The sequence below is a fragment of the Juglans regia genome, chromosome 2 (genome assembly GCF_001411555.2).
Source record: "Juglans regia cultivar Chandler chromosome 2, Walnut 2.0, whole genome shotgun sequence".
Lineage (NCBI taxonomy): Eukaryota > Viridiplantae > Streptophyta > Magnoliopsida > Fagales > Juglandaceae > Juglans > Juglans regia.
In genome coordinates, this window is record NC_049902.1 from 26,803,643 (window position 1) to 26,918,190 (window position 114,548).

Here is a 114,548-nt window from a genome sequence, read left to right on the forward strand (position 1 = left end):
CTTTAAGGGCACTCTTACTTTGATTTGAAGCCGTGTTAGGATTGAAAGTAAACTTATCCAAGTCAGAGTTAGTTCCAGTTGGAAACATTTGCAATTTTTGGATGTTGGCTAACACTCTCCTCCTTTCCCATGAAATACCTTGGCCTTCCTTTGGGTGCCTCTTTCAGGGCTAGATCTATTTGAGATGAAGTAATAGAGAAGATCAAACGCAGATTGGCAAGTTGGAAGAGATTATTTGTCAAAAGGTGGTAGGACCACACCTATCAAGAGCACTCTGTCCAATTTGCCAACTTATTTCCCAATTCAACAGAGTGTGGCGAACCATATTGAGAAACTCCAACATGACTTCCTTTGGAGCGGGTTGGGAAATGAATTTAAGTTTCACCCGGTCAACTGGTATAAGGTATGCTCTACAATCTCTGCTAGTGGGTTGGAGATTAGAAATTTGAGGGTATTCAATGAATCTCTTCTTGGGAAATGGTTGTGGCGGTATAACATTAAGATGGAGACTTTATAGAAGTTGGTGATTGATTTCAAGTGGGGGGGGGGGGGGGGGGGGGGGGGGGAGTGGAGCACTAGGGAGGTACAAGGGGTTTATTGGGTGGGAGTCTAGAAGCACATCAGAAGAGGTTGGGGGGTTTCTACTCGACATGCTAGAATCGTGATGGGAGACAGATCTAAAATAAAATTCTGGCATGAAATATGGTGTGGAAATAGAGTCCTTAAGACTACATTCCCTACAACTTTCTAGAATGTGTATGAAAAGGAGGCATCAGTGGTGGACCTCATAGAGATGCCAGGCAGCTCTATCCAATGGAATGTGAATTTTATCAGGGCAGCCCATGATTGGGAGTTGGCAGCTTTTCTGATTTTTTCAGCCTCTTGTACGCCATGAGGTTGAGAACTCAAGGAGCTAATAAGATGTGGTAAGTACTCACTAGAAAAGGTATTTTTTGTTCGTTCCTTCTATAAGACCCTCACAAACCCACAGAGCAATCACTTTCCTTGGAAAAGAATTTGGAGAAATAAAACACCCCTAAAGGCGGTCTTTTTTCTTGGACAGCTTCTTTGGGCAAGATTTTGACTATGGATAACTTACGGAAACGCAGGGTTATTATTGTGGACTGGTGTTGTATGTGTAGAAAGAATGGCGAGACTGTGGATCATCTGTTACTACATTGTAAGGTCGCCATGCATTATGGGATGACGTCTTCAGAAAAGATTGGAGCTAGCCTGGGTTATGCCTACTATTGTGGTCAAGCTTCTAGCCAACTGGACAAATTTGGACAGTATTCAACAAATCACAACTATGTGGAAGATGGTTCCTATTTGTATTCTATGGTGCATATGAAATGAGAGAAATTATTAGAATTTTGAAGATAGGGAGAGCTCATTGGAGGAGATTAGATTCTTCTTTGTTAACACCTTATTCCTATGGGCTAAAGCCATAGGTTTCAATGGCCTAGATTTTCATCATTTTCTAGTTTCTATTTCTTCCCCCTAACTAGGTGTTATCTCTTGTATATTACATGTGTACTTGGGCTATGCCTATTTTTATTAATATAATCTTTTACTTCTAAAAACAATTAAAAGGATATACAACAAATTAATTGATAAATAGTGACAGACCGTTCACACATACTGAAGAAACCTTAATATGTTCCTTAGATTATTATGAAGAAATATGAGCCCAACTCACCGTAAACTGCTCCACACGCCTGCGTTGTGAAGCCAAGAAATGCAATCTCATTGATGTAACATAATCATATTCCTTGTATAGCAAGTAACAAGTCCATATCGTGAACAAATATTCCAATCCTATGTGGTAAAAAAACCTGAAATTTAAAGAGTACAATCTTGTTTTCAAATAGTTGCCATTAACCTAAATAAGATATGTTTTAAAAGAGAATTAATATAAAAATATACATATATTGACTACAAAATACTATAAATTCTAGCATTTCAAGAAAACTAAAGTTAGTTACATCGCAAGTTCATAGTATCGAACCTAGTACTTTGAACTGCTTTAAGCCAATGAACATGAAATTTGATTGTTTAACAATGAACATAAATGAACTATTTGCATGAGAAGGACTAAGACTATATCGGAATGCCTTCAACGTAAAAGCCAAAAGTGATACTCCAGAACCTTAACAAGTCAATATTAGGCTCAGTTTGGATACCAAAACCATCTCAACCCATCTCATCTTATCTCATCTCATCATTACAATTTTCACAAATTCTCACATAAAATACAATAAACAATTCAACTTTTTCGAATCCCAAAACAATAATAATATTAAAAAAATTATTCTAACAATATTTTATTCAACTTTCAACTTTCATCTAAAACCATCTCATCTCATCTCACTATCCAAACCCCACCTTAGGCTGTGATAAGTTAAACATGTACTGTAGCAGAAGTATAACAACCAAGAAACAGATGAGAAGAAAAAGCTCAATCCAACATGTACCGCTTGCTGTCTATCATCACAGCAAAAAAGATAACAGGTAGAGAGTGAGTGGTTGAGGACAAAAACTAACGGAAGCCACCATGCTGTTCAGCATTTGTGGTGTCATTTGAAGAACTACTTGAAGCGGTAATTATCTCTCCTACTCATTGATTAGAAAGTAAGCTTTTGTAAAAAGGTTCTAATTATGCAGGAAGCAGCAGTCACTAATCACACCAACAGTCTTGTCAGAATGAGAAGTTTTCCAACAGAATACCTCTAAACTCCTATATTACAGATCACCGAAACACCAGAGTAAGTGTCTCGGCCAGTGAAAGGCAAAAGCAATCGAAGATACATTCCACAATAAATCTCATCCCAGATAATCTAACCATTAGCCATCTCCCATCATACTAGGTCAATCTCACAGCACCAGGATTCTCATATACAGAATGCTGCTCCAGCTCAAGTCTAAACAGTATCTGGACTTTAAATAAAGCTCCTACACTAGGGAGCTAATCTCAATCTTGATTTTTATGAAAAAAATTGTTTGACATACTAGGAGGGGAAAGACCATGTTCTAACACAAATTTTAATCCATCATTTAAAAATATGTTTATCTAGCTTCCAAGTATATCTTATGAATTCTCAACAAACATTGCACTCCTGTAACCCCAGCCAATATCCACTCTTGCTTTTAAGTTAAATTTAACACTTGAAATTCAGAGCACCACGGTTGCTCAACGTAAAATCCTCAAACGTCTTTTGGTTTCTTTATATTAAATATAAACTTTATTTAGAACAACTTCAGGAATTTACAGTCATTATATGTGAGATTGCAATAACGTCAGTACGAGAATCATACAAAGTTAATATCCACATTCAACTCACTTTTTCATACACATTTAGAGCAAATTATTTAAGATAACCATGCCTTTGACATACTAGTTCTTAGTAAGGTAACTTCAAATGTAAGTATGAAAGATATCTCATCTCATATACACATCGTGTGTAACAACCCAAAGAAAGTTCAAGTTATATCTAGAATTATACATTTAGTTAGAGCTCTTAGGAATCACGTGAAGTTCAGTTCCACCTAGTAAGAAACAATGGTGGGATTTGGCACTCAGTACACCTTTATCATGCTCATTCCCTTCTACCATAGATCACCCGCCTAATGGGGGACCTAATAACACAGTTACACTGTAAAATTAGTATAACAGGCATTTGTGTAGTTCTACGTCTATCTTCAGTAGTGATTTGAGAAACTCAAAGCAAAATCATCAGTTCGGCTCTCACCAGCATATCAATATTTTGTAAGTATTTTATTTGCATTATATACATTTGGAGTACACAAAAGTACCTTATAGATTCAGGGCGAACATTTGATATTGAAAGCTTATCAATATCACTCACAACCAGTTCTCTTCTGAGGAAAAATAGTGTCCCACTTGACACATTGACTGGAATGAGGATAAGAAGTGCCAGGACTGTCACTGGTACAAAGATTTTTAAGCTGTCAAACAAAAGAGAAGAAATCAGTTACGAAAATGCTGACCGATCTGTTAAATCTAAAAGCTTCAGCCAAGGTCATAAATAAATAGAAAAGATCATGAAAATTATTTGCTTGAAAAGTTGCAAATCAATACAAAATGCCAGCGTTCCTTTGTTTCTAGATGTCAATTTGTACTATAATCCTAATCTTTTTGGTTGCAGACAACAATGTTTCTGAGTGAATTCTCATAAGATATATCAACTTGAAGCTTGCAACTTCAAGGAAGATGAACTGAAAAGAACTGGAAAGAAACAGTTCATCTGGACCATAGGTTCATGACTTCATTATGGACCTAGATTGAATTTTGATAAAGGAACCTAGTTTTTCTTTAAGAGTCACAAAGCACATCAAGTTCAATTGAGGTTTGGTGCATACTGAGAATCATAGGAGCAACTTCTCAAAATTAAAAGCAATATAATCTGTTTGTAGACATGTGGAATAAAGAAAGTATTTTAAATATGGGCTTGATTTTCCAAGCTCAACCCAAAACAAGAGCAATTAGGATTTCTTTGTAAAAAACCAGATAAATTACAATGAACCAATACCCAGAACTATTGAACACCATTAATTAAGAATAAATAATCTTTCAAACCTTAAGAGGGAAAGAGTCCAAAACTCTTAATCAATGCCTGTAAGTGTGAAAAGGCCGTTATTAGGTTTCAAACATTAAAAATCTTCCCTGCTATCTGGTCGTTATAAAACAGGGTACTTGTGTATTAAGCTGTGAAGGAAACAGCAAGATAAAAATGACATTGAGACAGAAAGTCAATTGATACATTCAAAATTTTTACATTGCAATTGAGATAATGGCAAAATCCAAAATCAAGCCAGCATCATGTATCCCATTATTAACAGTATTAATTCTCAGATTTTGACTACAATCCGCAACAACTGCAACTACAACTACAACTACACAACTTTAAAACCATGAGAGAAACTAGTAAAATAGACACTCAAGAATGCAAATTCCCAAGGAAACAGTCCCAATCCACCCCTGCCCCCTCCATCGCAGGGGTTCCGCCCCTCCACTCCCTTCAACTGCTTTAAAGAGAGAGCTCGTAATCAAAGCTAAACATGATAATTGTATATTTTATCCGTCCCATTTTTTCCTCCTAAATCAAAAACTCTATAAAGAAGCCACAAGCTGAAAAGGAAGATTAAAAAAGGAAGACATCTGGAAATCAAAGTTTTCTTGGTAATTAAGTCGAGTTTTGTTTTCTTAGCTAAAAAGTCATGAATTTGTATTTTGGCCAATAACAGCTCCAATATGTTTGTGTCGCGCGCGCGGTACAATTAAAACTACAAAATTTTTCTCAAACGACCAAACGCCAACAGGAACCAAAGACATGGAAAGAAAAAAAAATAATGAAAGAAACGGACGGAATAACGAGTACATTAAATCTCACACATACGCTAATTATTCCGGTCCAAGGTTCAGTACTTTTTATTCACAATTTGCACCGACATATATGACACGGCACAATGAAAATTGCAGTTAACGACTCCAATTTTTTGAGAATCAAACAACTGCTACAGCTAAAAAAAATTCCTTGAGAAAGCCAACAAAAATAGAGTACCCCAGAGTGTAGATTCTCAAGAAAACGGCAGAGTCGAGACCAGCATGGTTTATAATCTCAGTCTCACTCATCCTCATAGCCTGAGGCATCCAGTTCAAGAAAGTAAGGTAAGTCGTGATATTGAGGTTGACAAATTTGGCCACGAAGTTCCTGGAGTGCCTCGGGCTGGTTCTTTCTCCAGAGATGTACCGTTTGGGAAAGTAGACCCTGTCATTCAAGGGTTGGATTCTGAGGATAGCAAAGGCCAGCAGGAAGGTAAAGGCAGTGATAATGTTGATCAATGCAGAGACTCCAATATCCTCGAGGGTAGCCATTGAAGAATTGAGAACAATAGAGAGAGAGAGAGGGTGCAGAGGAAGAAAGCAGAGCAGGATGGTGAAGTAAAAGTGGATTTAAACTTTAAAGATGGGGAAAGGAAAGAATATGTCTTTTTCAGTAATTAATTATGGGAGAGCGCGCAAATCATGGGTTTGATCTGTTAATCCTGTTCGTTTCTCAAATTTATATTATCAATTCGTTTGGGTGTGAAGATGATTGACTTGGGGGTGCACTCGATGGCGTGCATGTGCCAAGGTGCAACTGGAAGAGTGAAGAGTTAATGGGGATGGGAAAGAAAAGAAAGTGTGGTTTTTGTCTCGTCTTTGTGCGTGGATTGAGTTGTGTGCTGTGGTAATCTTCTGTCTATTTCTTTTTCGTCCATGTCTTCCCGGTTTCTGTTTGTGTCTTTTTCAGATGAGTTGTGCTTCATAGAAGTCTCACATTCTGTATACCTATTTAAAAATATGTGATTTTATTTTTTTATCATTATATTTTATATTAAATTCAATATAAAATATGAGGATAAAAAAAATAAAATCACATATTTTTAAATGAGTTATGCTACACGTAAACCTCACACTCTGCACATCACTTAAAAAATATGTAATTTTATTCTTTTATCCTCATATTTCATATTTCATATTTCATGAAACATGAGGGTAAAAGAATAAATTTACATACTTTTAAGTGGTGTGCAGGAATGTGAGGTTTATATATATAATTTTTCTTTTTAAATAGATGTACGGAATGTAAAACTTATGTTTAGAATTTTTCTTTTCAGATATCAACCCTTTTCACACGGCTGTATGTCTTTCCATGGTACGCAATATCAACGGCAAAAGTTCCGCAATTCACTCGTCAGCAAAACCCGTGAAATGAGATTATGAGGTCACTGACGTTGAAATAATGAAAGGTTTACTTACCTTAAATTTCAAAGTTTTTACCGAACTTTGAAATTAAAGTTCGTTTGAATAAAAAAGTGTTATCAATTCATTTTATTTTATTATTATAATTTTTTTAAATTTTTACATAAAATATAATAAATAATATAATTTTTTTAAATTTTAAAATAATAATATTAAAAAATAATATACTAATAATATTTTATTTAACTTATCTAAAATTATTTTATCTTATTTTATTTATCTCTTAATCCAAACGGAACCTAAATGTTCAAGAAATGTGACCAACCATTTCATGCTTTTAATACTCTTGTTATAAACCCTAGAACTCGAGCAAAATACTCCATGAAAATCTTGATTGGATTTTTTTTTTTTTTATCATTCTAAAAAGGAGGACAACAAGTTCTAATTTGTTTTACAAATTGTATTAATCAAATTATAAAAAAAGAATTTATAAAATTAAATTTGTAAATTAAAATAATTTCTTATGATATGGTAGATCTATTTTATAATAAAAATAATTTTATAATTTAATATATCACATCAACGACAATGACGTCATTTACTTTTATGAAATATATTTGTGATTAAAATATTTATATTAATTAAATATAACAAAAGGTAAATATATAAAATATTTGAAAAAAAAAAAAAAGTGGGTATACATTGGTTAATTCCCAGCTGTGCATTTCCTTGTTTGTTAATAGGGATAGGCCATGAAAAGATGCTCTAATCCGTGACACCATGACAATGATACCTGTCTTTGTTTGTGCTCTTTTCAATTCTAAGTGGCAAACCAAAGAGACAAATTAAGGAACTCCCCATCCATAGTGGTTATTGGCCATTTTGAAAAAACCCCTTTCACTACAAAAGTGGGGGTTGCTTTCCGCGTCAGAAAGCATCTTTTATTGTCATCTAAACTTTTTTAGCAATACTAAATACATGGCTCAAATAAATAAATTTTATATAAATTTTTTATAAAATAATAGATCTTATTAATAAATAATAATTTTTTTATATTTTTTTAAGATGAGATTTATTTTTTTACAAGGGCATGTCTATTTAGAACTTATATAAATCATTTTTTTTTAAGTCCTCTATAATTAAATCTGGGATTTGTTATGTACAAGTTTATTATAAAAATAATAATTTTTTAGAGAAAAATAAGGTCTTATGTCTCATAAAAATCTTTTTTATCTTTAATTCGTATTGTTTCATTGAACGGATGTCTTAAATTTAACATTGATGCACGGTTTGATGCGCAAAATCATTTGCAAGAAGATTTTTCCGTAAAATCTTCAACCAAGCCATCAATTCAATTCTAGATTAGTCAATCTAATGGTGGATATATCAATATTTTAGCTCATTTGGACCTTTGTAGCCCCGTTACCATTATCTCCCCCAAACAAATATATTTAGAGAGTTTTATTTTCAAATCGGTACATAAAGTATATATAATAAAATACTTACATCACATAATTTGATTTGAAAGGTAAATTTTGAATTTTGAATCTTTCAAATAAAATCTTACCACTAGCCATCTCTCCTTCTCTCTCTCTTAAAAAATAAGGATTTTTTATCTGATTTTCGTATGAGGATCCTCCTCCTATTTCTCCCTCTCCTTCCTACATCTACCCACATTGTCTATCAAGGTAGTTTTTTTTCTTAATTTTTTTTTTACTTCCTTCAATATTGAAAAAGACAAATCTATAACTTTCATGCAACTCTCAAGAGACACGCGCAGCACAAGTAGACTCTCAGGCCGCAAATCGTTAGGAGGAAAGTGGCGGTTTTACGAAAATCATCGCAAGTGGTCCTCATGCGCTACTCACATCTACATGTGGTCATCACTAGACTTGTCACTATCAGATCTTTCAGATCTGACTTTTGTGGCTAAAAAGAGACAAGTGTATTGCCTTCACAGATGACACAGATTCCGAAGTCTATCAGAGTTTGTTTAAATTGTAATCTGTCATTTTTTGTGTCTATCTTTCTGTTTTCTTTTTTTGTTTCCTTATTGTTAATTAAAATAAAATAAAAATAGTTTGTCTCTCGGACTTTTGTCTGTAAAAATTGAGTCTTCTCATTCCATGAAAGATGAGGTTGAGCTGTCTCTTGAACGTTTGTCTATAGAGAGTATCAATAGTGGCGAAGACCATACTAATCACAAAATAAAATAATATACTGGTGGAACTCTAAATATATTATTTTAATTTATAATATCATATTTGATACGAAAATATTCCAGAACATATCTACTAATGGATATAAATTTTTTAATTATGACAATTTTCCTTCAAAAAATAAAATAAAATCTTAGCATTTAATAAATAATAAATAGTTTATTAATCTGGAAGTAAAAGATGATAAAAGAGAAAATAAATAATATTTCTCCATCCGAATATCATATAAGCAATTAATAGGTGTACCCTCTAAGAGAGAGAAAATATTTTAAACCTTAAATGTGGAGACAAACTCTCAAAAAATAGGAGTATGGAGCACATGGAATCGTTATAGGGTGTTTATTTTTAAAAAAATTATATACATAAGCCTCACACTCCTGCACACCACTTAAAAGTATATGAATTTATTCTTTTACCCTCATGTTTCATGAAATATGAAATATGAGGATAAAAGAATAAAATCATATATATTTTTAAGTGGTGTGCAAAGTGTGAGACTTACGTATAGCATAATTCTTATTTTTAGCAGCTTTGAGTTCCTCAAAGTGTACCAAGAACTTCGCTTTGCGCCTGTAGACTGTGCATTAATCATTCCCCCAACGCCTTTTTGACAATTGCTAGAACCTAATCATCTTCACTCCAATGTATGAGATTAAATTATATATCTTTTTGTCAATAAAGTTAAATGGAATATTATTAAAAAAATAAAGTTAAATGGAATAATTGCGCTCTATCTTTTAAATTATCACTTTATATATAGACGCTGCTAGAGCCACCGAGATTCTCACCAAGAATCCTCACCAATATGGTAAATCTTTTTTTTTTTTTCTCTTTTCCAAATATTTTTTAAATCTTTTAAATATTTTTAAAAAAAAATAAAAATAACAAAAAGTTATTTCATTAATCATTAAATAAAAAAATAATAATAATCGGTGAAGATTGTCGGAGCCACTCTTTTATATATATATATATATATATATATATATGTAAATAAGCATTTTACTTGCAAGTCAGTGTGAATAATATCCCATCTAAATATTTTTCCTTATTTTTTTCAAGGTACAAAAAGGCCAAACATCCCACTTTGCGCCATGGTGAAAACTACGAATTTTTGAATTTGTTAAATCATAATTGTTTTAAGAAGTTTGAACGATGAAAATTCATCAATTTCTTGCCTTAAAGTAATTGTTTTGGCTGCATTTATGAGAGTGAGAATATTGGGGAGAGATCCCAATACACGTTAGGGGTCTAATTTTCCATACCATATAGGGATAATGTTGAAAGCCCTCTTCAGCTCCACGCTCATATATATGTTGGATTCTCTCTTTTCAAGGAACATTTACAACAAGAGAATAGCAGCATTTAAGGCCTCGGATGTTTTCAGGAAACATCTCATCTCATCTCATCTCATTATTATAACTTTTCCAAATCTCCATACAAAATAAAATAAACAATTCAACTTTTTCAAATCTCAAAACAAAACAAAAACAATTCAGATTTGAGTATTTTCTTCATACGATCTTGGGCTGCTTGTATGTTCTATTTAAGTAGCTTAGAAATTTGATCACGGGTTCTAAGTGTGTTGTCCCCTGTCTCCACACGTGATGTACCTAGCACATAGTCTAATAGTCTTGGTGGTGGTTGTCCATAGAGGGCCTCATAGGGAGTCAGTTTGGTTGGTGAGTGATGAGTGGAGTTATACCACCACTCGGCCAATGAGATCCACTTAACCCAATCCTTAGGCCTTTCCTCTGCAAAGTATTTGAGATAGTTTCTAGCATCTTATTTACTGCCTCTGTCTGGTCATCAGTTTGAGAGTGGTATGTCGTGCTTAGGGATAATTGAACTCCCTGTAGTGTCAACAACTTCTGTCAAAATTGGCTTGTAAAGGTGTTGTCTCTATCAGAGACTATAGATAGGGGTAATCCATGGAGTTTAAAAATGTGCTTAAGGAAAAGCTTAGCTACATCTTTGGCTGTGTATGGGTGTTTCAAGGGAATTAAGAGATTGTATTTAGTCAGTCTATCGACCACTACCCAGAAGGTCCCAAACCCTTGTGAATTAGGGAGTTCTTCGATGAAATTCATAGTAATGTGTGTCCACGGTTTAGTTGGGATGGGCAAAGGCTGCAGTAATCCACTGGGTAAGGTGTTGTCTACCTTAACCCTTTGACACATCACAATTTCTGATAAAATGCTTCGCATCCCTATTTAGCCATATTCAATAGAAGTCTCTCCTTACTCTGTGAATAGTATTTTCATACCCAAAATGCCCTCCACATGGGCCAGTGGGTGATAGTTCCAACAACCTATTTTTGAACCTCTCATGTTAAGAAATGCATAACCGATTCTTGTACAGAAACATCTCCTCCTTGGCAATGTAGTGAGTGCTTAATTTAACTTCAGACTTGAGCTTGAGAAGGTCCATCAACTACTCATCAACATCATAGGCAGCCTTTAAATCATTAACCCAATTTGCATTAGGGAAAGTGATTAACATTAATCCCCCCTCTTCTTCCTTATCTTTTCTCGATAGGGCATCAAGGACCCTATTTTCAAACCCCTTTTTATACTCTACTACAAAGTCGTACCCCAATAACTTGATGATCCAACGCTACTATATAGGTTCCCACCTTTAAGACTTTGCCGGTCCATTCGTGCTACAAAAGTTTGGTCCAATAGATAAGACATCCAGTTAAGGACAATTAAAACAAGGACAAAGAGTTCCTTCTCATAAGTGGACATCATAAGTGCCCTCCCCTTCAATGTCTGGCTGTAAAAAGTTATGGTATTGCCTTGCTGCATCATAAGTGCCCTCCTTTTCAAGGTCTAGGAGTGCTAGGACATGATGTTGAGTAACATATTCCTTCAACGTAAAATGCCACATTTGCCTCATTACTCTATTGGAAACCATCATTTTTTAGTATTCGTGTTAGGGGTGAAACAATCCCACCATATATACCCTTTTATGAATCTACGGAAATATCTGGTTAACCCAAGGAACCCCCTTAAGGCCTAAATGGATTTGGGTAGAGAGCACTCCTTCATAGCTTTAACTTGTCAGGATCTGCCCTCACATCTTCAACTAAGATTAGATGGCCCAAATAAGCTATTTCATTGCACCCAAACCGACACTTGGTCTGTTTTGCATACAACTTGTGTTGTCTCAGAGTCTCTAGAGTGATTTGGAGGTGTTGTACATGTTCATTTTCTATTTTACAGTAAACAAGAATATCATAAAGAAAAACAAGAATAAATTTTCTCAAATAATGGAGGAATACCTTGTTTATAAGACTTTGAAAAGTGGACGGGACTTTTTCAACCCAAAGGGCATAACTAGGAATTCATAGTATCTTTCATGTATTATAAATGTTGTTTTTGGCATATCGTTAGACTTAACTCAGATTTGAGGTGACCTGGCCTCGAGTCTAGCTTATAAAAGTAATAGCCCCTTGCAACTAATCCATCAGCTCCTCAACCATTGGAATCATATTTTTATCCTTAATAGTAACTTCGTTTAGCCCCTATAGTCCACACAAAATCTCTATGTCCCATCTTCTTTCCTTATTAACAACACCTGGAATGAATAGGGACTTTGACTTGGGCTATATGACCCCTATAGATAGCAGCTCCCCGACTATTTTTTCTATTTCATCTTTTTGGTATTACGGGTACCTATAAGGCCTTATGAGATAGATTTTGTGTCGGATATCAAGTTGATGTCATGGTCATGGGTTCTAGGTGGAGGAAGCCATTTTGATTCTGGAATCACGTCTTCAAATTGTCTTAATAGCAACTACATGGTTACTGGAATTACATTAGCAGACTCCTGCTCAGTTTTTGTTAACACTTCCATTACTTGTAGAATTACCCCCCCCCCTTTTTCTTAGCCCATTGAACTTATTTAAAGACCCTTCTTCGATCATTTTGGCAGCAGCTAACCCCTAGATTTCCACTTCCTTTTCTTTATAAAAGAACTTTATTACAAGTTTTTTAAAGTCCCACAAAACAGATCCCAACTCCCTCAACCAGTTAATCCATAATACCATATCACATCTAGCCAAAACTAGTACATGCACATCCACCATATAGGTTGTAACTTGAATGTGAACCCTGGCCGCGCTACACTTTCCTCCACTGGGAATGAGTTCTCCATGGGCAACCCTTACATTCACCTTCTCACTATAGTCTAGGGCTCGGCTCGTTTGGATACATAATCCATCTCACCTCATCTCATCATTATAATTTTTTCAAATTTTCACACAAAATATAATAAACAATTCAAAATTTTCAAATTTCAAAACAATAATAATAGTAAAAAATAATATTCTAACAATATTTTATTTAACTTATCTAAAACCATCTCATTTCATCTCATCTCACTATCCAAACGAGCCCTAAGGGTAGTTTAGCATTGGTTACCACTGTTTGGTCCAGAAAGTTATGACTGGACCCCGTGTCTAGCAGTATAGTGATCCACTATGTTCCCACCCTCCCCTTAACCCTCATGGTTCTCGGGTTGTGGGATCTCATTATGGCATGGAGTGAAATTTCAGGACTCTTTGTACAGTCAGCTCTACAGTTGTTGTCTCCTTTGCCTTATCACATTGTTTTTCCTCAACTACTTCACTGAATTCCCCTTCCAGTAACACATCTTCCAGTAGGTAGAGCTCAGGGCTTTGACATTTGTGCAATGGGCTCCACCTTGAGTCACAATAATAACTAAGCCCTTTATCCCTTCTCTCTTTCGTTGTTGGTGGTTAATTTTTTGTATGGGTGATGAGGTTTTTTAGGTGTATTTGTTGGCTTTAGTTTGGCATTTTGGTTGGAATGGTTGGGATTTGTTAGGACTTTTGAGGATGCCTGGGTCTGGGGAATAACTAAGGCCAATTTTGTGGCTTTTTCTTGCAAGGTTTATATTCTCTTCCTGGATCTTGAATAGGCTATCAGCTGAGGTCAAGTTAGGGGGGTTGAACATCCTAACAAGTAACTGAATGTCATCCTTTAACCCACTAAGAAAGCAACTGAGTTTGTATGTGTCCTGCAAACCCCTCAACCTATTAGACAGGATTTCAAACTTTGCAATGTACTCCTTGCAACCCAGCCATGCCGTCGTCGACAGCGCCACCTCCACTGTTGCGCCTCATTAGCGACAACCCATCCTCCCTTTTGGCCTCAACCTTAGACCCTCTCTCTCCCTCCCAATCTCCTCATCGCCCATTGCTGCTGTAGTCCACTAGCACCGCCATACGCAACCCAAACCACCACTACTACACTACAAGCTGCTGATGTTTTTCACTTCAGCAAAACCCTCTCTCTAGATTTCTCCTTCTCCCTCTCAATCTCCTCAGCCACGGCAGCACCACCCAAGCCTCACGGCTAGTCATGCCGCTGCAACCCACCTTAAATCACCCTCACCCATGGCTACACCCACGACACCCAGTGGAGAACCACAATAACCCTCTTCCAAACAGTCCCGCTCAGCTCAGCTCAACCACCATTAGACCAGCCCCTTGTCAGCGCCTCTCTAGTGTTGATGGACCCTCGGCGAGATGGCGATGGTGGCAGTTGTTCTTTGTTTGACCAGCCACAGCTTCATCAACTGATGGAAGGGGTGAGAGAGAGAGAGAGAGAGAGAGAGAGAGAGAGAGAGAGAGAGAGAGATGGCAGCGACAGAGACATGGGGAGAGGGAGAGAAAAGTGTTTGAAAAAGTGTTGATGGTGTCGACTCTGGAGGGGAGAGAGAGAGAGAGAGAGAGAGAGAGAGGGAGGAACTCGGCTTGTGCAAAATTTGGGGGGTGATTGGGCTTCTAATGTTAAGTTTTGGCCTTCCCATATGGAAAAATACCACTTTAAAAATCAGTCCATGTAAGAAAATTATCCTAAAAAAATACTAACTCTTCATAAAAATTTTATGAAAGATATTGAACTCTTAAAAAATTAAACTTTAATCTTGTGCAGTATGTTATTTTCATTAGTTTTAAACTCTGTGTTTAGTGAACTTATTTGTTACATTTTAGTATTAGACATTATATAGCTTTTGCTTTTGAGTATTTTACATGTGATTAGTTACCAATTTAGAATTAAAAAGTGCTCCTATTTTATTAATGTTTTAAAAAAATGTTATTAAAAATTAACTTGTATAAATCCATGACTTTTTTAAAACTTTGTTTCACTATTTTTTTTCTTCATTTCCTCATATCTCATTGCCTATCAATTTTATTCTTCAAGTTTTTACAAATGGGCATACGTGCATTGCAAAATTTTTACAACATACTTGCATTGTACGTTATGCCCTTGCTAGTATGTGTGTGCATATATATATATATATGCTTAATTTGCGTGTTTTCTTGATTTTTTAATTTGTTCCAATTCATTGAGGTCAGTCCACTATTATTTAATATTATATTATTATTTTTTATTATTATTCAAAATTATTTAATATTTTATTATTATTTTTTTACTATTTTCTCATTACCATCTACAGATTTTTTGAGACCATCTCACTACACAAATGTAGCCTAGCTGAGTGAATATTCTCCGCTATTGATCTACTAGGCCTCCAACAGTCACACACACATGACATAAACAAATAATATATATATAGTAAATACTATGATCTTGCTCATGCGTTGTTAATATATATATATATATCGTGCATATAACATACATGTGTTTGTGTAAATCGTTGTACTAATTTTCTATTGGAATAAATTATATGCGATCGATGTACCTACGTACGTACGTACTGATCATGCTTAATTTCTTGTTTAACCTGCTGTACGTGGATTTTATTATGGCTATTCTCTCTGCAAATGATCTATTCGAGTACTGATCAACTATGAATTATATATGATCCATATCCATATCTAGTTAGCTACTATCTTGCTAACTAGCTGGTTTTGCAAGCTGGATCGATAAGGTGCTGCATGCGGTAATTCAATTTAATTCAATGTAATATTTGATTTTATTTTGTCGGAGAGTTTTGTTACGTGCATGCATGTTTTAACACATTATTTATGACGGGATTTATTATAATTTAAAAATATTTAATAATTAATAATTTTTTTAAATGTATAAGATTTTCATATTAACGATATTTTAGATTTATAAAAAATAAGAATTATAAATAAATTTCCGCCTCTGCAAAATTTTTTGTTAATTATTTAAGGCCGACTGTATGTCTTTTCGTATTGGTTTTAGTCCTGTATATATAGTTTTTATTGGACCGTTCAACACATGGAGTTTGTGGAGTTATCCATTTATTTTTTAAATAACTCATTCATTGATAACATGACCAATTACAAGGACTAAAGACAGTTTGAAGTTTCCTCCATGTCAACTACGTAATCAATTACATGTAATGCAGTCTTGCCTATTTCATGAGCAAAAATGTTCATCTCCAAGTAAGTACTGTGAGATAAAAAATGATCGTCCCCAAGCGAATATCAAGGTGGGACAAAATACTCGTCCCAAAGGTGGACACCAAGAAAAGCAAAGTACTCACCCTTAAGGCGAACACCGTGAGACCAAAAGTGCTCACCCTCATGTGAATAACAATGATGGAAAAAGTGCTTCCCTATATACAAACACCAGAGAGGAAAAAATACTTGTGTAATGCCCCGTACCCAAAAAGGGTCGAAGGGTTACTTTCTGATGCTTAAAATCATCTTCTCACAATATAAATAACATTTTCAAATATTTCATAAATATGAATTCACCTATTCCAATCAAATATAAATACAATCCTCATAGAATTTTCAATAAACTGAACCAACAAGATAAATTAAAAACTTCTCAAATTCTTCATATCCCAGCAACTTAGATCAACATAATAACAACATCATCAACACTAAAGAAATTTCCCTCGTAACCACAGTACTCTTAGGCACTCAATAATTAGCCCATAGCTAACCCCACCCATGCCTCCTAATTTTGGTTCTCAGCAACGTCATCAAAATCATCTGAAATGTTATAAAGATAAGATGATGAGTTATCAACAACTCAATAAGGAGATGACATATATTAATATATAAACATAGTCATTTATAGAGTACAAGATGCAGAATTAAATATTTCCTGTGTTAGCATGCAGAACAAAACATATTTTCATAACTAACAGAGTGATAGTTTCAAATATTTATAATCCAAAGTATTTTGACATAGCATAAATTGAGCATCATCATCATCACATCGTAACAAAGTATCACATAAAATATAGACTATTGTTTAATCCCAGTGGTAGGGTTGTGCTATTCCCAATGGCCAAATCGGGCAGAAACAGAGGTGAATCTTCTCCTTATTATTATTGAAATCCCGAGTGTGCACATAAGAAAGACCACATAAAAATCACTTTGTATTCCAAAGTCGGTGTACTCGGAGATAGAGAATTTGATACCAACTCAATTAGAGTAAAATAGAGCAGAATCAGAGTCAAATACAAAACCAGTACACTATGCCAAAGATTTTCAGATGCCATACCAAAATAAAACAGAGTCTAAAATGTATTCAGATCATTTTCACATAATTAGAACAAAAGTCGGATCATCTTTATAAAATTATGCACAAATTTTCAGATTTTGATAATCACTCTTTTCCATATTTTAGAAATAGCATGCTAAAATATTGCTCATGTCTATATTATTCATATTAGAAAATATTTTTTCCTTTTATATAGGTTTCATGAGAATGCAAATAAATGACCGATATTGTTTTTCTCAAGTTCTCGTTTCGTAACAAAACATGCATACTTTTTTAGAAAGTCAACCTCAGTTTATACAATTTGTGTAAAATCTAGTATAAGAATTCCGCTTACCTGGCTCTCATAGTATATTGTCTAAATCATGAGTCTGAACTCTAGCAAACTCCACACCCATACCAAAGGATAAGCACTGACATATTAATAATCCACAAAAATTCCAAAACTACTCAATACAACAACTACCTGATTTTAATGATAGATTAACAAGAGTCCAAAATTAGTAGTAGTTAATAAATCATTCAACCGTTAAGCAAATTCACAACATCTTCAAGCCAACAACTCACTCCCAATATGTCAAAACTCAACAACTGTGATTATTACGTCACACGCACATCAAGCATAACAACCACATTTTCAGCAAATTAAACAGCTTGACCAGCCACTCCTAGCTACACAATATGCATAGAAACTCAACAAACCATCACGTCAAACCAAACAACCACATATTAACCCGGATAGCCCACACATCAACTCCAAATATTTACTCAACTCACAACACGTCTACACAACCAGCCAAACACACTTCATCACATGAAACCATCCATAAAACAGTCTCGATTGCCAATATCAACTCAAACCGAAACTTATAACTCACAAGGAAACAACGTCAATTCAACAGTCAATATTTAAACTCAAAACAACCACCAACTAAATTTAATTCGTGTCATAACTAAATTTTACGACAAAATTGTACTTGTTTACCCAAAAACAAAAAGAAAATCACACGATGAAAAAAACGAGAGGATAAAAGGTAGGATTGTTCATGTACTGTTCATTTTTTATCGTCCGAATAGGATGCTTTTACCTCTTTTGAGTGGAGCAAGGCGAGACGGGACAAGAAGTTCCCAATATTCCGCTGGCAGCATGATGTCCTTTTGTCGCAATGATGCTAACTTTTTCAAAACTCAAGCACGCAGAACTTATAAAATATCATTCATATCTTATCCGCACTAACCCAAATACATCACTAGTGTTACACACCTTTCACACTCTTTTTTATTAATTTTAATTTATGAAATTTAAACAATTCAACATATAAACTATATATGTTAATAAAAATGTGGGTATTTTCTTTGTTGAATATTTGTTTGTGACTATGCTCTACTCAGAGCATTCACATCTGGCTCCCCACTAACGTCTAATTTGTCAAAATATAAGAAAAAAGTGATTAAAATAAGAAATAATATTTAGAATTTTACTATACATCAGCCACTAGTCACTCTCACACCCACACCTGACAACTTTTTTATAGGATGTGAGGTGTGGGATAATAAATAATGATTAATGAGAATAATTATTCTAATTTTTAAGTCTTACATTGAATTCCTAAATTTGATCATTATTACTGTTGCTTTCCAAACCTATTTATATGAGTATTTTATTAACCTCCAATAAATTTATATGAATATAAATAAACTAAAATTGTGTTTAGAAGGGCAAGTCCACTTATTTATACACCAATATATGACCATTTGGAAAAGTCTGGAATTCTTTAAAAATTTGACCATTAAAAGCATAAAACGAGCATTCTCATTGGATTAACTAAAAGTTAAATCTAATGAGAATTTAGCTATTAAGTCATAAAATAGCTCACATTGAAATAACTATATTCCAAATATACAGTAATATCTAAAATAATTTTCAAATTTGAAATGAACTATTCATTCATCAAATCCATTTTATATTCTTTTTTTTCTCTCTCCTTTTAATATCAATTGTTTCTCTCTCAATTTTAAATGACAATTAAAAAAATATAATTAGAATACAATTACTAATTAATATATAATATTATAAATAGTAAAATATGATAAAATAAAATAAATTCATAATTAAAAAAAAATAAAAAATTTTCAAAATTTTTAATTACTCATTACTATATAATGAATAAATGGATAATCTAATGTACAGATTTGATGTGAATAGTAAAAGTTAAATTCATATTATATTATTTTATTGTCATATAATGAAAAAATGACTATTTCAATGTATAAATTTATGTGAATGTAATAGCTAAATGCTAAATTTATCTTATATTTATAAAAAATATACTTTAACTTTAACTAATCCAATAAGAGTGCTTTTAGAGTTGAAAATATGATGGTTAGAAAATGAAAAAAAAAATGTTACTCTTAAAATATTACGGTTAGAATTTGACAAAAGTGTTACTTATGAGATAATTTGATTTTTTCTAAAACCTGATCATTTGGGAAGAGAATATTTTTTTTAAAGAAAATGTTATTATTACGAAATACAGTTTTGAAAATATTACCGTTTTCAATAGATATATAGTTAAGGGTTTTTTTTTTTTTTTTTAAGAAATGAATTGTTGAAAACACAAGGAAGACAACTAACCGAGTAGATAAAAAATGTGAAAATGTGAAAATTAAAAAATAATAAAAAGATGTAGAAAGTTTTGGAAATGTGAGACTTTTATATTTTAGGACTAAATTTAATATTATTCTATATATTTATTTTTTGGCCAATTGTTCTATAGGCAAGTAGTATAAATTGTTAGCAAAGAAAGAAAAAGTACTATAATTTTGAAGTATAAAAAAGAAGTTACTTCTAATATTTTAAAAAAAAGTACTTCAAATAGGATTGGGCAAATAGAAAAGAAAAAATACTTCAAATAAAATTATTCTAATTTGAATGCTGGTCTCGTTTGGTTGTCCCGATGAGATGATATATAATGAGAAATTTATGAATAATAGTAAAATAATTTGAGTTAAAATATTTTATGAGGTTTTGAAAAAGAAGAAATAAAAAGTTGAATAAAAATATTATAAAATTTTAAAATATTATTAGAATATAATTTTTTAATATTTATTTTTGTTTTAGGATTTGGAAAGTTAAATTATTTTTTTTGTTTTATTAATAAATTTTGAAAAGTTGTAATGATTAGATAGAAAAATTGAAGATTTGAAAATGAGATAAGATGAAAAGTATGTGAATATTAGTAAAATGATTTGTGAATAATAGTAAAATAGTTTGAGTTATGATATTTTATGAGATTTTGGGAAGGGATAACAAAAAAGTTAAATAAAAATATTATTAGAATATAATTTTTAATACTATTTTTATTTTAGAATTTGAAAAATTAAATTATTTTTTATATTTTGTTTAGAAATTTAGAAAAATAATAATGAGAAGTAAGGATTAGACGAAAAAAAATAAAAAATTTGAAATTAAAAAGGATTTATATTTGAGTATTGTTTGAGAAATAAACTTATCCTTCAAACAACCTCTTAAAATTAAAAAATATTTATATTTAAGCCTCGTTTGTTTTTGCATATAAAATAGGATGAGATTAAAACTAAAAATTGAATAAAATATTGTTAGAATATATTTTTCAATATTATTTTTGTTTTGAGATTTAAAAAAGTTAAATTGTTTATTTTATTTTGTGTGAAAATTTTAAAAAATTATAATGATTAGATGAGATGAGTTGAGATGAATTATGAAATGAGAACTGTTATAATCATAAAGAGATTACACAAAAGTAATTACATAAACTGACGTAATTTTATATAATCTGTTATATTTACTTTATAATAAAAATAATTTAACAATATGACGAATCTCATAAAATTATAATATTTTATAAAATTATTTTTATATAATTTATCTGTAACGAAAGGATTTGTCATTGTAAAAACTATTGTGTATGATTACATTTTCCGAACAACCCTTTAAACAATAAAAATCTACGGTGCCATTGGCGGATTGTCAGAACTGAGATGCGCAAATTTGTCCCTGACATCACATCGAAATCAACGCGAAACTTTGGATTGACTAGATTCCGGTTTCAAATTCTCTCTCCCTTTCTCTGTGTATGTAGTTCGGTCTGGACTCTGTACACAACAAGAGAAAAGGAGGCCTTCTGCGTGATATACACGTCTGGACTCTGGAGTAGCTTCGGCTGACAAAATCCTTCGCACTCCCGATGAGACTACCTCTCAAAATCAAATACAAACCCGTGGCTCTCTCTCTGCTTCCTGAGAACGAGGACGAACCGGCGCCGTTGCAGATTTTCGACCCGAGATGTTCGGGCAATAAACGCCTAAGACGTTCTCCGAGGCTCACTCCTCGGAGTCCTCCAGAGGTCAATGCGGCTCAAACCATCGGTAAGAAAGCCGCTTCCATGGCTTCCAAACAATCAAAGCCCCACAGAAGTTGGCCCAGACTATCATCTGCTTCGGAAACGCGAAATGCTGCTCTCAAATGTTTGAATGCTCGGAGTTTCAGAAGGTCGCCGAGACTGAATAATACCCCGGATCCTAATCCGGATTCTTTCCCAGGTACATTGCGGGGATCGTCGAGGAAATCCGATTCTCTGAAGGGTAGGGGTAGTTTGGAAAATTCCAAGTTGTCAATGTTCCACGAAAACTCTCCTAGACGGTCTCCGAGATTTATGCCCACTCAAAATGGCAAAGCTGAGCTTAGCTTAGATAAGGTGCGTAGCTCACCTTCGGTCCTTTTAACTTTCGCTCGCAACTGTTTTGTAGTGGGATTTGCTTTTTAACTTTTTTTTCTTTTTGCTAATAAAGTTCAAGAACTGCATGAGGCATTCTGATTCCTCGTAACTACATGTATTAGTTAGAGGTTGAAAGAAGGACGCACCTCTGGTGTACCAGTTATCATGTACGCGGTAAACGCTGAATAGCCAAGTCCGGGGCGGATAACAGCCAAACGCATCTCTCGAATTTTTTTATACTTGGACTCTCATTATATTTTTTGTTTTCCGAGGAAGATTAGATCATTAAGGCTTCGATTGGAAGTTGAGCTCATCTCAACTCATCTCAATTCATCATTACAATTTTTTTAAATTTTAACATAAAATATAATAAACAATTTAACTTTTTCAAATCACAAAATAATAATAATAATAAACAATAATATTCTAACAATATTTTAACATCTCAACTCAACTTACTTCAACATCCAAACACACCCTAAAACTTCTTACTTTTTTACTTTTTATGTACCTATTTTATTTGAAAGACAAAAATTGTTAATGTATGAAACTTTTCCATAAAGTAGAACAAGAGAAAGAATCATTCCCAGTCCATGGTGGTGGTGGTGCAGGCCTCGATGAGGCAGTTTGAAGCCCACGATGATGGTTCGGAGCATCGATACGGTGCCCATACATACATCCACAATAGTAAGTAGGGAAATAATACAGAAAATGTAAATAAAGAGGAAGATATACAGATTTACATGATTTGACATATGACCTATGTCTACGGGTCGTTTGGAAGACAAATCTACTATGATAGGAGTATTTTATAATCTCTTATGGCCTCTCGTATCTCATTGTATAATGAGGGTTGAAACCCCTTAAACCCAGAGAAGACAAAAATGGCGTCTTTCGTCGTGCGGTTGAAGGAGATCTCTCTCTCCCTTCTAGTAGTAGTTGCCCAGTCATCTAGAGGTCTCTGTTTCATCCAATCATATCCTTTTTATTATGACTCTATTAGTGGTAGGTGGGGAAATTAGTTTTATGTCATTTCCTCTCCTTGCGTGTCTGACTTTTTTCCTCCCCTAGCTTTTTCTTTTTCTTTCCTTCCTCTAGCTTTCTGATGGCACCTTTCACATGGCTTGGACTTGGTGCGTCTTGAGCCGGGCTTGGTATATTTACCCCCAATTGATACTCTCGATTCTTAAGGTTGATTTGCTCAACAAAAATGTCTTGAGAATCTTCAAGTCAACTGCGATAGAGATAGTCTGTGGAAAATTGTAGAAAAATAAATTCTGAAAATTGGTCCCTAATTTTCTGTTTGTTTGTGTTAAGCAAAGAAGATCCTTGATTGCGTGTAGAGCTCGGCTTGGAGAGTTAGGCAAGAATTGTGCTCGACCGCATTGAGAGAGGCTAACCTGATTGCTCAAGTGTGGTTGAACTCGGCAGGAGGTGACTAGACCGCGCCATGAATAAGTGCGGAGCTCAAGAAGACTTGCAAAATTTGTAGTAAGTGCCTTGTCCACCAAGCCCATTGACTCATTTGCGAAAGTAACTCTTGTAAGGTGGTTGTGGAGTTCAGAGGCTCATTCCCGGAGGTAACCTGCTAGTGGCGGTTGTGGCACGAGTATCAACACTCAGCATTTGCTAGAGAAGACGATAGGCTGGAGATGACACGACCGCCCCTCCGTTGTTCGCCGGTGCGAGTGCGGAGCTTCAACTTAGATAACCATACGGGAGATGTGCTTGATCGTGCTGGGTGGTGAGGAGAGATGAGACACTTAGGAGATGTGTTATCTCCTTTGTTCGTAGAGTGCGAGCTCGGAACATCGGCTTAAATAACCACCCTTGAGATGGACTCCACCGCACTAGGTGGAGAGGAGAGATGGGGCACTTAGGAGATATGTTCCCTCATTTGTTCACGGTGTAAGTGCGGATCATTGACTTTGCTGGAGGCGAGGAATGACGAGGCACTTAAGAGATGTGCTCCCTCCATTGTTCATCGATGCGAGCACGGAGTAACAATTTTGCTGGAGGCGAAAAGGGATGTGACCCTTAGACAAGGTGTTCCCTCCTTTGTTTGCTAGTGCGAGCATGGAGCTTCGACTCTGTTGGAGGTGATGAGGGATGTGACACTTAGAGGAGAGGTGTTCCTTCCGTTGTTTGCCGGTGTGAGCATGGAGCATCGACTTAGATAACTAGATGGGAAATTTGCTTGATCGTGTTAGGTGGCGAGAAAAGATGGGACATGCGTTCCCTCCGTTGCTCACCAATCCAAGTGCAAAGCATCGACTTTGCTGGTGGCAATGAGGGATGAGACACTTAGGAAATGTGTTCCCTATGTTGTTTGCTAGTGCGAGGGCAGAACATCGACTTTGCTAGAGGCGAGGAAGGATGGGATACTTAGGAGAGGTGTTCGCTTTGTTGTATGTTGGTGCGAGCGCGGAGCATCGACTTTACTAGAGGCGAGGAAGGATGAGACACTTAGGAGAGATGTTCGCTCCATTGCTTATCGGTGTGAGCGTGGAATATTGACTTAAATAATTAGGCAGAAGATGTGCTCGACCGCAATGAGTGGTGAGGAGAGATTGAAAACTTAGGAGAGGTGTTACGTCCGTTGTTTGTTGGTGCATTAACTTTGCTGGAGGTGAGGAGAGATGAGACACTTAAGAGAGATGTTCCCTTCGTTGTTCGACAGTGCGAGAATTGAGCATCGACTTTGATAGATGCAAGGAGGGATGGAATATTTAGGAGAGGTGTTCCCTTCGTTGTTTGCTGCTGCGAGTGCGGAGCATGACTTAGATAACCAGGTAAGAGATGTGCTCAACTGCGCTAGGTGAGGAGAAGAGAGGAGACATTTAGGAAAGGCTTTTCATCCATTGTTTGTCAGTGCGAGTGCGGAGCATTGACTTTGCTGGAGGCAAGGAGGGATGAGACACTTAGGAGAGGTGTTCCCTTTGTTGTTGATAGGTCTCAACACAGATATTACAAGTGCTAAAATAATTTGTTTCTCTTCGTGTGAGAAAGTACCGCACGGTTTGGATAAAAATGATTTCTTGATCCCTTCATTGATAACTTTTGGCTGCTTAAATAAGCAAAGCCACGTACAAGAAAACCGAAATAAAAGGGAACTAGTAACTAATAACAACTGGACTGAAACACACGTAAAACAGAGCATGCAAATACACGTAAAAACAAAGCATAAGTAACAGAAATAAAATGACGTAAAATTTGCAACTACTGAGGACCCATTCCACTTCTGCACGTTCAGCCACGACCCAGTCCACGCTGTGTTGTTCTTCACTTCGCTTAATGGTCCCGTCTGTTGTCTATGTTGCAGGCATACGAGATCTTCACGTAATGACCCAGTTCATGCCGCATGCATACGACGAGATTTGGCTTTGGTTTCTCTTAGACTTACGTGGCCTATCAGTTGTTCACTGGTGCGAGCGTGGACCATTGATTTTGCTGTAGGCGAGGAGGGATGTGACACTTAGGAGAGATATTCCCTTCATTGTTCATCGGTGCGAGTGTGGAACATTGATTTTGCTGGAAGTGAGGAGAGATGAGACACTTGGGAGAGGTGTTCCCTCCGTTGTTCGTGGTGCGAGTGCGTAACTTCGACTTAGATAATCAGGCAGGAGATGTGCTCGACCGCACTTGGTGGCAGGGTGAGATGTGACACTTAGGAGATGTATTTCCTTCGTTGTTTGCTTGTGCGAGCGAGGATCATCGACTTTACTGGAGGCGAGGAGGGATTGAACACTTAGGAGAGGTGTTCCGGATGGAACACTTAGGCCTTGTTTAGTTACGCAGTTTAGATAAGATGAGATGTTTTGAAAGTTGAATAAAATATTATTATAATATAAAATTTTAATATTATTTTTGTTTTGAGATTTGAAAAAGTTGAATTGTTTATTATATTTTATGTGGGAGTTTGAGAAAATTGTAATGATTATATGAGGTAAGATGAGATGAGATAATTTGATTTTGTGTAACCAAACTAGCCCTTAGGAGAGGTGTTCCCTTCGTTGTTTGCCGGTGCGAGCATAGAGCATTGTCTTTGCTGGAGGTGAGGAGGATGAGACACTTAGAAGAGGTGTTCCCTCCATTGTCTGCCGGTGTGAGCATAGAGCATCGACTTTGCTGAAGGTGAGGAGGGATGAGACACTTAGGAAATGTGTTTCCTCTGTTGTTTGCTGGTGTGAGCGCGAAACATCGACTTAGATAATCAGGCGGGAGATGTGCTCGACCGCGTTTAGTGACGAGGTGAGATGAGACACTTAGGAGATGTGTTCCATTAGTCGTTAGTTGGTGTGAGCGCGGAGCATCGACTTTGCTAGAGGTAAGGCGAGTGGTTGCAATGGTTTAAGTAGCTTTTTGTGCATGTTCAGGTAGGCGACAGAGAGAGGTGGCAAGATGTGGTTTTCCATGGTGGTGAGATGTAGCTTGCCATGAGGGTGGTGTTGGCCTCCATGAAAATGGAGCCCGGCCTATCTGCATGCTTACAAGAGTCTCGTGGTCAGTCAGAGCACGTTGTCGTGTAACTTAGGTAGTTGCTCGCCACAGAATGTGGCAAGCTGTTGTGGCTGAGCAGCTCCCTTGGCGGTTGGCCATCAACGTGTGGTTGTGTGGCTTGTGGCCAAGCAAATGTGGCTGAGCAACTAAGGGTGGGGAGATGTGGTGGCCAAGGAAGGTGGTGGCCGAGTAACTTGTGTTGGCCGTGGAGCTCATGTTGGTCGTGGAGTTCGTGCTGGCTGAGGAACTCGTGTGGCCGGTGAGGAAGGTCCTTGGCTTCCCATTGGCACTTTCTTTTGCCGAGGACCACCACGTTGGCGACATGAAATGCCGGCAGGCCCCGTAGTGGCCTTGAGTGACCTTAGCAACTTGTGGGCAGCCAGCTTCTAAGTTTTCAACAGCGAGGAACTAGCGGGAGACCTCCTACCGACTCCTTTTGGGAGTTTGGCTTGATGGTTGGGACTTCGTCGTGTCATTTGAGGGAGGTGGTGAGCTTACATGCCCATCGTTATGTGCATCTGTTGTTTGCATTGGATGACTTTTGTAGGTGCTCTGGTTGTTGGGGCGGCTTGGGAAGAGGGATATCGTGCCAAAGACAGACATCGTTGGCAACCCCCATGGTGGTCGCAGATTGCTTCTATAGCCCATGGTTGGCCGGTGACATGGTTTTTGTTGGCCCCTGGACTTTGCACGTCAAGAATCAGGTGGAGCAACCTTTGTCGGTTTTGTCTGGCCATCCGGTTGAGTGGGAGCTGACAAGTGGAGCCGTTCGTGAGGGGTGGCGGGCAGCCACCTTGCCGCCGCAAGCCTCTGGGTGCACCCATTATGGCATTGTGCATGCCATGCATAGCAATTTGTGTGCTATACGCATTGTGCACTAAAGTGCACAATGTTCTTACTCGTATGGGCAAGTAACTATTTCTCGTCCATTTCTTCCCCCATCTTTTTTTTAACCCAAAGTAATAAGACAAAAGCAATGTCATAGATGTAAAGGTGAGGGGAATCTTATCTGCTCATTTGGAGATGATTTCAGAAGCCAGGAAATCTTCATTCTCCTACTTCCAGTTAGGGGTGTAAAAAAAAGGGTGAACTGGTAAACCGGACCGGTGGGTTTGGTCCGGTACCGGTTTTATTTTTCTTAAAATGGGTCAAAATTGGTCTGGTTACGATTTTTCTTTTTCTAAAACCGGATCGATTTGAACCATACTGGTTCATATATATATATTATAATTTTTTTTTATATTGTATATAATTTTTATATATAATATATATTTTTATATATAATATATAATTATATATAAAATAATTTTGTATTATATGATAAATTACTAATTAATATAATATAAATTTTAAAATCTTATATCACTATAGTCTATTGTATTAATTGTTATACTAATATTATATAGTGCATATTAATAGTTATACTAATACTATATCACTATATATTATAATATATCACTATAATTTATAATATAATATATCACTATAGTCTATAATACAATTATAATATATATTATAATATACTACAATATATTATCACTATATACTATAATATACTATTATATAATATATAATATAGTATATTAAAACCGGAAAACCGGACTGGAACCGGTAAAACCGGAAATACTGGTTTAGGGGGGATAACCGGTGCGGAATCGTTTCTTGAAAATGCAAAACCGGTGCATACCGGTTTGGTCCCAAATTTTGTCAAAAACTGGACCAAACTGGACCGGTTACATCCCTACTTCCGGTGTAGAGAATAAATTGATCTCATAGACGGCGTCAACTGTTAATGCATAAAACCTTCCCACAAACTGAAACAGGAGAAAGAGTCATTCCCGGCCTACAGAGGTGGTGCAAGCCTCAATGAGGTAGTTTGAAACCCACGATGGCGGTTCGGGGCATCGATACAATGCCTGTATGTGCATCCACAACAATAAATAGGAAAAGAATACAAAAAATGTAAATAGAGAGGAAAACTCACAGATTTATGTGATTCGGCATAGGACCTACGTCTATGGGTCGTTTGGAGGACAAATCCATTATGATGAGAGTATTTTACAGTCTCTCATGGCCTCTCGTATCTCATTCTAAAATAGGAGTCGGAACCCATTAGCCTAGGGAAGACAAAAATGGCGTCTCTAGTCGTGCGGTTGAAGGAGATCTCTCTCTCCCTTCTAGTAGTAGTTGCCCAGTCGTCTAGAGGTCTCCACTTTCATTCGATCGGATCCCTTTTATTATGGTCCTGTTAGAGCATTCTCATTGGATTAGCTAAAAGCTAAATCCATTGAGTATTTAGCTATTAGAGAGCAAAATATGCTCACAATGGATTAGCTAAATATTTGGAATTTAGCTACACTGACTTTCAAAAGTTTTTCAAATTTGAAGTTTACTGTACATACATCAAATACATATTTTATTAATTATTTATCTCTCTTTCTTTCTATCACATATTTTATCACAATTGGTATATTAATTTAAGTTATTGATATATTAATTTAATAAGAATATGATTATTAATTAATATATAATAGGTAGAATAGTAAAATATGATAAAATAAAATAAATTAATAATTAAAAAAATTAAATATTTTTGAAATTATTAGTTATTGATTACTATATAATCTAATGTGGAGATTTGATGTGAATAACCAAAATCAAATTCATCTTATATTATTTTATTGTTATATAATAAAAAAATAACTATTCCAATGTGGAGATTTATGTGAATGAAATAACCAAAAGTTAAATTTATCTTACATTCATAAAAAATGTCCTTTAACTTTGACTAATTAAATGAGAGTTCTCTTAGTGGTAGGTGGGAAAATTAGCTTTATGTCACTTCCTTCCCTTGCGTGTCTGATTTGCTTTCCTATCCCAGCTTTAGCTTTTTCTTTTCTTTTTCTCTCTTCCTCTAGCTTTCTGATGGCGCCTTTCACATGGTTTGAGCTTAGTGTGTCTTGGGCCGGGTCTGATATATTTACCCCAACAAAAATGACTTACATTAGGGAGCTAAACGACTATTAGTTACAAATAAAAATTAGTCACTTAGTTCAACAGATCATTTTTTATTTGATAATTTTTATTTTAAATAAAATCAGTAACTTATTTAGGTATATTATTATTTATTTAATAAATTTAACTCAATAACATGAACTATTTCAGTTTCCATTTAATAATAATACAAATGGGGAATGGATTATGTGAATTTTTGTTTTTGATAAAGTAAAAATTTTATTAATATCAATAGAAGACTGGGAGAAGCCCAAGTACACATGAAATTGGTTAAAAAAAAAAAAAACCTACTTAGGAAGAAGAAATAGATACAAGGAAATCATGAAAATTAAGCCGACTAAAAGTATAGCTATTGTCAAAAGACGGCATGTTGAAAAAGATATTGTGGGTAAAAAAAAAAAAGGAATGCCTAGAGTCAAGAGTGCAGTTGGATACTCTGGCTCCCTTGGTCTCTCTTCCTCCAATAGTGGATTGGATTTTGCCTAAAGTTAACGAGATTCAGTAGTTCGTGGTAATTTCACTTGGAGGATGTGAAGACCAATTTAAAGAACTAATTACTGCAATCGAGGCAAGTCACGCCCTTGAAACCAAATCATGTTTCAAGAAAAGCAGGGAGTTACAACGGCTTTTTTCGGTAATCAACTACGACTCTAAGGGTGATAGCTCAACTAGATGGAAGTCTAAAGGGAGAGCATTGTGAAGATGGGAAAACAAGGGGTTGAGGTGGGTTTTTTGGGTAGAGTTTTAGTTCTACGGGAAGCAAGGGGTTGGGGTCGGGTTTGGTGTATTTCGGGTTGTTTTTCACTGGCTTTTTTGGGTTATTAGGAGTTTTCTATTATGAACAAGGTGTTCTCTTGTATACATTCAGTGTACTTGGTTACTCCTTTTGATATATATATATATATATAATATTTTTACTTATAAAAAAAAAAAAAACAAGAAGATACTTCTAAGTTCCTCTAGGATGTTCATTCCAAGCTCTAGTCATTTCTTTCCCTCCAAGTGCACTACATCAGGCATATGAGGACCATCTTCCAAATTTCTCTAGTTGAGAAGATTGACCACTCTATTGGGCATAACCTATGCAAGCCCCACTCTGCCAAAGAAATCATCCCACAAGGCCTTGGTAATCTCACAATGAAGTAGCAATTTATCTTCCATTTAACCATTTTTTTCAACACATGTTGGTCAATTACAATAATTTGGCATTGCCATAGATAGTCCATGGTCTGGATCTTCCCCAAGAAAGTTGTCCATACAAAGAAGACAAACTTTACAAGACTAACAATTATTTAATAATAATATAATGAGATAGTTGATCATGTGCTCATAGCATTCCTTGAAAACTATATAGTATAATCTAGATTTTTGAGAAAATTAAAAAACAAAAGTACATACTATTTTTTTTCTCATATTATTATAATTTAAAATAGCTCAATATTCTAATTTAAAACCTAATACACAAAACGCACATACATAAAACAAACATTCTACTTATCAACATATATATATCTAACATTGAAATCTAATTACTCGTTCAAATTATAGGGAAGTATTAGTAGATGAAAGAGAAAACTTCAATCATAGAAATAAAAATAAGAATGTTTTTATGCTTAATATGAATGCTAGTAAAAGGAATTAAAAATGGTGATTTTGATAATTGAACTCTTTACATAATAAACACTCTTAGGGGAGATTTGGATATAAAAAGTCTTTTAACTCATTTCATCTCATCATTACAACTTTCTCAAATTTCCTTACAAAATACAATAAACAATTCAATTTTTTCAAATCCCAAAACAATAATAATATTAAAAAATAATATTCTAATAATATTTTATTCAATTTTCAACTTTCATTTTAACTCATCTTATCTCAACTCACTATCCAAACCTCCTAGACTCTTGGTGATGATAAGAATATTAAAGCTAATCAAGTTGGAATATTATCTCTGTGAGAGAAAATCTTTAATAAGTGGATAAAATTATAAAATGTAAAAATCCACACACACACACACACACACACACACACACACACACACACACACACACACACACGTATATATGAGTTCTATACAGTAAATGAGAGTTAATATGAAAAGTGCATTTGTATTGTATGATATGTTATGGTACATGTGTCTTGCTTATTATGATATTGGATTCACAATTTTGGGTAATGATGCCATCTTCAATATTATGCAACGCTGAAAATACTGTGGTAATTGGTGGGTCCTGTTATTCTTATTTTTTAATTTTGTTTTCATATTTTGGTGGTTCTTTTGGCTTTTCCTTGGCTTCAGTAATTGAAATTATTTATATAAATATAGTTTTAGACCTTTACTATAGTTTTATATAGTGTTTTTTTTTTTTTTGGGGGGGGGGGGGGGGGTTGAGTTGCTAGAGCTCTTTGGTGTCATCGCTATTATCTCGTCACCTTCCTATTTATAAGCCACAACTCACTTTTACATTTCCGTTTTCCAATAGAATTTCCAGGCTTTCCGTGGTTCTTGCTTCTTGGTTTATATGACTTTCCAAATCATAGGGAATTGTTGCACTTATTTTGTCAGTATATTCTTCTCTCTCTATTTTGATTTCTTGACTTCTATCACCTTTATGTTATCTTATCGACAATGTCATAAGATAACATAATCAAATATACCAATAAGGTGCCATTTGGATAGTGAGTTGAGATGAGATAAAAATTGAATAAAATATTATTTTTTAATATTATTATTGTTTTGTGATTTGAAAAAGTTGAATTGTATATTATATTTTGTGTGAGAATTTAAAAAAATTGTAATGATGAGATGTAACACTTTTGTATCCAAACGAGGCCTAAAAGTCATTGTAATGTACATAAGTAGATGCTACAAAGGCATTATTGCTGGTGACAATTATCTCAGTTAAATTCAATCATTATTGCGGATAAAAAAAATATGAAATTACTGAAATACCTTCAAGTTTTATTTTGGATTTGGTATGTGTTTTTAACAGGGATTGTTTATGTGTATAATAACTAAATTTCATGAAGGCAAAAGTCGGTGTGCATTTCTTCCATGTTCTCCAAAAACTGAAATTTACTCATCGACTTTAATCACTTCATGTGTGGTTTTTTTTGTCATGATGAGCATGTGCCACTTGGCTTCTTATCCTGTTTTTCCATGACATAGTTATGAAGAGCTAGATTAATAGAGGGGACCATATCAATCTGGCACGTGGATGCTAAAAAAGAGTTTCAATTTGGCACGTGTGGCGATTTTACATAGCCATCACAATTTTTTGCAGGTGAAGATCAGACATGGCTCAAAAGAGTTGAAGGACCTCAAAATGCTGCAAGATGTAGGTTCTAGAAGTGGGAAAGATAGAGCTTCTATGTTATACTTGGCTGAATCAATAAAAAACTTCCTTCTAAACTACCACTTTAACATGTTGCCCATAAACTTCCAGTTTTTCTCAAGTAGCACTTCCATCAAATTTTGGCAGTTAAAACAGACAAAATAATGTGGCACAATCTAGACAATTAGAGTTTAACGAAATGGTGCACATTGCAACTTGTATTATAAGTCAAAGAATTTGGCTTGTTTCATAACTCTCTTCATGATAGCTCTTTTCATGAGAGTTACCAGATTGGCCAATAGATTACTTTAGCTTTTAAATATTTTTCAGCAGTTTTCATCATTTAATCTATTAGTTCCCTAACTATGGGATCTTGGTACCACAGAGAAAAAGGTTGAAGGTTCAAATCTTGACAATGAAGTAAGTGAAGACCCCTGTATATTTTCTTTTGTGGTCCATATTGTCTACTCACAATTCAGTTACAATTGTGAATTTTATGTCTGTATTTTTGCAGTGCTGATGAAGGTAATATACCGTCTATAGTGGAGTGCTCCAAAGAGAAGTGCCTAAGGAGATCTCCAAGACTGTCCTCAATACAATCTGGAGCCAAAAGCAGATTTTCAAAGGCTTCACTGCAAAAGATGTCTTCAAGAAACTTGCAGTCCCTTGGAAAGGGCAGCTTCAAAGCAGTCTCTCCAAGAACTTCCAATCTTATATCAAGATCATCAGGAGAATCAAAAGCTGAGCCAATTTCTCTCTTATGGCATGAGGATGGTGATAAGGCATCTAAGGCGTCCAAATACTATGATGCTGAATTCTTTGGTGGTAGGCACTTGAGAAGGTCGCCAAGGCTAAATTCAAGAACTCAAAACAATGGCAGGGATAAATCTATGGACAAATTTCATATCGACTTATCTAATAAAAACCACTTAAGAAGATCTCCAAGACTACTCGCATCTTTGACACGGGCTGATAATGTCAAACTAGACTGTACTCTCATTACATTGTCTAGTTCAGATGAGCAGTTTTCCAGCATCATTATGCCCTCTTCAGAAAAATCTGATCTGGATGGAGATTGCTTTAGGCAATCTCCAATCACAGCAACATCTCTATTTGGGGCAAATAATGGCAAAAGAGAACGCACTTTTATTGAATTGCCTTATTCAGATGAAGAATGTTCTCCAAAGAAATTTAAGTCGATGGATTCTTCAGTGGATAAATGGAATAAGTACAAACATATGCCTTTCTTTGTTGGAGATCCAATCCCGGACGATGAAGCTCAAGAAAGGTGGCGTTGGCGTTATGAAAGAAAGGTAATTATCCAATTTTTATTTGATCTAAAATCTATTGATTTTACTTGACCTTTAATTTGCAATTTTGTTTCACTCTTGTTATATATATTCGTGAGATCCAATCCTTGATGATGAAACTTAATAGTGGTGGTGTTGGCATTATGAGGTCCCCAACTTTTGCGTGCTTTGCCCCAGTGTTGGTGAAAGTGCAACACTAGAGCCTAGGTGCAAAGTGCAAGCGCCCACCTGATTGAAGTTAAGCAACTTTTTAAAAAATGTATAATATCAAAATATTCAGAAAGTAAAAAAGAAAAAGGTTTAAGAAAAAGTAAGTGCTATATTTAGCCTATTAAATCAATTTGTTAGAGAATTATGTGGCGTAGCAATCAAGTGATCAACTAATTACGTAAAATCTAAACAGGATATTTATATAATTCTCACTTGCTTTACATGTTATGAGAAACCATGATATTTGATGGCCGTAATCAAAATAATCAATTTTTTGTATCCAAATCTCAAAAGGCAATGACCTAAGAAGCCTGGGGTGTTGGAGATTAAGGACTTTCGTCCTATTAGCTTGGTGAATGGAATGTACAAAATCCTTTTGAAGGTATTGGCTATCCAATTGACTACGGTATTGGAGAAGATCATATCCAAGCCCCAAAATGCATTCATCCGAGGTCGGCAAATCCTTGACTCGGTTTTCATTGCCAATGAATGCTTGGAGAGTCACATCAAGTCGGGTGAACCCGGCTTATTATGCAAACTTGACATAGAGAAGGCATATGATTGTAAACTGGAATTTTTTGTTACACACTTAAGAGGTGTGGACTTGGAGCAAGATGTGCTCTTGGATCAAATCTTGCATCTCCACCATAGGTTTCTCTATCTTGGTGAATGGTACCCCAATGGGTATTTTTGGAAGTTCAAGGGGTTTGAGGCAAGGTGATCCCCTATCTCCATTACTCTTTGTTTTCATAATGAAAACTTTTAGTAAAATGATCGCAGGTCTTGTGGAAGGTGGATTTTTATCTAGATTTGTCGTAGGGGTGGCAAGAATCAACACACTTGAGATGACTCACCTCTTATTTGCAGATGATACTCTTATCTTTTGTGGGGCTAGTCATAATCATATTCAAGCCTTGCGAGCTCTTTTACTTTGCTTTGAAGCGGCTTTGGGTTTGAAAGTGAATCTCACAAAGCCAAATTAGTTCCGGTGGGAAATGTTTCAAGTGTTTTGAGCTTGGCCAATATGCTGGGATGCAAAGTCTCCACCTTGCCAATGAAGTATCTCGGTCTTCCATTGGGTGCATCCTTTAAACCGTTGTCTATGTGGGATGGAGTGTTGGAAAAAATGGAGCCTAAATTGGCAAGTTGGAAGAGGATGTATTTGTCCAAAGGTGGTAGAGTTACGTTGATAACAAATACTCTATCCAGCTTGCCGACTTACTTATCTTTATTTCCAATACCATGCAAAGTGGTTTACCGGATAGGGAAATTACAAAGAGAAATTCACCTTTTATCTCAACTCATCTCATCTCATCTGTGAAAACAAAAGAGCCTTCAAAGTTTTTTTTTTTTTTTTTTCAAAAACTACAAAAACGTGCTTTTACACTTTAAGCTCACCAAAAAGTGTGCTTTTGTAATTGCGTTTCACTTTTGGTAAGTACACCGATTCGGCCTTGGTAGTGTTGTTTTACCAACATTGCTCCATCCTTATCATTGCTGTACTCATAAGTGAAATTTTATATTTGGCATGAGTTTAAAGAGATGTGTACTATGTAATGGTGCCAAAGTTGAAAGTTTTTGGAATCCATTTTAGCATTTTATATTGGATTTTAACACAATGCTTCTTGCTTCATCAGAATCTTACACTACTGTCAAAGGTTAATGAAAATCTATAATAAATATGTGGAACTTGTGCCCAATTTAGCATATATTGACCCAATTTTATGCATAGTTTGTCAATTTCTTATGAGATGATTTTTGTACTTTTTTTTTGGTTGGTTGAGATCCAATCTGAAATTTCTTTCCTTTTATCCCCTTTTATGGGACTTGACTATTTGAATTGTACTTTATTGAGCAATTTTGTAACTTGACATGGCTCATGATCATTTAAGAATTGCTGGGCTCCAATTTTTACTGTCAATGAACTTATAAAAATAAATTTATTGTCGATGGGTGAAGTGATATTTTGTCTTCAATTATCCATATAAGTTACTTGGCATTTTTATTTTTTACAATTTTTTGTTATTTTATTGGCAATTGCAGAGCCAAAGATCTAAAGGTCAACACTTGGAAATTATGTGAGTAATAAATAATTAGAGTCTTTTCTCTTCTGTTTTTTGTTTCTCTTTTTAGTAGTTTCCTCCCTTTTTCTGCTTATTAATGTTACTCATGGATTGCAGTGAGGATGAAGAAGATGAGATAGTTTGGAATGTGCAGAGCCATTATGCTCAAGCTAAACTCAACAATCACATATTTAGTTTGGGAGATTGTGCGTATATAAAGGTAAAAGCAATTTAGTTCACAAGATATCTATTAAACACATATGTTGCATCAAAGATTTTAAATGCCAATTTGTGCATAATTTGTCATATAATTATTTTCTTTGATCATTAAAAAATAAAAAAATAACCTTATGAAGGTTAAGTAGTTTGACTTTGTACTGTCCTATAAAAAGATGCACATGAGGCATGTATTGATTCATGTGGGGCTAAGATTGCTTGCCAAAAAGAAAAAAGATACATGTAAGGCTATACTGCAAGCCATCTCTCAAAAAGTTACGAGTAGTATTTGGAATAATGGAATTCCTTTTTAGCATGGAGTTTGTTGAATAATGCAATTCTATGAACATGGAGATTGAAATGTGTACTTTCAGTTGGTGGCTAAAATGTATTCAGTTGCTACAAATTAAGTCGGTTGAAAACTGCTTAGATATCAGCAATTTGGATGATATTATTTGTGGAATACGCGTTTTTAAGACATTACCAGGATTGAGTTTTCTAGAATGTATTGAAGGCATTCTTGTAACGCCCAATGCCCGGAGGGTTAGGGAGTTACTTCCTGTCACTTAAAATCACATCCCAATAGTATATTTATAGACTCAATAATTTGAAATACAAGTCTAACTTATAAAACTCCATCAATCAAAATAATTATACGTTCTTCCACAAATATCACTGTAATTCTCCAATATATAATAATAAGTAAGAACTCCACAAGGTCTATCAAAACCATCAAGGTTCCAAAATACTAATTAAAGGAATAGACAAACGTTCCAAATAGACTCAAAATCCATGACCCAAGATACTTATTTCACTATTGCTCAACTACTCTCTTCCATGCTTCCTATCTTTGATTTCCAGCTGAATCATCATAATCATTTGAAAATATTGAATGGGTTATCAATAACTCAGTAAGTAGTAAACATATACTAGTATGTAAACATGAGTCAGTTACAGAATGAAGAACAGAACATATTATCAAAATATCAGAGCGACATTTTAGAAATATTTATTTATAAAAGTCATTTGACATAGCATAACTGGGCATCATATCAAAATAGAGACCATGTTTAATCTCTGTGGTAGGGTTGTACTATCCTTGGTGGCCAAACTGGGCATAAACATAAGTGAAATCTTTCTCTTATCATTCTAGGAGCCCCGAGTGTGCATACATGAAAGACCACGTAGAAACCACTTTGTTTCCAGAGTGGATGCACTAAAAAATAGAGATGTTGGTACCAACACAATAACAGAGGCCACAATTTTACACCCGTCGTAAGGTCAGAATGGAAGTAGAAATAGAATGTCATGCCAGAGGGTTTTTAAGATGCAACATCATATCATAATAGAGTACTGAGCAGATACAAATCATATTCATATAACTATGTACAAAATTTCAAATTTCATATTCACTCTTTTTATACAGTTGAGAACAGAATTCCAAAAATTCCTTATGTCTACACAAGTCATGACATGGTTATTTTTCTTTTCTTGATCGGATATAATGAGTAATTCAGAATAAAATGACTGAGGTTGTTTCCAATGTTCCATAACAAAATATGCAGGTTTTTTTATAAAATCAACCTCAGTCTGTTTTTAGGCAAAGTCTAGCATAAGAGTACCGTTTACCTGAACTTTTCAATTTCTCTGAATTTTCTAACAACAGTGCCAGCAAATATCGATTGTCACCTAAACATAATTAATAAAAATTATAAATTTATAGAATTGAACTAGTAAATCTAAAATAAGATGACACAACTAAGCGATTCCATGACAATAACCCCATGGTTTCAATTCTTCTATCCTGGTTACTACTCAACTCCAAACCAACAAAATAACTTCTAGAACTTCGCTTATAACTAGCCGGAACTACTCCAATTATAAATATGTCTATTCAAATATTTCATAAGTACTAGCTACTTAACAAGCTGACCCTTTTAAAACAAAACTAGCTACATCTTATCAAATATGTTTACACCAAAGACTCCGACGCTGAATATTTTGACAAATTGCATAGATACTCCAAACAAATTCTCCATTATTTATTAAATTGGAGACCTAATAGTAATGATCCAACTTCCACACCCTACCAACCATATTCAAAAGCATGTGTTTTTTTATACCCATCTACTCACATGTACTCCAATTAATTTCACTAATACTTCACCGAGACCCGCTTACTTCCATCTTCAAGTCAACAACTAGATTCCATCCAACTCTCATCGAAACATTTCTACAACCAAGCCATTACAAATGCCAAACCAATAATACACCCAAAAACACAAATCAGACTCTACAATGATCAAACAGTACAAATCCACCCTAAACTCGATTTTCAAATTCGAACTTATTTACCAATTTCCACCCTGACCTTAATATCTCACAATCCTCATCCTTCTGATTGAAATAATAGCGCCATAACAGCAGCACAACCAACTAGCAACACATCTTACTTGTAGAGATGGACTATAAGGCGATGGCTGAACTCGGCGTGTGGTGCAACATCCTCCAAGTAGGGTGTGGTGGAGGTTGCGGCAGAGTGTAGGGGTAGAAACTAATAGTGAGATGGTGAGCAAAATAAACGGAGAGGGAGGGAGGGAGATAGAGAGAGGGCAACTAACGACGACGCCTTGACAGCAGCAATGCACGACAGGGAGAAGGGAGGGAGTGATTTGCGAGAGAGAATTTGTGAATGAGGAGCTAGAATGGGTGTGAGAGTGGTCAATGGAGAGTGTTGAATAGAGAGAGTGAGTGAAAGAAGCTTACCGCCGTTCAACAAAAATTCTGGCGAGGAAGCTCCGATTTGAAACGAGAGAAAGATGAGAAGCTTACCGCTGTTCAAGAATCCTGGGACAAACATACAAAATCCCAGCTCCAAACAAAATCGAAGGGGAGGAGGGAACAAGAGAGACAATGAGATGAGACAGAGGAGAGAACCTGTGGGTTATGGAGCACGGAGAGAGAGAGACAGTAGATGCTTACTGGTGGCGAACACATCAATGGGTGACAAGGAGAATGGGAGGTGGTAACCGGCATGAGGCTTGGGTTGTTGTTGGAATGTGGGTGGTGGTTGTGAGGACCAAAAGGTAGTGAGGGTAATGGAAGGGGGAGAGGAAGTGAGAGAGGCATCATGGGGCTGGGAAAAAAAGAGAAGGGGGAAGGAATCCCTTTGACAAAACGGTGTGTCTAGCACCCTTTTTTTTTTGTGCGGTTGGGCTTGTGTTTTTGAGGGACTAGGACCTGGACTTCTCAAGACAGGCTTGGAACTCAAAAATCTGGGTTGTGACAATTCTCAAACAATTTGAGTGCTGAAATGGTAAATTAACAGTGAATTATTTCTTTAGCCAAATTTATTTGTATTTTTAATCAGGGGAACCTTCATGTCCTTCTTAGCTGCATTTAATTTTTTGGGCTTATGGGTTTGTCACAAGCTGAATATCTTGGCTTTGGGGATGGGACATGCTCCTTTTTCCCTGTTAAAGCCTCTTATATGGATCTCGTCTCTATGGACATTTTGGTGTATTTATACCCATTGCTGTCCGAAGAAATCAATCTATTGGACTGTTATCAATAGTGCTTTGAATGGTGAGTGAGAGGCCATGTTTGGTTACCAAAAATGTTTGGAAATATTAGAGAATTTTGGGAATTTGTTTGAGATTAGGTTTTTGGAAAATAGAGAAAATGATTTGAATAAAAACCTTTTTTAAAATAGGTATTGTATTGGAATTTGTGAAAGTGGATAGATAAAGCTAAAAAGTTGTTTGAATATAATTTTCTAAGATCGTTTTTTGTTTTGGAGTTTGTAAAAGTTGTATTGATTTTTGTGTTTGAGTAAATGATTAGATGAAAATTTGAAATGGAAAAGTTTTTGTGTTTGACTAATGTTTGAAATGAAGTTATGAGAAAAGTTGAGAAATGTTGAAAACTTTTGAAAAATTCTTGGTGATTCCATGAACTTCTGTTTGGAAAATATTGAAAAATCCTTGAGAATGAAGTTCTGTTTGAAACTTGAGTGACTGTTTATTTTTAAATTTAAAATAAAGTCCATGGAACTTCATCACAAGTCCTTCCTTTGCGGGATTGTTATCATACAAACTTTTTGTGGTGATAAAACTATGACAAATACTGTTGATTCTATTATTTCTGTTCTCCATTTCTGGAAATAATTTTAATATGGAACTGGTCATGATTCACCATTTTGATGTGGGCAAGGGGAGAAATTCAGATTTCTGACAGTTTTGGAGTAGAAAGGGCCTCTTTGGAATCTTCCTTCTTTATCTTCTATCTGAAAAAAAAGAGATGCTCAAGAGGCTCTGAACATGCCTCACAGCATGGATTTTCTGCCATGGTCCTCTCACTATAGAGTTTGCTGGTCTGCCATTGCTTCTAAATCATTAAATTATTTCAAGTAAAACTTTCCAGATTTTGTGTTGTAATGCATATTGCATTCCTAATATTTCACAGCATGTGTGAGGAATCAACTTTTAAGAGTACCTGTCTTTACATTCCTTCTGGAGTATTTCAATAATATGGGCTCTTGAATAAGATTGGGAAATTTGGATTCATTGTGTGACCTCTGAAAGTTTACTTCTGGATATATTGATTTATATGCAAGCGATGTTACAGGGTGATGGAGGACAAAAACACATAGGTAGGATCCTGGAATTTTTCAGAACAACTGATGGAGAGAACTATTTCAGAGTCCAATGGTTTTATAAAGTTGAAGATACAGTGAGTATTCAGATTGTGTTTGAATATGACCTGTTAAAGTAATGGAATTTATCCTAGTATTTGACATATCCTTTTTGCATTTGTTTCTCAGGTTATCAAAGAAGAAGGTGCTTTTCACAACAAGAGGCGTCTATTCTATTCTACAATTATGAATGATAACTTGATAGATTGTATTATTTCAAAAGTCAGTGTTACACAAATAACACCTAGGGTATGCTTCAATATTTTTTTGAAGCCTTTTCAATTTGACGTGCTTTACTCAATTATGTAGCTGGTTTATTCTCTTTCAGCTTTGTGAGAGGCTTACAAGGATATATTGTTACTACCTTATACTTCTAACAAAAAAACTGTTACTTATATTATTCCTTAGCATTTTGTAACTTTGTCACAGGTAGGACGAATATTGAACTTTATTCTGCCGTCTGACTTCTATTTTGATATGGAGTACTGTGTCGACTATTCAACATTTCGCTCCTTGGTGATTGGTAAGGAAGTTCGGGCTCTTGAGAGAATGGTTATTTGTTTAATTGGATGCATTGAGAACTCACTTATAATGCCTTAAATGAACTTATTTCACCGTTGTCTGAATTTGTCCTACTGCCCACCCTTCCGCTCAAGTATCAAACTTTTATCCAGTGAGAAATAGTACGATGCTTGGTGAAGGCAATACATGGGCAAGAGGGAAGCCAAAAGGAAGAGATGGATAGATGCCTTTATCTTCTTGTAGGTAGTCACTGTTCATCTATTGAGAAAAATCCAAGCTCATTCAAGTTTCAACACATGTGGTGGTTGATGGCAAGTTCATTTGTACCATGTGGATGCAATAGATATAAGCTGTTGGTCTCTTTTTTTCCCTTATTGCTATGAGAGTTTGCTGCTGGATATAAGTTCGTTGGTGAGCTGGGTTATTATCTAGAAGCTTCTTTTAATATTTCAAAGATACCATCTAATTATTTGCAAGCAATGATATGAGATTCTTTTGGGAAATAGATGGAAAATGGTCTCTTCATGTAGTTAAAATTGCTGCTAATCCTGGGTCGAAGAAAACTATTGTTTGGGTGTTATTCTGAAGGTCCTAACGCTATGATCTCTTATAGATGGCGTGTGACTAATCCTATCCCTTTGAAGACCATATAGTTCTAACAGATGGTGTAATTTCCTAATGAAAGGGCTATATTTTTCCCATCACGGTTTTTTTTCCACTCATCCTCACCCTCCCCCCCCAAGGAAAAAACCCTCTTCCAATCGGGTTGAACTCCTGGCCGTTCCATTAATCACTGCATGAATCCACTTAAGCCAATAACTTACTATGCAATTTATTTGTTTTATTATAGTTGTTTATAGTAATTATTATAGGAGCACCATTAGGATAGAATAAGATTATTTGCTATAAAACTCTTGCTTGTTCATGTTTTTATGCTACTTCTGTCCTATTAGTGGATTATATTTATTTGAATTAATTCCTATGTTATCTATATATTTCTGGTATAGATATATTTGTACAGCTGTATAGGATTTATATGATTTGTAAGTTGAATATTTAGATTACGTAGATAAGTATGGGAAACAGATCTTATCTAAGATTTGAATCCCTATAGGATAGGAAGTTAGTTTTCGAATGGCTAATTGGGTGTAATCTATTTTGACTATTTAATGAATGAGAAGGGATAGGAGGAATTATTCAGTCAAAAAGAAATCTGTTATGGTATCAGAGCCAGGTTAATAATTTTTTTCTCTGTTTCTACGAATTTTTTTCCTTTCTCGGGGGCTTCTTTGTGGGTTCTTCATTCTCGGCGTTGGCTGAGTTCGTGTTTGGTCTTCCTTGTGCTTCTTGGTACCTTCATTGTTTGTTCTTGGCCTCTTGTGTGACTATCGTTGTCTGAGTTGAAGGTTGGGGTTCCTTGTGACTTTCGGCAACCTCTTAGTGTTTCTTGTGCATTATTGGCGCTGTCTGTGTCAATTTTTAGCCTCTGTTTCGAAAAAAAAAAATTTCGTCTGTAGCGGTGATTATCGGCACTCTGTTTCAGCGAGTGTATTGAGTGTATTGTGGATTTATGAGGTTGTCGGCATATTATGTGAGTGATTTTTGGGCTGCGATACGTTGTATTGCATGTGGGTGATAACTTCTCAGACTATCGGCGTTATCTGCAGCAGTTTGGTGCTTCTTGGTGAGGTTTGTTGCATCAAGGGTTTCTTGTCTATCATGTCTTCTGAAATTAGAGATTCTCTTCTGGTTCGATTCAATGGCAAGAATTATGCTGCGTGGTCTTTTCAGTTTCAACTTTTGGTGAAAGGAAAGGAACTTTGGGGTCATATTGATGGGAGTAGTGTGGCACCATAAGACAAAGTTCAGCTGGCTTCTTGGGAAAGCAAGGATGCCCGAGTCATGTCTTGGATTTTTGGATCTGTTGATCCCCATATTATCTTGAATTTACGCTCATTCAAGAATGCTCGTGATATGTGGAATCATCTCAAGCGGCTGTATACTCAGAATAATGCAGCGAGGAGATTTCAACTCGAACTAGAGATGTCGAATTTCTCTCAAGGAGCTCTCTCTGTGGAGGAGTTTTATTCTGGTTTTTGCAACTTGTGGGCTGAGTATACAGATATTTTATACACTTCAATTCCAACAACAAGTTTGGGCCGATATTCAAGCTGTTCATGAAGCAAGTATGCGGGCACAGTTTCTTATGAAACTAAGGCCGGAATTTGAATTTATTCGTGCTAATCTGATGAACCGAGATCCTGTACCTCCACTTGATATGTGTTTGGGAGAGATATTTCGAGAGGAGCAAAGATTAATGACTCAAACAGCCATGGAACAAGCTACTTCAGCTCCTGTGGCATATGCAGCTCAAGGAAAAACCAAAGGGAGGGATTTGAGCACTACTCAATGCTATAGTTGCAAAGGTTATGGGCATCTTGATGCAAATTATTCTAAGAAAACTTGCAACTATTGCAAGAAGCAAGGACATATTATCAAGGATTGCCCAATACGTCCTCCACGTCGCCAAGCAACTGCCTATTCAGCTGCTGCTGAGGCTACTAGTGCTGCCAGTTCTACCTTGGCCACTTCTTCTCATGTTCCAGCTTCCACTTCTCAAAATTCCACTCCTATTACACCAGAAATGGTCCAACAAATGATAATCTCAGCTCTTTCAGCTTTTGGTATTTCAGGTAAAACCAAATCTGCCTTTAAACCTTGGTATTTTGATTCCGGTGCCACCAATCATACGACAAGTACCTCTAACTCTCTTGTTAATGTCTCACAGTATGCTGGCCCACTTAAAATTCACACGGCAGATGGTAGTTCCCTACCTATCACTGCCGTAGGTGACATTTCTCCTTCCTTAAATAATGTTTGGTGTCTCTTTCATTAAATACCAATCTGATTTCTATTGGACAATTAGTTTACAGAAATTGTAGAGTGTCATTTACTTCTTCTGGTTGTCTTGTACAGGATCAGGTGACCGGGAAGATGATCGCGAGGGGTCCTAAAAAGGGTCGGCTGTTTCCTTTATGTTTAGATTCCAAATCTGTTGAGTCAAAGTCTTTATCTTCGTTTCTTGTAATGTTGGTACTTTGAGTGTGAAGGATTGGCATAGGCGGTTGGGCCATCCCAATTCTCACATACTTCATAAGTTGTCATCTTCTGGTTTAATTGGCAATAAAGATCTCTATTCTCTTGCTCAATTAAATTTTGATTGTGATACATGCAAGTTAGCTACAAGTAAAGTTTTGCATTTTCCTTCAAAAGGATCTCATGCCACTCGTGCCTTTGATGTTATTCATAGTGATGTGTGGGGTATTGCCCCGATAGAATCTCATGATCGTTATAAATATTTTATGACGTTTATTGATGATTATACTAGTTTTACATGGATTTACTTTCTTCGCACTAAGAATGAAGTATTTCCGGTATTCAAGCGTTTCTTGGCTCATCTCACTAATCAATTCTCTACCTCCATTAAGGTTCTTCGCTCCGATTTAGGAGGAGAATATATATCTACTGAGTTTCAAATGTTTCTTCAAGATCAAGGAATTATTTCTCAACGTTCTTATCCATATACTCCACAACAAAATGGAGTAGCTGAAAGAAAGAATCGTCATCTTCTTGATATGGTCCGGGCTCTCCTAATTGATTCGGGTGTGCCCTCTCGTTTTTGGTGTGAAACTTTGTCTACTGCTATGTATTTAATTAATAGATTACCTACTCCAGTATTAGACAATGTTTCTCCTTATTCTTTGCTATTTGGGCACTCCCCAGACTATTCTCAATTGCACTCATTTGGTTGTGTTTGTTTTGTGCATCTTCCATCTCACTAAAGACACAAACTTTCTGCTCAATCAGTCAAATGTGCCTTTTTAGGATATAATTCTTTTCAGAAGGGTTTTGTTTGTTATGATCCTCAGGCTAAACGCATTCGAGTTTCTCGCAATGTGGTGTTCTTTGACAAACAACAATTTTTCAATACTCATCTAGACCTTATACCTCCTAGTTTCTGTGTTTTGCCAAATTTTTCAGATGAAGATACAACTTCTACACCAGTTTCCGCTCGGTTTAAACTTGGTTGTGTTTACACCAGGCGTAAACCATCTCATCCAGAAGATTTGACCGCTTTTTCTGCCCCTCTTGAGCATCTGCCCGTGCCTCCTGATCAATCCCTTGACACATCTTATGATCCACCACCACGTCGGCATACTTCTAGAGTCTCCAAACCCCCGGATCGGTATGGTTTTTCATCTCATTCTTTTATGTCAGCTACACTTTCTTCTATTGCTATTCCCTTCTCTTATAAGCAGGCTATGGAACATGAGTGTTGGAGGGATGCCATGCAAGTAGAACTGGACGCATTAGCGGTCAATGACACTTGGGATATTGTGTCTTGTCCTTCTTCTGTGACACCTATTGGTAGTAAGTGGGTGTATTCTATGAAGCTTAGATCAGATGGGTCCCTTGAGAGATATAAAACTCGTTTGGTAGGTTTGGGAAATAGACAAAAATATGGGATTGATTATGACGAGACGTTTGCTCCTGTTGCTAAGATGACGACTATTCGTCTCCTTCTCGCTATTGCCGCTTCTCAGTCTTGGCAATTGCATCAAATGGATGTGAAGAATGCTTTTCTTCATGGTGATTTAAAAGAGAATATTTACATGAAACTTCCTTCTGGTATGCCCCTTTCCTCAGCTAATGATGTTTGTAAGCTGAAAAGGTCATTGTATGGTCTAAAACAAGCTCCCAGAGCTTGGTTTGAGAAGTTCCGCAATACCTTACTTGAGTTTCAATTCACTCAAAGTGCGTATGATGCTTCTTTGTTCCTTCATAAGAGTGATTTTGGCTTTGTTTTTCTGTTGGTCTATGTGGATGATATCATTATTACTGGATCTGATATTGAATTTATTCAAAAGGTTCAGATGCATCTTCATACGGTCTTTCGTATGAAATATTTGGGATTATTGACTTATTTCTTGGGGCTGGAAGTTCACAATTAGCCACATGGGTTATTTATTAATCAACATAAATACACCCAGGACCTTGTTCAGTTGGCTGGGTTGGGGGAGACTACTTCAGTTGATACTCCTATGGAAGTCAATGTGAAGTATCGGAAGGATGAGGGTGATTTACTTTATGATCCTACATCATATAGGAAGCTTGTTGGGAGTCTAATCTATCTCACTATCACACGTTCGGATATCTCATATGCTGTCCATATTGTCAGTAAATTTATGGACACTCCTAGGCACTTGCATTTAGTGGTTGTTCGTCGTATTATCAGATACTCGATTGGAACCCCTAACTGTGGGTTTTTTTTTCCTGCTGGCACTTCTCTACAACTTATGGCTTACAGTGATGCCGATTGGGCTGGTTGCCCAGATTCTAGGCCGTCTACAACTGGGTGGTGTATTTTTCTTGGAGATTCACTCATCTCCTGGAAATGCAAGAAGCAAGAGTGTGTTTCTAAATCCTCTACTGAAGCTGAATATAGAGCTATGTCAGCAGCGTGCTCTGAGGTGATGTGGTTGCGGGGCATTCTTCAAGAGATTGGTTTTTCGCAAGATCAACCAACTCCTCTTCATGGTGACAACACTAGTGCCATTCAAATTGCTGCCAATCCAGTATTTCACGAGCGTATCAAACATATTGAAGTTGATTGTCACTATATTCGTCAAGCCTATGAGGCTATGTCTATTATTCTTTCTCATATCTCTACGGATCTTCAAGTAGCTGATATATTCACAAAAGCGATGACAAGACAGCGGCATCAATTCCTAGTTAGCAAATTGATGCTAGTAGATACACCGGCATCAATTTGAGGGGAGATATTAGTGGATTATATTTATTTGAATTAATTCCTATGTTATCTATGTATTTCTGGTATAGATATATTTGTACAGCTGTATAGGATTTATATGATTTGTAAGTTGAATATTTAGATTACGTAGATAAGTATGGGAAACAGATCTTATCCAAGATTTGAATCCCTATAGGATAGGAAGTCAGTTTTCGAATGGCTAATTGGGTGTAATCTATTTTGACTATTTAATGAATGAGAAGGGATAGGAGGAATTATTCAGTCAAAAAGAAATCTGTTATGTCCCTTGTTATATTATGTATGTTCTTTGTAAGAGCCATAACGACTAACATTATACTTTTTTTCTTAATTATCTTTACAATCCTTCTTTCACTTAAAAAGATTGTTAGAGATAGTAAATCTAATCCGTTTGGATATATTGAGCCATTTTGCATTCCCTAAAATGTCAAGTTACTTATGATCATACCTATTCCTCAACTTCCAAGTTCGGAAATTATAAGCATTATTTGGGAACTAACCTTTTTACTTGAGACTAAAGATCAAATATTTTAACTTCGTCAAATTTTTAATTTGCTTCAGATAATTCAGTTAGAAGTCATGATGTATCATCACCAGATGGCATTAAGCCTGTAGATACGAGGGCCACCCCAACCTTTTCACAGAATGTTCCCAATAGTGAAACCTATGAAGCCAAATTAGCACTGTTAGACCTTTTTTCTGGTTGTGGTGGAATGTCTACTGGAATGTGTCTTGGTGCCAAGCTTACCGGTGTTAATCTTGCAATGGTACTTGCTATAGATTTGTCATCTTTATTTTCCGTGTCTCGCACCAATTAGCTGCTGTATATTATGTTCAATGACTTCTGTCTTACTTTCTTCCATTTACTTCAGAGGTGGGCCCTTGATAGTGATGGGTCTGCATGTGAAAGCTTGAAATTAAATCATCCAGAGACACTCGTGAGTATGCCTTATCAATCACTAAATTATGATCAGTTGCAGTATGATTAAATCTTTTGGAGGTATTATAATAGTATCATGCTTCATTTCATAGGTTAGGAATGAAACTGCTGCGGATTTTCTAGAGCTCTTGATGGAATGGGAAAAGCTATGCGGACATTATAGACTCAATGGTGCAGGAAGAACCCATCCTTCAAGAGTAATGACCTCAGGAGCAGACAGCTGCAATGGAATTCCCACCGGTGAATATGAAGTTTCTAGACTTGTTGATATATGTTACGGTGATCCCAATAAGACAGGCAAGCGTGGACTGAATTTTAAGGTAAAGCATGTCATCTCTTTTTCTGAGAAAATAGCATATGGAGACAGTAATTGACATTTTTTTTGTCTTGGTAATTAAAAGATCTTCATTATCACCAGTGCATGTGAGCTCAGTTCTAAATATAATTTAAGTTTTGCTGTCGTTGTTCTTAAGCTCTAATGATTATATAAGCTAACAGTATGATTGTTGATATCACATAATCGCTCTCTATTTGCACCTACCAGATTGATGACTTTTAGAAACAATTCAGTATGTTGTATTGGACTTGCATATGAAGTTAATATCACAACTTACATCCAGAAACAGGAAGAATAAATATCAAAAGAAAATCCATCACTTTATATCACTATAGGAGCAGATTTATTGCAAAAGAAAGAGATATGGGTTCTGAATGCTCATCTAGCGGGTTATCCTGTTTGACACTTAAGATAAATATATGTAGAGCCTCTTGAACCTTGCCCTTCACATATGTCCGTTTGAGCTCGGTGGGGCTAATTGATACTCTAATGCCATTTAATTATTCTCTCATAAAGTACTGATCGCCTGATTTTTTCCAAATGTCCTTGTAGCACCCCGCTTCCCCCAGGGTTAAGAACAACATTATTTTTTAGAAAATAGAGGGATCGGTGTGCTACTAATCTTGACTTTAAAAATTCTCTTTTCTTAAAGAAGCACCAAGCACCAGGTATAAAAGATTCAAAATTGAAAATAAAACATACTTCATTAAAATTTAAAAGAGAGTACGTAGAAGCACTCATTAAAATTTCTCAAACTTCGTACTATAAAAATCATAACTTAAAAGCTTTATACATGATCTAGGCCTCTGCCTCACCTCCTTGATCCAAGTACCATCCTGTAGCTCCATCTTCATAAATATTTCACTTGTCGTGGTTAAAACATAAAAACATACAAAAAAATGAGTCGAATACTCAATAAGTAGTACATCATACTGTAAACATAATAAACATAGGGTTTTCTTGAAAGACGTGTGTACTTACATATACCTATACTAACATAAACATTTTTTTTTATAAGTAAACAAGTATTATCAATTCAAGAATGGGCAACAACTGCCAATTACAGACCTATACTAACATAAACATGTAATAAGGACTAAGCATAACTCATTAAACTTGTCTCTTCATTTCTTCAATGGCTAGCACACCTTAACCCCCGTGTGCAAGGTTGTGCACTGGTTTTACATCTTGTGGCCGCAAGGGGAACCGCTAATCGTATCATAACATACTATGTTGGACTATGCTTAGGTTCGTGGCTTGTACATTCACCCACAATTGCATTGGTACCCTGCATCTCTTATGGCTATTCTTAAATCTTCTTTCATAACTTGTCTTTTATCGTACTTACCATGATGCATGTTGAACACATAATGACATAGCTTATCGTAATTATAAATGAAAACATATCATGATGCATATAAAACATATCTTAACATGACATTGAATTCACTTTCATCACATCATAACTTGGTACGTAAAAAGGGGCTTCCAATGAAGGGCATACATACATAAGACTTTTTATAAAGGTCATGTCGTTTGCCGTATATACATGGAAGGATATGATCATGCTACTTAACTCGTAGCGCTAATCCAATATTTCTGGCACGTAATCGATCACCTATAAAAATAGGCACGTAACTTTTTCTAATTAAACACATACTTTGTAATTAAGGCCTGAAATACTAAAATAACCTATATTTCCTAAAACCTAAAATTTTCTTAACCCTAAATATTGTCACTCCCCAAATATTCACACGATTAAACCCTAAATATATTTCCACATCCAAACGTCTATTTTCTCTTTATTTTTATTGTCCAATTCATCACATGAAATAATGAACCCTAAAATAACTTTTTCACGACTTTGTCATTAAAATTTTGGTTAACCGTAAACCCAACTTCATCGATTTACGGTTAACTACCATGGTTCACCCGCAAACAGCATTAGGACCTGAGAACCTAGCCAGTGACCCACTTAAAATAGCATGACACATGACATTATTTTTTTATTTTTTTTAATTTTTTTTCCAGTAACACGTACAATGTGTATGCGTGCATGAGAGGTACGTAGAGAGATACGTGGGGAGAAAATGTTGGGGACTTACAGTGCAATTGGCTAACGATGGTTGTCGTGGCTCTCAGTTGTTGGCTAGGCAACTGAACTTGGGCGTGGTTTCTGGTGAATGAGCATGGACAGCACACAGTTGCCTTTTGGATGGGTTGCCGGTGTTGGGTTGCGACTTTTTACGCCTCCAGAAGCTTGTAGTTGGTTGTGACCGTGCTTGAGGCGAGTTGTGCTGCGTGATGAAAGGCTGGCGGTTCTTGGTGTTTGGGGGGTTGTCACCAGCAGTTGGTGGTGGAGTCCTTTTATTGATGAAAGTGCGTGCGGCTTGCTCTGTTTTAGGTGCGTGCAGATAGCAGCTGAACGTGGGTTGCTCTCGGTTTGGACTAACTTGCTTGGGCAATGCTAGGGTGGTTGCTTCCGGCAGTGGGTGGCTCTTGGTGGTCTAGGTGGGAGGGAGGTGCTGTCGTGTTGTCGTGTGGTTCATGGGCTATGGACGGTGGTGGGGTGGATCTGGGCTGAGGAGCACGAAACTTGCACTATTTTCGGAATTGTAAAACAGAGCACGCGGGGTGATGTGGAGGCTGGTTGGCCGTTTGTGGGAAGTGGATGTGGATGTGGTTGCTGGGGATGGTGAATGACGGTGTTGTGGCTGACGAGAACTTGAGGGAGGGTCTGGCAGCTTCCATTCAGTTGTTTGTGGCAGAGAAAGACTCTGAGCAGGAAATCCTTGTTGTTGGACAACATGCGACGGAGGTACATAATATATGCAGTGGCCTGCGGTTTGGGTTGGCATGGAGGAGAGAGTGCGGATACACTAACTACATTGTCTGCCCATGGGGGGACCATGCGACTTGGGGCTGCTATGAAAATGAAAACCTTAGATTTGTGATGAAGGAGGCGGAGATAATGATTGTACGTGCAAAGTTTTATACACGGGTCTAGATGTTGAGTAAATGCGCTTGGGCCTTTTCACGGGTTTATGGTCTTGGGTTGGGTTTTTCCCACACATGGGCTAGGTCCCTTTTTATGGGTTTATAAATAAATTATTGAGTCTAAGATCAAGTAAATAATGATTCACTTGGTCCATAAATATATGGCCTTTAACTCCATTATTTGCTCAGTATAAGCCATTAATCCACCATAATAAATTTTGGGCTCGTGGCCTATTCAAAACAATCCAATAAACCTCAAAGTGGGCTTCCCAAAAATATTAGCCTTTTAACACCATCCACTAAGGGCTAGTTTGGGCAGTAGATACTCTACTACTATTCATTACTTTATTATTATTTTTTACCTACTTTTTACTACTATTCAATATTATATCATTACTTTTACACTATTATTCACAGAATATCTGAGATCACCTTACTAGCCAAACACAACATAAATCTTAATGGGCTTTAAAATAAACTTTTGGGCCGATGGGGCTAATTAAAATCCTTAACCAACCTGAATAAATTAATAGCTCATGGGCTATTCCATAATGGTCCATTAGACATAATTTAGGACCATTAAAATTTTTTTTTGATAAGTAATAAGTTATTTCATTAATAAAAGTAGGCATAGCCCAAGTACACTAGAAGTATACATGTGATTACACCTATTTAAGCACTAGGAACAGTTACAAGGAAATCATGGAAGCTGCGACCATTCCAATCAATAGCAATGGCCCACAAAAACAAAGTCTTCCAGAAAAAATTCCTAAACTCTTCCAAGGAACGTTCATGGTCCTCAAAGAGTCTCTCGTTTCTTTCATTCCAAATACACCAGAAAATACATATAGGAACCATCTTCCACACGGCTGCAATCTGTAGTGTCCCTGTGATCCCTCTCCAGCTTGCTAACAAATCAACCACCCTACCCGGCATCACCCATGCTATACCCATTCTACTAAGAAAATAAGTCCAAATATCTTGGGCAAACTCACAATGTAGTAGTAAATGGTCCACCGATTCACCACTATTTCTGCACAAACAACACCAGTTCGTAATAATAAGGCCGCGTCTTCTAAGATTCTCAATGGTCAAGATCTTCCCTAGAGCTGCCGTCCAGACAAAAAATGCAGCCTTTGTAGGTGCTTTAGTCCTCCATATATTCTTCCAAGGAAAATTGTGCCTTTGATGCATAGTAATAGAGTCATAAAAAGAGCATACTGAGAATTTCCCTTTTCTAGAATGTCGCCATTCCATCATATCTTCCATTGTGACAGCAACAGGGATGTTGTACAGCAAATTCAGAAATTCCATCAGCACCGTCACTTCCCAGTCATGTGCATCTCGAGTAAGGCTGATGTTCCACTCCTGTGAACCTTGATTAATAACCCGCAAATCTGCCACCATAGCTTCCTTTTCCCGTGCAATTCTAAAAATCATAGGATAAGCATCCTTCAAGGCCGTGTCTCTCAACCACACATCTTGCCAGAAATTAATCCTACTACCATCTCCCAAACGTAGCCGAGTATTACTAACAAAGGAGCACCAACCTTTTCGTATATACTTCCATAGCCCCACACCATACGTCCCCCTCCCTTCTTTAGAGCACCAACCCCCCCTTTCCCTACCATACTTCATATCAACCACCCCTTTCCATAAAGTTCCCCTCTCATGGTTGTAACGCCACAACCATTTACCTAATAGTGCCTTATTGAACGCCCTCACATTTCGAACCCCCAATCCACCATCTCTCAAAGGAGAGCATACCTGATCCCATCCTACTAAGTGAAACTTAAACTCCTCTCCTAGCCCACTCCACAAAAAATCACGTTGGATCTTCTCTATTCTAGAAGCAATACTAGCGGGTAGGGGAAATAAAGATAAGTAATATGTGGGGAGATTGGATAAGGTACTCTTGATGAGTGTGATTTTCCCCCCTTTAGAAAGATACAGCCTCTTCCACCCGGCCAACCTACGCTCAAATTTTTCCAGCACCACCTCCCAAATACTTTTAGCTTTGAAAGAAGCCCCCAATGGGAGTCCAAGGTACTTCAACGGCAATAAGGAAACCCCACAACCCAAAATATTCGCCAACCCTCTAATATTGCTAACATTGCCAACGGCAACCATCTCCGTCTTGGCCAAATTAATCTTCAAACCAGATACCGCTTCAAAACAAAGTAAAATGGCCTTCAAAGATTTGATATGTCCTGCATTTGCCTCACAAAATAACAAAGTGTCATCTGCAAACAAAAGGTGAGAAATAATGGTTGAGCCATGAATATCTCCCACCGAGAACCCTGAAAAGAATCCCCCTTCTACTGCCGCTATTACCATGCGACTTAGAGCCTCCATTACTAAGACAAATAAAAGGGGTGATAGTGGGTCACCTTGTCTTAGACCCCGTGAGCTATTAAAAAAGCCCACTGGATCACCATTAACCAAAACCGAGAAACGAGCCGTTGACACACAATACTTCATCCACTTCCTCCATTTTTCCCCGAACCCGCATCTACTCAGCATATATATCAGAAAATCCCAATTAACATGATCATAGGCCTTCTCCATATCAAGTTTGCATAAAATACCTGGAGTTCCCGACTTGATCCTACTATCCAAACATTCATTAGCTATAAGAACCGAGTCCAAAATTTGCCTCCCTCTCACAAAGGCATTTTGGGACTTGGAGATAATCTTCTCCATGACCATGCTCATCCTATTGGCCAGCACTTTGGCTAGTATCTTATACACGCTGCCCACGAGACTAATCGGTCTGAAATCTTGTACCTCTCTTGCACCTGCCTTTTTAGGGACTAATGCAATGAATGTGGCATTTAAGCTTTTCTCAAATCTACTAAAAGTGAAGAATTCCTGGAAAACCAGCATTACATCCTCACGCACCACCTCCCAACATTTCTGAAAAAAAGCCATAGTGAAACCATCTGGGCCTGGAGCTTTGTCTTTATTCATCTTCTTAATTACTTGATGTACCTCTTCCTCTTCGAATGGTCTCTCCACCCAAGCCATACTATTTTGATCGATGACCTCAAAGGCTAGTCCGTCTACTGAAGGCCTCCACGAATGAGGTTCTGACAACAAATGTTCAAAATGTTCATTATTAAATCCCCAAAATAACATTGGATCGGGTTGTTGCAGTCCTTCACTACATGAGTGCTACTATATTAATTTGTTCCAGTAATGCCAATTGATTATTTCATCTATCATGAGTGCTACACTATCAGAAATGTACTTCTTGATAGGTTAAGCTTTAGGATTGATGGGTTTTCAAAAATGGTTCACATTTCTTTATCTTTTTCTTTTCTGTTAATATGGGAAATTTGAAATCATGGTGAAGTTTTGGTCATCATCTACACAATGGAGGTAGGAAGTCATTGATCATGTTCTTTCCCTTGCTCCTTAAGCTCTTTTTTTTCAGCTTTTGTGAATTGTATTTATATTCCTTGACTCTTGTCTGATATTGTAGTTTGGTGAAGATGATTTTCTACTCTTAGCTGTTTCATTAGGTGCATTGGAAGGGTTATAGCACAAGTGAGGATACATGGGAGCCAATTGAAGGGTTAAGGTATTAGTGGCTGTGTTCAAAGATATCATCATCATCTTCATTATTATTATTATCATTTACGGCTTGATGTGGTACTCTGTACTTATTCAAATGTATTTTTCAGTAATTGCCAGGAAAGGATACAGGATTTTGTACAAAATGGATTGAAATCAAAGATCTTGCCACTCCCAGTAAGTAGTTTCTACTAACTGTACGAGATAGAAAAGTACCATAAGAATATTGCCCTTTTCATCTTTGTAATGAATCCTAAAGTTGTAATATATTCCAGGGTGATGTTGATGTCATTTGTGGAGGTCCTCCTTGCCAAGGCATAAGTGGTTATAACCGCTATAGAAATATTGATTCTCCATTATCTGATGACAGAAATCGTCAAATAGTAGTCTTCATGGATATCGTCACATTTTTAAAGCCCAAGTTTGTGTTGATGGAAAATGTTGTTGACATTTTGAGATTTGACAAGGCCTCCCTTGGAAGATATGCATTAAGTCGTTTGGTACATATGAATTACCAAGCAAGGCTGGGAACTATCGCTGCTGGTTGTTATGGTCTTCCACAATTTCGCTTGCGTGTTTTTTTATGGGGTGCTCATCCTAGTGAGGTGAATTCTATTTATTTAAGTTTCTTCTGCTTTGCAATAATAAAAATTTATGAAGTTAAATTATTACCATTAATGTTGTTGTTCTTTCAAGTATTATTGTTATTATGGCTATTGCTGTCGTACTTAATTGTTGTAATGATAATTTTTTATGGGCAAAATATATTAATAAAGGAAAGAGATATAGATTAGAAGTGCAGTGGGGGCCCAATAAATAACCAAAACAGTAGATTCAACGCAAAAAATAAAAACAATTTGGGAAATGGTACCAAACAATTGGCTAGGTTCATAGTTGGTGTCGTGAAGGTTGTTATTGGAGCAATCCATTGGTCAGATTGCTTTGACATATCTATCACGAGTGGATCCCACAACAAGAAGGTGCTACTAAGTTTGACTGTTAGGGCAGGGGTTGAAGATCTCCAATCCCACGGCCATTGCATCCTCAATTAGAGATAAGTGGACAAAAGCCACTTCCCTGCAAAAGAGAGCACCAACATACTCTTGGAAAGTGGAGGAAGAGTGACGTCCCGGAGGCAACAGTTGGTCGAGTGTCCAAGTGCCCACAAGAACAGATAAGAAAAAAGACAAGTAAAACCACCATACGCTATGCTACTCATATGGAGGTGGGCATGCTTGAGCGAGACAATGAGGGTGTGGGGCTGGTTTTGGGGTGGAGAGAGACCGATGCTTGTGGCTCACATGTTGAACATTGTAGAGTGGAGAGGGTGGGGTTGGAAGAAGGATGGTCAAGGGGAGGGCCATGGCCAACATGCGGAAGGCGGATGATATCAAGGAGTCCCAGATCTGGCCTTCAATACGACCCTGAAAAAGCTAGAATGAAAATACCTATGGAAGAACAAAGCAGGAAGTGGGGAGGAACATGCCAGTATTTGGAAATGGGCTTGGAAGGAAGGAGCTCCTCCCTCTGCCCTGGAGGTGACCACTGGGGTGGTTCAAGCGATGAGGTTTTGGTGCTTCCCTCTCTCCGTATTTCCTTTTTAGCTCAATTGCCATTTGACCATTGAGAATTATTTTTATTACTGCTACCTATATGGCTATTACTGTTTGGACTGCGAGCTCTTCACTATGCAATCGGTTGTTCACACAACTCTTCCCTAAACTTTTCCTTTGTGATGCTTAACCACCCTTTCCGCATGCATGCGTTAGGTTGGTCAATAATAAGAGGGAGGGGATTCATTTGACTGCACTCATCCATATATTATAAGTGATACTACAATCTAGCAGTTCCACCCCCATCCCCCCCCCCCAACGAAAACAAAGAGGAAAGGTTATATGTTGAAGAAATAAAGTCGTCCACAGTTCTATGTAAACTTAGAGTAAAATCATTGAAACATTTATGTGATAGTGCAAAGGACTTCATCTCCATGAGGTGAACAACTAAGCAATTGATTCTTCTTCTCCTTCTATATTTTCTGCATGCAGAAACTTCCCCAATTTCCGCTTCCAACACATGATGTTATTGTTAGATATTGGCCTCCGCCCGAGTTTGAGGTATTGAACATTAAGTCCATTAGAATATTGAAACTTTCATTCCACTATTTTAATTTTTGTGATTTATTTTTGCCCTTCCTGTACAGCGCAATACTGTTGCTTATGAAGAAGATCAACCTCGTGAACTAGAAGAGGCGCTTGTTCTTCGTGATGCCATCTCTGATCTTCCAGCTGTACTGACATCATATTTAATTTCGTCATTTTTCTGATTTTATTAATTCAACTGGATATTGAACTAATTTCTATTATAGGTCACAAACTTTGAAATTCGTGAAGAAATGTCACGTGAAAAACCTCCAGAAACTGATTTTCAAAGATATATCAGATCAACTCGATATGGTAATGGCATCATCCTTTAAATGTAACATATGCTGCTAATTTTGAACTCATAATTATGAATTTCCTGTTCTACACTAATTGGCATTGGCATTTTGATATGACTACTTGCAATGATCTAGGCGCTAACTTGACTTTGTTGCTTTCCAGTTAGATGGCAATTGTTTCTTTCTCCTTCATATTTTTGGTGCCATGTTTCTAGTTTGGTCGTAAACTTTTTTTTTTTGTTTTTATAAGTAATAATCTTTATTGAAGAGAATGAAACTAGGCAATGCCCAAGTACACAAGAAGTATACAAAGTGAGACACCTAATTACATTCTAGTAGGCTAGAAAGAAGATAAAAACTCGTGAACATTCCTTCCCTTCAATACAATAGCAGAAAACCACTGGAAAAGAGAGTACAAAAAAATTCCAGATTTTCCCCGCTGCACGCTCCTTGTTGTTAAAGCACATATCATTCCTTTCCGACCATAAACACCACATTAAGCACAAAGGAATCATCCGCCACACGGCTGCCAATTGGACGCTACTGTGAGACCTTTTCCAGCATGCTAATAGATCCACCACACTCTTAGGCATAGCTCTACTAAGGATGCCAGCCCATAACTCCCCAGCCATCTCGCAATGTAACAGCAAGTGATCTATTGATTCCTCACTCCTTTTACACATGTAGCACCACTCCATACCATCATACCTCGCTTTCTTAGATTATCAACTGTCAAAATCTTCCCATGTGCAGCTGTCCAAGTAAAGAAAGTAACTTTAGATGGAACTAATACCTTCCATATACTCTGATCATATGCCCCTTATACATCTTAAAAGCATTCTTTGATATTGGTGATTTGTACTAACAATTTTAGAAAGGAAAAGCATGATGTACGGCACTTAAATTTTCGGTTGGTGTAGTAGAGATCCTATGTTTTTAGAGTAAGACTGAGACTCTGAGGTAAAATTTATTTAAGAAACACCCCTTCTGTTAGGTTTTCTGTTTTATTTAGCTAATGTAAAACACATTTTTGGATCTCGCATTCTCCTCATGTACTTTCTAGTTATAATAAAGAAAAAATGATAATAATAGTAAATAAAATGATAAAATAACAGAAATAAGAAATAACATTGAAAATGAAATCTAAAATACTATAAAGATAAACACAGATTGGACTCTCTCTCTCTCTCTTTCACATACACACAAAAACTCCTAAATCTAATCCTCTATTTCTATCACTGTTAGTACTTTGGTTGGCAGTATTGGTGTCCAAAGAAACTCTCATAATAATTCAATTTTGGAAGTTTTGTTGTACTTAAAAAGACTCACAAACTTGAGATTTTCTATGGGTGGTACCAAACACAATACATACAAATCCGGATGCACTGATTGTGTAAATTACACAAAAAAGCTCTATTGCAAAAAAGGTTCAAACGCACAGGTTGTGTGAATCAGAAAGAGAACCTCAGATAAAGTACAGCACGGTTGGCTCAACTGGTAAGGACATTGGTCTTGGGGGGATGCTCCCCTCATTTAATAAGAATCTAACTGGGTTGAATGGGATTGATATAGTATTTGGTTCAATCCTCGCTCATGCATTAAAATAGAAAAAAAAAAAGGCCATAAAAATAATGTAACCATAAAGGCCATTTTCATATCTAAATGCTGTAATCACTGACTTTAGCTATATGTAGCTAATCTCATTGTTACTTTTTCCAGTTCTTCTGCTTTGAATGGTTGAGGCATATCTGGATAAGGTCAACTAGATGCTTTAGATCTTGAAAGTTTTAGATTTCATAGATTTGGTTCTAGATTGAAAATCCAAGTTACTTGATCCATTTGGTTGTAGACTGTCTTATGAAAGCAAATATTTATGCATACCAGTGCTTTCTGTGCATGTGTGACATACTTCAGGCAAATCAATAGGAATAAGAACATTTGACATGGGAAGTACAGCCCAAACATAAGTTTTTACAGATTGTTTGAAGATGAAAGAAATGATGAAACCTGGCCTCGTGAGTACTTCATACGGAATATCTTATGCATCACTGAACTTCTATTACAAACCAGTATAATCAGCACTTGTGAATGTACAAATATATTTTTTTATGAGATTTCTTTTTGTACTTGTATAGTCCAGTTCACAGCACTTCGTAGAATGTTTTCAGTGATCTATCCATTTGAAAATCTGTGATTGAGGCATATCGTGTTTCTTTTCATCAATTGATTCTGAGTGATTTCCTAATTGAATTAGGTCGGTACCCTCATTTGTGTTAGAATCTAAAAGATTTGATATTTGGCCATTTTTTGTCAGGGTATATATATTTTTTAAATCACCCCTGATAGAAGGTGTTGGGGAAAATGGTAATTTATTATGATAGGTGGTTTTAAGTTTAAACTCTATCTTCACTTTCACTTTGTACCTCTTGTCTAAAGATTAGAATTCTCAGTGTATGACTTATCCCTTGAGGGAGACTATGAGCCTGCATGTGGGAGTGTTAGAATGTTGGCTAAATAATTAAACTCAACCTTTTGTATAAAGTTGGAATTTTAGGAAAATTGTAATTCATCCATCCTCACAGATAACTTTGCAAAGGCTAAGGTAACATGCCTTATCGAAGTAATTTTGGGATTGGGAAAGTGTTGACATTTGTTATGTCTATTTTGCCACTTAATTAGATATGTTCAGAATTTTTGCTTTCATTTCACCATTTTCATATTGTTTAGTCATAGTCAAACTGGTATTTCCCTTTAGAAGACTAATAGGCATTGGCATAGATAATGTCCTAATTATACATGCTTTATTTTGTATCTCTTTTATCATTTGCGTCTAGAGTGCCTCTGTGCCTATATTTGGTATTACTCATAAATTGCTTACTTGATACTGAAACCAAGCTGACCTATTTTATGTCTATTTTTTTTTTTATCTTATTTTTATTCTACAGAAATGACTGGCTCCGCACTAAATGACTCTTTAGAAACAAAACATTCACTTTACGACCACCGGCCATACGCATTGAGTGAAGATGATTATTTACGAGTTTGCCAAATTCCAAAAAGAAAAGTCTGTCACATCTGAACTTTGCTTTGATATCTAACCTTTGACCCTATCTACTACTTCTAACTTACGAGAACTTCTAGGGAGCAAATTTCCGAGATCTTCCTGGTGTAGTTGTAGGAGCTGACAATGTGGCTCGGCGGGATAGAACAGAACAAAAGCTGCTGCCATCTGGAAAGTCATTGGTAAGTATATGTTTTCTGTTGAATCCGTGTTAGGTAACTTTATGCTGTTTATTATAGATTGTTGACAGGGAGGAAGAGTTATCTTCTCACGTTTCTCTAATTCCAAGTCCTTGTCCTCAACAAATTCTACTGAAAAATTTGTCTCCCCAGCCAAAATTGAAATATTGGAGTGAATTAACATTTGAGATTTGATAACTCTTTACATTCCTCTGCCTTGGGAAAGTAAACTTCTTTGCATTGGTTAATTTGGGAACATTGGAAAGAAATTGCCTTTCCCACCTCATTCCTAGGCTGTTTGAACCAACCCTGTAAAGTTTTGACATTGTACTGGGAGTGGTTGTTTTGAACTCATTATAGTTTTCGATTTTCTTTTCTTTTCTTTTTCTTGGGGTGGGTGGTCTATCCGAATTTCTCAATCATAGTTACGCTTTTCTTTCTTTCTTATCAAGATCTGTCTTGTTTTGTTTTGCTTTTTGAAATTTTACTGTGACTTTTTGTCCTTCATCAAATCCTCAAACATTTAGTAGTTGGAAACCCCATTTTTGTTTGTCTTCTTTTATTGCCATTAATTGCTTTCCAGATTGGCATTTGCTGAATATTTATCGGTCGTTTACAAAAAAATAAGGCTTATTCTCTGTGTGGTTTGTAATACTCACTCTATGCTGCATGTATGTTAGCATTTGTTTTGTCTGTCATTGAAATTTTCGATTTGGCATTTCATGTTCCTAGAAGTTGACCTTTCTTATGAGCTATTTCTTAATGAGCCGTTGAATATTGAATTTGATATCAAGTCATCAGGCATTCGTTAAATCAAGAGGATTTTGGTGTGCCATTAATCATGGAACATGCTACCCAATTTATTGTTTTGGATTGACCATCGTAATTTTTTTTTTGTAAGTAATAAGATTTTTTTTTGATATAGAAATAGGTATAGCCCAAGTACACAGGAAGTATACATGTGATTATACCTACTTACTTTTAAATAATGGGCTGAAAGGGCTTCTATCTACTTACTTTTAAATAATGCAATTTCATTAAGAGCGCATAGGGGCGCGTGACCCTAGCACACATGACGTACGCAAGAAGATGCGCCCAACTAGCAACAAAATAAAATAAAAGAGCAAAATTCTTTGAAATCTAGCAAGCTAGAGAGTTGGGAGCTGTTATGAGCAGCTATCCAAACATAGAGGGTGCTGAATACTGTGGCTTTAACTCTGCTAATTAAAATACTGTTTTAATTGCTTTCAGGTACCAGATTATGCATTTACCTTTGAGCAAGGAAAGTCCAGAAGGTTGGGTTTTTTCCCCCTGTAGACATAAAAGGAATATGCTATTGTTCCATTGTAACATTCATTAGTTTGATAGTGTGACATACATGTAGGCCGTTTGCGAGGTTATGGTGGGATGAGACAGTGCCCACTGTCGTAACATCTCCAAGTTGCCACAATCAGGTCCAACCTTCCTCTAGTCCATTTTGGAATGGAATTACATGTTCTGGATTTTGTTGTTAGCTATTTAACTTTTGTAGGCAGCATTACATCCAGAGCAAGACCGAGTGCTTACTATACGGGAGTATGCAAGGTTGCAAGGTTTTCCTGATTACTATAGATTATGTGGTACCATCAAAGAGAGGTATGGCTATGAATATTTTAGGGTTCCCGTATCCTCTCAAAAGAAAAAAAGAAAAAAAATGAACGTGCTTGTCATATGTAAGCATTTATGAAAAACGTTTCCTATGTTCTTGTCTTGTGAAATTATATAAAGATTATCACTCTTGGAAAGGAGATCATGTGGCTTTACAATTAGACAATATATATATTTTTTTATACTTAGACAATATATTGACAACATCAATAATATAACATCCCATTTGAATATTTATTACTGTTTGTAAGGGTTGTTTCTGATCAACACCCTTGCCATACCTATTACAAGGTTTGGCACATGCTCTAGTAAACAATTTAGCCCCAATCTAGAGATAGAAAAAAGAAGAATAAGTTTCTTTTGAATTCTTAATACACAATGAAATAGAAAATAGAAGAAAATCTCGTCATTAAAACAGCTCAACAATAAACTCGATTGCTAACTCAATGAGGAAATAAGTGTCAATAAAAAGTCTCTTTAGGCAAAAAATCTTAATTGTAAGGCTATTAAGAGATCCTAAAAAGGAAATAAAATAAATTTTAGAGTTACTAAAAGACTGATAAGTATAGAAGTCTTATTGTTAATGGAAAAACCAAAAAACTAATAATAAAGCAAAAAGAAAAAGAAAAACCAAAGCACAATTTGGAATTGAGGGGTAACTTGTAGCCGGTCTCCCATGCTTGAAGAGAAACTCTTTTCTTGAGTTGGCTGCACATTACCAGGGTCTTTTTCTTAATCTAGAAGTCCAAAAATCTTGTCAAATGAATTCCCACACCATGAATTCGTGCCGAATATGTCATATGTCATCGCCACTGGAATAGTCACCCTTACCCTGTACATCTCCATGCCTTTCTCTTAGGAATTTTCCTTGTGTAATTGTATTGAGTGCTGTGCTTTAGTTCTAAAGGCAGCCTATTAGCTTCCTCTTTATTCTTGTTAGGAGTTGGTGTCAACAGTGAGTCACTCGTAATCTCTTTTCCCTTTTCATTAAAGTTATCTTATTATCGTCTTCTTGAATTTTGTTTAGGTTCGCTTTCATATTACTTACATCCATCATTAATTACCGCAAATTAGTTCTCATGGTAATGAATTTCTTATGTCACCTATATTACTTTTTCATCCTTGACTGTTTCTGACTCTTTAGGACAGTTTCAGAATCCTCTCCCTGTGTATAGTTTTGGTTCATATGAAAAGGAAGCTGCTCATAATCCAGAGGTAGGAATCCGGTAATCTACAGATGCTTCATGTTTTTCCATTATCTTACCCGTACCTTTCCTTCTCATGTCCTTGAGATCTGCATTTTCTCCCACGAAATACCAGTTTTCCAACTTCTATGCACCCACCTCCACCTTTTTCTTCGTGTGGAATCTTCATAAATGCAAAGAACCAATTTTCTTGCAAAAGTCAGAGTCCATCCAAATAGCCCAAAAATCACAGCGATCGCCACCGTTGCTAGGATTCTTTCGAGGCATTTGAACACGATCACTAAGAGGTTGAATGTGAGCCCCATTGACATTGCGAATTCTCTCTGTCTTGATTTGCATCTAGACAAGCATAAGCCAAGTGAGAGTTGCCTGAATATGGTGTAAAGTTTGTGGCGTTTCAAACAAAAGTTGTTGTGCCTCATGTGGAAAAGTTTTTGCATGAAAAATTTTTGGCATCTCATGTTGGGAGTTCATGAATTTAGTCTTAGAGGAGTTTCTCTCTTGCAGCATCGTCTCTAGGGTGATTGGCACCATTGGATGGCTTTGCCATCAAACAAGGGTTTTGGTACTAAATGGTGTGGCAGAAGTGTTGAAAAAAAAGGAGATCATACCTCTCTTGAATTCTTGAACACTACAATGAAGAAAAAAAGGAAGAAAGTTTCCCTGTACTAAAAAAAGAACTCAATTGTAAATTCAGTGAATAAAGAAAAGTCAACAATCAAATGAGATTCAAAAAGCCTTTATAGGATATAAATCTTAATTCTGAAGTTTCTTTAAGACCCATAAAAAAGGAAATAAAACAAATCTTTGAGTTACTAAAAGACAGTTTAACATATATAAATCTTAACCACCACTTAAAATTGAGGATGACTTGTACCCCAGGCTGCTCCAAAAATTAATGTAAGAAGAAAAACAAACATTACTCACGGTCAAATGAAGATAGGCAAATAGTATGAAGTGTTCTATGTGACTGATCACTGTGTTGGCTTCACATTACTTGACATGTAGGAATTTAATAGAGGATTCAAGGCTGAAAGTTGGGCCCCGTATTACATCCAAGAATTTAGCATAATCAAATTACAGACCTTCAACATAGCCAAAAAGTTTGTTTTTATTTTTCATTCTTCTTTTTTTTTTTTTTTTTTATGTGCATAGTATTTTTCATTCAGGTTGCTTGTAAAGTAGACCAGCTTAGATTTTTCTTCCAGGAAAGGGATCTTAGAGAAATACAGCTGTTATAGTGTGTTATTTCTTCAGCGAAAGATGTCTGAGAAATACAGTTGCTGTAATGTGTCATGTAGTAAACCCTATGTCATTACAATATTCTTTGTACTTTGTACAGGTACTGTCAAGTTGGAAATGCAGTTGCCATTCCAGTTGCACGAGCCTTAGGATATGCCCTGGGATTGGCATTTCGGAAGCTCAGCAGGGATGAACCACTCATGACTCTCCCCCCCAAGTTTACTCAGTCTAATTATATTCAATTGGCGAAATCCCTGTCTCGTGTGAGTCCCTAGTATTCATTCTTTACCCTCTTCCATTCATCTTCTTATTTTCGGCATTTTCTATACTATATTGCGTTCATTAATTCTTGATACTGCTATAATGTAAACTAATGCAATGCTCAATATATTATTAATTTTCAAAGCACAGCCCCATCATGAATCTCCCTATGATGTTTATGATGAATGAGAATTTTGTTGCTGTAGATAATGCATAACAGGCATACATAAAATGCTGAGAAAATACATATAAATGATAACCGAGTACAATCATAGAACAAAATCAAAACAAATTTAGAAGCTCTAAAATATCAAAATTACAGGGCTCTTGGAATTCGCCAATTCAGATCTAGAATTTGCTTTGTTGCAGCCAGAGAAATATTAATGTGGGATGAAATATTTCTTAGAAAGCCTATAGCCATGAAAAACCATGATATGTAGACTCCACTCCTTGAGAAAACTAGTCAATTTAGAGTAATAAACTCCAGGTAAATTTCCTCCAGAGGCCATGACACCAAGTTTCCAGTTTGACTATTTTTTCTTACCTTCTTTCCTTTTCTAATCATGAGAAAACAAATCTAATTTATTTATTTCCCAGTTGGTTTTTCTATATTTATTTATCACCTTAACCCTTACGGGTTGACTCAAGTGGTAAAGGCTTTGGCCTTAGTGGTATGTTCCCTCCAAGTCTAAGGTTCGAATCCTTTTGGGTGCAAACAATATTTAAGGGCTATTGGATGAAGCCACTTCCCCTTGAACTCTTTTCCAAGGGTCTGTGCACCTTCGGGATTAGTCAGAACTTTGTTCTTGGACGCCTTGTGCCAATAAAAAAAAGTATTTATTTATCACCCTGAATTTGATTGATCATATCACTATATGTTTGTCTAATGATATATATATTTTACAACATTGTAAATAAGGAAATGTGAGTAATGATACATGTATAATCTATTTTACAACCTTTTATACAAATATATATTAAGATAAACTGATGTTACTTTTATTAGTAACTTTACAAAAAATGTCTCTCATTTAAAACATAATTATATAAAAAGTTGTAAAAAGAGTTGTATGTATGTCTATCATTTTTGTTTAGGGGGCATTATCAAGTTAGCAGAATGGGATGAGGGTAAAATGGTGATAAATCTTGCTTCAAGCAACATTCTGAAGGTGTCGGTGGTTTTGGACTACTTCCTATTTGACATTTACAACAATGGGTCTTATCCTTCTAAACAACAAAAGAAAAACTGTTGAGAAATGCTACAACTTACACTACACACATCCACTTAACCAACATGTGATTTGTCATTTTTACTATAATTGAACTTAGATTTACAGACATGATTAATTCCTTGCAATATTATCATTAATGTTTGATCAGTACAGCTTCCTTGATTATAGTACTCTTTTTTCAATATTGTCACCGTTCAACACAATGAATTACTGCATGTAGTTCTCAGACTACGAACGTATACGTATCAACCTTGCATATATATAGTTGTAATATTTAATGGTACTTATAGATAGAGCTTTAGAATCTCATCCACGCGGATGTACTTCACATCTGGATAGAGCTTTGAAGCTTCTTCTCCGGCCTCTTCCTCTATTTCAAAGTTTGTCAAACAACCTTCATAGTAAATGTGATAGAAATGCCCAACTCCTACCTGGCTAGCGAAGTCCATTCCTGCACGCGCACAGGTCAAGAAAATGTTTCAAAAAAGAAGAAGAAGAAGAAGAATGATAGTTAATTATCGTAGCTGCATTCATGCATGTGCTTGCAGACATGTAAAAAGCGTACGTGAGGATCGATTGAGCAGATCATAACTCAGGCAAGCAATTAATTAAGTTAATTTGAGAGTAGTACGTACCTTTCATGGAGGCTAGGAAGTCGTCTGCTGAAATGCTAGTCTTTTCGAGTTTCTTTCCACAAAGGTTCTCCCACTTTTCAACCAGTTCTCTTTGGGAGAGAATGTTCTCAGGTGGCCGAAGATAAAGGGTTTTGTTCAGGGTTCGAGGATCATCTATTGTCTTGATTGTGTAGGTTGCGATGTCATCTTCATCCATATAAACCACTACATGTAGCAAATATATATTCAAACCAGCTTTATCAATGTAAATGGAAACTGAAAGAAATTATTTCTATTAATTGAGAGATATTGCAATATATAATAATATATATAAACCTTATATATATATATATATATATATATATGGTAGTTGCAGTTGTAAGTGTGTAAGTGTCGCACAATCCTTTTGAAAAAAAAATGAATAAATACGGGACTCACATGAAAAAAAAAAAAATAGTGGATCTGACCACTCTTTTCAAAGCGACTGAACGACAGTTGCGCACTCTACGACTGCATATAGCATTTCTATATGTGTGTGTGCGAGCGCGAGCACAAGCACACTCGCGTGTGTGTGAATAATCACAAGTACTGAGACATACATCATATCAATTTGCTTTTAATCATTGAAAAACATTCAGGTAAAAACCCCTATTATCCTATATAAGTAAGATTAATATGATCGCTTTAGTTCTGCATGCATTTTCTGAGATCAATCGATCTTTATTTCACTAAATAAACAGATAATTCTCATTGGATTATCACGATCGAGAAGCATGTATGCATGCAACTTAATTATATATAGACGAATAAAAAAAAAATCATTTGTTTGAAGATAGAGACTTAATTTAATATATAGAATTAGTACCTTTAGTGTTGCCATCTCCATATATAAGCACCTTTTCTTTAGGAGGAAAGAGTGTAACCATTTGAGAAAGGTTTCCAACAAAGTAACCGGCAAAGCAGGCACCAGCAACATAAGTGTAGGGGATTTTAGCAGCCTCTATTGCATTTCTCACTCTCATTTTTTCATCAAATGTCACTCTTCCTGGTTCAAGTGCATGCCCCATCCGTGCAGGATCCATTCCAAACTCCGATGGCAAGAACCGCTAATTCAGATTAATTAATTAATTAATTTTGTGTGAATTAATCATCATGTCAATATTAGCAGCTAGCTCCATACATACATATATATATATATATATATAATCGATAGAGATATATTATCAATTATATGTTCATTGCTAGCTTCATGTGTGGAGTTTTTAGGTTGTTATGGATCATCATATGCATGAGGTTAATTAGTATATATGGAAATGAATTCCCAGATATCATGATTTTAGATGAAAATTAATAACATTCCTATTGATTAGAATTTGAAAGTAAAAATAAATAAATGCATATGATCTACTGTAATTATAAGTTGATCTGAAAAAATAAATGATTTGTTTTCATGATCTTGCCAGCCACCCACTGTAAGGAAAACGATGCAGTACTGCAGCAGCAGATATTCAAGCTAGCTTTTCCTTTCATTTTCAAAGAAAGAAAGAAATAAAAGAAAAAAGAATAGAGGCCGTACCTTTACGTTTCCTGCTTCCTTGATGGCCTCAACAAGCTTGAGCTGCAGCAAAAGGTTGTGAGACCGAAAATGCACTCCAGAGATGGTGCAAATGACGACGTCAACTTGTTTGACGGCATCAACAAGGCTCCGGTGATCGGAAAAGGAGCCTTCGACGAGGACGGCTCCTTGCTTCTTGAAAGAAAGTAGCAATTGTACCTTGTCGGCGTCAAGACCCAACTCTGGCCGCTGAAGAACAAAGGTGTTGTAGCCATGGGCTAAACTTGCCGTCACGATCCTCCTTCCCAAATATCCAGTACCTCCCACAACAAGAACCTTAGTGCTTTTTGTTGCCATTTCCAGGACTAGCTGAAGCAGATATTGGAATTATGCTGTGGACGCACGTACGACCGACGTTTGGTGATGATCTGTACTCAATATTGGTTCTATGTGACAATTAAAGGTCTTATATAAATAGGGATCGAAATACATATGCACACATGATGGGTTTGTGTTCGATCCCTTTTTTTATTTTTTTCAGTAAGAGTTACGAAATAGTTGGTGCTAGCTGCCTGTCTCTGTCGACCATTTTCAATCTTCCTTTGTTTTCCTCTCTCTCTCTCTCTCTCTCTCTCTCTCTCTCTATATATATATATATATATATGTGTATGTATGTATAGTTTTGAAGAATCAAATTTCTTTCCTTTGAGAATAGTTGGTAAGAAAAATATTGCACGATTTGGAAATGGGTGCAAGTGCTTGCTTCCTTTGAGATGTTTGGATTTGATGTAAATGGATTTGAGTTAAAATAAATTGACTCAATAATATACGAGTAATAAATGGATCAATTGCGGATCAACCCGCAATCAATTCGTATAACACGAATAAATGACCGATCAATTGTGTATATACAAATTTTTTTATTTGAAGTTTTTGCATGCATGTAGGCATTTTGCAATAAATAAAATTCATAAAAAAATATTTTTTTAATTATAGTTTCACTTTTATAAAAAAAAAATTGCACCATATATATAGTTTTTACTAAATAGCCGTATTTATATAATATATATATATATATATTGGCCTACACACATGTACACAATATCGATCATGAATGTATGCTAGCTGGTTCCATGCATGCATGTTGTCTTGTATAGAAGTTGGCATGCATGTTGGAGTTGTTATGAGGTTAATTTGGATAAAAGAATGTTTTTATGTTTCTTATTTAATTGAATTTGAAGTACGTACTGGTCATTTGAGATAATTAGAAATTATAATTAAATGGATAAAGCGGTTCTTCTAATATTTTAATAAAATAAAATATCATATATATAATAGACAGTAATTAATAAATATTTTAGAATGAATTGTAATTGCATGTCTATTAATTAATTCTTCAAAATGGAGTGATATTTTATAAGACGTACACTTTAATTTTTTATAATAAATAAATAAATAAACATTTGAAGTCCGAGATATCTAGAAGGTTATGATAAAAAGTCACGTGTACAGTTCCCACCAAAGACCCTTTTTAAGATGTGGGGCGGTGGGATAAAATGGCCGTCAGCATTACCAATCAAGATGTCGATCCACCGACAAACAAGCCATTAATAATGGAGTAATGCTGCTTATCTTTTTACTTTTTATTATTTTTTTATAATATAATATTAAATAATTAGAAATTATTTATTATATTTTATGTATAAACTTATCATTTAATATCACATCATAAGATGATGAGAAAATGATGAAAATTGAGATAATTAATAGATTTTTTCTTAATAATTAATTCTTCTATGTTTTCATATATATATATATATAAAAGATAAAATAAATTGAGATTAAAATTAAAAATTAAATAAAATATTATTAAAATATATTTTAAAATTTTGAATTGTTTATTTTATTTTATATAAAATTTTAAAAAAAATTATAATGATCAGATGAAATGAGTTATAAAGAATTGTGAAAATAAACTACGCCTAAGACTACTTACTTTTCTGGAAATTATGATACTTTCTCATCTTCAAACTTAATTAAAATTACCTTAACGATATTAATTTTTAAAAATTAATATGATGCTAGTAATTATTCTACAAAAAACACTACAAATTAATTAAATTCCGTACCTCTTTAATTTGATCAAGTGCAATACTACAAGCTAATTAATGAATACAAATTAAAATGATAAACCTACTATATATATATATATATTACAAAATTTGTATATAATTATTCAATAAAATATTAATGTTTTAGAGTATTTTATGCCTTCTTTTTGTTGGACGTGTTTAATTAATTTTAAAAAAAATGATTTTATTGTGAAGTTGTAAAATTAAATAAATATAAATTAATATGATTTTTGAACTTGATTATGGACAGATGTGACGTTGCTCTAGATGATCATTACATGGACGTTTTTGAAATTGTTGTTGAAATTGTTGGTATTCATTGCACTTGTTTCAATTTCAGTGGGTATGACGTCTCTATTGCTGAAAATGAGATGTTCTCCCGCCGTTAATTTTCAGTAGACTTGTTTCAATTAAAATGACTTTTTCAGTAGGTATATATATATATATATATATATATATAGTATGGTCCACACCTACTATATAGAGGTGCACCTACATTCTTGCTATATATATAGAAGATGATCCACACCGTTAATGAAGGTACATATATATATATATATATATATATATATATATATATTATATTGATGTAATTCAGTGGCCTGAAATTAGATGAAGCTAATATATGTCTTCTTTTTTATTATTAGTTTTAGATGAAATCAATTCCAAGTAGAAGAAGAGTCTTTCCCATGAAACTCATTGTTGTAGATATTTAATTGGTTCGTAATTAAAACATTTATATGGGATTTTATAAGGTGAGTTTAATCACAAATTTGTAGTTATTAACCCATTGAAAATATGATTGTTTCAACAATAATTTAATTATTAATTAATATATGATCGGTAGAATTATAAAATATAAGAAATGATCAACAAGCTTTCTTTTTTATTTTTATATATTTTATTTAGAAATATCATTTAAATAAACAAATTTATTATTTATTATTGATTTAAGCTTTTCAAATAATTAATAATTTAACATGTATTAAAGTGACGAGTAATGTTAGGTACAAGCCCTAAACAGACAAGCTACATACAAGCACTTTATAAAAAAGTGAGTCCTACTAATAAAAAATAGTTTTTTACACTTTTTTAATATTATGTCTATTTTTTTACAAGGACAAGAGCATTCTCATTGGATTAACTAAAAGTTAAATTCAATGAGAATTTAGCTATTAAGTCATAAAATAGCTCACATTGAAATAGTTATATATTCCATCTAAAATAATTTTTAAATTTGAAAGGAACTATTCATTCATCAAATATATTTTATATTCTTTTTTTCTCTCTCTTTTTAATATCAATTATTTCTTTCTCCATTTTAAATGACAATTGAAAAAATATAATTAGAATACAATTACTAATTAATATATAATGTTATGAATAGTAAAATATGATAAAATAAAATAAATTCATCTTATATTCATCAAAAATATACTTTAACTTTAACTAATCTAACGAGAATACTCTTATATTAGACTTATCTATTTGAAACTTGTACAAATCATTTCTCTAAAATAATAGTCTCGAAATATTCAAACCCAACTCTACTCTTTACTTCATGAGTAAAGAGTGATATAGAGACCCAAGAGCTTGCTTTCTTTCTTTCTTTCTCATTTGTTTTTCCAAGGCTAGTGTTACTTTGAAGATAAAGCAAACAACTGACTTTATAGGTAGATGATGATGAGGTAAGCTGGCTACCACTTTGTATCTCTATTCCCAAAGTCTGTTCGATCGGTAAGTAAAACTACATATTCATAGCCCCAAAATTAGCAAAAAATGTCAGGAATTTCAACTCAAACCTACAAACTCCATAAATATATATGTATGATCCCCACCCTCTACCACCTAGAGAGAAAAAAACAGAGATAAATGCGGAAAGATCAACAAAGTGATTATAAATTATTGAAGGTGGAAGTGGGTATATACAGATATGCATGTGTGTGTTAGAATAGTTAGCGTGTTAATGTTAGAATCTCGCGTTGCTTGAAAATGTCTCTTGTAAAGCATATTATTAATGAAGCATATTGATTCCAACAATATCATGTATATATGTTGGCAAAAGGTTGGTAATTAAATCTAGTAATTACAAGAAAAACGATTATTTGTGACCAATTATTTGATGATAACGATGAATTACGATTCTCTATTAACTGAGAGTCATGAGAAATATATAATATGTTCTCTATCTATAGATAGATAGGAGATCATCAATTAGTATCAATATCGAGAAAGTTCAATCAATGCTTTTGTAATTCAAAATGCTGCAAGGAGGACGAGGAGCTCATCTTGTTAATTTCTGGTAATCCAAAATGAGTAGTTGATGTTGTAGGTTTACAGATATGGAGCCACCAAAGTCTCTTCCAACTTGAGCTAGCTTGTTGAGGTAATTAAAGAAGCTGGTACGTCATAATGGCTAACTTTGTGTCTGCATAGTACACGAATCCTTTGTTATACGCATACGCGTATGCGTGTATTTACGAGAAAATCCTAATGTTATCCTAAAACTCACACGAGCAATTATAAATCTTGTGATCACACTTTACGTGCGTGCTTGTCTTTCTCATGTCTAGATGTCAAAGCTCGCTTAAATTTCTAAGGGGTCTTGACTCGTGTGTAAATGTATTATATATACATATATATATATATATATATATACACACACACACATACATGTTCAAAATGGTTACAATTTTTCTCTAAATTAGGTTAGAGAAATAGTTGGGATCCAGTCTATTAAAAATATTGTCACGTGTCATTTGACTCATATTTTTCAAATAAGATCAAACAGCATGGGTCCACCAAGAGCTCAAAAGATACACTATGATTTAATACATTTTTTGGACTCAATATGGAGGAAGTAGTACTCATTGTTCTTTCAAAACTTCTTCAATTGTTTGGTTGGAAAGGAAAATTGAACTTCTTAGAATATGTGTGTGGGCGTGCGGGCGACTGACTGCATGCATGTATATACATACACGTATTCCCTACTTGCATATGCATGTGTTAATAGCCTTTGATTGCAACAATCAACTTAGACAAATTATACCCAATATTGTCATGTCTGTACCGACCCTGCAAGATCAATAAAGCATGCATTAATATATAGAATCTAGAATAGTGACACTAATTTGATGACAAAATGGTAGTAGGGAAAACCATGAGTATGCATACATACATGATTTGCACGCATGCCTACAAGATCAACGACATTAAATTGTAGTATAGAGAGGACCCATGTTTCGGCTGGGAGGATAGAGAGGACCTTTAAGCTTTGTTTTTACAGAGTGCTTTCTCTGCTTCGAGAGAGTTTGATTAGAAGTTAAGACACTGTCCGCCGCAAATGTATTTGTGTGTGGGGAAGCTACAGATCTATTGAATTAGTTGGCTTATAACTGGATTTTCTGTATATTGAAATTTTTTATATTGATAAGTCACATTTGTAACTTCGATTTATTAATGAAATGAGTATGTTTCATTCAAAAAAAAAAATTGAATGCAAATGTAGCAGTAGTACTGCCACTATTGGATGTAAATCTGAGTTCATTAATTAATGTTAATCCGGTGACTCTGTTCCATGTTGGATGTGGGCCGCCCGATCTGGCTAATGAATCCATATTCTTGCCCCTTAAAAGGACTGGATCTGGGTTAGCTGCACCGAAGCCCAACATACCATACTTTAGTATTTTTTTTTTTTTCCCTTGAAAAAAAAAAAAAACAGTTTGGATTGTTGGTTCTCATGGTCGTAGGTTTGCTTTCGGAGCGGTTGTAGGAAGAAACATCATCATATAGATGTATATGACCACTACCGTATATGGTTTTCGTAACACTAATTCATGATGTCTATGATAGCACTTCAGATATAAGACATACTAATAATTACCCACTGCTATTAGTAACAAGATAAAAGTAAAACCTTTTTACAGTCATGACATTACGTCACATTCATAGATTTTAAATGTTTGATCATCTAGATTTATATTTTTTTATCAACTTAATTTTTAAAAATAGATAATAATTTTTCATTATATCAAAGTAGAGGTCTGGATTTCGAAGCCTAACTCTATATTACATTTAAGTTTGAACTTTTGAGACAACTAAAAATTTTGCATCACAAATTTATAAAAAGTGTCTTAAACATCTTATAAAAAGTTGAAAATCCAATTTTTTTTTTTTTAAAAAAAAACACCAAATTAAAACTCTTGATAAGAAACTCCTGAAATTAATTTTATATTTTTTAAAAACCATCGTAACTAACTTTAATAAAAGTGTTTTGAGTGCATGTTTACTAAACATAAAAAAAAAAAATTAATACTAAAGCTTTGTTTTTTCAAGTAAAGCTCAACAATTAAAAATTCTATTTCCTATTACAATCTAAAAAAGACATCTGTTTTTACTTTTAATATATTTATCTCAAAATATTTTAAAAAAAGACCCATTTTTCAAAGGTAAAATATCATCAATTTTTTTTTTTTTATTTGAGAGATGAAGATTTCGAACTCTAGACCTCTATTTTAGAGGCCGGGAGTTATGCCCCCACATGCCTTTGTAAAATACCATCAATTTTTAAATTTCATATTTTAGATAATTTTTAATATAAATAACTGATTTCTAATAAAATGTAATGAAAATTGAGAAGCGTTGCTAAAGATAAGGCAGCAATAAAATGGAACAGTAGATGCCATTATCTAATCTTCTATCATTTTTCTTCTATGATTCGATACACCTAAAATTCAAAAGAAGTTGCTTTCCTCTCTCTCCACTACTAGTACTACAGAGTACAGTCCTCGTTTCTTTCTTCTCTCTTCTATAATTGATCCAGAGTAACCGAAGCAAGTATACCAAGTCCTTGCGCAGGATAAGCTGAAGTTGAGTAAGAGCAACATGGCAGGCAAAATCTTTGTTGTTACAGGTTCTGGGCAGGGACATCTCCACCCTTGCATGGAGCTTTGCAAGCATCTTGCCCCTCGAAGTTTCCATACCACCCTTGTCATTCCCTTCTCTCTCTCTTCTTCAATCCCCTCCTCTTTCTCTCAACACCCACTCACCAGTATTGCGCAGATAGCCGGGTTTTCGGGCCCTCCCGTGCCCGGATCAGACTCTCTCCGCCAGCAGGCCGCCCAAGACCTCGAGTCCCATCTCTCAAATCTTCCCGATTTGAGACCTCCTATCTGTGCCATCATCGACTTTCAGATGGGTTGGACCAAACGGGTGTTTTGGAAATTCAACATCCCGGTGATCGGCTTCTTCACTTTCGGTGCATGTGCCGCTGCCATGGAGTGGGGCACTTGGAAGGTCCACGCCGGTGATATCAAACCCGGAGAAATCCGTTTAATCCCCGGATTACCTGAAGAGATGGGCATAACGTCGTCCGATCTCAAACGAAGAGCCGGAGGTCCTCCGCGTGGTGGCCCACCGGGTGGAGGTGGACCACCTGGTTCTGGTCCGAACAGGCCCCCCAGTGGAGGAGGCCCACCTAAGCCTGGAGACCGGCCACCGTGGGTCCCAGAAGTAGAGGGCTCAATCGCGTTGATGTTCAATACGTGTGACGATCTTGAGCGTCCGTTCATCGACTACCTGACGAATCAGATGGGTATGCCGGCATGGGGCGTCGGCCCACTCCTGCCCGAACAGTACTGGAAGTCGTCGGACGCGTTGATCCGCGACGGCGAGATCAGAAGAAACACTCGCCGATCTAACTACACCGAGGAGGAGGTCATCCAATGGCTAGACACGAAGCCACGTGGATCCGTTCTGTACGTAGCTTTCGGTAGCGAGGTCGGGCCAACGATGGAGGAATACCCACAACTATCAGCCGCATTAGAGCAATCGACCCGAAATTTCATCTGGGTCATACCGACCGGGTCGGGTGGGTCTTCCGAGGAAGGATACTACCCGGAGGGACTGGAGAGCAGAGTTGGCGACAGGGGTTTGATAATACGCGGATGGGCACCACAGCTGCTGATACTGAGTCACCGGTCGACCGGAGGATTCTTATCGCACTGTGGGTGGAACTCGACAGCGGAGGCGATAGGGCGTGGGGTCCCATTCTTGGGGTGGCCCATCAGGGGAGACCAATACTATAACGCCAAGCTGGTGGAGGGCCATCTCAAGGTGGGGTATATGGTGGCAAAAGACGCGTCGAAAAGGGTCGAAAAGGACGAGATTTTGAATGGCATCGAGAGGCTAATGGGGGACGAAGAGATGCATCAACGAGCGGCGAGGCTTCGATCCAAGTTCGAGAATGGGTTCCCGGCGAGCTCGGAGGCTGCTTTGGATGCATTCCGGGATTTTATTAACCAAAACCCAGGAAAGGCACCAGACCATAGCGAGTGATAAAGAGGAGATTGTAAATTTGCAACAAAGTTCAAGCTTTTTTCTAATGTGTTTTCTGACCTTCGGAGTTTGCATATAATTTCGCAAGCAATCACAGGATTAGATATTATTAGGTACTTAAATAATGTGGAATTTTGAGCAGGTAGGAAGGAAAACCTTTAATGGTGTGGGTTCGATGAAAATCTTTTTGAGCTGATATTTTCATATTGCTTTTGTTCGTGGGAAAAAAGAACTTACACACAAATGCTTTTGATCAATTTGTAACAAAAAATAAATGCTGGTAGAAGTCGATCTGGGGATGGGGATGGTGAATATGGGGGGCGTGTGACCTCCATTGAAGGTCGAAACGAATCAACGTGAAAATGAAGGGGGGATAAGGAAATTGTGGGGAGAAAAAACAAAGACAAAAGGCTAAGAAAGTGAAGGGAAAAAGAAGATGACGACAAGTGAAGGGGTTGCCGGGAGGTTGACACTTTCTTCCCGGAGCTGGCAGGATGCTCGTTATGAAACCTCCTAATGGAAGTGCATGGGGGAATTGAACGGTGTTGATGAGAGAGACGGGGAAATAAACTTGTACATGACAAGCCAAGTGCGAGTTTGAGGGAAGAGCCTACCCAGAGAGCATCAAGAAATTGAGCAGAGGGCGACACACGGGTAAAGGAAAATATCAAATCAAGATCAGAAAGAAATGGATATTGTTGGGAAAATTGGATTATTTTGGGATTGAACGATTATCAAATGCACATTCATTTCTTGTTTCCGACGTATTGTTGCATTGCAAGCTATTCCTAACATACACTGATGATTATCTCTTCCAACAAAATACCTTAAGAATTGGTTAATTAAATAAATTGTCTTTTCCAAGTGTTGGAAGTAACCAAATTCCTAATGTCTTTTACACATCATTAACGTTGCATTATATCGCTGCACCGACCTCGCTTTCATCCTCATCTCATCTCCATCATCCATCCAATTCCATAATATCTAACTTTTTTCGGTACCCAAAATGTCGACACCTGACTTGCTCTCCAAATTTTACACTCGTTCTCGTCCCCAACTAACAGTCCAACCCAGCTCCTAACCGTGTATCGCTCTTCTCTCACTTTTTCTTTTCACATTCCTTTCCTTACTGAGCAAGATTTCTTGCTCCGAATTCGCCTATAAATACTAGTGTTTCGGAATACAAGATACGATCGCAGTCGATAAATACCACTTAAGGCAAGTTTACAATCTGAAAGATGTCAAGGGAGATCTGGGCTGTTCCCTTTTTTGGGCAAGGCCATCTCTTGCCAACCATGGAGCTCTGCAAGCACATGGCCTCCAGGGACTTCAAAACCACCCTCCTCATTTCCTCCAACCTCTCTTCTTCTGTCCCCTCCTCTTTCCGCCAGGTCTCTCTACTCCATGTCTTGGAAATCCCATCGCCTCCACCGCCTCCTCCCCAGCCTGGATCCGACCCCATGCACCAACACCGTAGACACCACGGCGACCTGGCTCTAGGCCTTGAAAACCTCCTCTCGGCCCGAGCCAAAAGCCCAAACCCAGAGCTGCCAGTTTGTGCCATCCTCGACGTCATGATGAGCTGGAGCGCTGAAGTTTTTCAAAAATTCAATGTCCCAACGGTCGCTTTCTTCACATCCGGCGCATGCTCTGCGGCCATAGAGCATGCGATGTGGAAGGCCCAGCCGCTGGATATTCAACCTGGAGAGGTCCGGTTACTCCCCGGATTACCTGAAGACATGGCTCTCACCCAATCGGACCTCAAGCAACGGCCTCATGGGCCACCGGGAGGGCCACCGGGGCCGCCACCGCCAACCGGTGGTGCCCCACCAGGCCGGGGTGCCGATTTCCATCCACCCCCGGGTCCCGGACCGAAGATGATGGGCCCACCCAAACCCGGTCAGCATCCACCGTGGGTGGAGGAGGTGAAGAACACGATCGCGCTGCTGATCAACACGTGCGACGATCTTGAGCGTCCATTTATCAGTTACCTCACACATCAAGTCGGGAAACCGGTCTGGGGCGTCGGCCCGCTTCTGCCACAGCAGTACTGGCAGTCGTCCCGTTCACTTCTCCACGACCGGGAAATCCGAACCAATCGACGGTCGAACGTCACGGAGGACGAAGTGATCGAATGGCTGGAGTCGAAGCCACGCGCGTCCGTCCTCTACGTTTCGTTCGGGAGTGAGGTGGGTCCAACCATGGAAGAGTACCCACGTCTAGCCGACGCACTAGAAGCCTCAAACCGGCCATTCATATGGGTAATCCAACCCGGTGCAGGCAGATCGGGTCCACCTCGTCAATTACTCGGGAACAAACCCGGTTCAGAAGAAGAAGAGGGTTACTTCCCACAGGGCTTGGATGAACGAGTTGGCGACAGGGGTTTGATAATACGCGGATGGGCACCGCAGCTGCTGATACTGAGTCACCCATCAACCGGAGGATTCTTGTCTCACTGCGGTTGGAACTCTACGGTGGAGGCGATAGGGCGTGGGGTCCCATTTTTGGTGTGGCCCATCAGGGGTGACCAATACTATAATGGGAAGTTGGTGGTGGTCCATCTCAAAGTTGGGTACATGGTTTCTGATGATCTTTCGGAACCCATAAACAAGGAAGATATAGGAAAAGGAATAGAGAAGCTCATGGGGGATGAAGATGTGAAGAAGCGAGCTTTGTTGCTTAGCACTGAGTTTCAGCGTGGGTTTCCGGCGAGTTCTGTGGCTGCTTTGGATGCTTTCCGGGATTTTATCAACCAGATAGTTGCTTAGCTGTTTAGCCTTTCCCTTTTTGGTTCTGAATAAATCTAATATTAGTACATGTAAGAGTAGAATTCACACAAACTTTTATCATGTTTGTTGCAAAGTTATCCGGTGAAGATATTGAAATTTAAATATTTTAATACTAGTATCATTTTGAAATAATTTATATATAATAAATTATATATATATATATATATGTATAGATTATATTTTAAAATAATATCAATACAAATCTTAAAAAATTAAAATACATATTTATAAAACTCGATATACTTCTAAATTTTCAATTCAACTATTTTAAAAAATAATTATTTATTTTCTTCATGAAAAGGAGTGTAAGGAATTGATTTTCACTCCTCAAATTTTCAGATGTGAAAATTAGAATGAAAATTATGTGAAAGTCTAAATTTTTACAATAATTACAAAAAAATAATTTTGGTCGGTACACCGAAACCAACCGATACATCGAAAATCGGCCAATATTGATTGAAACACATCGATACGATCGGTATTTGATCCGATATGAAACACATACATTTTCTATACCAATCACTATCCCGATATAATAAATACCGATAGTACGCGCGGTACAATACAAAATTTAAAACATTGATTTGTAGTATAGCATTCGAGTGGTGCTACAATCACCAAAATAGTATCTTGAATAGTGCATTTTAATTTTTCATTTCTTTTTTTTTATATTTTTTTAATCATCATAAATATTTTTTTTTAAAAAATAAAAAAATACAACATTATTAAAAAAACACTTCTCTAATCATTAAGTAAAAAAAAAAAAAATCTTTCGATAGAAATGTTCGGGACTCATTTTCGGGATCTCAAGCATTTTTTATAGCATTCCCTATATTCAAAATGACACAATTATTTTTATAACTTTTTGAACAACTCTATTTTAAAGTAATGCTATTATGTCCATATTGTGTGTCCCTTTTACATTGCTTAATAAAAAAATATATTCAAAGCAAAATGGTTTCCGAATACAAAAAGAGGAAAACAAAATAGTAAAGAATTGAATCATTGAATCATGTAGTGCCATCGTGAGTAAAATTGATGCATGAATTAAATCATTGAATCATGTAGTGCTTAAAAAAAAAAAAAAAGACTTGCACAAACAATCAATGCTGTGGAAATAACTTTACACGTCCACAGAAAAAACCAAAAAATAAAAAAAAAAAATTGTATTTACATATCAATATTAGAAATTATAATATTGATATATCTAAGACATTATAAGAAGTTTAAAAGCGTGTTTGAGTTCAAAACTTTTTTATAATTATATTCTCAGCCAGGCACTAAATGAGTACCCATATATAAACAATTCCCATTAACATTAAATTATCCCTCCATGCTTCGACCATATATTAGCATCGATTAATTTTCATGGACTCACTCATCATATTTATATTACCATTATCATAAAATTAATGCGAGGATTTAACGTACCAGATATCTGAGACGATGTTACCCATAACATTATCTAGCTTATCGCACACGGCCCCCCACACTACACAGGAAGGCAAGAAAAATAAATTTCTGCAAGCACGCATCATAAGGGTGACTCCTACGGGCTGAGGTTCTGTAATTCTAGATTGGGTGATAACAAGAGTCACAAATGAATGGGGAATATTTCAATCAGTCTAAATTTTGCACTATCCTCTCAGAACCCCATTATTTCAGCGGCTATAAAATGAAAGTAATTAATATTAAAAGTGAAAATGCATTGCTGAAATAGAAATTTGGGGAAGAAAATGACATGCTGGTGACCAGAAAGGATCACTTGATTTCTTTCCTTTTTCTATATATTCTTGTATACAGAACTCCCTCATTTCAGCTCTGTCCACATCAGAAAGTAACAACTAAATCCAGAAGGAAGAAGGAAAAGGTGGTTTCAGTATAAACAATGAACCTAAAACAACTTGAACTCCCATGAATTCGCGAATGGTTGTCATGATTGGGCGAGGAAAAGAAAAACGATTGGAAATTGGAACCTAAATGAGAAAAATATTGACAATCAAGTTTAACCCATCCCCTATTCTTATTTTAGGGTTGATGGACAAAAATAAAAATACCCCACTTCTCTCACTATTTTATACAAAGGGTAAAGGAAATGGAAATCCAATGAGAAATGGAATACATGCTTATCTGGACAACTGATTTTGAATAACTCGGGAGATCAAACATCTCAGTCAGTCATGATGGATCTGGTTCCAGCTTTGGGACTATAGCAGATGAAAGCTCGATATGAGAAACACGGACAGCACCAATCAGTCGCTCCGGCAATTCTTCAGTGGTATTTGCCTGTTAATTAAAACAATCATCTAACAACTTCCTAGATAGATAGATAGATATACACACGAAAAAGTTAAAACAAAAATGTATACCAATCCCAATGTACAAAGTCCTGCAGAGTGATGAGAACCAGTACTGATTTAGTACACCTAGAATTAAAAAGGGGATGAATACTGAATACAGTTTGTACTCTCAAACTACAAAAGGTTTGCACTTTGTACCCCACAACCAAAACTCACACATTGCACCCCCTGACTAAAAAAACTAGCATTTCCACCCTCGTTTAATTTTGTCTGTTACGATGAATGAAAAATAAGTAACGTGATACAATCATGACCATCCAATCTTAAGAAATTATGCAAAGTGTCAGCTTGGTAGTTTGAGGGAACAATGCGTAGTTTGGGGTCTCAAGGGCAAAAACACTGATAATTGGAGGGTGCAAAGTGTACTATTCCCTTAAAAAAATAATTAAAAATTGACTTTTATTTCCTGTTTTGAAAATAATTATTACCTACAATTACAGGTATTGACATCATGTTGTTCCTCCCAAAAAGGAAGTATTTCACTATGAATACCATAATTTACTTGTATAAATTTATCACTTATTGTGCATTGTGCTATTGCATAGATTATAACAGTAACTACCAATATACTTCATTTTGCACTCTCCATTGAGATCTGGCTATTTCAATTGTACCACATGGCGTATTTTTTCATCCACTTTAATGGAGGTTGCAAGCCGAAACATATTGATAGTTCAAGGTGCACATTGCAACTTTCCGACAATTTTACTGGCAGACTCTACTAGCTCCTGTCAAATATATATGGGTACAACTGAAGGCGTGAAAAAAGAGATCCAAAATTTGGAAAAATTACAAAAAAAGGGAAGATTTGGGGATTGACATCAATTGGAATATGATACAGGTATTGACATCATAGGGCAACAGGGTTCAAGGAAAATGTAAATCTTAAATCTTAATGCATAGAGTTACTTTCGTGGATGCCTTAAAAAAGCAACATGCATTGTGCTTCCTCTAATTAAATAATATCTTCCTCCAAGAATCATAAATCTTTTAAAACCAAACTTCTAAAAATTTCTTGATTCAGTTTGAAATATATGACAACACACAATCCCAAGGTTTGAAATCTTAATAGAAAACTCAAAACCCAGTTTGGAAGTGGTTTGACTTCATAAAAGAAGCTAGATGAATGCGCATTTAGCTTGAGTGGCTATGAGTTTGGCTATGCCAGCCACAACAACAGTGCACTTAGGCCTCGTTTGTTTTTGTAGATGAAATGAGATGAATTGAGATAAAAGTTGAAAATTAAATAAAATATTGTTAGAATATATTTTTTTAATATTATTTTTGTTTTGGGATTTGAAAAAGTTGAATTGTTTATTTAATTGTGTGGGAATTTGGAAAAGTTATAATGATTAGATGAGTTGAGAAGTTTTGTGAAACCAAATGAGGCCTTATTATTAATTTTTTAATAAGTTCTACTAATGCAAACATTAGGTGTTGTCAAAGTACATAGGGTGTATGCATAAGCAACACCTAACAAGAGTACCATTAATTTAAGTAATTGCCAGCTAAAATGTTGCTATGTCTTCCCGTGGTCTACTTGAAATTGAGAAGATGTAATAATTAAAACGGACCTGTACAAGGAAAGCCATGTCTACCACCAATGTTGTGATTACACCAATTACAAGCCCCAAAACACCATTAGCAACAGTTGAAGAACCGATGTCCACGTCAATCTACAGGAGATGAACAATGTTAAGCAGCATAGATAGAAATAATAGTTCCCAAAAAAAGGGAAAGAAAACATGAATTAAAAAGATTGCAGGATTTTTACTTCCAAGTACTTGGGACCACGGATATAGTTGCAATCAACTGCTTTCCCCAATAAACATGGGGTGCTCCCAACACTCTGGCGCACAATCCATGAGCCCTGCCCAATTCAATACTGGAATCAATAAAGGATGCATGAAATAATATATGGTTTGCTATATTCACTTTTTGGCTTGGGATTTAATCAACCAGGAAGAAAAAGGGAAAGAAGCAGAAAAAAGGCAGGAGAACTTTGTAAGGTGTTCCCAGAAAAAGTGAAGAAAAACTATCATCCTTGCACTGTCCTCCAGAGTGCAGATACAGAATAAAGGGGACACAACACTAGGGCATCAAATTGTTCACAAAGAAGGCATTGGGTGACTTACAAGCACACAAGAAAATCAATGCCGAACAACTCCAATGATTTGTATGTTGGAATTATATAACTGAATTATTCTACTTTAGAAATAATAATAGCCAACCAGATATAACCTAAGGAAAGGTGTAACTGGTGGCAAAAACGGCTATACAACCATTGGCAACGAATCATCCCCATATAGATAAAACATGGGAGGAACAACATTAGTAGGTTGAGTTCCCTTTTGCCCAAAGACAATAATTGTGCTTGTGTTGAAATGGCCCTCAAAATTAAAGTTGATTCTGGGGCCAGAATCTGGATAATCTGCATATTGGCAAAAGGAGAGGGCGGTGCTTAAATGTATTCATGTGCATGTTTAGGTCATGTGACTATTATTCAAAAGTACGCCTGTGCATCTAATTCATTGGTCAACTATAACATTAATCACCAAAAGACATTTATCCATATATAAAACGAAAATCATGAAAATCATAGGAATCCTGGAAAGACAGAACTGAATCCCCCAACTTCTTTTGTCCAATAAAAAAGCAGTCTCAGAAGAAGTGTTTGAGAGACCAACTCTATCAAACGTCCTAGCAAAATGCAAGTGAAGACTAAAAAAGGTTTCACCAGGTTCCATTTCTATCTACATGGTATACATATACGAAGGCTTGCCTTCATACATCCATGAGGACAACAGGGGGGATGATCAATAGACTTGTATAAGTAATTGAGGCACAATGTGAACTGAATGAAACAAATACCTTGGGAACTGATGGGATGAGCTTCAGCCTACTATTGCGGAATTCATCATCACCATCAACAAATCTTTGCAAGAGGGATCCAGGAACTAAATCCTTCATAACAAAATAAAATACCATACTGTAGTGTGTTGACGCAGGTACCTGTAAGATTAAAGAATTATTTCCACTCCATATCCAAATACATTAAAGTTTAGAAGTCAAAACCAACCCAATGAAATAAACTTACTTGTAAATTTATGACCATGGAGAAAAGCCCTTTTTCTGAAGCAACCTACGTGGATAATTTAAGAAAACAAAAGTTCGACAATAGTTAACTCCATAATAAGGAATTAAGAACAAAAAAATTGTAAGTTAAAATTCAAATCAAATTTAAAGAAGTATTTCTCACCAATTATAAACTGACCCCATTCATCTTGGTAATAAACTAACTTATTTAACAAAGGTCATGACATACAAGATTTCTAAAAGGAGCAACATCCAGGCAGAAGTAGATTAAAATAAAATAAATAATGTATTGAAACATATCTAATTATACGTTTCTGGAAATTACATCATAATTGAGTCTGTGTGCACTAACCGTGACATATGTAAAATGATGCTGAGAAATGACATTACCTTTAAACAAGTTAGTGTCTGTTCACAGCAAAAAGTACACAAGCAAAAATATTTAACATCTAATACTTACTTGGGCTGCACATCCTTGACGCCTAGCAACATGGTCCATTCTTTTGGTGTCTTTGAACCAATCAACGGCAACCAGATCCATAATATGTTTCCCTGCAGGAATCTTCAAATACACATTGCCAACAATGGAATTAAAGCAAGCCTCACATCTCAGATATTGAATTACACAAAATGGAAGGTAAGAAGATTAGGAAACCTTTGTTTTGTCATAACAAAAATGCATGCTCCGGACTCTAAAGTTGTTCCCATCTGAAATTTTCCAGCAGTCACGTGCATTATCATGGTCATCACGGCGGAGATTACCCGAAAAACAGGACAAATCAATTTGGTCCACTGGTTCTTCTTCCAAGGCTTCACTTTGAAAAAAATTGTGATTAGATATTCTCAGATTGACCGAATGCCTCTCACCATGGTGAGAATTTCATTAAATAGAAAAGTCTGGTAGCTATAAATGGAAACTCTATATATGGAAAACTAGCTATACACGGCAAAGCTAAGAAAGGAAAACTAATCTGTACAGCTGATGTAAATAAGATAAGAAAGATATAGATAAAATCTTCCAATCATAAAATCTGCCGATCCTATTGACAGATATTCCTCTTGCAAGGAATTAGTATCATTTACCTGTTCTCTTGAAATCACTCTCAAGCCCAGATGGATCTGCCTGAAAATGTGAAAAAACTATCGTTCAGACTTCAGAGAAAGTACAAAGAAAATATAAGGTATTGTCGTGAGCCAAACCTCTTGTTCAACCTCAGCAATTTGAAATTCCTCATCCTCGTCAGAGTATTCTTCCATCATCACTGAATTTCTGTTTGCAGCATTTATTTGATCAGAAGGTGCACTAGGATGAGCAGAACCCAGCTTCTCACCCTTCTCTGAAGAAGCTGAGGTCATATTAACCATTGCTGGGATTCTTGCAGGAACATTCCTCTCATCTGTTTGGGCAAACCATTCACGAAGTCCTGTGACGAACAAGATTTTAGAAAAATGGAACAACAATAGAGAAAAGTGACAGATGTCTACGGAAGAATGCACTCAAATTGAAAGAGTCCTAGTTAAAAGGTCATAAGTTAACACCCCCACCCCCCCAGCGCACGCGCGCACGCATCTGTCCACCTTATCTTTCATCGTTTAAGTATTAAAACATAAAAGATAATTACAGTCAATAAAAAATTCTGCCCAAATCAAACAGAATGAAATTAAGAAACATTAAATAAAAATTTAACAAAAATTACCATGTGAGGTTGCTATATCTCGAGTAATTTTTTTCAAGCAGCTAAATAAGAGAGGGAAAGAGCATTAAAAAATATGAAAATCGAAAAAAGGCCACTTAAAATGGAAATCAATGACTACCAACTCAAAGTATTAATGGAATCACAAAAAGGCCATGGTTTGCTGATGGTGGCATGAAGAACTTGGATTTGACAAAAGAATAAAAACCATAGCTGTAAGGCTTAACAGACAAAGAAAACGGGATCCCACTGATCGCCCTCCAAACAAAACAATTTCGAATGAAGCATATCTCTGAACACTACCCTATTTTAGCTAGCCGACCGAAAGACAAGAATTTCAGACATTAGTGGCAGACCTTATCAACCAGGATTCCCGAACCTCCCCTACTGCTACCTTATGGATACTTTACCCGTTTGTGCCATCTCCATGCAAGTGGCGGTGAAACTTCAACTCGAGAAGAAAGCATCTGCAAGAAATGCACCTCGAATGTCCAAATAGAAAGCCTTAGACCAGCCAACTCCCAGCTCATCCTCTTCCTCCAAGTACTCCACATCAAACAGGAAGGAATTTCTTCTCAAGCTATATTACTCCTTCCATCAATTCCCAGAGAGCAAAGAATGATTGAAACACAACCACCCCATAATTCCCCTTCATAGGGAATTTAACTGTGTACAATCAATAGATCCTCATTGTCCTTGTGCATACACCAAGTACACATTTTTTTCATGTTCCACCAACTTCTTTGTAAAACTACCACCAAGGCGGTGGTTTGATGATTAACCTAACAAATATTAGTAGCAACGCCACCTTCCATACCCCGCGGTGAACAGTTTCTCCCAAACCACACAAAACTTTGTAGTAAAAACTAATCTCAGAATAGTTTGAGGTTTTAGTCATATTATCCATATAAATCAGAAGCTTAGAAGTTTAGTTCAAGGTTTTGTGATGCAATCCTTCAAATTGAGATACCAAAAACACCCTCAATGTGATGCTTAAGAAAAGTATTGTGATAATCTATTGTCCTTCTCACGTCTCCATTTTCTGGCAATTGATATAGCCTCTAAAATACTACAATCCAAAACCCAAAATCCTCAGGATATAAACATTATCGCAACCCACTTATTATAACCTCCAAAATTGCAGAACCACATCGGCTACAATTAGGAGTCACTGTTCAGAGCCATGCACCAGATCTAACTTCCTTCATTTTCTTTTTTTTTGATAAGTCTTCCTTCATTTTCTTATCTGTTGTGTGCTCCAAAACATACATATGTTTTTACTCCACAATAAAATCCAAATCTCCCAATTTTCCAGCCTTCCCAACCCCAAAACCCTAAACTAAACAACCCAAATATCCTTCAAATACCTGCTTCCAGGGAAAATTCCAGCAAACCAACAATTCCGGCAGCAGTTGCTTCTCACCTACAATTTTGTGCAGCAAGTTAAATTGCAAGTTTGCTATGCAATTCCAGCCACCATAGAACCAAAAATATCCAATCTTTTCAAACAGATCTGGGCCCACAAACCATAGATTATCTTTCCCATTCTTCAAATTTCAAAAGCCAGTCTTCCCTCTAATTTTGCTTCCAACAGCTCTAGAACCACTGTAGTGCTGCTATGCTATCTATATCAGGTATTAGAGGCCAGCACCCCATGTCCATTTTTGTCATTACGGGAAAAAACACAGCAGGCCTCTAACATACAAATAAAACGAAACGAAAATATTAATCCATTCAAAACATTAGGAATGGGATTTTTTTTTTTTGAATTATTTATTATATATTGAATTATTGATTATATATTAATTAGATAAATTCTAGACGACATTCAAAATTAACGTGGAGCTTACTTCCTAGCCCCAGTGGGAGTAGTGACTAGCATTATAGGTCGTTGGGCGGCCAGAAAGTTGCCGCGAGTAAGTCAGTTTGGGGGACAATTAATTACATTCCGTTCTATTAAGAAGTGGGTGCTTCTAACTCTCAACTTGCTTGCCTTCCTCTCTTGAAAGGCAAAGATCCTATCTAAATTTTTTTATGAACTACCAAGGGATGATGGTAATGTTTTGATTGTGGGGACTAGAGCTGTAAAGAATTAAGTCCGGACCGGACCAAATTCTAGACCGGTCGGTCTCGGTCCCAAAATATGTAGACTGATGAAATTCGGTCCGGTCCCGGGTCTACAAATTTTGGACCGGACCGGACCAGACCAAATCAGACCAAGCCCCTATATATATATATATTTTTTTTTTTTAATATTTTTAATAATTTAATATATTATTTATATATAGTAATTACATAAGTTAAAGATGTAATTTTCATATAATTTATTATTATTGACTATATAAAATATAAAATAATATATGCTATCAATTAATAATAAATCATAAAGCATATGATAATTTATGTCATTATATATAAATAGTTAATACATCATACATTCATACATACTCTACTATTTACACTTAATTAATTTTTTTTTTTTTTATAAGTAACACTTAATTAAAATAATTAAGTAATTTTTTTTTAAATACCTAAGTTGCAAGCAAGCATAGATAATCTATGTACAATGAAATTATTTGATATTCATTAACTATATATAAAATGTATGACATTATTAATAATTATGCATACGAAAGAGTAAAGTCTAAGTTAGTAAGTAATAACTATCAACATCATAAATATAATTATATTAAAATATTTTTTTAATGAATTAGTTACATAATCCACATTAATAATTCACTTAATTTTAATTTAGTAATTTAAATAATTTTTTTATTAATTTATTTGAAAAAAAAAAGATGAAAAAAATAATAAAATAATTAGGCCGGACCAAACGGACCAATAGCTACTGGTCTGGTCCGATCCCTATGGATGTTCGGTCCAGTCCAGGAAAAATGATGGAATTTTCGGTCCATCACCGGACCGGACCGATTTACAACCCTGGTGGGGGTGGGGGTTATAGACTTGAGCAGATGAAGTTGACACTTCTCTCCCTGCCCTTGCGCATAGGAATAGCTCAATTATTCTTATTCTAAAGTACCATTGGGTCGAGTAACATAAGGGCCAGATGTACGGTAAACTCGGACTTGGATAGGATAGGATAGGATTGTGTGCGCCTGGACGAACTTAGCCCAACTCTATTCTACCCTCAAAGACTTAAAGCTTCGCCACTTTCCTTCCTCTCTTGCCAGCTCAAGTTCTGGGTATGTCAGCCCGTGAGAGGGTAAAGTAAGCAGTCACAAGTTATATATAAAACGCTAAAAATACATATGACCACAAGCACGGACCTAGAGAAAAACTCATCTTATCACAATAGACCACACAAGTTCCCTATACCGACTCAAGATCACAAAAATACTGGATCTACCCAGGCCTCAATGCATCCTCCTAGATACCCCAGGATCTCGGCAACCATCGTCACACTTTGCCATCCAAAGGCCTTTTTAATCAGCCGTAAAGAACTACCTTAGATACCTTAGTTGCTGCCTAAAAACCCCAGCAAGCTGTTCTCAGCTTCTTTCCCACAAAACTTGAATCTTTTTAAACCCTAGTCTATCTCATGTTGAAAGACTGGCTATGATCACCTAAACACCAATACCACAATTGCAAAGTTATAGGGTATGAATGTTAGACTAGCCGATATTTATATCAGTTAATGAAAGAGCCCTGTTTATCAGAACCTTTTTCAAATTTATTAAGTAATGGACAAACAAGAAAATAGAATTGAAGTCATGACCCAACATGTTGACATCAAACTGCATTTTACCATCAATGACGCCCCAGATTTTACAAGTAAAAAACAGCAAAAGGAACTCACCAGCAACACTATTTATCATCTGAAGTAGACAATGCTGCTGAAATGATGATATATATCCCACACCCCATCCTTTAAGATCAATCTGCATAAGATGCTGCACCTGTGCCCTAGGCCTCCCATTTCGAGGTTTTAGAGGGGAAATGTTGAATCCTCCACCTTAAAAACCCAAATAAATAAACAAAATATTTCCATCTTGAATTCATGGAAATCAGGCATCATCATAAATCAAAGGAGAAAAATAGAACTTACTCTCAATATGTGCTCGTACATATCCAGGTCGTGGGCCACAGTTCTTGTGCTCCCTTGAACGAAATAAGACAACTGCACAACAACAAAAAAGATGTGGAAGTTTTTAACAAGAGAAACAACAAATGAATAGTCCAAACAAGAAGTGAAGCAGAACATTTACCATAACTTCCATCATCATTTCGGCGCCAATATCGCACATAACAAAGATCGCGAGGCCACACAAACCTGCAATAGCAAAGATTATAAGTGTTAAAAACAAATAAAATTATGCACAGGATTGTAGAATGGAAAGGGAGCTTCCTTACAGACAACCCCACTAAAATTAAACCCCAGAAGAAACTTTTATGCAATATGACAATTAAAAGGGGAAAAAATATTATTTGCTTAAAATTATGAAGATGTAATATATAGAGAGCCCTCTAGAGGAATGAGCAAGAGGAAGAAGCATATTTAAGGTAGTTCTTCAGTATAAACACCAAAACTTGGCCATCAACTTTCTAAGCCTAAAGAAAAACAAAATCATGTTCCAAAAGAATAGTTTCACAATCACATGGTTCCATCTGATGTCAACAAGGCACCCTCCCATCAACTTCTGACCACTAGCAGGAGCTAAAAATTCTGAACTATGAAAAACCTCAAGAGAGAATTACAAAAACATTTCCACGTAACTTGAAGATTTCTTACAAAAATTTAAAGCATTGAGGTAAAACAAGTGTTTTCTTTCTATGGTAAGTCAGAAATAAGCTAGTCTATGTTATAACAGTTTCCATTCTTACTGAATCCCCAAAATTCAACAAGCAATCCTTCTCCAGTTCTGCATGCATCTGCATTCAGTGATGGCAGATGGCCAAAAAGGGCCCTCACCAGCCAAAAAAAACCACATGAAAAACGGCTCTCATGAACACAGCAGATCTAAACTGAGAAAATGGAAATCAAAAGCTTATGGAGAGGGAATTAGCATAAGGGCAGATTGATGGTGGCTAGGCATGGCCAGTAACAACTGAGATGGAGGTAGAGAAAGAGGTGCAGTCAGAATTGGAGGGAGAGAGTGACAGAGAAGAAGAGTTGTTCTGTTCCATAAACGTTAGGAAAATGGCTTCTGTTTTGTAAAACATGTATCCATTTTCTATTGGTTTGCAGTGGCAATTGTATAGGTTTAACAATTTCAACATATGAATTTGGAGGAAGCATTACATTGGGAACCAGTCCAGCTGAAGTGTGTGATAAAGTATTGCTGTATGTCCATCCACCTCCTCAACTAAGCTACCATCCTGGAAACTGCAGTCCCACCTGCACAACGCATGAAAAAATAAGGTAACACATGGTTTAGCTATACAGAAACATTAATTTAATTACAGAGGGGGCTAATTTGAAATGTCCCGGAGCTGCTAAGATCTCTAAAATGATTCTCCTAAACAGAAGACATAGTGGTTCAATTGTTTTCAAGGCACATAAAATCATGAGCCGGTACAGACATGGAGAAAAATGTCAGGATGCTTAATTAAACATCATATATGAAAGACATAAATACAAAAATTCTTAAACTCATAAAAAAGCTAGACACCTGCACATTCCAACTAAACAGAAAACAAATACTTTAAGTATGAAATGAAGCAATAAAAAATCCAGTATACAACAAAATGCAAATCCACATAAATAAGATTCAAATTTGAAATAATATGCAAGAGTTCACTATTTAATATTACCTCCGAGTAGCAGGTGTACTAAGTAATCTATATATCATGCCCATGAGCAATCTGCCTGCTAATCGTACAAATTAAGCTGCCCTCTATGTTCACAGTGATATATGACCCAAATTATTTTTTGATAAGTAAACAGATATATGACCCAAAATAAAACACATGGGGTGTCAATACAGCCAATAAGTTCTAAAAATGAATGCATAAAGACAGAATAGTAGTCGGCCTGCAGCTGCCTACAAAATTGAAAAGCGAAGGTAAAGGGAGAACAGAAAAATATGCAACAAACTTTTCCAGAACCAGAATCTGAAAATAAGTCAGGCAGAAATGATATGCCTGAAATGGATGAGTATTTTAGTAGCTAGAAAAGACAGATCTAATTAAGTTTCTTCCCATTCACGTTTCCACTTCCTATACTTTACTTTTTCTTTTTCCCTTCTTTTCTGATAGCCAAGAGACTTAAGGAATACTAGAGGGGATGCAACCGTCACATGGGAAGTAAAAGAGCGCCAAAGGGATTGCACAAACCCCCTAAAGAGCTTTCAAGCCTCTAAAACAAGCCCCTTAAAAACTGCATCCAGCAGCTATTTTCCATTATCTAGAAGCTCAGGTTCAAGGCAGAAAAGTAGATGTCACTGGCAGGGAGGCCTTAAATCATGAACTAATTTCTAAAGTAAAGATGCTAACACTACAATTGTTTAATGTGCCCAGGACCATAATAACAGAGGGTGTGATACATCTTCAAAAGTGGACTATCAATCACTAAGAATTAGACAACTATTGAGGCTGTGTATTGGGACAAGGAAAAGACATCATAATTGACTAAATGAGAGGACATATGGAAAATAGATGCTTCAATTGAAAATAAGGAAGCAAAAACCTCCATTGCCAGTCATGATGTGCCTCCCCACCTTACTCATGATGAATTCATTCCCAATGATAGAAAACAAAAAAAAAAAAACGATGAGGACTAACATGACATATTTCAAATGTACTCGCAAACATAGAACGTGCCTTGGGCTTAAATATTGTGGGAAGACTTTCTTGTACATGGAAGGTGGAAGATTTATGATTACCATGATAAGAAACAAGTAAAATAGAAGCATGTAGACCAACCATGCAGATTTCAGTTTTTGAAACGATTTCCACTTTTACATCTAGCATGAGGAAAGTAATAGGGATGATAAAGTAGTAAAAGCAAGCCAAAAGTGTTCACTGGTGGCAGTAAATATCCCAAGAGGCGAAATGAATAACACCAATGGCCAAGTCTGGGTAGGGAATAGAAATAAAACTTATGATAGAGAGAGAGGGTGAATAAAGCCTGCCCACGATCAGGATTTAATTCTCCAACCAATGAAACTCATGAAGCAACAATTTCAGCTTGCACTTCCTCCTCACCTCACCCCCCCCCCCCCCCCCCCCCCAAAAAAAGGAAAAGAAAAATCAAAAGAAAACGGGAATGAAGGGTGAGTTTTCTACTGCTGCAGTTCCACCCTTGCATATTTATTTGCTTTTCCCTGTGCCCCTAATTTACCTCTCAAACTACCATGAGAAAATAATTCATGATCGCAACATGAGACAACCTCATCCTTTTTATTCAATCAAATTTGAATTGTAGAGCAAGATCACATGACATTACATGTCTTAATCTCCAGCTACTGGTGTGGGAACCACTAAAATCCTTTGTAATTTTTCTAGTTCCATGTCCTTCATTAGCCCAAGTGAAAATCAGGTTTGCATATATGATCTTCCTGAATACTCTCACAACTACATATAGTTGAATACATACAGCAAGGAACACCAGTACAATGAGCTGTTAAGAGTTTTTCTGTAAAAGTTTACTTATAAAAGTAAAAAGAGTTAATATGTAAAAGTTTTCTTTGAAGAAGGAAAACACCTACTCAAACCGTGTCCCACCCATGCTCATAATGAGTTCAAATATTTCTTCACAGGTACCCTCCACAATACCAACAGCCTTCATTGCTCTACTACAGCTCCTTGGCTGCAGAAGGAAGACCAAAAATAGTGGTTTTGAACTAAACAACAAAACGCATGGTAAAACCACTTCATTTGCATAGAGAACAAGATAGGAAACAAGACCATACAAGGTAATCGACTTCCAGAAGTTCTTCAAAAATGCGAAGTCCTGTCAACATTCATAAAGATAAGTCACAAAGAATTCATTGTCCCAATACATCTTACCAGTGATCATATCCCCAAATCCAATTACTTGATAATTGTTCTAAAAATGTCATTATGAGGTAATTTGCTAAGAATAAATCTATTTGCAAGCCTCTTTATTGACACATTAACTATATGCTCATGTGAAAGCCTGCCACATCAGTTTACACAAAAAAGTGTTGGTGCTTTGACTCCTATTATGAATATGATGGGTCCTTTGGTAAGTATCCCAATTTTTTTGGACGGGTCCACCAAATCCTGAAAAATGCCAGTCCACAAGAGAACCCCAAAACGGGAGCAAACCCCAACAATAAGTGGTGATTTACACACCAGGCTTGAAAATAGCATAACTCATCTGCTAAACAATACAAGTAGGGCTGTTTGCCGACCCGACCCGACCCAGGAAATGCTATTTCTGACCCAACCCGAAAATAAGGATTTTCCGTTTGGCCGTTTAACCGATTACCCGACCCAATACAATACTGTTCGGTAGATCGGGTATTCCGACCCTTTTTGTTTGTTTGTTTTTTTAAATAATATTTATTTATATATATATTAATTTTGATATTTTATCCGGCGTAATTAATTCTCAAGACTTGATTTGGGTCAAACCTGGACATTGAATTCTCAAAAGAAAATAAAAAGCAAAAACCCTGGAAGGTAAAACTACTAGACGATGGTCTTTAATTACTAGAAGGTATTTTTGTTTCTAGAATCTCGCAGAAGCCATCATTCGCATTCCTTCTTCAGCAAAGATGCAAGTCATCGGTTTTGCCTGTGGATTGTTTGGGATAGTAAGGGATTGCAGGTGTTTGGGTTTGAGCAGACACAGGCGGAGGAGGAAGACTCTGGATTGTTTGGATGAAGGAAGTGGTACGCTTATTTTGTTCAAGCGAAGATGTTACGTCCCTCAACAGTTGCTGTCAAAGACAAAAATCTAGCAAATTGAGGCTTCTGATTCTGCTTGGTACAATAGAAGACTAGGGTTCGGCATTCAAAAGGAGCGTCATGTCTCTCCCCATCGAAATGATCTGAAGAATGGAGGAAGAAGAGAAGGAGCCACTGAAAGTGAATCCCACAAATCCAAGCTCCCGGAGGGTATTCCTGTTCATAGGAAGGCTTATCTGAACAAATTTGCTCTTGTTGGTCCCATTTTGGCTTCTACAAACTCTATTCTATTGGGCTATGGTAATATTTATGCATTTACATCAGTTATTTTGAATTTTCCCGGATCTTTTCTGAATTTTTCGCAAACCAAACCTTCATAATACCCACAAATCCGAAAAAGATTATATCTTTAAAGTTTCAGTTTTTGTTTTGGAACTGGGAATCACTTTCCATGTGCAGATATTGGGGTGATGAGTCGCGCAATGCTCTTCATCAGTGTTAATTCGGGTATCAGCTAATAACCAGGTGTTTTTAAACGGGTCGGGTAATTTCCGGTTCCGGGCCAGGAAAACGGAATAGAGGATCAGCCAGCTTTTTTGTTCAGTCCTAAATACAAGTAACAAGAAAATACTTGCCATTTTGGGATTGGAGAAGACGCCAATGCTTTCTGGAAAATGCTTGATTGCTGGTATTCTGATTTGATAATTCTGAGTCGAGTTCCCGTGTCCAGTCAAACACCGACTCTGGAGGACCTGCCACCAATACGAAGAAGATGAGATTCAGGTAGAAAATGCATCAAACTAACATGAACATAAAAGACAAGGAACTCAAAGAAGACCATTTCCAATTGTGGTTCTCCGCATCAAATTTGAATCAGCATCTTCTTCGTCCTCCTGTGCACTGAACCTGCCCAAAAATCAGAAATTATTATTTAACAGACAGAAGCACTACTAGGCACCCTAACAAAAAGAATGGTGTTCCATAAATAATACTACCAAAGCATAATATTAAGAATGGAACTATTTCTTGGTAATGTAGTCAAAACTAGATGGGATAAGCTGCATAAGCAATATAAAGACAACAGCAACAAGATAACCAATTCATTTCCCAATACACATGAAGAAAATTAGCTGCATCTCCAATAACACAGAAACGAGACAAAAATTTTATCCAACACCAGAATAATGTTGCCCATATACATGATTGTAAAACAGAAGAAAGGGGAAAAGGTAATTATTAATTACCATCCAAATATATATTTGCCAAGTCTATGAAATTTTCTAAAATAGATACATTCAAATTCTTGCAACATAAGGCACATATGTACATATGTACACATTGCACAAAAAATAATATGAGCATCTTCACAAGAAGCCAACTTATAATTTTTTTTTTCAAAGAATAAAAAAGAGCATCTTGCTAAAAGCTGTTTAAACATGATCACAAAAGGCAGAGAAGAACAACTAAAGATTAATCTTAACTCTGAAATATAATTAAAGACTAATCATAAACTTGCAAAATACTGGAAACTAAAAGAAACTATTGCACCTTAGTTCAGTTTAACAGGATATTTAGAACTACCTTCATAGTTATAACCCAAACAAGAAGTGAAAAAATAACATAGAAGTACTTACTGACTTTCATGGTCAGATGAGGAAGCAGTCCTTCCATTATCCATCCCAGATTTATATTCAAAAGAAACATATTTGTTCCCGTTTGCCGCTTGTGATCCCTGATGCTGCATCCATAAATATGCATTGAGTACTATATGAATCAATGCCTACAATGCAGATATATATAAAAAGATGGAAAACACCTAAGATGTAATGATTCACCAGAAACATTCTTATTTTCCACCAAAATATGTTTTTTCTTTTTGGATCAGTCACCAAAAGATGTTAAAAGGCCAAAACATTAAAGGAATATCAAGAACGGGATTAGCTTCCTACCATTACCCATAGATCAATATATTAAATAAGAAGAGGCACTGGTAGGTGCAAGGGAGAATTTGGACAGCAGACCTGATCAATAACAAGCTCAATCTTCTCCTTCCAAACCAATGCCTCTTGGATGTTGAATGCTGCCAGCTGGAACAATAACACAGCCATATGAATACCTAATCTCAACAAAAGATGGACGTGCATATTACCTGATAGAGGCTTCAAAATGCAACTATACGGAATAACAAAGCACAATAACCAAGTGCACAGAGCTAGTTTGAAAATTTGGCAAACAACTTCTATCTCATCAAATTGCCAATGCAGAGAAGCAAAAGTAGTGCTCTACTAATTGAAAGGATCAAAAAAGATTGAAAGTGGACATTTGGGTCATACTCCAAAAGTACAATCGGAGCCTCATTGGAACCATTATAAAGAGCAAGAACTTATCCATCCCAAGTGATGTGGAATGCCATATACCACCTACATTTACTACTCAGTATGGTGCAATCTTATTATAGGTGGCACGGCTCAAGTCCCACACATTTTGTTGGGATAGACTCTCATATCATTTGTAATGCACCAAGGGAGGCCCAAGCCACATCTAGGCTATACTCCAAAAGGACTAGTCAATGGTACTATTAGAGCCTATTGGGTTTCAATCAACAAAAGCAAGAAACTGAAAGAGTAAGAACTTTTCCCTCCCAAACAATGTGAGGCCCCATACACCATCTACATTTACCACTCAGTATGGGGTATTGAAAATGGTAGTTATCAAAAGAATCAGAATATATCACAGATGTTTAAGAAAAATAAAACCTATTCAGTATAGTCACGGATACGCTTAGGAAATCATTAGTCAAAGAAGGTATAAACTCAATGGGAAACAACTAATGCAATATCAAGTCATGCGCCACCTATTTGATGGTTGAATATCATGTATTTGTGGAAATGGACTAGAGTTAGTAGTACTTTTCCAATACTTTTGGTACATAACATATATAACACGTAAACTTTTTTATAACATGGTTCTCATTTATATTTATTATTAATTTCAATCTTTCATTTTCTTTTCTTTTCTTTTATATTGTTACTTTTAGGATGGAAGGGTACCATTGCATTTCACATGGTACCAAGATATATCACCAAAACCGCCAAAATACAACTTAAATTAACATAGCTCGCTGGATCACGGATGCATATTAAAACAGAACATTCTAAAAAAAAAAAAAACATTTTCCTTGTAAAAGCTTCCCAGTAGAGCACTTGAATAAGCTTAGGCAATACTACTTCACAGATAATTTAGGTCAATGATTAATGGAATTGTTGAAAAAATAGATAATTGATTCCCTCAATCTTCTGTCTATTAGGAAACCTAGATATTTGTATCTTTGACTTTCCTAGGAGTATGGGATAACCATTAAGGAATCCCACTGATATAGAAATCTGTTTTAGGAAGGAAAGCTTCCTATTTTATCTCCCAGTAATTAGCTCTGTAAATCAGCTAGGTAATTGTATATATAGCCGTGTAAAGGCTACAATCATATCAATACAATTCATTCAATTTTTCCCACAGGAATGTTATGTCATGTGTACTAAGTAGATGCAAAATATCACATACGTGAAGTTAGTGAGGAAGGGCATGATTGCTTAAATTTGAATGGAAAATACCACCTTTAATAGGGCTTTAAAAAACTAATACTCGTGTAGATGAACCCAGCCAGTTAGGACGCCAGATTGTAGAGCAGATTATTAAACTTGCAACAGACCCTATGAGTGATTTCAACTGACAATCGTTTGCCGATTGAACCACATACTTGCATTATGCCCCCTTGTGGTGTTCTTTTTTAAGGAATTACATTACTTATCCAAGAAAAACGAAATCATCTGCTAGTTAAAATTCCACCAAGCAGAAGCGGAATGAGACAAAGTCCTTCAACACTCAAATGAAAGGTTGACTAATTTTAATACTCCCATAACCCCCAAAAAAGATTATCAACACAAAACTTTGACCAAGTTGGATGCGTGAGTAGATATGATTTTCCATTGAAGCATGAGTTTCTTAGAGGAAACAATAAGTTTCTTAAAGGAAACCAAGGAAAATCTTTTCTTCAGTGCTTAATCAAATAAACCCTAGAGATCTCAAAAGAACCACGAAGCCAAAGGTAGTCTTTCATTAATAATCTAAAAATCAAGCTTCTACTACAAATCAGGCATAGGCTCAATTTATAGGTAGGCCCTAATAACAATTTTTTTTTATAAGTAAAACGAGGGGTGCAACACATCCCTAATAACAATTAAACACAACAAAACTCCAAAGCTTCAATAGCACAAAAAATACGTTCAAATACCACAAAAACAGTGAACCAAACTCTATAGAACCTATGACCAGCTTTAATTTATAAAGATCTGGTCCCGCATGAGGACTACAACAATAAAGGTTATCCAACCCAAATATAAATCAAATTTGAAAATCTTAATCAATGATAACAGTAAAAGAACATAAATGTGTACAGAAAAATCAATCTATGATGATTTATTCATTTACTATTTGGGGAAATGCGCGTACCGTTATTCGATGGTGCTTCTCTTTCTTGTTGTATACACACAAAACATAGACCATCTGCTCCAAAAAAACATACAAACTTAGTGAAAGATTACAGGTCAGCATACTAATATACCCCAGAGCTAGGTGTGTCAGGGCAAGAGGGAGAGACAAAGAGAGGGGGGATGGAAGACTTGATATGCCATCAACATCAAATGGGCGTCCAAACTAGCATTAACTACCAAGAACACAAATTCAAAGGTACTTCAGGAAATTCACATTTGTGAAATTGTCTGCTTAACTTTTCTCTCTTCACATCCTAGGGTCACTCACAAGCAAGCGGACTCCAACCCCCCAACACTCAAGTGCGTCCATGTTTTCTCAAAGTTCCAATCAAGCAGAAAAAATACGGATTTACAGGTTGCAGATAACCATCACAATAATTATACAAATAAGTTAAGACAATATTAGAAGAAAAACTGTTGGCTACTGCCCCACAGGATTCATACCCTAACACTACGACACTAATTCCTCAACAGTCTCGCCATAGCTCCCAAATGTTAAAGAATTTAACACCACTGCCTCCAGAAAATCAGCTCAATGACTTAACCTACTTGAAGTTGTTATATCACCAGAAAATAGACAAAAATTCGAGCCAAGAGTACGCACAAAAGCCATCTACTCGACGATCATTCAAATTCAGATCACACCAACAGTCCAAAATGTAGTTCCATTCAGTTTTACCGTTTTAATTTATCATTTCTTGAGGCATAACAAGAAAAAATCTTCAAAAGAAAGAGAGAAAAGAGAACTCACATGTCCATGGTGGGTCTTCAGGCCACGATCCTCCACTCTACAGTTTCCATCAATTACCATGGTTTTAATCGGAACCTAAAAATCGCCAAAAAAAATCAGGAATCTACTTTACATAGTCAAATTACACTATTATTTATTCAAAAATAAGTCTTCAAAAAAGTCAGGAATCTACTTTTCCGTTTTTGCTCATAAGAATTCTTGTTATCTTTTTACGCCAATGCCCCTACTTTCGCTAAAAGAAAAAATTCTCAGGCCACAAAGAAAACACAGGCATTCAAAAATCCAGCACACTCTGAAAGAATCAAAATCATTTTAAAGGAAAGGAAAAGGACAAGGAAAATTACCTGATTGTCCTGAGGCTTTCTCTTGTAGTAAGCGAGCAAACGAGACCCGAGCACGAAATAACGCATGTGGATGAACGAGCGGCCGATCTTTCTCCGCCCGTAGCGGACCATCCACCCTTCGTAAACCACCTTCGACGACATCGGTTTTCGCACCGAACTAAGAAGATAGATTCAGCAATCGAACTCGGAAATGGAAAATCTCGGGGACTCGGAAGCTCAGAGTGGCAATTATTTCTTTCTGCAGACCAGTGAGAGACCTAAGGGAGATGATCGGTCATGGTTTCAGTATTCCGGAATCTTCTCCAAGAAGCAGTTTTCTTCAGGAGAGGAGGAACAGCAAATCGATGAATTCCAGTTTCATAATTCATCGAGAACACAGTCGTAATTCTCTTATTTCATCGAGTAAACAGTCGGAAATCTCAGCCTAGGATTTGAAGTTCGTCGTGAGAAAGAAACATGAGAATGAGAATTCAAATTCTGATTTACTTCTCAAGGAAGCTAAAGAGAGAGAGCGTAGGGACAGCATTCAAGAGCTTTCAGCTTATTACTTAACGTCACACCGGGATCGGTGACACTAAGAAACGACGACGTGTAAAGGGGATACAAGACGACCGCGTATTTGTGAGGAGAGAGGATTGTGAGCAAGAGGCTCGAGTGGGGGAGATACACGTTGTAATTGCTATTATAATTTATACTGTTGAGTTTGGATGTTAAAGTGAGTTGAGTTGAGTTGAGATGATAAAATATTATTATAATATTATTTTTTAATATTATTATTATTTTGAAATTTGAAAAAGTTGAATTGTTTATTATATTTTGTATTGAAATTTGAAAAAGTTGTAATGATGAGTTGAGATAAATTGATGATCCAAACGAAGCCTAAGAGTATTGGTAGTAGCTTTTCTATCTTATTTTTATTTTTAAATTTAAAGAATGTCTTTAATTTCATCTACATTGCTCTAAATGTTTTTACTATTCATTCTTCAAATATTATTTTATTATTTTTTTTCCTATTCATTAAAATTAACTTTATAGAATTTATATTAAGATGATTTTGATACATAAAATTTGTATTAAGTTGATAATATAAAATGGATGTTAATTGTAAAATATATATATATAAAAAAATAATTTTAGAAAACAAATAAAAAATTAAAAAAAAATAATTTATTATTATTTAATTCAAATATACATAAATTAATATGAGAGTAAAAAAGATGATCTTTTATAATTTATCATTTTTATTCTTTATTTAAAAGTAACGTGAGATTTGAATAGTAATACGAAATGAAATGGCTTTGGGCAATGGGCATCCTATTTAAGCATCCCATTTCTTTTTTGTTAATTTTTTTTTATGTAGTGATTAAAAAAATATTGTTTAATAATATTATGAATTTTTTAAAAAAATATATTTAAAAGTGTTAAAAAAATGACGTGAAAAAAATATTTAAAAAAATATTTTTAAGTATTTTTTCACATCATTTTTTAACACTTTTTAATATTTTTAAAAATAAAATAAAAATCATAATATTATTAAATATTATTTTCTTAAACATTGCGTAAAAAAATTAAGAAATAAAAAAAAAAAAGAATTGGAATGGAATAAATAAACGGGATCTCTCAACTGGAGTCTTATTATTTTTTAATAATTTTAAACGAAAGTTAAAATTAAATAAAATATTATTTTTTAATATTATTATTATTTTAAAAAATTATAATAATAAAATAAAATAAGATGAGTTTGAGTGATCGTTAAATTCAAACCTTACTATGAGATGGAAATGTCTGCTGAAGGGTTCAAATAAAATTTGTTATTACTAATTGGGTTTTGTTAGATACAATTAAGTTCGTTCACCATATTGCGTATCGATGATTTTTTTTATTTAAAAAAAAATAAAAAAAAAATTGAGAGATGAAGAAAATCTCTTATATCATAAAAATTATTTTTATCTTTAATTCATATCGTTTTATTAAATATATGTATTATATATAAATATTGATACACGAATTGATATACAAATTTGATTGCAATAAGATTTTTTTTTACTTAATTAGGGGAGGAGTCCAGGGAAGCGTGTGGCACGTGGGGGGATTGGATAGGCTGGGTGGTGGGGGGTCAGGGATATACGTACGTTGTTGGCGCGGGGACGCTATTGCGAGTTTTTGAAAAAGAAAGGATTTTACTTTTTACCTTGTGATCTGGATCTCCTTTCTATCATCCCACCGAACGAAAATTGATGAGGTCATGAATTTTTTATTTTTTTATTTTTATTTTAGAGCTAAATAATGTTATTCTCGAATGAATTTGTACATATTGAATCTGCATAAGTCATACATAAACTCTTTAAATTCCACTCAATTTCCAATCATCTTTTAAACTATGAATTTTGATCATCAATTTATGAAACTATTAAAAATTTTAGGAAAAAGCTTGCACATGAATGGGCTTAAAACCCAATTTCATATTCAACGAATAGATGAAAGACACGTAGGCACTTCAAGAAAACTCAATTTGAACCCGCATACACTTAATGCATCCTCTCCCTCCCTCCCTCCAAGTGTCTCTCTCTCCTCATTACTACACTTTATGATTTGTTCCAAAAGGAAGAAAGGAAACAAAAAAATCTATCTTTGCACCACTTCCTCTCATTCGGTTTGTGTTTCAACTTTTACTTAGCTCCACTCATGCCATAACGCACTCGAGTGATGAGTGAATGTCGGTTTCAATACTTTAAATTTCGGACAAACACTTTTACTTTTGTTCCTTTTATATGGTATTGTGAATGTTGATTTCAACATTGTAAATTTCGATTTTTCACTTTAACTTTTATTTCTTTTATCTGGTATTGTGAATGTCAGTTTCAACTTGTTTTCACATTTGGTTTGGATTATCAACGCCCAGTATAAGTAAACAGTTCCTCTTCTGACCGGTGTCTCCTATAAAATGGTGTTATCGGAAACCAATAGGAAGCTGCCACGCAAGCCTTCCTCCATTCTCACTTTGGGGACGCATAGCAGGTGATCATCTTCCATCTTCTCCTTCTCGCTCGACTTTCTCTCTCATGCAGGTCGATCTCTCAAGGAAAGGACTAGAGTGAAATCGCTTGAAGCTCTCTCTCTCTCTCTCTCTCTCTCTCTCTCTCTCTCTCTTCGAAATCGCCTCTCTCTCTCTCGATCTCTCACTCTCTCAGTCTCTCTCTCTCTCTCTCTCTCTCGAAATCTCAGCTCTCTCTCTCTCCTTCGATCTCTCACAGGATCCCAAGTCGAATCAATATCGTTGTTCTCTTGAATCTTGGCTCCCCTTAGCAAGCAGATAAAGCAATTACCATCAGAAAAGTAACCCCGCTTGGCTGTATTAGGTTTCATATTGCTAGTAGCAGCATGTGTTGGCTTTGGACGAGTTGAACCCGTACTGCCATTATCTTGATCTTCCTGATCTCCTTTGCTAGATTGAGTGCTTGGCGTTTGCGGACCTGAAGAGGGAGAATTTTTCAAAGCATTCAGCTGCTGAAGCTTCCGTATGGTTGCAAGGGGTACAACGTAGAAATTCTTGCTTGGCATTAGAGTTGTCTCAGGTTCGACAATTGCCCATGCCTGCTGGAAAACATGTGGATGGGCGACGCAACATCTTGGGTTCCGATGCATGACCTCTGCTGCAAAGACGGGCCTATCATGGAGCTCAACATTGCGACCAGGATGAACAATTTTAACTAGCATGTTTTGCGTGCTGCTAGTGCATAGCCAGATGCTTGAAATGGCTGTCGATTCTTTTGTTTGATGCATTGATGTTATTGATCGTCTTGACAAGGTCACCTGAAAATTATTATATCTGTAACTTAGTTAGCCAAACATCTAAAATCAAATTTTCGTGTCGTGTTCTAGTTTCAAAGTGGGGATCAACATTTTGTATTACCATTTATGTATGCAAATGCATGAAAGAGAGAGAGGGAGGCTCGAGAGACAGAGAGAGTGAGAAGGCTTCGGATCGAGAGACAAAGAGTGGGAGCAAAGAGAGAGGGAGGCTGGAGAGACAGAGAGGGAGGGAGGGTTTTCGCTTTCGAAATCAAGAGACAGTGTGAGAGAGCAGAGAGAGGGGGATTGAGAGAGAGAGAGAGTGAGAGAGGGGGAGTGTTTTGGCTGCAGAGAGGCAGGGAGGGGTTTCGTCTGTTTACGCAGAGAGTGAGAGAGCAGAGAGAAAGGGAGTGTTTTCGTTTCAGAGAAGGAGGGAGGGCTTTCGTCTGCTGCGCAACTCTAGTGTTCCTTTATGTACCGCACACGTGGCAAGTTTTCATTGGCTTCCGATATATGAGGGTTATAGGAGACACCTGCAGGAAGGTTTTCTCATAAGTAAATTTAAAACTGTTCATTTCCAAATTGTTGTAAAAATATTATTTTTTTTTCCGAAATGTTAGAAACCAAAATTCACAGAGAGGAGAAGGAATAAACAGGAAACAAAATAGAAATTCTTAGAGTTTACCTTTCGTCTACTGAAGATGAGTGCAAGTGGTGGGGAGAGACATTCGACTGAAGACGAGCTTACCTTTCTGGTTTTTTTTTTTCTTTTCTTTTTTCCTTTCTGAACAAATCATAAATTACAATAATGGGGAGGGAGAGACATTCGGAGGGAGGGAGAGCATGCATTCCATGTACGGGTTCAAATTGAGTTTTCTTGGAGTGCCTATATGTCGACCATCTATTGGCTGGTATAAAATTGGGTTTTAAACTCATCCGGCTACAAGCTTTCCCAAAATTTTAATATATATTATCTGTAAAAAAAAAAAAAAGTCTTGAATACCATGGATTAGAAACTCAAGTTTAAAAAATAAAGAAATTAAAAATTAAGATTGTGTTTAGATGTTGAGCTGACTTGAGTTCTTTATGAATAGTAGTAAGTTAAGATAGTATAGTGAGTTTTGTAGGGTCCACCTAAGATGACTTAAAATGTGTTTGGATGTTAATATGAGTTTAGAGCATCCTCAATGGATTAACCAAAGCTAAATGACATTTTTTATAAATGTAAGATAAATTTAACTTTTGGCTATTTCATTCACATAAATCTCCACATTAGAATAACTATTTTTTCATTATATAACAATAAAATAATATAAGATGAATTTAGTTTTAGCTATTTACATCAAATATCTACATTGGATTATCCATTTATTTATTATATAGTAATTAGTAATTAGTAATTAATAATTTCAAAAATATTTACATATTAATTATTAATTTATTTTATTTTATCATATTTTACTAATCTACCTATTATATATTAATTAGTAATAAGAATAATCATATTTTAATTAAATGAATATATCACTAACTCAAATTAATATATCAATACATAAAACCAGCCCTCCAACACATGAACCAGTGCACATGAACTCAGCTATTGTGATAAAATATGTGATAGAAAGAAATGGAAAGATAAATAATTGATAAGATATGTATTTGGTATATGCACAGTAACCTTCAAATTTGAAAATTCTTTTGAAAATAACTGTAGCTAAATTCCAATTATTTGGAACTTAGCTAATTCATTATGATCACATTTTGTTCTCTAATAGTTAAATATTCAATGAATTTAGGTTTTGTCTAATCCATTGAGGATGCTCTTAGATGTATTTATGGAAAGTTGAAAAAGGTTATGGGTCACATGTATAAAGAGGTTTTGACTTGAGATGAGTTTAATAATTTGATAGCTGAGTGTTTAGATGTTAGACTTAACTTAAAATTAGACTGAATTGAGTTAAACTCATATGAGTTTAACAACCAAACAGAGCCTAAAAGTTGAAAAGGAAGCTGAAAAAATATTTATGAATATTCAGAAAATATAACACGTGCATTGCATTTATGTTTCTTTGAGATAGAGAGGATCATTTAAGGTTATGTTTGGATAGTGAGGTATTCTGTGAATAGTAGTGAAAAAATAAAAATAGAATATTTAGTAGTAGTAAATAATAATAAAAAGTAAGTAAAAAATAATAATAAAATAATAAATAGTAGTGAGTTATTCTTAGGACCTCAGTACCCAAACTAGGCCTAACTCCCAGATTTGGTTTTTTTTGTCAGAGTAGGGGGAGGAGGATGACTCCTCCATCTCACTCTCATTCTCTATTACCCATCTAGTCTATAAAGTTACTTATATTTTCTTAGTTGTTTTGTTTCGTTTAAGATCGAAAAAGACATATATACAGTTTTTCAACAATATCCAAGAGACACGCGTGGCACGAGAATGCTCATAGGCCACCAATCATTTGGAGAGAAGTGGCAGTTTCACGAAAATCGCCTCGTGTGAGCCTCACACGCCACCATTTCCAAGAGCTTTTTTCACCACATACATCGGACCAACGGATTCACCACCATCTGATCATTCAAATCTGACTGTTGTGGCTACAGAGAGATAGGCATCTAAAGTTTATCGAAGTTAGTCCAAACTGTAATCCGTCTATTTTGGACTCATTTGGATAGTGAGATGAGATGATACGAGGTGAGATGGTTTGTGAATAGTAATGAAATTATATGAGATAAGTTGAAATGTTTCATCTCACCTCAATATCCCCGTTATTGTTTTCCTTAGTTTTTTCCTAGATTTTGCTAGGATACTCTTATATGTAAAGAGTTTTAGTAAAATATTCAAACCATTGGCGTCCGACAATCACTACCTCCTCGTTGGTCCCTTGGCGGTCTCTCTCAGCCATTACCCACGAGCTCTACTTTTTTTACTTTGGGCCCCAGCGTAGAATCACATGTACTCTTTTGGGAGAGTGTGGATTTTTACGATGACGTATAATGTGCTGAAATTCGAATTTTGTAACTAGTTTTTTATTATAAGAGTTGTTTTATCTAGCCACGGGGTCGTGAAGATGATGCAATGGGCTTCCCAAGAGTCACTTTAAGACAAAATACAATCACCATAGCCTATGATCATGGAACTACAATCTCACTCTTAGATTGTATAAAAACTGCCACTTTGTGTGGCTCTCTTTTAGCAGAGAATGGTAGGAAACATTTACCCATTTCTTTTTGTTTTTATATAGTGTTGCATTAGTATAGAAATGGTGTTTGTCGGAGTCCCTCTACCATTTACTCATGTATTTATGTATCCCATAATTATAATATATCCAGGTTGCTTAGGAAAAAAAAAAAACACTCCCAAATTTACCATTTAAAACATTTATTGCCTTTTAAGTTAGCATTTTCTTATATGTTTGGAAATACAAAATGTTGAAAATTTTCTCAATTTACTCTTATGCTTGTTTGGATAATGAGTTTATTTCAACTTATCTCATCTCATTTAATCATTACAATTTTTTCAAACTTTCAAACAAAATATAATAAATAATTCAACTTTTTCAAATTTCAAAATAAAAATAATATTAAAAAACTACATTCAAATAATATTTTATTTAACTTTCGACTCTCATATCATTTCATCTCAATTCAACTCACCATCCAAATATCTTTACTAAAACAATCAAATCAAAATAATCTTCATCAAAACAACAAAAAAAAACCAAAATAATTTTTACCAAATTCAAAAAATGCCTCTCTCAAAATCTCCTTCTTGTACATCTTAATAAATATTTTGAGAAATACTTTGACAACTATTCTCATTAATTATAAAGTATGATTGTAATTATATCAGCCGGCATGGATGATACTCATTTTTTAATGAAGTTATTATATTCTTAAGCTGATTTGTAGAGCACATCATCTATATCACTCAAATTATAACGTATAAATACTTTATTAAGTGTGATCTGCACACTAACTTAAGAATATAATTTTTCTTTTCAATATATCAAGATTTAATTTGTATTTTAATTTTTTTTTTTGGTTAGAATAGTTAGTGTATTAGTTTTAGAATTCCACATTGTTTAATAATATATCTTGTATAGCCTTTGATCTTCTATATATAAGTCACCTTATATAGCATATTCATATCAATGAAACATATTGATTCCATCATAGTACGAGAGCTCCACCAAGTTTATGGTAATTGAGGTTCCCGATTAAAGCCATGGTATCACCTGACCAAAGCAAGCCCGCAACATCTTCGTTCGTTTGCCGGACAAATAAAATAAAAAATAAAAACACCGTATACAACGAAATAATAGTTAGATCCCGTTTGAAATTGGCTGATTTGTTTTCAAGATTAAAATTTAAAATTTTGAGAATTTTAAAATTTTCTAACTCATCATTATAATTTTTTCACATTCTCACATGAAATAAAATAAACAATTCAACTTTTTCAAATCTCAAAATAAAAAAAAAATATTAAAAAAAAATATTATAACAATATTTTATTCATTTTTTTTAAGTTTAATCTCAACTTATCTAATTTCATCTCAATTAAGATGTTCAGTTTAATTTTAAGTTGAATTTAACATCCAAATATTAAATTCTCAAATCACTAAACTCATCTCAATTCAAAACCTATTTACAAGTGAGACCCACAACTTTTTTCAACTCAACACCTTTTTACATGCAGGATCCACAACATTTTTTAACTTCTCATAAATACATCTAAACTCATCTTAACATCTAAACACATCTAAACTCATCTTAGGTGGATTCTACAAAACTCACTCCATCATCTCAACTCATTACTATTTATAAAAAACTCAATTTATCTCAATTCAGCTTAACATCTAATTTTAAGTTGAGTCTAACATTTAAATACTCAACTCTTAAATCACTAAACTCATCTCAACTCAAGATCTCTTTACACGTGAGACTCGCAACCTTTTTCAACTTCTCATAAATACATTTAAACTCATCTTAACATCTAATACATCTAAACTCATATTAAGTGGCATTCATAAAACTCACTCTACCATCTCAATTTACTATTATTCATAAGAGTACTCTCAATGACTTTTGTATTATAAAAAAATGTAAATTATTTAAAGAATTGCTCTGAAAAGGAGTTCTATCCTATTATGTAAAAGGAATTGTAAAATACAATTAGCTATAGTAATCCGCTATATGTAATGGATACTGTTCATCATGTAATTTTACATTGTATATAAAAAAAATTGTAAATAAAAAAAATATATATATATGAATATTAAAAATTTATTGGTAGAAATGAAATATTTAACAAAAGTAAAAAAAATATTTAAATGATATAAAAAAATAAATAAATTGATCGATGATATATTATAAAAATTAATATATAAAATAAAAAAATTAAATTTTAATAATATATTTTAAATGATAAGATAAAAAATTCATTAAAAGTGAATCAACTCAACATCTAAAACGGGGGGGCTAGACATCCAACGCACGCAAGTACATCTAAACATAAAAAAGTTCCTGTTGGCAAACGATCCCAAGTGCCATTTGTTTGCTTTTTCGCCCTGTGAAGTTGACTTTTGAATTTCATGTTTGAAGAGAAAACAAGTATTTGTGATGAAAATAAATATTTATAAAGAGAATAAATTTATTTTAATAAAAAAAAATTTCATAACAAATAAATTTATACTGCCATATGCATGGAATATCTCCCAAGCGACTATGTAAAGGTGAAAATTATTAGACATAGTAGCTCATATTATCATTGGGAGCAAAGTCGACATGAGCGCTTAGTAGCCCCACTCTTCCTGTTGGGCGGTATCTTTTTTTTTTCTTCTTTTTTTTTCACATTTTTTAATATATTTAAATATTTTTAAAAAATAAAAAAATATATTAATACACTTAAAATCATTTTCTTTATCATTAAGTAAAAAAAATTTGACCAACGGTCAAATGGAGCAGTCAAAGTGAGGAGACAAAGTAGGTTTTTCCTAGTTAGAATGGGAAGAACAGTCCAGATGTAACTGACTGAAGCAAATATTATCAGGTTAATAAAATAATTTAAATTTAGATATGAATTATATATATATTAACCATCATTTCAAATCCACGATTTTAAAAAAGTTACAATCTTGTTTAGTTTTGATACAAACTCAAATTAATGTACACTTCAAGCAATAAATTTGGATTATAAATACTCAAATTTAAATTTGTTTTCCAAATGTCTAAACACACCATTAGAATTTATAACTCTTCTTAAAATAAAGAACCACAATTGCGAAAAATGATAAATTTGCAATTAGTTTACAACTAATTTACAACTCTGCTTAAAATAAAGGGTAGTCATATAAAATTGAAATTAATTTTTAACGAAATGGTACAATTACATTGAATGATTTAAATTAAATTATAAAAAAATAACAAAAAAATTGTAAATATATCGTTACCCAATTACGTGTAAAACTTGCATGTCATGGAAGGGTACACTAGTCGACGTACAAACTATAATGCATGCCCTTTATTGAAAGTTATGAGATGAATTACAAAAATCAAGCCTCATATCAAGTATCATAACAAGCACAACTATGTACAGCTCATAGTGACCAAAACATTCTATATGTAGCACTATTTACTTTTACAAATATAGTGTCATTTATTCTATAAAGGTAGATACAATCAATATAAAAAACATGGTAGTCAAGAGCATATTTTATTCTTCAACGTTTCTTATCGTGGCATCAAAGTATCTTGTTTTTCGAAATCTTTGAACGCTTCCGCAAACACTCTTCTGCAAATATTTTTTCTTTCACCATGGCTGCACAACCCACCCAAAACCCATCCCAATTAATCAGTGATCTCACTTTACCATATTTCCTAACCACTACTGACAATCCTAGAGCAACATTGGTTCCGAAACTTCTCACCGGCGATAATTGTCACTCATGGCGACGCTCTATACACTTGAGCCATACACTATAAATTCCCCTCTCTTTAAGTATATCCTTGCCCTTAAGGATAAATTTGGAAAATCTTTCCCTTATATCATCATAATCTTCCCAAGTAGCCTCTTCTCTTGGAGCTTTACTCCACTTGATCAAAACTTGCCACACACTTTGCCTCTTTCTTCCCCTTGAAATAACCCTATAATTAAGAGTCTCTTTTGGTTGCAAGAGCATACGCCCTTCATCATCAAATTTGGGTAGCTCTTCCACAATAAGCCTAGGGTCACCAATTCTTTTCTTGAGCACGGTTACATGAAAAACCGGGTGTAGTTTGGAAGTTGGAGGGAGTTCCAACCTATAAGCCACTTCACCCAACCTCTCAAGCACTTTGAAAGGTCCATAGTATTTCTTGGCCAACTTCAAGTTAAGTTTATTTCTCAAGGTCATTTGGCCAAAAGATTACAATTTTAAATACACATAATCTCCCACTTCAAAAGCAACCATTCTTCTACCTTCATCATAGTACTTTTTCATTTTTTGTTAAGCTTTAGCAAGCTCTTTTTTTACCTTCACTAAGATCTCATCTCTAGTGATCAATTCTTTTTCAACTTCATCATTTTTGGCCGTGACCCTATCATAATTCACCAATATTGGTGACGTTCTTCCATAAACTACTTCAAATGGGCTTCGTTGTATGGAAGCATAGAATGAAGTATTGTACCAATATTCAGCCCAAGACAAGTACTCCCCCTACTTCTTTTGCTCTTCATGGCAAAAACACCTCAAGTATTGTTCAAGTGTTCTATTAACCACTTCCGTTTGCCCATCGGTTTGTGGGTGGTAGGATGAACTCGCCTTCAACTTGCTCCCTTGGAGCTCAAACAATTCATTCCAAAAGGAACTCATGAATACTCTATCTCTATCCGTGACAATGTTCTTGGGAAACTCATGAAACTTCACTACATGATCAATAAAAGCTTTGGCCACACTCTTGGTCGTGTATGGGTGAGTAAGTGGAATGAAATGCCCATACTTGCTCAATCTATCAACCACAACAAAGATCACTTCAAACCCGCCACTAATTGGAAGCCCTTCAACAAAATCCATGCTCAAGTCTTCCCAAATTAATTAGGAATAGGTAATGGTTGCAACAACCCGGATGGAGGTCTTGTCTCATACTTAGACTTTTGGCACACATCACATTCGGCTACAAACTTCTTCACGGCCTTCTTGATGCCTTCCCAATAGAAAAAATGCTTCACCCGAATGTAGGTCCTCAACCACCCCGAATGTCCACCCTCTTTACTATGATGGAAGTGATTAAGGGCAGGTTTGGGCGCTCAGATATCTCATCCCAAATCTCAAACTGAGATGAGACACATTTCCCAAACAATCACTTTTAAGAATACTCAGAAATCTCTCTCACTGTTTAAAACATCTCAATACTGTTTATAGACATGACATTAGGCCTGAAAAGCAGCGTCTGTCCCCCTCCCACATTACTCCCCCCCCAGTGTTCATCTGTGCCCTTCTCCTTTCTCCACGAAAGGCTTGCGCCATCCCCAAAACAAACTAGCCCCGTAAAACAGACTTCTCCCTCTCGTGCGAATGCCCTCGAAAAATCGCCCAGAAATCCCCCAATCGCAAAATCTCAAATCCATTCCTTATATGCGTTTGGAATGACGCCATCGTTAAAGAAAAATCC

At 35.7% G+C, this 114,548-nt stretch overlaps 7 protein-coding genes across 13 annotated transcripts in view; 4 read left to right on the forward strand and 3 right to left on the reverse strand.

Annotated features, from left to right (window-relative positions):
• LOC109008311 (CSC1-like protein At1g32090) overlaps nucleotides 1-6,059 on the reverse strand; it is a 13,958-nt gene extending 7,899 nt beyond the window's left edge. Inside the window, exons 1-3 of the mRNA XM_018988353.2 lie at nucleotides 5,583-6,059; nucleotides 3,814-3,966; nucleotides 1,700-1,835 (exon numbers count right to left, since the gene is read on the reverse strand). Of these exons, the coding sequence (XP_018843898.2) occupies nucleotides 1,700-1,835; nucleotides 3,814-3,966; nucleotides 5,583-5,896 (603 nt within the window). The 5' untranslated portion in view covers nucleotides 5,897-6,059. The remainder of the gene's footprint in view (nucleotides 1-1,699; nucleotides 1,836-3,813; nucleotides 3,967-5,582) is intronic.
• Nucleotides 6,060-21,468: 15,409 nt separating this feature from the next.
• LOC108980189 (DNA (cytosine-5)-methyltransferase CMT2-like) lies at nucleotides 21,469-69,232 on the forward strand. Of its 7 annotated transcripts, XR_004798535.1 has the most exons (26): nucleotides 21,469-22,198; nucleotides 33,019-33,072; nucleotides 33,455-33,489; nucleotides 33,584-34,382; nucleotides 36,633-36,667; nucleotides 36,770-36,872; nucleotides 41,495-41,599; nucleotides 41,691-41,810; nucleotides 41,991-42,084; nucleotides 48,496-48,701; nucleotides 48,807-48,872; nucleotides 48,967-49,194; nucleotides 55,733-55,791; nucleotides 55,895-55,961; nucleotides 56,060-56,389; nucleotides 57,830-57,898; nucleotides 57,985-58,071; nucleotides 58,150-58,237; nucleotides 61,167-61,285; nucleotides 61,363-61,464; nucleotides 62,713-62,756; nucleotides 62,846-62,915; nucleotides 62,997-63,096; nucleotides 64,253-64,323; nucleotides 65,656-65,818; nucleotides 66,912-67,017. XR_004798535.1 is itself a non-coding variant. In XM_018951041.2 (25 exons), the coding sequence occupies exons 1-25, from the start codon at nucleotides 21,689-21,691 to the stop codon at nucleotides 69,177-69,179; spliced, it is 3,711 nt and encodes a 1,236-aa protein (XP_018806586.1). In that variant the 5' UTR covers nucleotides 21,469-21,688; the 3' UTR covers nucleotides 69,180-69,232. The 7 variants fall into 7 exon arrangements, 6 of the variants coding, with proteins under 6 accessions (XP_018806586.1, XP_035542186.1, XP_018806587.1 ...); XM_018951041.2 differs by lacking the exons at nucleotides 64,253-64,323; nucleotides 66,912-67,017 and adding an exon at nucleotides 69,126-69,232 and having other exon boundaries at nucleotides 62,993-63,096; XM_035686293.1 differs by lacking the exon at nucleotides 64,253-64,323 and having other exon boundaries at nucleotides 62,993-63,096; nucleotides 66,912-67,054.
• LOC108980192 lies at nucleotides 43,444-45,595 on the forward strand. Its single transcript, XM_035686304.1, has 2 exons — nucleotides 43,444-44,776; nucleotides 45,060-45,595. Exons 1-2 carry the CDS (start codon nucleotides 44,272-44,274, stop codon nucleotides 45,095-45,097), a joined length of 543 nt encoding a protein of 180 aa, XP_035542197.1. The 5' UTR covers nucleotides 43,444-44,271; the 3' UTR covers nucleotides 45,098-45,595.
• Nucleotides 67,102-69,809, reverse strand: LOC108980191 (isoflavone reductase homolog). Its single transcript, XM_018951047.2, has 4 exons — nucleotides 69,239-69,809; nucleotides 68,528-68,768; nucleotides 67,684-67,887; nucleotides 67,102-67,499 (listed from the first exon to the last, which is right to left on the reverse strand). The coding sequence occupies exons 1-4, from the start codon at nucleotides 69,572-69,574 to the stop codon at nucleotides 67,333-67,335; spliced, it is 948 nt and encodes a 315-aa protein (XP_018806592.1). The 5' UTR covers nucleotides 69,575-69,809; the 3' UTR covers nucleotides 67,102-67,332.
• A 6,238-nt stretch (nucleotides 69,810-76,047) lies between these two features.
• Nucleotides 76,048-77,867, forward strand: LOC108980937 (scopoletin glucosyltransferase-like). The gene has a single exon (XM_018951995.2). The coding sequence runs from the start codon at nucleotides 76,234-76,236 to the stop codon at nucleotides 77,683-77,685; it is 1,452 nt and encodes a 483-aa protein (XP_018807540.2). The 5' UTR covers nucleotides 76,048-76,233; the 3' UTR covers nucleotides 77,686-77,867.
• Nucleotides 77,868-78,553: 686 nt separating this feature from the next.
• On the forward strand, nucleotides 78,554-80,606 carry LOC108980936 (scopoletin glucosyltransferase-like). The gene has a single exon (XM_018951994.2). The coding sequence runs from the start codon at nucleotides 78,924-78,926 to the stop codon at nucleotides 80,451-80,453; it is 1,530 nt and encodes a 509-aa protein (XP_018807539.1). The 5' UTR covers nucleotides 78,554-78,923; the 3' UTR covers nucleotides 80,454-80,606.
• A 1,605-nt stretch (nucleotides 80,607-82,211) lies between these two features.
• LOC108980938 (protein ENHANCED DISEASE RESISTANCE 2-like) lies at nucleotides 82,212-102,620 on the reverse strand. The gene is made up of 22 exons (XM_018951996.2): nucleotides 102,102-102,620; nucleotides 101,758-101,832; nucleotides 100,966-101,019; nucleotides 98,481-98,546; nucleotides 98,094-98,197; nucleotides 97,298-97,365; nucleotides 97,095-97,211; nucleotides 95,496-95,536; nucleotides 95,292-95,392; nucleotides 92,885-92,980; nucleotides 91,851-91,915; nucleotides 91,691-91,762; nucleotides 91,442-91,597; nucleotides 87,131-87,354; nucleotides 87,014-87,053; nucleotides 86,586-86,740; nucleotides 86,391-86,492; nucleotides 85,932-85,976; nucleotides 85,706-85,846; nucleotides 84,609-84,704; nucleotides 84,409-84,510; nucleotides 82,212-82,760 (listed from the first exon to the last, which is right to left on the reverse strand). Exons 1-22 carry the CDS (start codon nucleotides 102,240-102,242, stop codon nucleotides 82,653-82,655), a joined length of 2,169 nt encoding a protein of 722 aa, XP_018807541.1. The 5' UTR covers nucleotides 102,243-102,620; the 3' UTR covers nucleotides 82,212-82,652.
• Between the last annotated feature and the right edge of the window lie 11,928 nt (nucleotides 102,621-114,548).

Bases quoted from the DNA above. Each gene is read 5' to 3' on its own strand.
- LOC108980192 (XM_035686304.1), top strand. From the start codon at position 44,272: ATGCGGGCACAGTTTCTTATGAAACTAAGGCCGGAATTTGAATTTATT. The intron at 44,777-45,059 runs GTAAAACCAAAT...TGTCTTGTACAG, and splicing joins TTCAGCTTTTGGTATTTCAG to GATCAGGTGACCGGGAAGAT.
- LOC108980191 (XM_018951047.2), bottom strand. From the start codon at position 69,574: ATGGCAACAAAAAGCACTAAGGTTCTTGTTGTGGGAGGTACTGGATAT. The intron at 68,769-69,238 runs GTACGGCCTCTA...AATCTGAATTAG, and splicing joins AGGAAGCAGGAAACGTAAAG to CGGTTCTTGCCATCGGAGTT. The intron at 67,888-68,527 runs GTACTAATTCTA...TGCTACATGTAG, and splicing joins TGGAGATGGCAACACTAAAG to TGGTTTATATGGATGAAGAT.
- LOC108980189 (XM_018951041.2), top strand. From the start codon at position 21,689: ATGAGACTACCTCTCAAAATCAAATACAAACCCGTGGCTCTCTCTCTG. The intron at 49,195-55,732 runs GTAAAGCATGTC...CTGTTTCATTAG, and splicing joins AGCGTGGACTGAATTTTAAG to GTGCATTGGAAGGGTTATAG. The intron at 62,757-62,845 runs GTTGGGTTTTTT...ACATACATGTAG, and splicing joins GAGCAAGGAAAGTCCAGAAG to GCCGTTTGCGAGGTTATGGT.
- LOC108980936 (XM_018951994.2), top strand. From the start codon at position 78,924: ATGTCAAGGGAGATCTGGGCTGTTCCCTTTTTTGGGCAAGGCCATCTC.
- LOC108980938 (XM_018951996.2), bottom strand. From the start codon at position 102,242: ATGTCGTCGAAGGTGGTTTACGAAGGGTGGATGGTCCGCTACGGGCGG. The intron at 95,537-97,094 runs GCAAGTATTTTC...GAATGTTGACAG, and splicing joins TCTTCTCCAATCCCAAAATG to GACTTCGCATTTTTGAAGAA. The intron at 85,977-86,390 runs GTAAGTATTAGA...TTATCCACGTAG, and splicing joins GTCAAGGATGTGCAGCCCAA to GTTGCTTCAGAAAAAGGGCT.
- LOC108980937 (XM_018951995.2), top strand. From the start codon at position 76,234: ATGGCAGGCAAAATCTTTGTTGTTACAGGTTCTGGGCAGGGACATCTC.